The sequence below is a fragment of the Mustela nivalis genome, assembly GCF_964662115.1.
Source record: "Mustela nivalis genome assembly, contig: HAP1_SCAFFOLD_494, whole genome shotgun sequence".
Classification (NCBI taxonomy): Eukaryota; Metazoa; Chordata; class Mammalia; order Carnivora; family Mustelidae; genus Mustela; species Mustela nivalis.
The window spans coordinates 1-142,546 of record NW_028136162.1 but is presented as its reverse complement, the minus strand read 5'-3'; the positions used below and the strand labels follow the sequence as shown (position 1 = coordinate 142,546).

Here is a 142,546-nt window from a genome sequence, read left to right as displayed (position 1 = left end):
TCAGCACCTCAGATGCCCTGAAGAGACGTGTCCCAGACTCAGCAGCCCCGACCCCCTGATTTTCAGGATCTCTCACATTATCCGACAAACTAACAGAGGCTTTCCTTAGGTGGATGCCAGTATATTAGAACCAGAATTTTCCACACATACAGCCACCAAGACTAATACCCAGACCACATGGAGAATCCCCTCAGGAAAAAGAAAGTCGAAAATGCCAATGATCCTGTAGAAAATGGGCAGAGTTTTGAACCAGCTCTCCACACAAGGGGAAACATACGAGAACGGCCAAGAAAAACACAAAAACATTCCTAACCTCCACGGCACTCAGGAAAGGCAAATTAAAACATAATGAGACAGCACGTCACACCCACCAGATTGGCGAACATCTCACAACCCCACCAAGTCAGGCGCTGGGGATCACAGAGCAGGAAACCTCTCACCCGCTGCTGGTGAGAGAGAAGTTGTTACAACCGATTTCAGACACACTTCTGGTTTTTTCTAGTTACTATGGTGCCGTGGGCACGTGACGATCTAGCACTCCTACTCCCAGGAATATAAGCAAGGGCACGGCTTCTGTCAGCGACTCTACAAAACACCAGCATTTTTTAAGTAAATAAAACAGATCCAAGCACTGTCGCTCATTACAAGGATAGGAATAGGCCGTGATATCTCTTTGTTGTACATGCATATGAAAGAGTGTGTGTGTGTGTGTGTGTGTGTGTGTGTGTGTTTGGGTTATGATGCAAATCACGTTTCTTTTCTAGGGTGAAATCAAAAAATGAAAAGCCACTGGCGAGAAGAACCTTGCATTCACGCACGGGAGAAATGGGTAAAGACGTTCGTAGCGACAATGTCCTTAGTGGCCCCAAGTGTTCATCAGAGGGAGAATGGATGCGTGTCTCCTGTCCCCATCATACATTGAAAAGCCAGGGGCGCCTGGGTGGCTCAGTGGGTTAAGCCTCTGCCTTCAGCTCAGGTCATGATCCCAGAGTCCTGGGATCGAGCCCCACATTGGGCTCTCTGCTCAGCAGGGAACCTGCTTCCCCCTCTCTTTCTGCCTGCCTCTCTGCCTACTTGTGATCTCTGTCTGTCAAATAAATAAATACAATCTTAAAAAAAAAGAAAAGAAAAGCCAAGCAGCTGTGACAAATGAACAAAATCAGATGATGACTAGGTCAACATGGAAAAGGATGGTTCACAAAAAAGAGGCACCTCGTAAATGCCCGCAGCGAGCAGACACACAGAAACCCTCACATGGTAGAGTCCGAACATCAAAGTTCTCTAACTGCACTTGCCTTTAGTCTGTTTGGGCCGCTGTAGCAAACCGCCATACACCGCAGGGCTTAAGCAACAAACATTTGTTTCGCACAGTTCTAGAGGCGGGAGGGGTCCAAACCAAGGCACCGGCAGACTCTGTCTGGTGAGAGCTCGCTTGCCGGCTCATTCCCGGCCGTCCTGTCCCTGCGTCCCCACAGGGCAGGAAGAACAAGAGAGCCCTCCCGTGTCTCTTTCTATAAAGGCACTAATCCCACTCACGAGGGCCCCACCCTCATGCCTGAGTCACCCAAAAGCCCCCAACTCCTAATACCGTTTTGGGGGTTAGGATTCAACCCTAAGTTTGGGGGGGGACACAAACTTTTGGTCTATAACAGCTGTATTATACATATCTGTAATGCACACACACATGATGGAACTATGGAGAAAAGCACATGAATAATAAAGACCAAATCAGGAAAGTGGGTCCCTCTATGGGGGGAGAGGAAGGGCTGGGATTTCTGAGGGGCCCCCCAGGAACATCAGAAGTTCTATTTCTTCAGTCTCTGTTTTAAACTCGGGAGAGGTCACGTGTGTTCATTGCGTCCGTGTTCTCTACATCTTAACCGCATTATATAAATGCTCTTTTAACTATTTAATATTTAGTAAAGCAATTACAAATAAAATACAGGAAATGGCAGGAACATGGATGAACATCAGGGGGACCATGGATGCTCTTCCTGCTCAAGGGACTGTCCCCTTCTCAAGGCACAGGTGTTTGTCAGGGAGCAGACCTCCCCCTAACCAGGCAGAGGAGGGACTAGCTGGGACGCTATGGGGTACAGCCGTGACACCTGCTGTGACACCCGTCATATCACCAGGCTGGGCCACCAAGGCTCATGGGAAATTGCCTGCCTGCCTCCACCCCCTGCCCCGCTGTAGTAAGGAACATACTAAATTCCAAATTTCCCTGTGAACAGAAGTTCTCAAATCAATCTCTGCTCTTCCTTTCTTCTCCATGAGACCAACTTCCTCAGGTTTGGCTTGGGTCTGTTTTTTCTATATATCTTGTATTTTAATATCAGAGTGAAAAGATAATCACAATTATATATAATTTTGTCTCTGCCAGTCCTCATAATCATGGCTTCATTCCTCTTATTATTATTATCTAGGTTTTTTAAGCTCTGCAATTCCTGGGGATATTAATCAGGATCTTTGGTTTCTGAATCATAAGATGGAAACGGAATGTGAACTGTGGAAGTGAAGAAAGAATGCACTGGCCACCATAGCTGAGAAGTCCATGTCTTCTTCTTGCTCGAGGTATAGCTGTATCCAGAGCTTCGAATGGTTCCTGTGGGTGCCCCCAATTACCCTCTCTCTCTCCCTCTCTCTTAACTGTGCCTTCCTCTGTGTTTACTTCATTCTCAAGACGGCTCTTCAGATAAAGCAGACAACAATGGTACCAGTGGCTTTACAACTTGGCCTTCCAAAGCTCCGGGACTCCCACAGAAAGGAAAGCCTTTTCTCCACATCTTCAGCGAAGTCCCAGTTATCTCTCTCACTGTCCCACCTTGAGTTATGGGCCCATCTCTGGGGCTATCACAGTGGCCAGGGAAATCGGAATATGGAGCCCCTTGGCCCAAGCATGAAGGCATGGTGGTTCCTGAGATGGGGATCTCAGGAGACATGGACTGGAAGAAACGATAGGGGACCATGATTCTGGGGAACAGAAAATGGACATCCTACCCCTGTTCGACATTCAGAAACCAGAAGGTTGAAAATCCAAACCCATGCATGGTGGTCAATTTTGTGCCAACATGGCTTGGCCACAGTGACCAGATATGTGCTTAGACATTATTCTGGATGCTTCCATGAGGGTGTTTTGGGATGAGGACCTCATTTATTTATTTTATTTAGGATTTTACTTATTTATTTATTTATTTATTTGAGGGGGGGGGAGAGAGAGAGAGAGAGAGAGAGAGTGTGTGTGTGTGTGTGTGTGAGCTGGGGGAGGGGCAGAGGGAGAGGAGAGGAACAAGCAGACTCTGCATTGAACTTGGGGCCCAAGAAGAAGCCAGGGTCAAGGAGGAGGCATTGGTCTGGAGACAGGTCCCGGAGTGAACATTGGTGCTGGCGCCCTGCCACCTCTGGTGGGTGAGGGCCCATCGGTTCTCCCTGGAAGGTTTAGTTCACCCTGAACGCACCCTTCTGCCCTGACAGCGAACTTCCCGTGCGCTCCTGCTGCGCACACCCCAAAGACGCCCTGGTCCCCACCCTCCAAGCCAGGTGCCCTGCTCCCACATGTCCTTCGGGTCACGTCCTTTCGTCCTTGCTTCAGAGCTCAGTGTTAGATCCTGCCACCTGCAGCCCCAGAGCCCCGATGGTGCGGCCACCGCCTTTGTTCCCTGGGACAAGCTTTCAGAGTTTGCGGTCTCAGGAGGGTCCCTCCTGGCATGTGGTGGGAGGACAGGGCCTCTGCAAGGACCTATGGGACCTCGAGGCCCCAGGGAGCACCGAGAGCTGCAGGAGGGAGCCCCTGCTGGGAGCCACCACGGAGACCTACAGGGACCTGGGGACAGCCCAGCAAGGGCATCAAGCAGGCCTCCGCATGTCCCTGCAGACCGTGGCTTGTGTCACCCCTCCCTGAAACCAAGTTCCTGCTCCCCCACTCATGCCCTGTTTTGAGGGCTGGCCATGCTGTCCCCACAGGTCTCCACCAGGAACAGCCAGGCCGGCGGGAAGGGAGGGGTGGTGGGTGTGCACAGAAACACGGGGGTGAATAAGGTCAGGCGCCTGACGTCCTCTGGGGCTAACAACTGCCCCAGGAACGATGTCCCTCTTAAATTCAGTTAAACGTTTCCCAGATGCATTTGCACGGGAACGGCTGTCTTCAGGGGCGCCTGGATTCTCATCATTAGCAGGTATCCCCGCCTCCACGGCCTGATGTGAGTCAGACACACTCTGCTGCCCTCCCCGTCCGAGCCTCCTTCACGGGGACCAGATGTCCCCTAGGGCCCAGCGATGCCACCTCTGTTGGGGCCCAATGCAGAGTATGATGGGGTTGGGGTGATTTTAATCAGAATGGCGAACTGCCAGAGGTCGGGGCACCAGGCTGTGCTGGGACCGCTGCTGAGCGAGTCCCTCGGGAATGAAACCATTACTAGATGTCACAGGGAAGTCCTTCTCATCTTCCTTTTGAATGAGCCGTGAAATAGGCTCTGGGACCAGCCTCCGGGATGAAGTGGTTGCCGGGCCTGGTACCCAGATCGTCAGGGGAGATGTCAGAAGACAGGGCGCCGGCAGGACACGGAGCGTGGGGACACCCTCTCACAATGTATAGTAGATGAGCCTGTGTCCCCAGGGTCCCCGAACCAGAGAGGCTGGAAGGGACGGGTCTGGAGCATCTACAGGGTGCCCAAGAACTCCACATTAACAGGGCGGCCCCACTGGGGGGGACCAAGGACCAGAGCCTGGTTCCCAGGCCTCCCACTGGGGAGCGGGTGTGGATTGTGGTACAGAACAGTCCTGTCTACACTCTGGGCTACTGACGGTTCTTCTCCAGGTGAGGGGGGGGGGTCCTTGTCAGATGGGCTGCCAAGCATCTGGGGACTCAGTTCTTCTTGGCTTGAAGCTGGGTTTCAGTCCCCCTGACATGGAAAGTAGAACCAGGCCTAGCCAATCCAGGCAACAAATTCTCAGCAAATTAAAGGAACAAAGCACATCAAATCAGATTGGCACAAACACTCTTCAACACATACTACTCTGTGCCTGAGAGGACATGGTGACAGGGACACAGAACGCCCACAGGGCAGGTTTCAGGGGGAGTGCCACTTCCCAGCACAGGGTCAGAGAGACTAAGCCAGAGAGCTTTGCTATGGGATGACAGACGTGCCCCTTCCTGACCCCCTCCTCTGTGGTTTCCGAGAACCTCCACAAACAGACACAGAACGCCTACTGGTGGGGATGTCAGTCCCGGTGTTTCCAAAAGCAATTTGGTGGCCCCTGTCAAGAGCTTCGGAAAAAAAGTACTAATTCCCAATGCAGCCATTGTACACAGAAGACTTTATCTGGAGCAGTTATTCATAAATATGAACTGAAGTTACGTAGGGAGATATCCATTGTAACATAATTTTCAACAGCAAAAATTGAAAACAAATGTCCACCAACCATAGGAAGGGAGAAGATTGCATAAATTGTTCAGAGCACATTGAAGGATAATTTTATAATAGGTTTACATGAAGTTTTTCATGGTGTGGAAAGTGTTCACAATATCATGTGAAGTGAGAAAAAAACAGTAGATACAATGTGTGCACTGTGCTCTCATCAGACCTACAACCATATTCAGGAAAAATCCTCAAGAGATAAACCAACACGCCCCCAGTGTAGTGTATGAGTAGTATACTCAGAATTGGCTTCCATTTTCGGCAGTATTTTTCCAAATTTTCGAGAAGGAACACATCTTTTTAAATCAGAAGAAAAAAAGTTACTTAGAGTTGCCGACACTTACCAGGTAAACAGCTCAATATTCTCGGATAATTTCTGCAAAATATAGACCCTTTCGTAAAATATACAGGCCTTTTAATAATTAGTAGTTAATGTTCGATTAAAATTCCGATATCGGGGCGCCTGGGTGGCTCAGTGGGTTGGAGCCTCTGCCTTCAGCTCAGGCCATGGTCTCAGGGTCCTGGGATTAAGCCCCGCATTGGGCTCTCTGCTCAGCAGGCAGCCTGCTTGCTCCTCTCTCTCTCTCCCCCTCTCTCTGCCTGCCTCTCTGCCTACTTGTGATCTGTCTGTCAAATGGATAAATAAAATCTTAAAAAAAAATCCGATATCAAAGCTTATAAGATAATTCGAGGAAAGAAGTGTTCAGAGCATTCATTAATATTCCTTGCTTGCATTGGACAGAGAAACGCAGGAGTCAGGTTAGTTTGGAGAGTATAAAAAGTGGTGATTTGGTTTTAAATAGATATCTTTAACATTTTTGTGCCCAGCGAGTAAACTTTTCTGCTCTGGTGATCTTTTTTTCTTTTAAGTTTATTTAAGTAAGCTCTACACCCAGTGTGGGGCTTGAACTCATGACCCCAAGATCAACAGTCACATGCTCTTCCAACAGAGCCAGCCAGACCCCCCTCTGCTCTGTCAATCTTAAAACACATAACTATCAAAAATGAACTATTGGGATTTCATCAAGATAAAAAGCTTTTGCACAGCAAAGGAAACAGTCGACAAAAACCAAAAGACAACTGACAGAATGGGAAAAGATATTTGCAAATGTCTTATCAGATAAAGGGCTAGTATCCCAAATCTATAAAGAACTTAACAAACTCAACACCCAACGAACAAAGAATCCAATCAAGAAATGGGCAGAAGACATAACAGACATTTCTCCCAAGAAAACATACAAATGGCCAACAGACACATGAAAAAGTGCTCCTTATCACTCAGCATCAGGGAAATACAAATCAAAGCCACAATGAGATACCACCTCACACCAGTCAGAACGGCTAAAATTAACAAGTCAGGAAATGACAGATGCTGGTGAGGATGCGGAGAAAGGGGAACCCTCCTGCACTGTTGGTGGGAATGCAAGCTGGTGCAACCACTCTGGAAAACAGCATGGAGGGTCCTCAAAAAATTGACAAAAGAGCTACCCTATGACCCAGCAATCACACTACTGGGTATTTACCCTAAAGATAAAAACGTAGTGATCCGAAGGGGCACGTGCACCTGAATGTTTATAGCAGCAATGTCCACAATAACCAAACTATGGAAAGAACCTAGATGTTCATCAGCAGATGAATGGATACAGAAGACGTGGTATATAGATACAATGGAATATTATGCAGCCATCAGGGGGAAAAAAAACCTGAAATCTTGGTATTTACAATGACAGGGATGGGACTAGAGGGTATTATGCTAAGCGAATTAAGTCAGTCAGAGAAAGACAATTATCAAATGATTTCACTCATATGTGGAATTTAAGAAACACAGAGGATCATAGGGAAGGGAGGAAAAAATAAAACAAGATGAAATCAGAGAGGGAGACAAACCGTAAAACACTCTTAATCATAGGAAACGATCTGAGGGAGGCTGGGGGAGACTGGGGAGATAGGGTAATGGGGTAACTGGGTGATGGACATTAAGGAGAGCATGTGATGAAATGAGCATTGGGTGTTATATAAGACTGATGAATCATTGACCTCTGAAACTAGTAATACCCTAATGTTAATAAATTGAATTTAAAATTTAAAAATACAGAACTGTCATGAATTTAAAAAATAAATCTATCATTCTGGATAATCTTTTAAAAAATCAGTGTTGAGTACCTTCTATATGATTTTATCACAGTTATAAAACCTGTACCCTTTGTCTCTATACATACAAGTATCTTCTTAACATACAAACTATGACTCTATTGAGATTCCCAGAATATGCAATGTCCCCAAATGTTATTCCCATCCCTAAAATCCTTTAAAACCTTCCCATTGCCGTAGGACATCCTGACTTGCCCCCGCCTACCGTGCCCAGGCCTGCCAAGTTCTGCCCACTGGCCTTATCACAGTTCCTCAAATAGAACAGACTCAGTCCAGTTCAGAACTTTGCACTCACTGTACTTTGCAGAGCTCCCTACTTAGGAGTCCCAGTTAATGCAATAAAACAAGAAAGTGAAATAAGTGTACAGATTTTTAAAAGGAAATAAAATTGTAGGGCACCTGAGTGACTCCATCGGTTAAGGGTCTGCCTTCAGTTCAGGTCATGGTCCCGGGGTCCTGGGATCGAGCCCCACGTGGCGCTCCTTATTCAGCAAAGGGTCTACTTCTCCTTCTCCCTCTGTCCCCTCCCCTGCTTGTGGTTTCTCCCTCTTGCTTGCTTTCTCGCTCTCGCTCTCTCTCAAGTAAATGAATAAAATCTTAAGATAAAAAAGGAAGAAAGAAAAAAACTGTCTTTATTGACAAATGACATGATTGTCTATGCAGATAATCTGAAAGAATCCACAACAACAATAAAAAAAAAAAAACATCTTGGAACTAATAAACAATCATAGCAAGGTTTTAGGATATGAGACTGATATTAAAAAGTCAGTCGTGGGGGACACCTGGGTGGCTCAGTGAGTTAAGCCACTGCCTTCAGCTCAGGTCATGATCTCAGCAGTCCTGGGATAGAGCCCCACATCAGGCTCTCTGCTCAGTAAGGAGCCTGCTTCCCTTCTTCTCTGCCTGCTGCTCTGCCTACCTGTGATCTCTCTCTCTCTCTCTCTGTCAAATAAATAAAGAAAAATCTTTTAAAAAGTATTTTTTTAAAAAGTCAGTCATGGGCCACCTGGGTGGCTCAGTCAGTTAAGCATCCAATTCCTGATTTGTGCTCAGGTCATGATCTCAAGGCTGTGAGATGGACCCCCTCATCGGACCCCACGCTCAGCAGTGAACTGCCCCTCCCCCACTCGCAACTCTGGCGCTCTCACATTAATAAATAAACAAATCTTTTTTTACAAAGTCAATTGTGTTTCTACAGATCCACCATAAACAAGCAGGATTTAAAATTAAACGTTCAATTTCATTTACCTCTGCACCCCAAAAAATGAAATAATTAGGTATAAATCTTACAAAAGATCTCTAAGTCTATATGAGGAAAAACTACCATCCTGATGGACGAAATCAAAGAAATAATGGCTGGAGAGAGAGTCCATGTTCATGGAGGGGAAGACTCAATATTGTCAAGATGTCAGTTCTTTTCTAACCTGACCTACGGAGTCCAGGCAAACCCAATCAAAATCCCAGCAAGTTCACTTGTAAATATCAACAAACTGATTCCAAAGTTCTTACGGGGAGGTATCTAGACCCGGCCTAGCCAGTACGGCACTGAAGGAGAAGAACACACGGAAGGGCTGCCCTTACCCAACATTAAGCTGGGTTTTAAGTTGATTATAAAGCTACTATAATCAACATAGTGTGGGACTGGCAGAAGAAACAAAGAGACCAATGGAAGAGAGCGCCTCATTCTTCCTCACCCCACTCACCTCCAGCCTGCGGGATGGTCCTTTGTTCCAGGAACCCATGGTATCGTCCTCACCTCCAGGTTTTGGCACATGCTGTTCCCTTTGCCTGGACAGCTCTTCCCCTCCCCCCACCTGCAGTCGTGGTCTAATGCTACTTTCCCTTGGTGTTTTTCCTTCCATACACTTTCCCTCCATTCCCCACCCCTAAGCCCTAGGCCTTGTCCCCTGACCCCAGGAAAAGTGCTAGACTTTCCCAGACCCCAATATTCCCCTCAAGGCCTTTTGCATACTCTCGGGTTATTGTATGATCATTCATTTCTATTCTTTGAACAGATGTCTCCCCTTCTAGAATAGAATCTCCATGAAGGCCAGGAATGAACACATGCCTGTTCCCCAGGATGTTGTCTGTTAACAAATACTGGTTGACTGACAAATGGATTTGCAAACAATTTTGGGCTCCATGTCCCTGTGCTGGAATCCATCTGTGCAGGTAGGTTAAGCCACGTGACCTGAGCTCATTTTCCTTTGTCAAAGTGCCTGCAGGTTTAGTTCATGGACGGTCCCTGTGGAGGCCCGAGATGCCTCTAGCCGCCTCTCACTGCTGAGAAGAACAACAAATTCACCTGAAAATACCATCACAAGCCCTCGGCAGCCTGCAGTTAGTGAGTCATGAACGCTGCAGAGAATTATATGGGTTCAAGGGATCCTGCACACCAAACCTCCATTACCTTTCTCCATAGCACTTCAAACCCTCTAAGGCACTAAATAATGTACATAGATATTTGGCTTCTGCTTGCCTGTCTTGATGGAAAATATACGCTTCATGTGAGCAGGCGTTGTGTCTTCTCCATGGCTGTATCCTGAGGACAGGCCAAGAACAGTGCCTGCCATTCCCGTGCTTAGTAAATATTTATTCAATGAATGAATGATAAATTAATGAAGGTTTTGTACCACACAAAGTGCGAGCATTTGCTTACCACTACACATCAGTCATCACTGGCATGAAAAAGGCAAAGACCCTTTCTTCTGTACCATGCCTCCACATTCCTGTTGCTATCCCAAACTGGGAGGCACTGGAGGGAGCAGAGGAGTTGGGAGGGTGAAGAAGGAACAGCTGGTGCCCTCCCCACAAAGGGACCCCAAACATTAATGAGACCTGAGTCGGGGGAAAGGAGTAGACTTGAGATATGCAGAGCAACTGAGTCCTGGTGACTTTTTTTTTTAAGCACCTGGATACAGCCATACCTGAAGTCAGAATGTTTCTTGCATTTGTTTTCTATTGCTATGTCAGATTACTACACACTCTATACCACACAACACCTGTTTTTTAGGTCACAATTCTGCAGGTCAGAAGTTCAGCTCAGCATGAGTAAGCTCTCAGCTCAGGACACCACAAGACTGAAAGCAAGGTGCTACGTTCTTCCCTGGAGGCTCTAAGGAAAAAATATGCCTCTAACCCAGTTCATGTGGTTGGCATAATTCAGTTCCATGTGTCCCTCAGCCTCAGCTGTCCCATTCTTGCTGGAAGTCCACCTGGGCCATCCACAGCTCCTAGAGGACTCCCACCATCTCTGTCACCTGGGTCCCTCCTTCCTCAAGCCAAAAACAGCACTTTGAATCCCTCACATACTCTGAATCTCCACCATCCTCTGTCTCTGATCTCTAGACCTGGATCGAAAGGGCTAGGGTCATTCAGCCGTAGGCACCTGCATGATCTCTCTTTTGATTAACTCAACTAAATAATGATCAGAGCTAGGTTTGCACCATCCTTTTTGTCACATAACATCACATAACCACAGGATTAATATCTCATCATATTTACAGACTGTACCCCGTAAGAAGAAGAGATTACACGAGGGTCGTTGGGGATCCCCTCAGAATCCTGCTCATCGCACCTCTGGAATCTTCCGTGATATGAGATCTTCCATTGCTTTCTTTGTTTGCTTGCTTGTTTGCTGAAATTTGAATTGTTCTACACATAAAAGTATTGCATGGACTACTATGCAGCCATAAAAATGAAAGACGCATGCCCCCATGTGGATAAATCTTGAAAACATTAGGTTAAGTGAAAGAAGCCAGGCACAAGTGATGCCACTTATAAGAAATGCCCAGAATAGGCACATCCATAGAAACAGAAAATAGATTCTGTGATCACCTAAGACGGTTGTGGAAAGTGGTTGTTCATGACTGTGGGGTCTTTTTGAAGGGATGAAAATGTTCTGGCATTACTAGTGATGATCACACGAGCTTGTGGATAGTAAAAACCATTGAATTGTACCCTTTAAAGGGGCGAGCATCATGGTATGCAATTTATATTTCAACACAATAAAACCAAAAAAAAAAAAAAAAAGTCCTGATTAAAAAGAAGACCAACTAAATCAAAGCTTGGCACGGCCAGGGAAGGCCGGCTTGTCACGCTCTGTCTGTGGACATGGAGCCTTTCGTACGGATCACCTTCCTTGACGCTTTCCCACACATTATAGCTCACCAGGGAGGAGAGATGGAGGGAGATAATCTAATTATTTTTGAGACTTCACATATTATTGACGGTTAGCCAGACACGCTGCTTATGAAAACTCTTGCTCAAAACCGCCTATAATTTGATAGGCTTGCGAAATAGAAATTCTTCTGGAGTTCATCCCACAGAAGTAAAATTAATGGTTTATGATGAGTGTTACAAATCAGTCCTTATCTCAAAGGGAAACCGACTTGGGCTGTAAGAACCAGAGATCATCTTTCTCCCTGGAGCATTTTCCAAAGAGGCCATTTATTAAAAAGTAATTTGTAGATCCCTCTGATAGGTGGGCGGGTTAATCCATTCTGACACTTGGCGAGGGAGGTGTGTGTTGATGACCTGCACAGTGTCGCTGAGACAGACACCGTCCCCAGGGCTCCGAGGTGGACAAGCTTTGTGGCCCGTACTTACCTGTGGTCCTTCTCCCATGCCAGCCCCATACACATGCCCAAGTGGCCTCCAGCAGCCACGTTTGACCTGATTGCGGCCCGTAAGAATGTGCCAAATATCACTGAACTAAGGAGACGTACACAGAGTGAGTAGGGGACCACCATTTCCAGCCATGTCATCAGAGAGGCAGGAAGACGAGAGAGAGAGAGAGAGAGAGAATGAATGGCCGAGGAGGACAGGAGGCCTCAGGGAAAGGGGCAGAACAGCTGCCTGGTATGGGGACAGCCTATCCTTGCAAGTCTGGACCCCACCTCCTGCTCGCCACTTCCTGCTCATGTCCTGCATCCGCCTGTCCTTGCTGGGGTCCAGCTGTCTCCCCGGGTGTCTACATGACCAGAACATTCCTTACACAGACCCTGTTTTTCTCACCTGAGACAACATCTCTAAGTTCCAGAACAGCTAAGAGCTGGCCCCAGAGGGTTACTGTGTCCTCGGGCAGCAGGAGGGCGGGTGCTGAAGGATGTCCTACCCTAGACCGCCACGCCGGCCATGGCGCAGTCAAGGTCTTGGCCGCGAGTAACGGACACCCACCTGGGTGATGGGAGCACCATGGACTTTCTCTGCAGCATCTCGGACCCCACACACTGGAGGAACTGGGGAACCAGGTGGGAACCACAGGAGCCGTTGGGCCCAGAGACAGCATCTCACACCCGGAACCAGCTGACCCAGACGCTGCCCCGGGACGTGTGACCTCCCTGCGCTCGACCTTCTTTCCTTCACTTGCTCAAAACCCAGTCCCAGGAAAGGGCATGTGACAGGCCAGCCTTAGACCAGCGCCCACTGCCAGGAAAGCGGGCTGGGAGGGGGAAGGTCTCGCCCCTCAGCTTTCACGTGGAAGGGGAAGGGGAGAACCCTGCAACACCCCCACACAGGACCAGAGGTTCCCAAAAGGAGGGCAGGTAGCCCCAGGGAAGGGGCGTGGCTTGTGGGAAGCCAGAAATGCCCCTGTCCCATGCATGTCCCTTGGGATGGACCACCGCGAGCCTTGAATGCCAGACTAATGACTCTCAGCTTCTCCCCACAGGCAGGCGGGCTCAGGAGACACAGGACGGCTCTTTCCGGAAAAGGCACCGCTTCTTTTCCAGCATTTCCAGCAGAAAGACTGCGGGTCTGTGCTCATGGGATTATTTATTTTTACAATGAGTATTTACAACTTTAATAATAAAGATGATTTTTCACGTAGGGGAAACAAGGCCACAGTTTCTGGCAGTTGCACACCAGAAGCTGAGGCTCATGGGTACGAACAGCTCCGGTCAGGTCATCTGCACACTCTCTGTCCCCTGAGTACTGTCCCCAGTTGGGGTGGACAGGAGGTATGATGCCTCCATCAGCCTCCAAGGAAGGATTTGCTGCCCAGGGTACAGAGTGTGCTCAGCAAACAACACGCTGCTTCTTTAACACAACTCCCAGAGCGCACCGAAGGACAGGCAACCACATACTTACGTCGTGACAGTTTCATGCTGTGTGTCCTCGTTCCTGCTGTAAAACTCCGGCCTGGGGTTGCTGGCAGAAACGGGATGTGCCCGGGATGTGCCCCTATCAAAGGTAGCAGCTGGGAAAGCCTCTCCCCAAGGGGAGGGAATTGGCTGGGAGTGGGACAAGGAGAGGAGCAAGGGGGAGCCAGACCTCCCCATCCCCCTGTCCTCTCCACCTCCACCCTGGAGGCAAGAATGCAGGAGGTGGGAGGTGGAAGGCGGCAGCTCGGGGAACACCTGCAGGTTCCGCCTCCACATTCGTGTCAAGAACCACAATGTCGTCCTTTCCCAGCCAAGCTGGTTTTGAGACAGACGTGGTGTGTGCATTTGTTCATTCCTTACATAGCTGTTGAAGGCTTAACTATGTGCTAGACACTCTTGCAAGTGCTTGGAATATAACAGGAGGAAAAATCTAATTTCTTCCCTGGGGAGCTGATTTTTTGGAGGAGTGAAGTGGGGACATAAACAAATAGGGGGTAAGGGACACCTGTCAGACGAAGAGTGCACACCCCGTCTGATTTTTGTCAGCCCCACCAGTCTTCCAGTCCAGAAACTGATTCGCTGTGCAGGACCACAGAAGCCACTGTGCTCTGCCCGCCACCTACGCCCCCCATCGGTGAGCGAGGGATCTCCCGCCCCAAACAGGACCTTCCGGTAAGTTGAGGGTTTGCTGTTGCATCAGAGGCTGTGATTCCTGCACAATTTGCCACTTCAAGGCGTCATTCTCCCCAGGACACGCCTCAGGAGGTCCTCAGACCGAGACTCTCTCCTGGGAGCCCCAGCAGAAGCAGCTTCTCCTCCATCTCTCAGGCTGCTGGATCCTGCCCTGGGCACCTCCCAGCAGTGTCGGAGGGAGGGAGCAGTGCACCAAGGAGGGAGGGCGGCCGGCCCAGCTCTCCCACGGTGGCAGAGCTGGGACCCCAACACCTGCCTTCGGCTCAAGGAATCTCCGAGATGCTTTGACACATCCTCTAGATGTTGGCACAAACATTCAGGCTCATTGACAAGCAACAGGACGCACAACCTGCGGCCGAATCCACAAGCTGCTCCTGGACGACAGTGATGCTGCTAATGAAAATCTTTTCCACGCACGTTACCTGGGACGTCAGCCCCGCTTTCCCTTCCTCAGCCTGTGCTGGTTCTCCCGAGTACTTGCTCGTGAATTCACACTGGCGTCTCGGCTCCTGTTTCTTTCTTCCCCCTGCTGGGAGGAGAGTGGACCAGGGGACATATAATAACCTGTGTCCACTCCCTGCTCCCATGATACTAATTTGACTACACTGTGGACGAGGGGACATACAATAACCTGTGTCCACTCCCTGCTCCCATGATACTAATGTGACTACACTGTGGACGAGGGGACATATAATAACCTGTTTCCATTCTCTGCTCCCATGATACTAATTTGCCTACACTGGGTCTTTCAGGCTTCGCCGTTACAAAGACGCAATTTCATCCATGAATGAGTCAATGTTGAGTGGGAGGAGGAGGAGGGAGCGAGGCTACGTTTTCCTGACTCCACTCAAATGCCTTCTTGTTTCATATTGATACAGATCAGGGGCCGTGAATTACGCTGACGAGCTCATAAAGTATCTGCTTCTCTCCAACGGTGTCAAGGTCTTGTTTTCCTGATGAGTCGGTGATGCTGATTGCGGAGGATGTCCCTGAACTTGAAATGGTGTTGTTTCCCCACCAGGGACCTTGAACTTGAGCCTTTCCTACCGCACACAGAGGTACAGAGGACACGCATGGTGCGCATGTTAACGAGGGACACCAAGTACAGCAGTTAGACTGAGTTGTAGGAGAGGGAAGGACACGTCGCTAATTGGAGCACATTACAGGCTTCCGAGAAGCTGACACGGTGTCAACAGCGACACCCCACACACACACATGACAGGCAGAGATGACCATATTTGGAGCCAGAGGTCATTAACCCGGGCAACTGACAGGCTCTATGACTCAGAGAGGCAGGGACATGCACTCTGCCGTGCCACAGTATGTAAACATGGACTCGTCTTCTTTCTCACCAGCCATCGTCGTCCGACGATGACATCAGGGATCCTTTAAGGGGAGAATGGATGGCCTGACCGAGAACTTGTAGCATTTCCCCCTCACAATGGGACAGGGAACCACCAACAAGCCAGCTCTGCTGAGCAGAAAAAGAGCATTTTTCAGAGGAAACACTGCGAAGTTCACAACAATGGGAGCCGAGGGAAACACAAACACATCTCGCCTTCCTGACAAATAAGATTTAATTAGAAGATTCCTCACGCTGCAGAACAATGGCTAGCCCGTGCCAGGCAGGGAGAAGCGACAGGCCGAGCCCGTGTCTCATTGAAATACAGCCGTGTGTTGGCCCCTTAATTATTCATAAATGTCCCTATGACGGACTTTACTGCTCCCCCGACTTTTAGTTAATTCTCTATATTTTACCCCAAATGCCGCTTGTGTTATTTAATGAAGTCATGCATTCACTATGCAATGAGCATAGACAAGCCAGAGAGGCCCGGTGTACCCCCTGGAGGAACACTATTAATTTTCATGTCTCACAGGGGTATAAATTGCGAGCACGGAGGGTGTTTGCAGAGATGAACCTGTGTCTCCCGGGGCCCCGCACACACAGCTGCTCAGGTGTGATCTGAACTCCCGGCTACAGTGCTTGCTGGTCGATGCCCCCAAGGCTGGTCCTTCCATTCGGAGCCCGTCCCCACTGTGACCCTGGACCTGTCCCGAGGCTTCTGCACAAAGCCCTGCATCCGACTTGGCCCCAGAACAAGACACCATTGCTGACTGACTCCAGACCCTGCTGCCCACGCCAGAGTTCCCTGCTCAGTATCCCTGGCCCTCCGCACTGATTTTCTCTGAGATGCGACAAAGGCCATAAAGCAGAGCTCCACCATCCCACCCAGGCCCATCGCTGTGAAACAGGCTGTGCCGGGGCATGCAGAGGAAAACAAGACCCCAAACCAGGAAAGCATCCCAGTATAACTGGGAACATACAAACAAGCCAATCTGATCCCAGTCATACCCCTGCTTCAAGCCTTCAAAAAGGCCCTCAGCCCTTGAGACAGAGCCCAAACTCCCCCACGTCCCTGCCCCTCACCAGACCCACTGCCCAATACTCACAGTGTCCACAGGGTCTTGGCCACGCTGGTCTCTACTCTGGCCTTGGACACAACTAGCACCTCAGGGCCTTTGCACATGCTATTCTCTCCTCTTGGAGTATCTACCCCATCCCCGATCCCTCACCTACTTACCTGCAGCCCGCCTGTCAGGTCTCAGCTGAAAACGTCACCATCTTGGGGGAGAACTCTCCTGTGTCTCTCATCAACCCATACCCCGGCGCAGAGCCCAGGTCTGGTCCCCAAAGTCCCTCTCATGATGCCACCTGCTGCTCCTTCCCAGCAAGGACCATGCATGTTGACATGAGGTCTTTATTACATGAGGATGATCCAAACAGGTAAAACAGCTATTTTAGGCAAGTCCAGTTAATTTGGGGACAGAAGTTTCACAGAAAATATTTGTGATGTATTTAACCAACATTTACCTGGGATTAACTTCAAGCCAGTACAGTTCTCAGCACTCTATGTACAGTAAAGCCTTCAGTCCTCCACACCAGATACTGTTATTATCATCCCATTTCACAGATGAGGACACTGAGGCACAGGAAGCTAGTAACTGGCAGGGGAGTTCCTGTTCTCGACCACCTCTTCTGAACAAAGGCTTTATCTAGAAAAACAAAACTAAATTTGATGGAAAAATAAGTTTGTATCTCCTATTTAACAACTTCTAGGGGATAGTAACACATGGGTCCTAATTCTCAGACTAATCAAAAAGAATCAAGCATTCATGTTTTGCATAATCTTTCTGGTAGAATTGTAGCACATTCACGACCTTCCCTCCAGGTTTGGCTTCCACAGGCTGATGGCAGGACAGTCCTTCCCAAACAGTCTCGGGGTCCTGGAGCCTCCCCGGGTCCTCTCCGAGCCCCTTAGGGTGGGTTCTCTCCCGGAGAGCCTGCCCGGCCTCTGCCCGCGGGTTTCTCTCCTCCACTGTTAACTGGCCTGGAATCTTCCAGACCCTCTTCCTCAGGGACTCTGAGGGGGAGGATCACTTGCTGTTTTGTGTTGAGTGTACAAGCCCACCACAGCCCCATGGTGCCCCCCATCTGACATCTGCCGGGAGACCCCCCCGAGGGGCCCCGCCTGGTCCCTTGCAGCCACCGCGTGCAGAGGACAGCAGCTCTGAGAGCCGACTGAGAGCGGAATGTTCAGGAAGTTCACTCCCAGGCTGGGCATCGGCCTGGCAGGAGGATTTACCCCACAGAAACCAGCAATGGCTACAAATCAGGGCCGTTTGCTCCTACAGCACCAGGTGACCGACTTGCCCCCTTGGTCACAGCCCCAGCACAGGCAGGATTTCTGGGTGGAAACCCTGTGACCAGATTTGGGCTCCGCCCCCAGGGTCCAGACCCCACTTCCCTGGATGGGGCTCATGAACCCCGAACCGACTGTGCCGAGACCACTTCTCTCCTTGGCACCTTCCAGAAGGAGTGACAGAAAGCGGTCGGGGAAGGGCCGCCAGCTTTCGACCTTGGAGGGAGCATCATTTCAGATGCTTCATCAAGACATCTTCATTTAACTTGTTCATCAAAGATATTTTTCTGTCCTGCGATGTTGATTTGGTTCCTTTTTTAGTCTCTTTGTCCACGTGGGAAGCAAAGAGGCAACAGCCTGAATGTGGAAGGTGGTGGGCGGAGCTGCACTAATTGGCTAATTGGCTTCTGTCTCTACCCAGCCTGGTCAGAAAGTGTCTTAGCAAAGTGTCCTTCCCTTCCCGGGCTGCAGGGCATGGGAGGGGGCAGCCTGGGCAGGGGGAATAAACCCACCCATTCACCCTAAATCAAATATCCTAATTTTCCCACCCCCTCCCCCGCGTCATGGGGCAGAGGGCAGAAGCCTGCCTGCCTCGGGAGCTCTTCAAATGCAGGAGGAAGCCCCTGGTGTCTGCCCGCAGAGCTGACACTCCCACGGATCGCAGGCCAGGGGTCCCGAGGCTGCACCTTGACCCGCCCCACTGCCCCCTCACGGCTCACCCCCAGGCCACGTCCCCTGGGGCCTCCCTCCCTGCTGTGAAGACAGGGCTGGGCCACCTGCTGGGGAAGGGGCACTGGGGCTTCCTGGGAACAGTTACCAGGCAGAGGGGGGTCCTACCTGCTCTCCCAGACTCTCCTTCTGAGCCAAGGTGCCACTGAGGGGAGAGTCCAGGTGGCTTTTCCAGGTTCAGCCAGAAGGACACAGCCTCTCCTGCTACAAAGCCCTCTCTAAAGAACGGGTGAGCCACGGTCAGTGCAGTGTCTCTCCAGAATGGATGAGGGCCCCAAATATGGGGAAGGACCGGGGTGCAGAGTTTGCCCGAGGCGGGGATAGCCACTTCCTGAACACGGTACAAGGGAGCAGTGGGCAGGACAGCGAAGCAGAGACCGTCCGCCCCGAGGCAGAGCCTGAGCGCTGTAAGTCAAGGGGCAAGATGAGGAGGTATGGGGACATTCGGAACTTTCTCTTTTCTGGTAACTCTGCCTGGTGGTTAAGTAGCCCGTGGGTCATTTCCAGCCTATGGATATTCTGAGACCGGTCCCCCAGTGGGCCCGTCTAGATTCTGGGCAGGCGGTGGCCGTGGGGCCCTTCTACCCTCCCTCCCTCCCACCGGCCACTTCAGAGTGGCCTCTACAGTCGGGCTACGGGCCATCTCTGGGTGCAGGGAGCTCTGGCCTCTCTCGGTCTAATGGATTTAATGCTATTTCTCCCCTGGACATTATTATCCAAGATGACCAGCTTGTCTGTTACATCCACGAGACGGGTTTTTGACTCCTCTAAGCCGCAATTTTCTTGTCTCTTAAAGGTTATTGTTAGAAATAGACGAAGAATGTACAAAAAAGTCTCTAACACAGCGTCTGGCTCAGACGTCCCGAGCCTTCGCTCTTTCCTCCATTCATCCTCCTGTGTTTCCTTAGTATCTTTCTCCTGAATGACAGAGAGACAATGGCTCTTCAAATCTGTCTAGAGTTAACCTTTCGTTGCTAAAAGCAAACGGTGTGTAGATTCCTCCTGTCACATGGAGACAGCAGGGACGGGAGCTCTTTTACAGGGCAGGCAAAGGGCGGGAGGCTGGTCTCTGTCCGCAATTCCTGTTCTGTCTGATTTATTTGGTTTTATTTTGTTTCCCCGAACTGACTATTTTGAAAAATGTCAAAGCTCCCGGAACGTTTTAAAGCATAGTACGGTGAGCAGCCCCGGACCACAACCCCTTTATCTCCATCCACAGCTGCTAACACCGTGCCACGCCTGCTTCTGTCTCTATGTGCATTATTTATGAAACGGGTCTGGATTCCCCCCCCCCTTTTTTTTTTTACCAAATCACTTGAGACAATGATGCAAACATCGTATTCTCTGCCTAAACGCTTCAGAGTATCCGTCATTAAACAATGATCTCCTGCACCGTGTCCAAACCCTTTCATAACATTTAATGTGGACACAGAAATACAGTTTAATGTACAGTCCAAATTTAGAGCCTTTTTTTCCTTAATTCTAAATGATCATGTATTGTCTTTGGTTGACTCGGCTCCTGCAACCATGCACCTTCCTTTTTGTCTTTCATGGTTTTGCGTTTGTTTTGTTTTGTTTTAAGATTTTTGTCTTGAACCAGAAAGCCAAGAAATGCTCCAAGGATGGTGGGACAAATCCAGGAAACAGGAACTGGAATAAAGGGGCTCCCACTGCGAAATCTAGTAGTATTTGCACATAAAATAATTATGGTGATGGATGTGAACACATCCACGTCGGGAACAGTCATGCTCATCCCAACTGTGGAATGTCCTACAGGCCAGCAGGCTGTCCCTCTGTCCTCACCTGAGTGCTGGGTCAGAGACACCCCTTGTCTTGAGCTCTACCTCATGTCCAGCCGGCCCTTTACTGGTATCGAAGATGCAGAGAAGGAACCTTGGCCTTCAAGCATGAAGGCAGAGCTCAGGAGTCTGTGTCTTTGGGGTCTTGGGCGTTTGGACCACCCCCAAATGATTTCCAAATGATTACAACTTCTCCACCGAAGGGAGAAAAGAGAAATATGTGTATTTGTTGTTTTCTTCTCCTGAACAACTCAGGTGGTCTTCTCTCAAAAAAACAATCTCTTCTTAAACAGGTGCATTCAGGAGCCATCTGTGAGCTCCTGGCCATCCCACCAGCAGGGACGGTCATGGTCACAGGGATGGTCACTGCCGTGGCTGCCATTAGGCTCCATGGCTGTGACCACACCCAAGGGCATCTCTTTGGGAGCATCGGCCCAGCACCGAGGGACAAGGAGGATCAGCAGTTCTGTCGGAGCCCTGCTAACCCTGAGACCCAGCCAGGTGGCCATAGCACAGCTGCTTCCAATCCAGCAGGACAGCAGTGGCCGTCTGCGGGTGGGGGAGTCAGAGCATTTGGTGCAGCCCCTGCCCTCCCCGAGGACTGCAGGGTCCGGCCAGCAGCCCCAGAGGGGCGTCTCTAAGGCTTTGTTCATTCCTTCCGCTCACATCTCCGGAGGGCCAGGCACATGCCAGGCACAGCAGAGGCCCCTGGGGATGCAGTGGAGACCTGGCTCCGGGAGCTCCCAGTCTGCAGAGAGAGACGCATGACAAGCAGTGACAGCCTAGGACAGGGAGCGCAGCCCACCGCCAGGGCCACTTGTCCCCACTTTCCTTGCACTTGCCCCTCGCTGGCTTCTTTCTGCCCCTGAAATTCTCCCTTGGAGGGATTCTTCCTTGGAGGCCGCTGGGGGCAGGAGCCCACGTGGCTGGGGGCTGACATCCTGGAAAGCAGCCCTCCTCAAGGGCCAGACGGGAACGGGGAAGTCTCCCCCTGAGGCCTGTCCCACACCATCTCCCATAGGAACCCAAAGGGACTGAGCCCTGCGTCCCACCGCGGCCACCTGCTCACCACCCTCCAGGGCTGATGGGCTAGCCCTTCTCCTTCCCGTCTCCCTTCCCCCCACTCCTGCAAAGCTCTGCGTCTCCTCCAGATGCTCTGCTCTTCTCACACCCAGTCTCGGGGTCGGCTTCTGGAAGATTCCAGCGTAAGGCCCTATGTCAGGCACAAAGTCATCACAAGGTGGTGAGTGGCCTGAGAAAGGTGGTGGCGGGCAGGGGTGGGGTGGGGGGTCGTGGAGGGAGAGGACAGTCAGAAGGAGCCCATGGAGAAGGGGACATCGGAGCAGGTGCCCCAGAGGTGAGGGAGCAGCGGTGGACATCTGGGCGGAGAACGGAGAAGAACAAAGCAAAGGTGAAGATCTGAGGCAGGGAGAGCTGGTCCTTTCCCGGGAAGAGCTAGTGTGACAGGAGTGAGGGGAGCCCCAAGAATAGACTAGGGGGCAGAAGAGCCTAGAGGAAACAGGCCCCTACCACCATGTAAAGCGTTCTGCACAGAGCAAGGTTGGGGAATGGCAGTCTCTGGGCATTTGTTTAAGCTGTTCCTTTCAGCTAGGATGCCCGTCCTGCGTCTCTGCACGTCCAACTCCAACTTACCCTTCAGGGACCATTCAGCCTGCTCTCGCCACCCCAAAAAGCCCTCATCACCACTTCCTCATGAGCTTTCCCAACTGGACAAGAATCTCCCTTCTTGGGACAACCAGATCATTTCACCGAAATTTCTCATAGATTATAGCCGCTGACAGAAAAAAGTCCTCATCAACATAATCTTTTGGAACTGAGTCCCCAGAGTTACCATGAAGTTGTAAAGAGTAACGAGATCATCACAGCCCAAAAGCGTCCGCTTATTAACGGACCACCGATAAAATTAATCTCCAAAATCAAGTTCCCGCCAGCACCTGGCCCCCTCTATCAGCCACCCCATCGCCTCACAGGCACGTGTCCCTGCAGGGGACACAAGGCATCCGCCCACGTAATGCAAGTAAATGAAAACCAATTGCAAAGTGAGAAAGCACATTTTGCAACAGCTTCAGCCTTTAATTAATTTCCTTAAAGCTCACAAAGCCAGTCGACCCCCGAAGACAGGCAGTTAGGCCAGTGAACGGGAGACCGAGACCGGCTTTTAAAGAGAAACTATTTGTGTATGAAAGAATGAAGAATCCCTTGGGGAAATCGATGAGCCCCGAGGTATTTTGCAGTCACAAAAATTCCTTTGTTCGAACTGTGAACAATTTTGTGTCAGGTGCAGGAGGGTTACAGGAAAACAACACCCCCAAATCAATATTTTCTTTATTCTCGGTTCTAAGTATCAGGGTATGGTTGTAATGAGGGCATGACTTTTGTTAAATATAAGATAACACACTTCCCTTGGAACTTTTCACTTGACTTTTGAGGTTAGAGCCACAAACACTTTTCCACCAGACCTTGTTTGGAGCATTGGTGTCCCTGTCTTCGGTATATCTGCTTGAAGGACCTCTTTCCCCTGATTGACAAGGACCTCTGGTGTTTTCTTTTTTGTTTGGTTGGGGTTTTTTCCTTACTTTAAAAATTACTTTTATTAATGTTTTCCCAGATTTTTACTTAAATTCTAGTTAGCTAATATAGAGTGTAATATTGGTTTCAGGAGTAGAATTCAGTGATTCATCAGGGACATAGGACTGCCATCACATCACGTGCCCACCTTAATGCCCATTCCCAGTTACCCCGCCTCCCCATGCCCCCTCCAACTCCCCTCAGTTTTTTCTCTATCATTAAGTCTCCACTGGTTTCCCTCTCCCTTTCTCCTTTCTCTTTTCCCTCCCCACAAGTTCATCTGTTTTGTTTCCTGAATTCCAAAAATGACTGAAACCCCATGATATTTGTCTTTCTCCGACTGACTTATTTCACTTAGCATAATACCCTCTAGCTCCTTCCACGTCACTGCAAATGGCAAGACTTCATTCTTTTTGGAATAATACTGCTTCCGTGCTTGTCTTGCATCTCCTATTTGACCCAAAGAAAAACAGGGAATAAAGAATGGACATTCTTCTTCAGCCTAGAACATAACAGATGCCAACTAACATTAAGCGAACAGATGACCAAACCAAGAAGGGACTTCCCAATTTGACCCGTGTGCTCAAGCTCGTTAAAGAGAAAAGAAAAGTTCGCACCCAAGATTTACCATCTTGTACACAAAGCTGAATTCAGGTCACTGCAAGGCCTGGCTTTCCTGGCAGAGCCCCCAAGAAACCACTGAGTAATGTAAGATAAAAGGCTGGTTCGATATACTTGGTCGAGAATGAGCTGTTCAACACAACATGCCAATGCAAATGGTTTCCCCTTTGCAGGAAAATTAGAGTTAAAATAGAACCCATCCCATGCCTTATGTAAAATTAAATTTTAGTGCCTTATTAAGACTTAATTATAAAAAATAAAATAAAAAGCTTACAAGAAAATCTAGGGTAATTCAAAGATAATACAGTTGTAGTTGGAGAGAGCTCGCAAATCAAGGATGGGAATTCTAAGAAATCAGAGAAAAAATAGACATATTTGAAAATTACAATTTTGCATGTCATAAGATTACATAAATAAAATCTACATGTAAACCACAAATCTGTAGAATTATTTTAAAGCAAATCATAAACAAAGGGCTAATTCTATAGTATATAGGGCGCTCTTACAAAGTAACCAGGAAAAGGAGCAAAAGTTCTAAAGAGACCACTCCCAAAAGAACAAATCCCAATATTAGAATAAGGAAAGGAACAAAAGAAAGGAAGAAAAACAGCCAAGAGAGGGGGAAGAAGTAAAGAAAAGATGTTTGAATTCACCAGGAGTCAGGAAATTTCATACTCAACTCTTGAGTTGTGACTATCCTTGTAAGACTGACAAAAATTTAAAAGGACCATAAATCCTACTTGGGCAAGTGACCCCTGCTATACTCTAGTAGAAATGGGGACCAGTACAGTCTTCTCTGAACATAATCTGGCAACATTTAATAAAATTTAAGAAGTGCAAACACCCTGGGTTTACATCCGGCTCTTGAGCTGCTGGAAATCCATCCTATTTGCACCAGTGTGGACATCCAGCAGCATTCTTCGAACGGCACAGAACCAGAAGCAACACAAATTCCCGTTTCTGGAGAAGCAGCTAAGAACTTCGCAAAGTTATCCAATACGTGGCGTATTGCACCGTCCCATAAAGAAAGAACTTAAACGTGGCGTATTGCACCGTCCCATAAAGAACGAACTTAAATGTAGAGGTATCCAAGGTGACTCGCAAGTGTTTCTACAAGGTATTGAGTGAGAACATCAAGATGCAGATAAAAGTCTATTATGTAAGACCATATTCATAAAACAATGACTTTCCTTCCCCACAAAAAAAAAAAAAAAGTGCCCTATACTTGTATGCGTGCTTGTGTGTGTGACGCACTTTGTAGGATTATGGGATTATACGAGTAGAAAGACAAACATGGAAGGACACACACTGGTTGTGTTTTGTCTTGTTATTGGGTGCAGGCTATCTATGCTGATGGAGATGGCAAATGTGAAGGGGAGAGAGGAAGAGACGAAAATATCCACAGTAGACAAGCATGTACCCTATGACCCATTCCAGTAAATGGGACCAAGACCCAATTATCTGGACTCAGAGAGAGGAAGGTGAACCCAAACCTTTATTTCCCCGAGCCCTTAAGAAGGTTGTGAATGAGAAGGGAATCTGAGCCAGGTCTCCAAGGTCTCCAAGGATAAAGAAGACTTCGACAAACAAAGATGGCAGCAGGAGGGAAAGATGGAAAGAATTCTCAGCAAAGAAATCCTTTTAAAGAAAGAGTGTATGTAGTAGGCAAAATTCCAAGATGGCACCAGAGATTTCTGCCCCCTACCCCCACCCCAGGGTGTACGCATATCTTAGTGTATACTTAGTGTATACCGTCCTCCCCCTTGAGTGTTGGTAGGACTTGTGATTACTGTGGGATTTCACTCCCATGATTACATTATGTTATACAGAAAAGATAAAGGAATTTTCCAAATATCATCAAAGTCCCTAATCATTTGAGTCTGAGTTAATCAAAAGGGAGATTATCCTACCTGTGCCTGACCTAATCCAGGGAGACATTTAAAAGAGAGCCCTGGACCTCCCTGAAGGAAGAAATTCAAAGCCAGAGATGCTCTCCTGTTGATGTTGAAGAAGTAAGCTTCCATGAATTTTGCAACTACAAGGAAATTGACTCTGCCAATAACTACTTGAGCTTAGAAGACCATGTGCCTCAGATGACCAATACTTTGCAACCTTTTGAGACTCCAAGCAGAGGGTCTCAAAGTTGGGATCTCTGTTTTCTTTTTACATGCTTTTTAAATATATGTGTTTCTTTTCACGATTGCCTGCTCTTCTGACAAGTAACACTGATTTTCCATGAACAGTAATGATATAAAGTTGCTTTTAAAAGTCAGCTTTAGGGATGCCTGAATGGCTCAGTTGGTTAAGCAGCTGCCTTTGGCTCGGGTCATGATCCCAGTTTCCTGGGATCGAGTCCCACATCGGACTCTTTGCTTGGCAGGGAGTCTGCTTCTCCCTCTGCCTCTGCCTGTGTTTGCTCTCTCTCCCTCTCTCTCTCTCTGACAAATGAATAAAAAATCTTAAAAAAAAAAAAAAAAGAGTCAGCTTTAAGGGCGCCTGGGTGGTGCAGTCAGTTAAACACCTAACTCTTGGTTTCAGCTCATGTTGTGATCTCAGGGTCATGAGATCAAGCCCGGCATCAGCTCGATGCTAAGCACAGAGTCTACTTAAGATGATCTCTCCCTCTCTTTCTGTCCCTCCACCTCCATTCTCATGAGCTTTCTCTGTCTCTCTCTCTCTCTCAAATAAATAAATAAATCTTAAAATAAAGTAAAAATCCATTTTATTGAGATAGAATTTGCATATGTGAAAGTCACCAATTTTAAGTGAACAATTTGATGAGTTTCGACAAGCGAATACAGTCATGTAACCATCACATCAGTCATGATAAAGAACTTCATATAACCCCACAAAGCTCCCCCCGTCCCTTTCCAGTCCATTTCCCAACCCCCCCTCCCACTATCAGCCCCTGGCAACCATTACTTTTTGTCTCCTGAGTTTTGAATTTTATGGAACTGCATGTAAATGGAATCATTCAGTACCTGGTTTTGTGTCTGGTTTCTTCACTTAAGCATGTGTTGACCAGCATTTGCCTTGTTTCAGTTTGGAGCTATTATGAATAAAGCTGCTATAAACATCTGAGTGCTGGTCATTAATAGAACAGAGGTTTTCATCTCTTTGGGATAAATACTGAGGAGTGAGATCATTAGGTCCAATGGTAAGTGTATGTTTAGCTTTATAAGAAACTGTAAAACTACTTTAACAAAGCAGCTGTATTATTTGAATGACTACCAGCAACAGAGGAGTGCTTCACTATTCCAAATACTTGCCAACACTTGGTCTTGTCAACCTTTCTAATTTTAGTAGTACTGTTGGGTTTATTGCAGTGTCACTTGGTGAGGCTGTGTCACATCAACAAAGACGTCTTTTCATGTGCTTAGTTGCCATTCATATACCTTTTTGGTGAAATGTCTGTTGCTCTTTTGTGCCAAGTTATTGATCATCTCAATATTGGATTGGACCCCAGAATTTTCACCATCTGATGTGACTTCCATGATCACATCCCACTGCATGGAAAAGGGACTTCAGCATTATAGTTAAGATTACTAACCAGGGATGCCTGGGTGGCTCAGTGGGTTAAAGCCTTTGCCTTCAGCTCAGGTCATGGTCCCAGGGTCCTGGGATGAAGCTCTGCATCGGGCTCTCTGCTCAGCAGAGAGCCTGCTTCCTTCTCTCTCTCTGCCTGCCTCTCTGCCTACTTATGATCTCCGTCTGTCAAATAAATAAATAAAATCTTAAAAAAAAAAGAAAATATTACTAACGAGTTGACATTATAATAGGGAGATGGTCCCAGATTATCCAGGTAACCCGCCCCCATGATTATGAGCCCTGACAAGTAGAAGACTAAGACATAGAGATTCAAAGAGGATTTGACCACCATTGTCTTTGAAGATGCCAAAGTCTCCATGGAATGCACAAAAAGGAAAGGAGCTCTACCAACAACCAGCAAACTTGAAAGAGAACCCTAAGTGACCTACGAGAACCACAGGCCCCGCAGATACCTAGATTTTCGCTGGTACGACTCTTCATAGAGAACCTCACAACATCATGCCAGACTTCTGACTTACAGAACTGTGAGATAATAAATGGATATTGTTTTAAGCTACTTAATTAGTGGCAATTTGTTATGCTGCAGTAGAAAGTAATTTACCATCTCTGTATTAAAAGCAAAAAAAAAAAAGTGTTAATTTAAGAGATCCATATGGTTCGGGAAAAACGTGAATGCACTTTTTTGTGTGAGTGGAACTGAAGTACGTTTGCATGTATTTACTGTGCAAACAAATGCGCTGGTGTGAAAAAACACAGCCCACCCGCCACCCCCACACATACCCTCCCACCTGGCCCTGGAGGTACGTGAATTTTCGTCCCCAGTTTCCAGAGCTTCTGGACACTATCTGAATTGTCCTCTTCACAACTCCCCAAATGGGACCGGGAACCTGGCAGCTCTTCATTCGGGGGGATGGTCTCCGCTCACATTTTCCAGACGACGTCATCCCTGCGGGAGCCAAGTCTCTATTTAGAGATGTTTTCTCCCTTTCTTTGTTGTCGTTGTTTATTTTCCTCCTTGGACCCAGGAAGCAGCCCGAGCCACGTTTGCTTCCCCAACATGTTAACGCGAACAGCCCGCCCAGCAAACCAGAGAGATGCACGTGCTACCTTAATTACCCCGTTGCTACTGCAACACCCGAGTGACAGACAAAACCCTTCATTTGGGAGGGAAATTAGTCGTACACAAACAAGAACACATTTCAACTTGAATTAAAATCTCCGACACTCCCTTGGCAGGGAACTCTCTGGCAGGTTCTCTTCCTTTCTTTGCTGTGTTACCTCCTTTCCTCCACGGGGGATTTTCTTGGCAAAGGGCCAGGCTTTGAGGCCCAGAGGCCTCTCCTGTAATCCCCCTTCTGGTTCATTCTCTGGCCTTTCTTGAGACCTCGGCGGCTCCAGCCCACCTTGAGTCCACGCCCTCCCTCCCAGCCCCGGCCCTTCCTGTGCGGTTTCTGTCCTCCAGCCCCGAGCAGGAAAAGATGGCAAGTCAGGGAGGCGCTGCCCAACTCACCCCCTCCATCCGACACCCCCATCCAGGCCAGCGTTCCCCGAAGGTGAAGGAGCGATTGGACGAGTGATTGGACATGATGAATAACACTCAGCAAAGACACAAGGTGGAGAAAGTGCTCGCTTTAGCTGAAACTCTCAGATTTATTGCCAAGTGCCACAAATAATGAAATCATCAGTCTTCCACCGACTTAAAAAGGGAATCCGCGGTGGCAAGTTTAAACTGGGCAGTGGGGAAAAGCCCAGTGATGAGGGCTCTGGGATCTCCCCCAAACCCCACGCCATGTCTCACACCCTGGGGAGTGTGTCCAGTGAATACACAAGCCTCAGGGTCTGCCCTGGAGTGGGGGCGGGGGTCACCAACACCATGACTCCCCCGGCGCAGGGAACTGGTGGTCCCTGATCCCTAAACTCAATAACTCACTTATGGGAGGGAAGCATCCTGAGTCCCTGGAACGCAGGAACCTTGAGTATCTGTGATAAAGCCAAGTCACGCAGGAGCGCTCCGTCTGCCTTGGCTCTGAGAATGGGCCTTCATGACTGACCACACAGGACTAGGTAAAAATCACAGCCCACAAAATACGCCCAGACTCAAACCCCTCTCTCCACCTCCATGAATGCTCTCTGGTTCGGGCCAGCATTAGCTTCCCAGACTCCCTTCCTGCGCCTTTGACCCTACAGTCTATCCTACCCACTGCTTCAGGAGGGATCCTGCCAGGACCTTGGTCAGATCACGAGCCCCCTAACCCTTTATCCAAACTCCCAGGGCTCCCAACTCCCTCAGAGGAAAAGCCCTCCCCATGCAGCCCCCACCCCAACCCGCCCCCACCTCCTCATTCCCCAGCTCCCCACCCCCCCCCACTCACCTGTTCCAGCTACTCTGGACCCGGTTTATTTGCTTTTCTTCAAACAAAGAACTCTTGTTCCACAGAACAAACACTCAGTCTGCCTGAGCCTCCTGTGAGAAAAATACTGGGTAATGATACAGGGTTTACATCCCTCCAGAGACAATTTGGATCCTTCTCTGATGAATGTTGCTTATTTCCACAGCAAAGAGTATCTGATGTGTCAGACCAAAATAAAACTAGCCAGACACTTTTGAATAAAAAGTTCAACAGATTTTTTTAAAAAGTAATAATAAGAGAGAGAGTATAATGTAAATGATAATGGTCATGAAGGTAGCTCCAGGATGCCTGAAGGGAGGGAGACTCTGTTGGAGTAGGAAAATCCTAAGTTTGGCTGTCCATGGGCTTGGAGCACACCCATCCTTTGCTAATCTGTGACCTTGGTCTCCGGATCCTCAGGTGTGGTGACATCGTGAGGTTGCAATGGCTCCGAATGGCTCTGTGGTTCTGTGTCCTTCAAGTTCAAAGACAGGTTGTGTTGTGGATTCCAGAGGCAGTGCCTAGACCAGACCGCCCCACAGTTCCTGCTGCTAAGACCTCCTGCGTGGCCCCGGAAGTGTCCTTTCCATGCTCGGTCCCGGCCCTCCCTGAGCCCAGGGATGCCCCGCAGGGCTGCCTCCTACGTGTCTGCGTTGAGTTACGCTGCTGTCACTGCAGCCAAGGGGCCCTAATGGTGCTAGACCCTCAAGTCTTCCTGGACCTTTGTCCAAGATCCTCTCCCTCAATTTCCTGCCTTCCCCGCCCAGCCCAGCTTACCTGTCAGCTCCCCTCAAGCCATCCCCCTGGGCTCCCTTCTCTCTGCTTCGTGACACCTGCTCCCCTGGACAGGCTCACCTGAGCCACTCTGCTCAACCTGGCCTGCTTCCCCATGGAACCTACCACTACCATAATGGTGGTCTGGATGCTGTCTTTGCACCCGGCACCAGCTGGTGGGACCCAGGACCCCTCCTCCTATTGTTTATCTGGGGTTACATACCCACCGTGGTTCACTCAGCCCGGTGCTCTCCACCTTCCTGTATTAACATCCTGTTTCTCCCGATGACACAGACAGTCTTCAGGTTTGCAGCAGATAGCTTGGCCACTTTCCAGTATACCAGTCGCCCTGGGACAGCTTTAATGATACCCGTTGGATATTAACACACGCATGTTATGTGTCAAGGGGTGAGTATCAGAGCTCGCCCATTGCTGAGCCTTATTTTCCACCATTTGTACGTTCTAAAGAATACCTGGCCACGTACAGTATCCACCAATTGGCTCTTAATCATAGTTAATAAATTCTAACATTCTGAGCACACCTCCTGAACACACAGGATCTGAGCACACAAGGTCTATGTAACATGACCTTGGATTTGTGCTTGACTCCTCTCCCTTTCACACCATTTTCAATTAATCAACAAAGCCAATTGGCTCTCCTTTCAAAATACATCCTCAACCTGACCACTTCTCCCACTTCCACGGTCCCGCCCTGGACCCCAAGCCATCCTGTCTCCCCTGGATTCTGTGGACCCTCCTCCCTGGTCCTCTGTCTCCATCTCGCCCCCTACAGGCCACTTGACACATGACAGCCACAGGCATCTGTTCAAACCTTCCCTGGACCATGTCCTTCCTCCGCTCAGAATCTCCAGTGGCTCCAGCCACACCTGAGACAAACCCAAGCTCCTCCCCATGGCCCCCAAGGCCCTTCATCCGATTCAGAATCTTCCTAACTTTCAACTTTATCCCTGGCTTTGCTTCTCACACTCACTCTGGCCAAGAGCGCCTGCTCCCGTGTGACTGTCCCCTGTCCACACTCACACCCACTCAGGTGACCTCTTGAGACACTCCCTAGATGTCCCTGTTACCTGTGTCTTCACTTGGCTGTGACTTCACAGAGTGGTTTTTTCTGATTGCCCTCCCGGGGTGTCCCCTCTCTCATTCACTTTCCTTTCATCCCACAGGCGGATCACGTTTTTGCTTCACCACACCTGTTCTCCACTCTTCTCCACTTGCTCTGTGCCCCAGGAGGCTGATTCCCAGAGACTGTCTCACCCAGACTCCCTGCCTTCAGCTCCTGGATTCTGCTGCGTGAGCCCTGGCCGGAGACTGCGGACAGGGTCAGAGATAGTCAGGATGTGGATATCTCGCCTCCTCTGTGCCGGACCGTGGCCATCCTCACCACCCACCGCTCCTGCCGGCCCCTCCCCTGGCTGAAGTTCATCCCTGCTCCAGGTACACGGTACACGGCCGCCTCTCCTCTTGCCCCGAAAGCCACAGACACCCAGGGCTCATCCCTGTGGACGGCACAGCCCTCCCCTGGTTCCCACCCCCCAGCCCCACTGTGAATGGTCATTTGATGTCCCCTTCCTAAAACTCATCTTCTTAACAAGACATTCGTGCCCTTCCCTGGAGAGGAGAAAATAAACCGTCAAATATACTCTGATGTAGCATCGACTTACATGTGTCAATTTCAGAGATGTTAAAGATGTGGACAAAATGTACATCTCATGAAACATATTGTGTATTTGTTTATATCTTGTCCGCCTCTCTGCTCAAATGCAAACCCCCCTGAGGCAGAGACCTGGTCTGCTCTGTTTCCTGTTGAAACCCCAGAGACCACAGTGCTGCTTGGTTCCTGGCAGGGGCTTCACAAATTCTTCCCGAATAAAAGGGAGACATCCAGCCTGTGGTTACTGGCCTCCCCTGGTCCCCGCTCCTGGCACTCTGCTGTCCCTTCCCATATTTGGGGTGTTTGACCGGCAACACACAGCAGAAGAGATGGCATGTCGCTTCCAACATTAGGTTATTAAAGGCAGCATCTTCTCTCTCCATCTCTGTCTCCCTGTCTGTCTCCGTCTCTCCACCTGTCTCTCTCTGAAGTCATGTGGCAGAGAAGCCCACATGGTGATGGTGTAAGCCCATGTCCGTGAGTCCTCTCCAGCTCCTCCTCCAGAACCTGCAGCTCCAGGGAACAACATCACTGTAACCTCCCAGAGATACTGAGCCACAAACACCAGCTGGCTGTTCCCAGAAATCTGACCCTCGAGGGAGGGAATAAATGGGTATTGTTTGAAGCCACTACATTTGGGATGTGGAGAAAGGGGCTATTTGTTCCGCAGCAGTAGGTGACCAATACACGGCCCTAACTTAGTTCTCATTCCTGTATCTCCAAGCACAACCCTTGCACTAAGCATGCTGAGCCTGTGGCTGAGCATGTTGCCCAGCTGCAACAATCTAGAAATGTCCAGCCCTCTCCCCCACTGAGCCTTTCAAGACAGATTCCATCATTCCATCTTCTTTCTCAGACTTGCCCCAGGCCTGACCGAGGTAAGGGGCTTTTCAGAGATGGATCCCAAGGTCACTTGGAGCTCCTCCCTTCCCCTGTCCCAGTGCTGCTGGTGGTTTATTTTCCTGTGGACTTGGATACACAGGGGCCAAAGACTCAGGGAAACAAAACAGACATTCACATGAGACAGTCTCTAGAGGTTTGAGGAGCAAAATGACCCACCATATGGAATTCTTTATACAGAATTTTGTCATCACTTTGATGTGAACAAACGCCTTTCTTTATTTGAATTTTCCAGACTGCTAAGGGGATGTGTGTACTTCTCTCCAGCATCACACGTAATCTGGGGTCATTGGAAGAAATGAAAGGTCCCTTTCTTCCTCATTTGTTTCTGCAAAGAAAGTGATTGAGTATCATTATTTCAAAGGCATAGGTCAAGCCCACCATTCCTTGCCGCCTGCCGGTCCCATGCCACCACATGTAAACCATCGGGCAATGACTTTAGTAAAAACATAGTAGTGATCATCATAATTTCAGTTTGTTTTTTCTAAACAAGGATGACTAGGTGGAATGTTTAGGCAGAGCAGAAAACATGGGCATCCAATGAGCAAAGACGTGCAGAGAGAACGGAAGATAAGGCAAGAGATTCGGGAAGTTGGAAGCCAGAACAGGGCCAAGGACAGGGTCAGGGAGGAGATGAAGCCTGGGAGACGGGGGCCGAGGCCAAGGAAACGTAGAGATGCCAACAGATCGGAGATTGCCGGTGCGGGGAGACACACGCAGCATTTTTCCAGGATGTGAATAATGAGAGATCATTAAGCCAAGTTACCAGGGGTTCCAAGAGACAGTGGGAGTAATTCAACGAGAGAGGCCCCGACATTGCAAAACTCCAAATGAATTCTTTGCTCAGCTGTTCACAGGGGAGGAAGAGAAAGCAGAAACCATAATGTATTTCCTTATTGAGGCAAAATACAGAGAAAGGGCGGGGGGGTGGGGAGCAGGGAGAAGCTGAGACAAGACAACATGGACCTTATTTGTTCTTGGTGTCGGGTGAGAGTTTCTCTGACAGGTTAACTGTAGAACCAGCTCAGACCTGCTCCTGGAGCCCTCAGGACACCTCCCCATGAGTCCTAGCTGGTTCGGGGCTTCCAAGAAGCAGCTCCCAGGCCTCGGATGCTGTGCGGGGACATGCGTGTCCTTCATTCCCACTGTTGGCAGACGGGTGGGCTGAGCTCCTGCCTCCACTGGCCAACTTCCTGGGTGGATTTCTTCTGGCAGTTAAAACAAGCACATCCATCTCTTCCAGATTTCTGGCCCCACATTCTGTGATCTGGAGAATCGGTTGTCCAGCAAGATAGAATCGGGATGAAGTTAAAACCTGAAAACCCAGGAAGTCTGGGACGTGAAATGGCACTTGGGACACTCAAGTAGAACGGCGGGGCGGACGGAAGCTCCCCGGGCGGAGGAGGAAGTTGTGCCCCTCAGAGAGTGTATGCAGATGACCTCTGTTAACTGGCAGTGCCACTTCCTCCCCCCGGGGGCGGGGGTGCACAGGTGCACGGTCCTCGCTTTGCACTGATTCATCATGCTTGCATTTGTGACCTGGACGCTCTTCTGATGGAGGTTATACTCCAGTGTATTTTCACTCCTGGTGGGATTTTGACCGAGGAAGACAAAGACATTTTTAAAGGTGGGCCACCACCTGCCAAGGGTGTTTGGGCCCATCACCCAGGAACCACTCTTGGTCCTTTCTCTAGGGGATTTGCTCTGGCCTGTGCTGCTCCAAGTTCCCATTCTGGGTTCCCCTCCTGCCTTCCCCGTGTCCCCATGAGGGTAGCTGGACAAGCAGGGTCTTCCTAGGACCTGACGGGGCTGGCCCCTGCTGTGCCCCATTTCACCGGGAACCCTCCCTGTCCTTGCTCCTTCCCCTGCTGGGGAATCCAGACAGGCTGGCCCCATCCACTCCAGCCGGGGTACCCGTTCATCACAGACCACACCAGACCTCCAGTGTCTTTGGTTATGATGCAACTTTAAGCAGATGTATCTACCCTCTCGAAGTTTACAGCTCTGGCCTGTGACACCCAGAAGCCGGGCAGAGCTAGCGTCCCAACCCTCTAGAACGATTTGGAAGAGTTGAGGAAATGCTCAGGGTCTGGGAGGAGGAGGAGAGAGGGGGCCATGCAAGCCCTCTGCTTCAGCCTCTGGCTGCCCTGCCTCTAGCTGCTCTCCAGCCTGAGCTCAGGGCCATTCTCCTGGGTCCAGCTCCCCGAATGCCACTCTCCTGCCTAAGAACCTTCCAGCTCCTAAAACAGAAAACTACCTTTCCCAGCCTGCATTCTTACTTCCCCAGCTCCTCTGAAATTTCTAGATGCTGACCACATGCATATTCCATTTGAGCCCTTATCCTTATTCGTTCCCTTTCCCCACTTTATCTTGGTTGATTTTGTTTCTTCCCCCCCCCCCATTTTATTAAGAAAAAAAAAATTTTTTTTTTTTTTAAGAAAACTGCCTATACCATTGCTCCTTCCTCTGGAATTACACAGGCTTTCAAGACACACATTTTCTTCCATATCCAGCTTAGCCACACCCCCGGTTTAGATGTGAACTCTTCTCCCTTTCACTGTTTTCTAGACTTATCGCTTTAGTCTTGATTTCTGCTTTGATCAGGAGTTATTTGGGAGAGGACGACTTCCAGCAGAACGCACCCGTTTAAGTGGTCAAGTCAGTGAGCTTTGACCAATGGGTCCACCGGGGTAAGCCTGGCCACAATCAAGACCCAGAATCTTTCCAGCGTGGATATCTTTTTATTATTTGTTTGAATGTCATTTGATTATGATCAGCATGTAGCCTGCACAAGCCGTAATGTTTTAAATTTTGTCAAGGTTTCCTTTGTACCTAAAGAAACAACAGCAAAGAAACAAAGGGTGATTTTTGTTTGTTTTTAATTTTATTTTATTTAAATTCAATTAATGAACATGCAACTATTATTCGTTTCCGCGGTGCAGCTCAGTGATTCGTCAGTGGATAGAACACCAGTGCACCTTACATCACACGCCCTCCTTAACCGCCCATCACCCACTTACCCCACCCTCCACCCCCCTCCCTTCTAGCAACCCTCCAGCAAACCCCAGTTTGTTCCCTAGAGTTAAGCATCTCTTATGGTTTGTCTCCCTCTCAGATTTTGTCTTATTTCATTTTTCCTTCCCTTCCCCTATGATCCTCTGTTTTTTTTTTTCTTAAATTCCATGTATGAGTGAGATCATATAATCGTCTTTCTCTGATGGACTTATTTCACTTTGCATAATCCCCTCTAGTTCCATCCACGTCACTGCAAATGGCAAGATTTCATTTGTTTTTTGTTTTGTTTTGTTTTTTAATTTGTTAAAGATTTTATTTATTTATTTGACAGACAGCACAAGTAGGCAGAGAGGCAGGTAGAGAAAGAGGAGGAAACAGGCTCCTGGTTGAGCACAGAGCCCAATGCGGGGCTCCATCCCAGGACCCTGGGATCATGACCTGAGCCGAAGGCAGAGGCTTTAACCCAACTGAGCCACCCAGGCGCCCCAAGATTTCATTTGTTTTTGATGGCTGAGTCCCCAGATGTCCATCGACCGATGAATGGACAAGGAGTGATTTGTGACAAATACTTAAACATCAGATATCCTTTCTGTGGTGCCCGTTCCCCAGCTCTCTTCAACTCTGCTCCTAACATGATCTAGTTCTCTTTCTGTGAAGCCGCAACTGTGCTGCAGGGCTGGCCGGCCTTTCTGGGCCCACCCTAGCCCCTGTCCCTAGACTGTCGGCTCCCGGAAGGTCAGGGCCACATCGTTATCCATATGACTCCCCACGGTGAAGATGCTCCCTCAGTGCTCACTGCCCACATCTGAAGCCAGGACCCCCGTCCTGCGCCACGTGGGTGGGCAGGTGGTTTAGAGACCCAGTCCTCTGCCTCGGGCCTCATCTCTACGGGGGCTCCATTCATTGTTCTTTTGAGAGCCTGAATGATGAAGGGAAATCATTTCTAACACAGGCCTATTGACTTCTCTGCCAGGACCGTGTGGCTTGAAATGAGTAAATCATTGAGACGATCCCATGTTTCAAGCTTCAGGGAAGGCGCTGAGAGACAGGGAGTCAATGGATTCGATCAGGCAGCAGCAGGTCAGCGGAGAAGGTCCCTGGCCCAGGCAGCAGGGTGGACCTCAGGGCCGGCAGGGCTACAGAAATCCAATCTAGGGCCTGTCACCGAGGACAGGCGGGGCCGTGGTCGCTGACAGTCCTTGAGACCCTTTCCCTGCTGTCCCAGGGGTCGCTGCGGAGAGCCTGACAGGTGCGTTCAACAAATGGAGATTCAAAGTCTCCATTCATGCATCAAGCTCCGCCTCAGAGAGATGCACTGGGCACCTGCTGGGCAGGGTGTCTGGGAGCCCCGAGGGAAGGGCAGGGGACAAACCAGGGGTGGCCCACGGGTCTGATGCTGTCTCATCCTTTTCCTCCCCCAGGGCCGCCTGGACTCCAACAGCACTTATCTGGGCCCCCTACTGCTGGCTTTGCTGCTCTCCCAAGGCTTCCTATTGCCACCCGAGGAAGCCCTGACCATGGCCCCAGGCCCCTCTTCTGTGCTCTCTCGCCGCTGCCTTCTCTCTGCTCATTTGGCCTCCTCTCTTCTCAGGCCGGGGCCATGCTGCAACCCCCGCCAACCAGAAGGCTCTTCTCCCACCTCACCCCCGGCCTCTCTGTCCCGCCAAGTCCTCCCAAACGGCAAACTTGAGGGGGTTTGACAGAGCAGGTGGCTGTGGCATCCAGTGACACTGATTCTTAGACCGATTCTTCTCCACTTCCCATGACCACAAAGACAGCATCTTGATTCACTGCTAATACGCTTTTAGCCCCTCCCTGAGCCTTGCTTGTCATCCTTTGGAACTAAGAGAGAAGAGGCCCCCCTCTCGGAGCAGAAGGCAGCCCCCCTCTGTTCAGACTTGCTGTTTTTATTCCTATGGTTACCATCCTCTTCCAGCAAGACGCGCCGCATTTCCGTCAACTTTGCTGACATAGTTCTCTTCCAAATGAAAGTTTTTTAGTGAAAACAAGAGTGTGTTTAAAGAGAAAATATTCAATAAAGGATCACCCTGGTGATGTGCGAATGGGGGAAAACAGAGACAAAAGCAGGCAGCGAGTGGTAAAATATCAGATAAACAGTGTTGGGGGCAGGGGGTGAAATGGGTGAAGGGAGTTGAAAGGTACAAACTCCCAGTTATGGGAAAAATAAGTCGGAGGGGTGAAATGTACAGCATGGTGACCATAGTTAACGATACAGTATCGTATTTTGGAAAGTTGCTAACAGAGTAGATCTTAAAAATTCTCATCACAAGAAGAAAACATTTTTGGTAACTATGTGTGCTGACGGACATTAAGGAAACTTCTTGTGCTGATTGTTTCACAATGTGCACATGTATCAAATCATTATGTTGGAACAGAAAGCTAATGCAATATTGTATTTCAATTGCATCTTAAGAAAGCAGAAAACAGTGAGCAGCATGGAGGGGCTTTGGTCCCGGGGATGAGACAGCACCCCACAAACCCCAACCCTGCCCCCATCAAGCCCCTTCTCCCACCTCAGCCTCAGCTTCCTCATCCCTAAAATGGGGAAACAGGCTCCCCTCCTGCAGGAAAGTGAGCTCCTGTGGGAAAGGTGCAGGCCGGATGCTAGTTGCGCGCAGACAGGAGTGGCCCCAATCATTGCTAGGAGGGCAGTGGGGAGGGAACACACCTTTCACCAGCTGGGAGGTGAACGGCTCAGAGGAGAAGAACTTTCCGAGTGCAGAAAGTGATCAAGAAAAGCCACTTCGTGGGGACAGCGTGGTCCCGAGGCTGGAGGAAGACCACAGAGCAGTAGCTGGGAAGCTATAGTCCGGTGATAGCAGCCGTTGAGGAGGAGCTGGTGGAAGAGACTTTGGGCGTCGCTAAGAAGCACCCCCTGATGCTGAAGCTGGCAGACAAGGCCGGGAGGGGGGTGTCCAGAAAATCACCCACATCGCCAGCTTCTGTGCTGCTGCAGAGTCCCCAGTGAAACGTGCCCATCGCAGCGGCCCCTGCCACGGAACCTGGGGGAGGAGGGACCAGGAGGAGGAGGAGCCGAGTGCGCATGTGGGGCTCCCCAAGAGCCTGACAGGTGCAGAGAGGAGTCAGGCTGCAGAGGCGGGAAGTGGGGGCGGAGGGGCCACACAGACGTCACCCCCGAATCGCGGAGACCTTGCGCATAAACGCAGTACTTGAGCAGCCTCCAGCCCCCGGCCCCGCTTGCTTCCCGCTGCTGTGGGCCTCGCAAGCCAGCACCGTGTGCTCCCAACAACCTTTCTGGGAGAACAACAGGCACGGGTCTGTGGTGCTGGCCGGCCTCAAGACAGACGGACAGACGGACAGGGAGCGTTTCCTGAATTCCGTGAGTGTCCGCAGCCAGGGCGCTCTGACCGCGCAGGGGCGTACCCCTACCAGTCCCCGGTGTTCCTTGAGCTTCGCCGAGGGGGAGCCTGTCCCTCGCAGGGACATCACCGGTGGGACCACCTGCGCCCACCGCAAAACCCAGAGATGACTATTTGGAGCCCTGGATGCAGTAAATGTTTCTCTGGTTAAAGAATTCCTCCCTTTGGTTCTCACTTCTTCCTAAATCAGTGCCTGAGGCAGCTCTTTCTGGAAACTTCCACTAGCCTGAGCCAATAAATTCCTTTTTGCCCTGGCCTGGGGGGGGGGGGGGGGGTTGTCCTTTGGCAGCTGAGAACATTCCTGATTTATAGATTTGTGACTTATAGAACACAGCGGAGGCAGGCACAACTAGGGAAACTGAGGTTCCTTCTGCCACATGACCCTGCCCTCCTGTTCTGTCCCAGCCATTGGAAAGGGGATGTGTTCGCCTCCCACAGGCCACCTTCTGGTCACAAGAGAAACGTAGCCTTTACTCCAGGCACCCAGCTTCCCCGTTACTATAAGACTTGGAGAGGGATCATCTCTGCCTCAGCTCAGCAACCCTGTCCTTTTCCCCAGCAGAGCAGCCGTGGGCAGGGGACAGGGGACCTACGAGCCTGACACTGATGAGACAGCATGTTCATCACCCCAGCCTGGCCAGGTCATCCCCCTATGAGCACACTTACCTCCGGGCAAACAGCCCGGCCAGGAGGAGGAAGGCATGAGCGGTGATGGGGACAAAACCCTCCCAGGCCCCTGCTGCCTTCCTGGGACTCCTGGGGAACCCCAGGGCCTTCCCGGGTACAGCTGGCTCCTTCCCACCCCAAACAGCCGAGACAGACGCCGAGGTGAGGGGACCCCCAAGGCAGTCACCCTGCATTGGGTCGGAAACTTCACCCTTTGAGAAAAAGGCTAATTATAGGGCCCGTGTGTGTGTGTGTGTGTGTGTGTGTGTGCGCGCGTGCAGTCTGTCACCTGCTAAAAATGGGCCTCCTTGTGTTCTCGCCTCCGCAGGTGCAGCTGTGTTTGGGGAAATAATGCCATTTTTAACGCTGGTGCCAGTAGGAGATGACTGATGTCTAGCCTCTTGGGAACTAGGTCTGTATACACAGGAACCTGTTTGCAGGACGCGGCCCACGGGCAGCAGACCAGTCAGAGGTTCTGCAAGTCCATGCGCTCCACAGGGAGGGAGCTCCTGGAGGAGGAGAGTCTTCCTGGATCAGCCTTGCACTTGGAGGAGGCTGGCAGAGCTGGAGGGATCCGTGCTTGGCTGCCCAGAGCGTGAAGCCTCCTCGGTTCCCAAGACTGAGAGACATTTGTCACCCAGGCAGGGTCTCAAGGTAGGGTTTCAAGGGAGTGCTCAGGCAGGCCCCAAATCTCCCAGGAGAGGCCAGAAAAAGGAAGGGAGGAATGTGAAGACCTTGGAGAAGGCAGGTGTGGAGGGGGAGGGGAGGGACTGAGAGACCTGATTCATTCATCCACTCTTTCATTCATTCAGTACATATTTATTGAGTCCTACTGCAGGTCAGGCCCTCTGCTAGGTGCCAAGTTCAAAGGGACACCCAATGGCTACCTTCATTTATTTATTAATTGAATATTTCAACAAACACTTACTGAGCCAGCCACTGAAACAAACAAAATCTTTTTTTGTTTTTAGCAAAAATTCTAATGGGGCGAGGAGAGGATTCAATATGCTTTTTCTTAAAAGCAGACAAGGAAAGAAGTCATAATCCATGGGAGCCACGAGGACATTGAGACCCTTGGTTCAGGCTTCCTGTGTCCAGTAATTGCAAGTCTTTCCTTGTCCCATTCCCCTCTGTGGGTCCCCTGATGTGCCCCCTCACTCCAGGGGGCAACACCACAACAGTCCAAATGAGGCAGACCTCCGGGGAGGCCCCAACCTCACTCTGTCTCCCAGAGAAGCAGAGCCACCCAGCGGAGCCAAGTTCACGTGCAAAACCCAAGCTGCAAGGGATTCTGGGAAATGTCATTCTTCACGCCCATCCTCAAGCTATTCATCACCCATCACACCCTTCTACACACCGTGAAGTTCCCAGCAGCTATACTGGCTCCAGCACGTCCCTGCCCAGCATGATCCCATGATCCTCTACAAGGGAAAACGCCCTCCTTCCCAGGAAGACGGGAGCCTTACCAGCCATTAAGAAAGGGAGTGGGTTGGGGCACCTGAGTGGCTTAGTTGGTTGAATGTCTGACTCTTGATCTTGGCTCAGGTCTTGATTTCAGGGTCATGAGTTCAAGTTCTGCACCGGGCTCCATGCTGGACATGGACCCTACTTTAAAAAAGAAGAAAAGAAAGGAAGTGGGGTTTGTAAGAACAGGTGTGGCCTTTGCAAGAACACATCCTCCTGATCCCCAGGGGACCCCACTGTTGGCTGCAGCCAAGGAGGCACCCATGGCTCCAGGGCCCCCCCATGCCCCTCAGACGAGCCCCTCCCAGCATCTAAAGACATGCCCCCAATTAAGGACATCACCCCTGCCCCCAGCCCACCCTGCCCCTGTGTGCAAGGACCCTACAGACTGTCACATGTTAATAAGACCAAGTCCAGGAGAATTGACCTAAGCTTCTGAGGATCTGACCTAGGATATAGGAAATCACGAATGGGGGACAAGAGGCACCCAAAGTTATAAATTCCTCAGATCATCAAGGAGGACCCAGCTCTCCTGCAAGCTCAGTCTGGGGGTGCCGCTGCTGGGCTCCATGTGGGCAGCAGGGTTTGCCATGCTGTGTAGACATACCGTGTAGACACCGCACCAGCAGCCCTCAGTGTCCAAACAGCAGGATTCTGTTCAGCAAAGAACAGCAAACTGCAGCCTTCGTACGGTGTGAGGACTCACTCCCCCGATCCCTGGAAATCGTGTTTCCATCTTTATGACTCATGGATTGAATCACCGCCAAGCTCTTCGGGTCACTGGCATGCATTTCTGGAGAGCGGGTCAGGGACAACCCTGGATGGCTGTTCCAGCCCAGCTGCGGGCAGATCTGGCTCCACGGAGCAGAACGTCTGGCTCACGTTCAGCTACAGTCTGGCCCCCTGGGAAAGGCCATCTTTACTATAATCTCGGGTTTATGGTCTCATGTGAGAGAGGAGAAATCTCTCCATCCAGGAATTATGGCTCAAAGCCTCTCATTTTCCCGCTGCAGGTGGATTCCCTTGTGTAACATGAACTTGACCAGAGTCCATCTCGGGGTGTGAGGCTACAGATTCTGCTCTTTCTCACCTGCACATGGACACCCAGAGCCCCTCTCCCCCGACACCTGCAGATTCTCCGGCCCTTCTTCTCCAGCTCTTGGGAAATGGGGCTTTGTCGGTCTTAGCAGGGATGGTGGCTCAGAGTCTGGAGCGGAGACTGGGAGGTCACCGGGGAAGGATGGAGTCTGGAAAAGAGGAAACACCTGGAGCAAATACTTTCATTTTGCATTTTTGGAAGCCGGATGTCGGAATGCTAAGAAATCTCACCTAAGAAGGTCACAGAGGGAAACCGTTCGTACGTGGTTACCTATGCAGGTAGACAGGACATCCTGTTAGCTGCCGGAGACACAGCCCTGGCGACAGATTCCCCAGGCTCAAATCCCAGCCCACAGCTGTGTAACATCGGCAATCTATTTACCCTGTCCCTGCCTCAGTTTCCTCATCCGTAAAAAGGATAATGACAGTCCCTGGTGCATAGGACTGCTGGACAGGTGAAAGCAGAAGTATCAGAAAAGCACTCAGCGGCGTCTTCCCACAGGGTGTGTGAGTTTGAAATGTCACCATCATCATCACCATCACAGGAATGCATGTGACGACACTCTGGTGACCTTCACATCTGGCCTTGTCCACTCCATGTGTTTTTATGCTGGAATCAGTTTCGTCAGGTCAGATCTTCTCTGCAGAGACCAGGCTGAGGAGGATGCTCTGAGGTTATCCGCCTCGTCCCGCCAGCAGCCTGAGATGTTACCAAGACCACAGCCGGTGCTAGCCCACATCCTTCAGATGGGCGGCCCTCTACAGATTGCAGAGCACATGCTGCCTCCCCAGCACCGGCTGAGCTGGACACTGGCCTGGCCTTGTCCTGGCCTCCCTGCCCCCTCCTGCCCACGAGCAACGTTTCTAGGACCTGTCACAGCACCTCTCTGCGGAAAACCGTCTAGTGCCCCTCTCATGGGGAAGGATGGGTCACACCCTGCTACTCTCATGTTCCTTCTCTGCCCAAGCAGCCCATCATGTCGGCTACCCTGCCCAACGCTGCTGTGTCCCATGTCCCTCAAGCTTGTCCTCCTCCAGGTGCCTCCACCAGGAGTGACCTTCCCTAAATACGCCTGCCCTCGGCTGCCTCCTCTGCATCAAATGCTCCCTCCTCAAAAAGCCTCCCAGCTCCCCAGCCCAAAGGCCACCCCCCTCACGTGCATCATAATCAGCAGTTCCACAACAAAGGGAGAAAGCTTTCTGCAGACCACTAGGACTTCTTGCCATGGCTCTTTACTAACTATTTGGCTTTGGGGGAATTCTTGGGACCCTTTTTTTCACATCTATAAAATAAAATCCAAACTTAAGAGATCTAGCCTGCGTTGCCTCCTGTCTGTCCTTCCAACCACAGCTATTTCCACTCCCCAACTGACGACTCACGTTGTTTCTAAAACGCTAGACCTTTTTCTGTTTCTCAAATGTGTCAATCTTACTCCTACCACAGGGCCTTTGCACTTGCTGCTCCCTAAGCCTGGAACTGTCTTCAGATAATTTTTTTGTTTATTTTTTTATTCAGATCATTTTTTTAAATTACAGAAAAATAAACATAACTTAAATTTATCATCTGAAACACCTCTAAGTGTACAATTCAGTGGCATTAGCATTTTCACACTATCATGCTACCTTCATTACCAGTCATCAGCAGGATACTTCCTGTCTCGTAAAACCAAACCTCTGTCTCCATTGAACAACAACTGCTCATTCCCCTTCCCCCCAGCCCCTGGCAACCACCATTCTACTTTCTGTCTCTATGAATTTGACTCCTCTGGGTACACCCACATAGATGGAATTATCCAGTATTTGTTCTTTTGTGATGGGATTATTTTACTTACATAATAAGATTCATCCATGTTATGGCATATATCAGGTTTTCCTTCCTTTTTAAAACTGAGTAATATTCTGTTGCACGGATATACCACATTTTTGTTTATGTATCCACTCCTCTTCCGCTAGTTTTTGTTTGGTGTGTTCCTTCATTCAGGTCTCAAATATCATCTCCTTATAAACAGCCATCCCTAATGGAAGCCAGACCCCGCCCCATCCCTCACTATAACATCAACATGCTTTATTTTACACTACTCAGTATGTTCTGAAATGACATCCTTTATTGGTTTCATTACCCATTTCCCCGCCTCCTAGATATGGTCTCCATGTGTACAGGGACCTTGTCCTTGCATACCAGGGCCTGAGATGAAGTCTAGTGCACAGAAATTCCATGATGTTCATTGACTAAATCCGTTAAAGATGGGACTAAGGAGCTGAACCGCTCAGGCCCTTTCCAGACATGCTTCTTTCTCTCTAGAACTCTCTTCTCTGCTTGTCTAGGAAAGACCTTCATCCAAACAGCTTGGCTCCATGCTGTCTTCTGTAAGCGTTCAAAGTAGCTGGAGTTGGTCATCTTAGAGGGGATGCGTTCTAGGGGCCCAGGATCGGGATGCGAAGGAACATGCCTGCATCACTGGGGACGTGCTTCCTAACAGCCCCCACAGTATTTCAAACCTCCTTTACAGCCACCAGGGAATTAAGCCTCCATCGCCCCAAAAGAGAAAGATAAACACTAGCTAAAAAGAGAGGGAGCAAAGAGAAAGGAAATTTGAGAACGAGCGAGGGCTGTGTTTTCCAGCACTGAGAGCAGGCATTTCTCCCTGGTCTCAAGATCAAAGAAGAGGAATCCTCAGAGAAGAGAAACACTTGAGAAGACTATGCTTTTTCTGAAAGATTAGCCCACAGCAGAATGTCAAGGAATTCACAGTAACGGAGGCTTCGGGATTTTTTTTTTTTCTTTTCAATTAAGAAGCAGAAGTAGAAAAAGCAGCGGGCCCTGAGCGCAGAGCTTTAGAGCGTCTGTACATGTCTGGCCACCTGACAGCAGCCGGCACAGTGGACACATCTCAGGGAGTGAGGCCACCGCTTCTCCCCATGGCCCTTCTACTCTCGGTTTAAGGACAGTCAGCTTTGTCCCTTGAGGTCTATTGGAAGCAATGTTGCCATTACAGGCTAAATCTCACAGCGTTCCCACAGAAATCTCTCTTCTCAGCCCAAAGCCCTGATGCCAGGACAGTCTCTTGACTCAATCTGTCTGTGACCCCGACTGGCAACCCGCCGAGGACAATGGGCTGACACACGGCCCTGCTCGCGTGCGGGGACGGGGTCCTGAGTGCGCCCGCGCATTACCGCGTTCACCCCTCCCCTGAATGCTGTCACTCAGCCCCATCAGGAGTCACATGTCCTAGAAGAGCAGACTCAGGTGGGGTGGGGTCCACACTCCCGGGCCGGTGACCACAGGACTGCAGAGCCCAGAGACCAGGCCGCACCACAGACCGCTGGCCGCACGCGGACTGTGCCCTCGCTGGAGGAAGAGGAGCCTCGGTTACAGCCTCAGGCACCAATATTGCTCTTTCCAGAGACGAGTCCCACCCTTCTGAGGCAGGGAATCCAGGGCAATGGGACTGACCAAGGCTTTTCTAAGGGACTTGGGATTTTAGCTGAAGTCCTGAAGCTGGAGGTGTTGGACTCGAGTCATTCCAAAGAGAGTTCTGGAAATACCCACAAACCAGCAAGCACCACCCCCTCTTGAGAGGAGCGGGACGTCTGGAAGGAGAATCTGGGGGGGAATTCATAATAGGAAACATTCGGCTTAGTTGTGAGAGTGGGTGTTGCTATATCCTGGAGCTCATCTCCTTCCTGAATGATTCACCTGTTCTTCAAGCTGAGTGGGTCCGAGTGCCTGCAAGATGCACCTATGTTGTCAGCCAGGGGAGGGAAGAACAGAGGGAGGGGCCAGGCAGTCCTAGTCAGGTCAAGCTGTTGGAGCAAGTTCTTTTCTCACAGTTCTGGAGGCTGGGAAGTCCAAGATCAAAGTGCTAGCCCATTCAGCTCCTGGCGAAAACACGCTTCCTGGCTTGCAAGCAACTGCCCCCTCACTGCAGAGTAGAGAGAGCAGAAGCACGCTCTCCTCGCCTAGGGGTCTCTTCTTAGAAGGGCGCTAATCCCATCATAAGGGTTCCACCCTCATAAGTTAGTTGCTTCCCAAAGCCTCATCCACAAACACCGTCAGGCTGAGATTAGGACTTCGACATCTGAGTTGGGGAGACATAAACCTGCAGTCCCTAAAACACGCACAGCTAAAGCCATCAAAAGAAGGCACTCGGTTTCCTGATCACTTCTGCTTCAAGACAACAACTCGGAGTCCTCCAGATTCAGTCCTAATAGCCTTAAAGCCTTCAGGGTAGAGAGACGGATGAAATCCCAAGCTAGCAGGATTCTGTTGTGTTCTGAGTTATAACTGGCTTATTCCGTGTGTAGCCAGAGTACAGTGTCCAGGACCCAGGCAGCTCAGGGGGGCAGGAAGAAAGCAAGCCTGGAATGATGTCAGGTAGGTCAGGACTCATGTCCACCCTATCCCTTGACACCCTGTCTGTGGGATCCTTAGCACATTATTCTCCCTCTTGGGACCTCTGTTTATCCCATCTCTGAAGTGGGAAGCATGGGACGCCGGGATGGCTCAGTTGGTTGAACGTCAGACTCTTGATCTCAGCTCAGGTCTTAATCTCAAGGTTGTGAGTTCAAGCTCCATGTTGGGCTCCACGTTGGGTGTGGCGCCTACTTAAAAAATAAGATAAAATAAAATAGGAATCATCATACTTGTCTGAACCTCCGAGAGCTGCTCTAAAACCCAGGAGGACCCACCAGCAGTGAGTCCATTAATGAAAGTACACTGGGTAAATTGAGGAATAAAAAATTGCAGTCACGGGGCGCCTGGGTGGCTCAGTGGGTTAAAGCCTCTGCCTTCGGCTCAGGTCATGATCCCGGGGTCCTGGGATTGAGCCCCACTTTGGGCTCTCTGCTCAGCAGGGAGCCTGTTTCCCTTCCTCTCTCTCTTTCTCTGCCTACCTCTCTGCCTACTTGTGATCTCTATCTGTCAAATAAATAAATAAAATCTTTTTTAAAAATTGCAGTCACATCCTTACACAGGTCAACAAAAAACACATAAGTGCCCATTAATTGGTGAAGATTTTTATGACAGAGCCAAGACTTCTTTTTAATGTGAGTCTGCTATTGAAGTCTCTTATTGTCTCCTTCCTTTCCTATAATTATACAATGTTCAGTTTAAATTTATTTCACATGGAATGAGGAGTTACAAAGCTATCTGAATGCAGAATCCTTCCAGACCAGCACTGCCCAATAGAAATGTAATGTGAACCATGCATGTCATTTTGAAGTTTTTAGTACTTATGTGAAAAAGAAACAGATAATATTTAAATGATATATCTCATTTCACTAAACATATCTGAGATATCATTTCAACATACAATAAATATGAAAATTAAGATAGTCACGGCACCTGGGTGGCTCAGTGGGTTAAAGCCTCCGCTTTCAGCTCAGGTCATGATCTTAGGGTCCTGAGATCGAGACCCGCATCGGGCTCTCTGCTCAGCAGGGAGCCTGCTTCCCCCTCTCTCTCTGCCTGCCTCTCTGCCTCCTTGTGATTTGTCTGTCAAATAAATAAATAAAATCTTTAAAAAAAATTAAGATAGTCTACATTTTTTTTCATATAACCCTTCAAGATCTGGTGTACATTATACACTCACAATGCATCTCTACGTTTATCAGAAACATTTGATCTTCTTTAGAGTTCAAGAAATTTACGGTTAAAAGTAGATTCATATAAACAACTTGCCCCAAATATGTTTCTAAGTTTTCCAGTAACTGAATCACGTATTTGCCTTTAATAATTTAAGTTAATTAACACTAAGAGAAATCAAACACTCAGCCATTCAGTCACATCAGCCACTTTGCAAGCACCCGAGAGCCACACAGAGCGAGCAGCTAATACTGCATGAGTCAGTACATTTTTGGATATTTTCCTAGTCTCTTTAAGTTCTTTGCTCTTATCAGACCTTTCTCTCTTTTTAGAATTTCTTTATTTATTTGAGAGAGAGAGAAAGCAGGGAGAGGGGCAGAGGGGGAAGGATAGAGAGAATCCAAAGCCAGCTCCCCACTCAGTTGGAGCCCGACGTGCGGGAGTCCCAGGACCCTGAGATCACCGCCTGAGCCGAAAATCAAAAGTCAGACACGTAACTGACTGAGCCACCCAGACGCCCCTCAACTCTTCTTAATAATTCATCAAAGCAGCAGCTTGCTCTCTTTTTTGTGTTCTTAGTTATCCATTGGCTACATTTCTTAAACTTCTGTAATTACAATATCAAGTACATGTATCAAGATGTATCAAGTTTAGCTGCAGTAAAGAGTTTGGGGAACAAAACCACTGACTTTCAGGGATGCCTGGGGGAGCTTAGTCAGCATCTGCCTTCAGCTCAGGTCATGATCCTAGGGTCCTGGGATTGAGTCCCACATGGGGTTCCTTGCTCAGCGGGGAGCCTGCTTCTCCCTCTGCCTGCCACTCCCCTGCTTGTGCTCTCTTTCATTCTCTCTTGCAAATAAATAAATAAAATCTAAAAAAAAAAAAAAAAAAACCACTAACATTCAGTAAATAGACATTTAAGAGGAACCAACTCCAAGCTGTAGGTTTCTCTGTCCATGTGTTTACAGAGCGATGGAGAGCTAATCAGGTGAGTCAAATAAGGGGCTTTGGACAGGAAAGATCTTACTCTGCATTGAAAGCCCTAAGTGCGACGAACGGATTGTAAAAAGCGCTCATTAGTATTAAATTCTGGTGGTGGTGTTGTTTTCTTTGCTAGTCTTAAAGCCCACCAACCCACCATTGCCCTGCCCAGATGGCTAACCAAATCCTTTCCCACATCCCTCTTTCCAGACAGAAGCTTGACTTCACCCTGCTGGCCAGCCATGTGCCACGCAGCCCCTAGTCTCGGGGGACGCTGTCCTGAGCCTCAGCTCCCTGGTCATCCTGACTAGTCAGTCGTTACTACTGGACAGCCACCCGTGGGCATCATTAGTGGTCGGGAGTGGGCTCTGGGCTAAGATGCTCAATTGTACAGGAGAGATGGTACATCCCCCACTTGAAGGTTTCTCTCCCAGCACCACCTGGATCGGGAGATATGGGGCACAGTTGCTGCTGGCAGCTATGTTGTGACCAAGAGGAAACCTGACAACAGCAGATGGCAAACAGAGAGGCTGGCATAGGGCCACTGAGTCAGCCCACCCTGGAGTCCACCTCACCCCTGGACTCTGTCATGGGAAATAACCTTAGAGCATAAGCCACATTCATTAGGAGTTTCAGTTACACGCCCGCAAACACAAGCTAACAGACACACCATCCCCTCCAGAAAGCCTTCTCTTTTCCCCCAGCGCCCAGCAACCCCACCCTTCTCTGAACCTTGGGACCTTTCTCACTGTGCTAACCCACACTGGACCTTGTGTGCGAATTTATGTCCCTGTTCACGTCCCCCGTCAGCCACGCGTCGGAGAACAAGATCTGACCCATCTCTCTCCTCCTTAGCCCAGGGCCCTGCCCTTAGTAGGTGCTTTGTAGATTTCATGGCACCACTAAATAGATATATTTTCATTTTAGCTGTTCTAGAAAGCCAACTAGACGGGTGAAAGCACTGTTTTGTCTTTTGTTTTTAAGAGACTCATCACTGAGATGTAAACTGCTCTGTTAGACAACACCGCAGCACTTTGAGGCCAGTGAAGACAGGTTTTAAGATGTTTTATTTTATTGGGACAAACTACACGTCCATAAAAGCCCCATCCGTCTCTTTCCAAGTTGATGGTATTTGAAGACTCAGTAATTTCCTTCCCGCAATTGATATCCCTCTTTAACATTCAAAATCCCTTTAACAGATGTGGCACTCTCTGACAAACCCATCTGGGCCAGAGTCAGCCGTGCTAAATCTCCTCCGTGTGCCCGGGGGCACTCTGTGTGCCGATGGAATGTTCATCCATTCATTCTTTAACTGCGGGACTACCCTTCCTTAGGGGCAGTGAACCCCAGCTAGCAGAATAAAATACAGGCTGGGTTGTTAAAAGAGAAAGTCAAAACTGCCCTGGAAACTTCAGAGATGGGATTTCAGGGAGGAAGAGCTGGTTCTTGATTGAATCAATTGGTGTTGGCTTTACCCATAACCATGGCCACCTCCACCATGAATGGTCCAAGCACCCACCATCTCCCATTGGATGATTGCTGCTGCTTCCTCACTGGTCTCTGGCACTGACTCTTGCCACCGCACAGTTCATCCTCCCTAGGGAACCAGAGGAATCCTTTCAAATATCAAGTCAAAATCTATAAAGTCCTCTGGGAAAGTCTCAAATCACAGGCCATCTCCCTCAGAATGTGACCCAGATTTCTTTGTCATGGCCTGAAAAGCCTTACCTAATAACTCTGGCTACTCTCCCGCTCACCCACTCCACTCTGATCTTCCTAGAACATGCTGGGTATGCTCCCACCACAGGGCCTTTGCATATGCTGTTTCATCTCTCTGGAACATTCTTCCTCCAAATATGCACATGCAAGACACCTTTAATTCCCTCAGGTCTGGGCTCAAAGGGCACACCTCAGAGGACTTTCAATCCCCTCAAACTAAAGTAGCACCCCAGAAGTCTCTATCCCAATACTTTGCCTGATTTGTATAGCATCTATTACTACCGAGAATACACACAGTAATATGTATATGGATGTTGTGTGTGAGCATACATGCATTTACATGTCACTGTGCACACATACAAGTATGTATATCTATGTGATTGTACTCGGGAGGTGTGCCTTGATGTTCACTGCCCCCTCCCCCTCTGCTGGAAGGCCAGCTTCCTGAGGACCGGGCCTCAGGCTACAGCTGTAGCCTCAGTGCCTACAACGGTGCCTGGCACAGAGAAGTTGCTCTGTAGAGAGCTGCTGAATGAATGCATTGAATGAGTAAATGATTCTGTTCTGAGCCTGCTGCCTCAAAGGAGAACAGAAGCTGGCCCAGAGTGCCCAAACCTAGGGGCTGGACACCTTGTCCAGTGTTCCCAGGACGACCCTCTACAAGCCCAAGTTCCACTAGGCTTGGTGTCTCTCAGCACAAAGGCCACAGGGGTCACCGCAGAGCCAGAGCCAGGCTTGGTCTCGAGTGCACTTTCCTAGAACAAGGCTGAGACTCTCGGCTGGGCCATCTCCAGTGGCCCAGTTCCTGGCTGGTCGGCACAGGCAGCCCCGGTGTCCATCAAGACAGAACCAGACGGTCAGAGACACACAGAGCTTGATGAGTCTGGGAGCTCATCCCAGGCCGCCCACACTCCAGGTGGGGAAATGCAGGGGACAAGGGGACTTGCACCACCACAGGCACTCGGGGCACTGGAGCAGAGCTGGCCAAGACCAGCTTCCTCCCAGGCCAGGGTGACTCCATGATGGAAGTTTCTGGGAGCCTTGGCCCTGATCCCTTTCTCTCACCACACCTTGTGAGTCAGTAGGGCAGGATTACTAGAGCCCGACTTGGCAAATGAGGAAACTGAGGCACATCCAAGGTAAGTGACTCACCCTTTTTCAAAGGGCTCATTACTATGGGCCCATAGCCAAGGTGGTTACAGTGTGGGCCTGAGCCTGCAGGCTGGGCTGGGTCCTGGCTCGGCCACTTTCAAGCTGAGAAATTGCTAACCCTTGTGTGCCCCTGTTTTTCCATCTGTAAAATGGGTAATGTGCATAATTGACCCTCCGCCTTTTATCAGTGTGATGAAACCCGGGCATCGTGGGGAGGAGCCTGACTCTGGAACCTGACGGCTGGTCACCCCACCAGCCCTTCCCTCTGCTCCCTCCAGGACGGTGGGCGAGTCCCTGAGAGCCCACCTGCAGTTGCAAGCAAGGACAGTGCCTCCCCACGAGGTTCTTGTGGGGATTGGAGAGTTTCATGCTTAAATGCTTTATTTAGTTGTTTTTGTGTTTGCAAACAATGAGAGAACAAGCTGCAGAGAGCAAGCCCAAGTATTTATTAAATAAAAGTACTAACATAAAATGCATATAAAGGGCTCAGACCACTCTCTGGTGCCTGGGAGTACTTGGTGAATTTTGGCTGCCGTAGTATTTACTGATAAAATAAAACTAGGACTGGTTGTCCTAACCCATCTGATGCCCTCCTGTTCGCATCAGCCCCCCTCGGGCCCTACTCTCAGGCTCAGGGGCCTGCGGGCATATCTTCCCTCCTCTTGAGAGCACTGCGCCCTGTGTTCCAATCTCCCTGCCAGCCTCCCCCATACTATCTGCCTGTCCATCTCTTTCTCTCTCATTCTCTCTCTATCTCATGCACACACACATACACGCACTGGCACGTGTACACACTTGGTCTCATCACATACACGCGTGCACACACACAGCCTCTGCTCTGGCAGGGAGGGTCGGCAGGCTCTGCCGCCGCCCCCCTCCAGACCCACCCTGCCCACGTGCTCAGCTTGGAGCCACCCAGGGAACCTCCTGGGCCTCTCTCCTCTGCTGGAAGGACAAAAGGGGCTGGACGGGGCCACACCGTGCAGCCTGAGAAGGGGAGGTCTGAGCTGCGTGGGCAGGCCTTGGTCCCGCCCTGGTTATCCTTTCCTTGGCTGCGCGTCCTAGTTGTCCAGTCACCCAAGGAGGCCACAGGGATACCCAGGGAGGAGCCATGGTCCCTCCTTCCCTCGTACAACCCCTGGGTTCAAAGGGAGATGATCAGAACTTTAGAAAGGAGGTAAGCCCTTATTAGCACCAACTGAGACTTTCCTCTTTGAGGGAAAGGAAAATTCAAATGGACAGGCTTTCAAACCGCATGTCTCTATGTGCTGTCCTGAGGGTCGAGTCACTTAATGAGCATCATTTGTCATCCACCACCCCCACCCCCACTGGGGAGCAGGCACTGGCCGTGTCCTCCACAGAGTCCTGGAAGCCTCCGATGGAACTGCCAATATCTGCCGCTTGGCCTGCACGAGGCAGGCAGAAAGTGCCAGAGAATTAACACCGCCTGTAGCAGCCCCCCAAGAGTGACTTGTCAGGGCTGGTGTCCCTGGCTCCTGAGGCAATTCATCCACATTTGACTGGCTGCGCCGCCCAGACTTTCTCCGTGGGGGTGAACTCCAGCTGTCCTCCCAACCAGCAGGCTTCGTAACACGCCCCGAACTGCTTTCCTGCCTTCCCGCTCTCGCCCCCTGCTCCCGGCCAGTGTTTCCTGGAATCACCTCCCCTAGTAAACCACTTGCTCTCAAACTCATGTCTCCGAGTCTACACCTGGGACATCCCAATCGAAGACACTGATCATCGGGGACATTTGTCCCACCCGCAGCCTCCGGTGTCACCCCGAAATCTGAGAGGCTCGGTCAGCTGGCTCATGTAATAGATGTGAAATCAACTCAGGAGAGCCTGCATGGCCACAGCCTCTGGGAGGGGCTGGATTCTTCTGTGAAATCTTTTCATATGGCATTGATTACTGCGAGGGAGCTCAAATGGAATCAATCAGATCCGTAGTTGGAAAAACTCACTCTGGCTCATGCCCTGAAGCGTGGGTCTGGGTGGAGACAGGACATGCCCAGGGCGCCCCATCGGGCCCCGCTGCTGTCCTCAGAGGCGGTACTGGAGGAGACTGGACGGGATGGAGGCCCTTGGCTGGTATTCAAGAAGGGTGATGACCGGGAATTTACAACAGATTCGGATAAGGGAGGAGGCTGAAGAAGAGGCTGACTTCTGACTTAGAATGGATGGAAGTGTCAGGCACCCCAAAGGCAAACACAGCAAGAAGAACAGGTTTGGGGAGGGAGGTCATGAGTTCAGGCTTAGGTGCCTTGAACTTTGATCTGCCTTCAAAAGATCCAGGTGGCAATGTCAAGAAGCCGGTGGGATGTATGGGACCAGAGCTCAGAGCGGAGGCAAGAGTTATAGAGACCATCTGGGGGCAGCTGTAAGTAAGGAAAGAGATGTGGGTTTTAAGAGGTGTGTGTGTGTGTGTGTGTGTGTGTCTTGTTTGGTTTTGTTATCCTTGTTTTTTATTATGGTAAAACACACATACAATTTACCATCTTAGCCATCCATCATCAGTAGACTCTTGGATGGCTTTCACCGTTAGACCGTTACAAATAATGCTTCTCTGAGCGTGGGTGTACATAGATCTCTTTGAGAACCCGTTTTCAATTCTTTTGTGCATAGACCCAGAAGCAGAATGGCTGGATCCTATGGTAATTCTATTTTTAATTTTTCGAGGAACTGCCATGCCATTATCTGTGGCGGCTACACACCATTTTACACACCCCACCCCACCCCCAACCAGGGCACAAGGGTTCCAATGTCTCCACATCTTCACCAACACTTGTTATTTCCTGGAGTTTTTGCTACTAGCCTTTCTATCAGACGTGAGGTAGTTAAGCAGTTCTAAATCACCCATGCGGAAAGGGTACAGAGGAAGAAAAAGACCTTTATGACATTATAATAAGGTCGGGATACATTAATGTCAGTATTTGGCTCATTGTCACTCCCATGAGCCTGGGTCTGTGGGGACACTCTGGGCTACAGGTAGCAACGCTGTGAAGGCATTTACTGTTTTCTTAATACAAGGTCCCCGCGTGTTCGGGCGGTCATGGCTCTTTTCTGTCGTCCTCAGCCCTTCAGTGACACCGCCGTGTCCTGGCCATATGATGTTTCTTTCCAACCAGCATCAGGCAGGTGTGCGCCCAAGTCCATGTCCAGAGCAGCTGGAAGGGGCCCCAGAGGCCGAACCTCCACCTTCTAAGAAGAAAATGATTTCCCCAAAGCCCCCAGCAGACACCCGCTCACATCTCACAGGAAGAACTGGCCATGTGCCCACACATAAGACCGGGGGGCAGGGGGGCAGAGAGCAGGGGGAAATTTAGGCAGATTGCCGGCCCCGCCCTCAGAATCGGGATCAGCTGGTATGGGGTGGGCCCGAGAGTCTGCATTTCTAACAAGTTCCCAGGTGAGGCCAATACTGCTGGTCCAATGTCCACCCTCTGAGAAACCCTGGCTCAAAAGGTCAAGCCACCCCTTCAATGGGGTACATTGTCCCCCAAGAAAATCCAGTTTCTGTTGGCAAAGGAAAGGAAGTAGCAGATATTGGTAAGAACAAAGGTATCGGCCACAGACCCTCTGTTGAGCCCGATCAAGGTATCTTTTTCTCCTACTACACTCTACGCCTCTGGAAGCAGGGTCATCACAGTCACCTTTGCGGCCCCAGGCTCTGAGGCTGAGCTACTGAGACTTGGTCCCAACTTTAAACAGATCTGTCAAATGAATGAATAACTGAGCATCTCACCCCAGATGTGCAAGGCTGCTGGGATCGCTGATTACCCTGATCAAGGCACCTTCCACAGCAGCTCCAAGGCCAGGCCAGCCCGCCCTAGTGGGCTCCCCAAAAGCAGTGCATGGGGCTTCCCTCTCCATGTCTTCCCCCAAGGGAGGCCTGGCTTCCTGCTCTGAAACGCCTGCAGGACCAGCACTCTACCTGTGGATAATTCAAGAGCTGTGCTGGTTTGGAGGGTCTCTGCTGCTGCCCGGACCCAGGTGGACACAGACAGACTGTGGCCATCCGTCCCTAGTACTGTCTGTTAATGGCCCTTGGGGTGTGGTCCCATTCAAGGCAAAGAAACAAGCTCTCAATCCACGTCTTATCTAAGCAGACAACAGGGAGAGCTCTTACAGGCCCACTCATGGTTCCTCATGAAGCTGAGAGAGGGCACCTGTCAACAGGCATTCATCTTTATCCACAGGGGAACCTTTTAGGTTGCTGGTGGGGACTAAGGTCAATGAAGAAGAGAGCCATCCTGCGGCTGACCCTCTCACTCTGCACTCACATTCACATTTGATCCAAAGGACAGTCCTGGAGTGAGGGATATGGGGTAAGATTTATGTGCCCATTTTACAGATGAGGCTCGGAGAGTGAACGAGGCCCAAAGCCAAGCAACAGGAAGCTGCACCAGAGCCGTAGCCCTCTGACCACGAGTGCATGATGAATTTTATAAGGCCCGGCTGTGAATGGATGGATGAACCATACGTGGTTTCCTGCTTTAATCAAAGGATTAAGTGAGCAAGAGATCAGAGCCCATCCTGTGACTGCACATGCCACGTAAAATGGCTCACCTGTGGTTGGGGCCCCAGGCCAGCATTGGGGCGTCCAGATGGCTGGCGATCTGGGACATTTTCCATCAAGCCCTGAGTTTGGTAGTTTGATGAAGGTTCTGGAGTCTGAGCTCCCCGCAACCTGCGACACGCCACTTCCCCTTGCTGATCGTCGGTTCCCTAACTATAAGGATGAAGGTAACAATGAGAGACATGGGGTGCCCGGCCCGCCCTCCAGCAGGCTGCTAGTGGAGCCACTGTTTTTCCTTTGTGTGTCTGTGGCCACCCAGCTCCCTCTCTACACGTTGTCAAGGAGCCCTGTCCTCCCAAGCCAATTCCAGAAACTGGAATCCCCGTGCTTCTTTGCAGCCGGGATGCAATCATGTGGCCCAGGTTCTGCCAGTCTGACACACCCACGTGCACCTGAGATTCAGAGTGGAGCTTTGTGTGGTGGTGGCTGTGCCCAAGGATCCGACCTTCTGGAAAACACTGTGGCAAACTTTTTGGTTCTTCCTGGGGCTCAGCCAGACCAGTTTCATCAGGAGAGACCCAGTGGCAGCCCTGCGTGGCCAGAACGGCCCCCGTGGTGTAGTTGAAGTCTTTCCTGGCTGCCCAGGTTCACAGCCTGCATTCTGACCCTCCCAGAGAGCGGAGGCTACTTAAGATCTTCTAACAAATCCCTTTCTTGCCTTAACCGGCCGAAGCGTGTCTTCAGTTGCAACCACGTTCCCATAGGACATAGGCAGTTGGCATTCGCTATGAAGGTAGGTGTTCTAGTCCTAAGTCCTCTCTCCAAGGTGAAGGGGACAGACCGGGATAAATCCAGCTCGCGGCAGAGGCTTCTGCTGCAGTCTTGGTCGGCAGCCCGGCTCTCATGGGCACAGCACCTGCCGGAGCCACAGACGACCAGATACAAGCACAAATGGATGAGTCACCAGGAACAACCACAGGACGATGATAAGCCTGGGTGCCAAGTAACAGAGAAGTTGCCAAGCCAGGCAGGGGACGGCACTGTGACCTATGAAGGGAGGCACTTCATAGGACAGAATGGTGGGGCGAGGCAAGGTCTCACCAGAAGGAAGGTAATTGGACACTTTGGGCTGCAAGAAGGGGCCAGCCCTGGACGCTGGGCAGGACAGAGCTGACCGATGGAGAGCCGCCATCCCTATCTCCACCCACCTCACCCTTCCCATCCTCCCCATAACCACTGCCCCTATGGGGCTTGATGGACGTTCTTTCAAATGACCTACACTCATTCAGTGTCAGCGGGGGACCTCAGCACCGTCCGGGCAAACTTATGCCACTATCCTGTCTTTCCTGAGGCCCCCACCCCCGAGCAGGGCTCTCAGCCCAGCTGCAGGCTAGAATCACCTCAGGAGCTTTAAAATGATCCATGCCCATGAGGGACCTTAAGGTTGGGGGGAGGGTATGAGAAAGTTCTAGAACGGAATTATGGTGATGGTTGCACAACTTGAAAATTTTAAAAATCAATCCGTGGTACCCTTAAAGTGGGTGGATTTTATGGTATGTAAATTACACCTCAATAACACTGGTTTTAAGAAAATACTCACATCTAGAATCATCACTTACCACATTAAATCAGAATCTCTGGTTTGGGCCCTGGGCTGAGACCCGAACCCTGGTGTTACAGTAACAGGCCTTTCATTCCACCACCACCATCATTCCCACACTCACCTGAGGGAGGAGGAATCACCCCCGTTCATCTTCTGGGGCTGCCATAACAACCAGCACCAAACCAGGCGGCTCCCAATGACAGAAATGGATTCTGTCCTGGAGTTCTGACACCCCAAGTCTGAAATCAAGGTGTCCAAAGGGTCACGCTCCCTCCTGAGGTTCCAGGGAGGATCCTTCTCTGCATCTCCCAGCTTCTGGCGGTTGCCCACGGTCCTCGGTGTCCCTGGGCTCCCAGCTGTAGCCCCTCCCCACCCCATGCCTGCCTTCCTCTTCATGGGGCCTCCTTCTCTGTGTCTGTGTTGCTGTGTGCTCTTCTTCCAGATACCAGTCATTGGACTGTGCCCACCCTTACCCAGTATGACCTCATCTTAACTATTTCCAGCTGCAAAGACCCTTTCTCCAAATAAGGTCACATTCTGAGGTTCTGGACGGACATGAGTCCAGAGGGACACTATTCAAGTACAGTGGGAAGGGGAGCCCAGCAAAACTCCTTAGGACCAGACGACCCAGGGACAAGTGTGGCCCCCTTCTGCTCCACTTCCTCTAGTAACTGTGTCTCCATCATGACCCCAGGCCACCTCTAAGAAACAGGGACTGAGCAGGTGTGACACAGTGGGGTCTACATCTCTGGATGTTCCCCAGGGGCTCCTGGGCCTGGGGAAATGGGAAGGAGGAAGGAGAGGAGAAAGAAAGACCAAGACGGTACACGCCCCACAAAGCCTAAACTCTTTCCTCTGCGCTTTTACATGAAAAGGCCACCAGCTCTGGCCCTCGACCCTGTTGCCTCCCACACCCTCCATAGCTACTAGGAGAGGATCAAAAAACACACAGAGGTTGCCGACAGAAATCTATATCCTCGGGGTTAGGGTATAAGATCCGCATGAAGTGACGGCAAATCACACAAGCACGGAGCTCCCAACTCAGGTCCATGACCCAGACTGGGCCAATCGCAGAGCCACGGGTCATGTCCCCAGGCTTAACGACTGATTCAGGCAGAAGTGTGGGAAATAAGCCAGGTCAGTGGGAGGGAGTCCTGGGATTCTGCTAAAAAGCCCAGCTTGAGAGATAAAGAGGAGGAGGGAAGGATTTATGGGCTCCCATAATTGAAAGTTCCAGGGTTATCATTCCAGCTTCAGGCACAGCTTGACCCAGGCTTTCGCACATGTACTTGTTTCCTGTTGCCGCAGGGCAAATTACCACAAACTTGGCAGCTTAAGCTAATCTGGATTTATTATTGTGCAGTTCCCATGGGTTGGCAATCTGGCCATGGGTTAACTGGGCCTTCTGCTCAGGGTCACAGCATACTGAGATCAGAGTCTGACTTCAGTAAACTTAGCTGTGATGTCATTTCACGCTTGGGGTCCTCTTCCACACCCTATGGCCATGGGAGAATTCAGTTCAACTTTCAGTTATAGGACAATGATCCCCGCGTTTTTGCTGTCATGCAAAAGCCACGCCCTGCCAAGTGTTCCTCTCCATAGGATGGCATTTTGCCCTTTCAAGGCCTTCTGGAGCATCTCTGATTCCAGGAAAGGCTCGGTCCCTTTTAAGCATTTACACCTGATCGGGTCAGGCCCACCCAAGATGTCCCCCCCTTTTTGATTCATTCCAGTTCAACTGAATGACGTCTTCCCCCTAACCTAACCATGGGTATGAAATCCATCAGGTCTGCTGTCCTGCCCACACACAAGGGGAGGGAATTCTACAGGGGCTGTAGAAGGAACCAAAGAGGCAGGAATGTTGGGTGCTGCCTTAAAATCACAGTGCAACTCATCAACCTCATGACTATGCTTCAGATTCAGTTCCAGGCCCGCATGTGACATCTGGTGATTTCTTAATGATCACCCAGTTCAAGCCCAGGAGTAAGAAAGCCCCGTCACTCAATAGAGTGAACGAAAATAGGCCATTGATTCCCAATGGCTCCAAATGGATCATGTGTCCATGTCTGAACCACTCATTAGTCACAGCATGGAATACACAGATTGGCCAGGTCTGAGTCTGCTGCCCAAGTCTGGAACATGGGGCCAAAGACCATCCACCAGAGGCTTGGGGATGGAAAATAGAATAGGAACCAGTTTCCCCAAAGGAAAGTAGAGTTCCTGTTCTAAAAACTGGACAAGTGGACCTTGGAAGAACCCCCTTCCTCCCCCACAAAGGTGAATATCTATGTATTCCATTCGCACTCTCCTGGATAAACAGCCTTACTTTTATCTCTGGTTAGATGCAATTTTTATTGTTCCAATTTCCAACACTTTCCTTGATTCCTAACTCATACGTTATCGCAACTTAAGCTTAAAAACTTGTATTTCTCTACACGCCCCTGAATAGGGACATCCACATTAAATATCCTTTTTTTTTTTTTTTAAGATTTTACTTATTTATTTGTCAGAGTGAGCACAGGCAGACAGATTGGCAGGCAGAGGCAAACGGAGAAGCAGGCTCCCGCCGAGCAAGGAGCCCGATGCGGGACTCGATCCCAGGACGCTGGGATCATGACCTGAGCCGAAGGCATCGGCCTAACCAACTAAGCCACCCAGGCGTCCCTGAATGTCCTTTTTAAAAAATTCACAGGCCAGTAACAAGGTAAAATTCCTAACAGTCTACCTACCGAGGGCAGGGGGAGGGGGCCTGCTGAGTCAAAGCCCATGGCACTGGGTTCACTCTCCTCTACCGGGGACAGGAGGCTCCTTTGTCTCCATCTTCCCAGGTTCCCAGGCCTTGGCTCCTAGGTGAGCCTCCAAGGGCTGGTCTCAGGCATGTGAGTCAAAACATTCAGCAAAGGGCCCTGACCTATCAGCTCACATGTCTGCTGTAAACAAACAGAGCCTTCTCCCGGCCTGACTGGCCTCTCACAGGGCAGCGTGGGGCCAACAGTGTGGCCACATCAGCACTTCCAAGAAGTTTTCCCCAGGGCATTATGCTTGGAGACCATTTCTGTGGGAACCTGTGAGTGGCCAACGATGCTTAAAATCACAGGGCTCTGGCTAGCGGACTCAACAGTAATCATAAGTGCGCAAGGAAGGCGGGTCGCCGTATGCCAGGCCCTATTCTAAGCACTTCGTATATAATCCATCACAAACTCACAACCACCCCAGGAAGTAGAGACGATGGTCATTCTTCCCATTTGGCAGAGTCCCTGAAGGGACGGAGGCCCATGGTGACCCACAACAGGTGAGCAGTAGCTCTGGGATGGAGCCTCCATGGCTTTGCCGCTGGGCGCTGGAGTCCCGATCTCTCCATCTCACCACTTCAGTTTGAAAACATCACACATAAGTATGTTCATTCATTCTTCTCCATCTCTAAATACCTATGGAGTCCCGACTGTGTGCCGAACACTGCAATGGGCACGGAGCCTACAACAACAAGCAAACCAGACGTAGCCCCAGTCTCCTGCAGCTGGTGTGGGGCGCAGGTGGGGCGGCGGCGGTGGGGGACGGCGCGGTGAGCTGTTAAATGGACTGTGGTCACAGACCCAGAATAAAAACAGAATTGTCTCTACCGTGGCAGACTCCAGGAAGGCAATAAAACAAAGAGGGGGGATAGAGCGTGAAGGAGACCAGGAAACGTCTTTAGGTAAAACAGACAGCAGAGGACTCTCAGGGACGTGACATCTGAACTGAGATCTGAATGACGACAAGGAGCAAAAGCAGAGAGAGGGCACTGCAAGAGCAAAGGCCCTGAGGCAGGAAAAAGCTTAAGGAATAAAGAGAAAGACTTCTTTGTGGTTCTGTTAATGAAAGCAAGCTGGGGAATGATTATGGAATCACTGGTCATTTCCTTAGGGGTGATGATAAAGGGGCAGTCACCTGGGAGGCCAGCTTATCCTCAAGAGATGCACACTGAGGTCGCAAGGCTGATGGGCCGTTAGGGCCGCGACTCTTTTTTTCAAACAGCGCAGCCACGTCTAAGGCACACATGGCAAGATATTAACAACTGTTGATTCCAGGTGGAAGGAACAGCCTACCCACTGTACTATTCCTTCCACTCCTTGGTTTGAGATTTTTAGAGTAAAAACAGAAGACAGAGCTCTACCTTGTCCACAGATTTGCAGCTGTGCTGCCCGGGGCCACGTTACTCATTTTAATACTCAATTACCTGTGCACTAATGCTTGTGTGCCCCGTTTCAGCACACCACAAATTACACAAAATTCACGTATTCAATCCTTTTTTGCCTACTTATCCTGACAGGAACGAGTGGTGTATTGTTAAGCGACTAGACAAATTGTCACTGTTATCTCTTTACTGGAGGCAGCGCAACTGTCTTTCATGGGTAAGAATTCAGAATAAACATCATGGCTCTTTGAGATCACTCGTAAGCAGCCCCCAGGAGACTGCAATTACGCCCATTTATAATTCTCCTACCTCCCAATCTAACCCTTGATTCATGAATGTGCACTTTTAGGCGTCGGGCGTTGGAATAAATTAGACTATACAATTACGTGTAATTAAGGGGGGGACGTGGGTACCATGCTGCAAAAGATTAGCCGTGTTTTGCTGAAGTAAAGTACGTCTGTGTCAGCGAGCCAGCCAGGGAGGCAGCATGAAATACAATTAATGTTCTTCTGATTTAATGCGGGTTTATGATGCTGTTTTTCATTATCACAATATCGCAAGAAATGTAAACAGTTTCTCTCTAATGCAACTGCATTTCTACTGATGGGACAGCTTGGGTCTTAAGCGCAAACTCAGCAGAATTAGCCACAAATGTGTAACATTATGGATGGATACTAGGGTTTATATTTTAAAACCTGTGCAAAACTGTCCCCACTCTGGATCAGAGAAGTTGGATCCCAAACCCCTGGGGGTGACCCAGCGACCTCTCCTGCTTTGTGCCAAGCCGGTGCGGCTTATTAAAGCCACCTGTGCCCCAGTGCGGTGACGTGCTCGCATTCCCAGGCCTCCCGTCTGCGGCCACGCTTCTACTTTTAACGTTTCTCCTTCACACGCCAATTTGTTTGAGACATGTTAAAAGCTTGACTTTTACAACCTCATAAAATCCCATCTACTCCAACCCAAATACAGTCAGAAGTGCTCGGACAATCAGGTTGAAGTTTCAGCCTCTTGACTGTGAAAACACACAGCAGGAGTGATTCTCGCTCGCTCGCTCTCTTTTTTTAATTATTGTATAGGAGTTCTGGAAATAAAACAGCATTCTGGCTTTGCAAGGGGGATAGAAGGAGCCAGGCGCTTCGCACAGAGGGCCGCCAAGGAACTCACAGAAGGATGAAATGAGGCGTGGGGGTGTCCACAGAAAGGTCCCTTCGAGGTTAAACCAGCAAGGGGGTGGGGAGTCAGGACCGGCATGAGGAACCTGAAAAGCCCGATCATCCAGCCAAGACGCTCAGGGACAGAGGTGCCATCAGGGTGACGAGGGACAGGAGGGGAGAGAGACAGGTGGGGGCGGTTGGAGACGGGCAGGGGCTGGAGTGTCGAGGCTAGGGGACACCAGGAATCACACTGGGGTCCCACCCAGGCCCCTGGCTCCATGGCTGAGCGACTCCCCAGACTGAGGGGACATCGGAGCCCCTGAGTCCCTTCAAGTCTCCCAGGCAGACCCTGAGCTCCCGGATGGGGCCAGGAGCCCCTTCCACCAGGAGGGAAGCTGGAAAAGTCAGGCTGAGGCCTCAGACCCAGAGGACCAGGGAGTCTGCTGTGAACTATGGGACGGAGACGGGGCCAGGGCGCTTTGCAGCCCCTTTGACTCCCTGAGCCTCTGAGCTGGTGAGTGAAGTCCTCGCCTGAAACCAGATCCACAGTGCCTGCTCACAGTGAGCACACACACGTTTGCCTGCACACGCATGTGCACACAATGCAAACACACACATGTACACACAGAGGCGTGCATGCATACACACAGGTGCAGACACAAAGAGGCACTTACACACAAGCTCTGTCTCCTTCCTCAGGAAGGATAAAAAGGAAAACACAGATGTTCAGTCTTCTAACCACAACCATGGAAAAAATAACTATCTAAAAATGATAATCGGATGACATCACCTCAGCCCTGCCTACAGCCCCACGTAGGGAACTTCCACTACTGGGGGTCCCTTATGAGGAGGGCAGGATGGAGAAATTTGTGGGCACAGCCCATTTAAAAGGAGAGCTATGTTCATGAACTTGTGACCTAAAGGAAGGCAGTGTATTTTTTTAATTTTTCTGTGGTAGACCTCTCCCCACCTCTGAAATATTCTCCAACATAAAAACAACAACAACAACAACAACAAAAAAAAAACCAGGCAAAAGACAGATCTCACCTTCCTCTCCACCCCAAGCCCAGGAGTCACCCTGTGGGGCTCTGAGGACCCAGGAAGAAAAACACTGTCCCAGGAGATATATGTCCCAAAGCCAGACACAGTCTCAAATAGGTTAAAATCCCAATTGCCAACCCCTTTGTAAGCATAAGTTTTCTTGAAAAATGGTCACAAAGATTACACAAGATAACCTGGACCACAGAACCTACTAGAAATGTACTTTCTGTCTTCTATGGTAATCTCAGCCCCACACGGCCAGTTCGAATGGTTAGACATTTTAAGTGTAAAATACACATCGGATTCCAAAGACTCCCTAAGAAAAAAAGAATGTGAAATATCTCATTAATAATGTTTACATTGATTGCGTGTTGGAGTGATATTTTGAATAGACTAGGTTAAATATATTATTAAATTTAATTTCCCCTGTGTGTTTTTTTTGTGGGGGGTTGTTTTATTTTGTTTTGACTTTTTCATGCAGCTACTAAAAAATTTTAAATTACAACCAGGGCGTGCTTGATAATCTACAGGGACAGCGTTGGCCTAGAAGCTTTGCAGTCTCCCACAGAGATGAAGCAGAAAGGAAGGGAGTCTCCATTATTTTTTGGTCCGTGGTGGTAAAGAAGCAAGCCTGACGTTTTGTTGTAAGGCAAAAGAAGGGCAGAAGATCAGCAACCTCGGTGGTGCCAAAAGCGAGGCCAGAATCTGATTTAGGAAAAGAAGTTCCAGGTTTTCCTGATTGATTTAGACTACAGATTGATCTGGCCCGGCTAACAGGAGAGAACAAAGTGGGGGACTCGAGCGCCTCCAACTGGGTTAGGACATCCCATTTGAATTTCAAATAAACAAAGAATTTTTTAGTACACCTCGCAGACCCCCTGTATTTTTATTTGCTAAATACGACACCCCTAGCTGGCATGAAGGAGAGAAAGGAGATAATGGGCTAAAAAGTAAATGGCCTGGGACTTAGCAGAACTCTGGACCCAAACTCCTCAGGTTCAAATCCTGGGTCCATCATTGAACAAGTGTCTGACCTACGTACGGGGCAGTTTCTTAACCTCTCTGTGACTTGGTCTCCCTATCTGTATTACGGGCATAATAATACTTTCCTTGTGCGACACTAAGTCACTGTCGCCTACAAGAGCACTTCTCTACAGCACGGTCTGTCCGCCCTTAGCAACCCAGCGCCGTTTCTCCTGCTGCTGGTTGGTTGTCTGCCCGCTCTTTGCCCACCCCTGTCAGCCTCGTCCCCCTCCGGCCTCCGCTGTGGCACTGGGGACAGTGGAAACCGCGGTGGACAGCACCACCTTGAGTCGAATTCCTCCCGTTTCCGAGGAGGAAGCCGGCTTCTTTCTTTCCTATTCCCGGACCATTTCTAAGAAACGGCAGCTCTTTTCACTTGAGCTCAAGTTAGTATCTCGGGAAGGTTCCCCGGGCGCGTGGGCAGTCCACCCCGCGATCTAGCTGGGGGCTCCGGCTCCAGCCGGCCGCTCCAAAGGCAGATAGATGTGCGTCGTTAGAGGCGAGCGCCGGGCTTTCAGCAAAGGCGGTCGGGTGTTTGCAGACCGGGGCGAGCTCTTGTGAAAGCAGATAAAAGAAAACATTTATTAACGTGTCATTACGAGGGGAGCGCCCGGCCGCGGCTGTCACACGCCCCGCGGAACACTGGCTCCTTCCAGCTCCGAGGAAGGAGAGAAAGCGGAAAAGAGGCAAGGATTCTCTTCGTTTCCAGCCAAGTGGACCTGATCAATGGTCCTCCTCACTTTATTGCAGTATTTGATTTATTAGCTATGCCCCCCCGTTTGTGTGTTACACACACACACACACACACACACACACACACTCACTGCTCTGGCTCGCGTCCCTCCCTCATTTCCAGCTCCTGGGCGAATCCCACAGCTGTTTCAACTCTCCGCCGAGGGCGAGCGGGAGCGAGTGTGTGTCGGGTGAGTGTGCGTCTGTGTCCCGGCGAGGGTGCGCGCTCGGCGCCGGGAGCGCGGCCAGCCGGGTCCCGAGGCATCGGGAGGCCGAGAGCTGCCCGGACCCCCGCTCTCCGCTGCTGCCCCGTCCGGGGCCGCACTTCGGAACCAAGGCCGTGCGCGGGGGGTCAGCAGGACCGGGCCGGCCGGGCCACGCGTCCATCGAGCCAGAGGTAAAGCGCTGGCGCGCGGGGGGCGCGGGGAGGGCGCCGCATGGGGTCCCCCGGCCCCGGGCCCCCGGCCGCCCGCGTCTCCCGGTCCGGCGCCCCCGCCCCGGCGCACGCTCGCCTTCCCCGCGCACGGAGGCCGGCCGGCGGGCGGGCTGGCGGGCGGAGAGCCGGGCCGCGCCGTGCCAAGGGGCTGGCTCGGGCAGCGCGGCCGGCCGGGCTGGGGCGATGTAAGAACCGCCCGGGCGGGGCGCGGAGCCGGACTTTGGCGAGGGCGGTGCGGCGGGGCGGGGGCCGGGGGGGGGGCGGCGGCGGCGGCGGCGGCGGGGCCAGGGGGGCGGAGAGGCGGGAGGAGGCGGAGGGAGGGGAGGCGGAGCGGCGGCGGCACTCGCCGGGGATGCGGCGGCGGCGGCGGCGGTAGCAGCGGCGCGGAGTCCCCTGCGCCCCGCGGCCCGGCCGGGCTGCGGCAAAGGCGGCGGCGCCCCGCGCGGGGTGAGGCCGCCGGGGCCGTGCGCGCGGGTGAGTGGGGCGCGCGGGGCCCAGGTGGGCGGGGCGGGGGCGCCGAGCGGCCGCAGCGCCGCCCAGGTGAGCGGGGGCCGGTCCCGACCGCCCCGCTCCGGCCCCAGCGCGGCGCGCGGAGGTGGGACGCGGCGGGCGGGCGGGAGGCTCCGGCGCCGGCGGGCGGCGGGGGGATGACCCGTTTGACCCCGCCGGCGGGCCGGGCGAGCCGGGGAAGACTTCCCATCGCGCCCCTGACCCGCGGAAGGCACGCGGAGCCCTAGAGGACCCCGGGGGAAGCGCGCCCGCGCCCGCCGGCCGCGGGGGGATGGCCTCCTTGACCCCTTTGAGTTTAGACCCAGCGGACCGGCTAGAAGCCAGGCCACGTGGGGCTTGTCCAGGCAGGACACGGGAAAGCGGTGGACCGGATCTTCAGGGTGACTGGGAACTCGCAGATACCGAAAGGGCAAATAGGATTGAAAAGACAAACTTCCTCCAGGCCAGGTCAGAACCAGTTCTCATCGCCTGTGGAGAGATGCTCCCCTCCGCGGGCTCCCGAGGGGCTCAGAAGTGTGCCAGTGAGGCGATTTCTAGGAGTGCACTTTTCTTTCTTTTCTGTGTGTGTGTGGTTTTTTTTTTTTTTTTTTAATTTAATTCTTTCTAGTAGTTCATTCATTCGTTCTACAGAGTATCTGTGGAGCATGTCCTCGTACCCGGTACCGCGTTAGTTCCAGGGAACCGCGACGATCAGTATCTTCCTGAGCCAGAGGCTCGCTCTTTCGCTTTCAGAGCAGCCTCATGAAGAGATACGGTCTTAGATACGGAGAGTGTAAAGAGACACCCGCAAATCCTAGTTTTGCACAGTGACCTCTGTCCGCAGTTTCCTACCTGCCTTAAGACTGAAGACCACGTTCCTTGCACGCAGTAGGGCAATCTTCCTCCTTCCTGAAAGTTCAGCTTCCTTCCCTGCCCCCTCTCCTCTCTTTCCGGCAGCTTATTTTAATCACTTTTTGAGTTAAAAGTCAATATTTAATTAACCAAGTAATTACATTCAGCTTACCTTTGAATCTGGGTATTTGCACATCTGTGCCTGCCAGGATGCTTACCCCGGCCTCTCCACCTGCCCCTGCCTCTGTCCCACAGCGACACCCTCCCTTCCTTTCTGGGCAGAGAAGGGGAGGCTGCTCTAGAGCCTGTTCTCTGGGGACAGGGAAGAGGGTAGGATGGGCTTTCCCTGGAGGACAGCAGTGTCTCTCCCCAGAGCAGTAAGAGCCGTTCTCATCTCGTAGTTAATAGTGAAGGGGATTTCTTCTCTGCGCTTCCCAATACAGAGCCACTGGAGGGTTTTAATTAAATTAAAGCCATTCATACATGGGACCGACTGGAGACCACTCACCCTGTAAGAGAGGGTCTCCCAGCTTTCCTTGTCCTACATCATGGAGGGGAGAACACACACCAAAAGAGTTGGTCTGGGATGTGATTTAGCACTGTAATAAGCAGCTTGAAGGGCGATGCGACAGGCTTGGCTGGTGGCTGCTTGGACTTTTGCTCATGAAGGATCTGCTTCCCTCGGGCCAAGTGTATATACATAAATGCCCAGTGTTGACATAACGGCCATGGCTGAGAGTCAGTGTGGGTTTGGTGTTTGGGCTTTGCGTACAGTTTTGGGGTTTTTTTTAATTTGAATTTATGGCTTTTTAAAAACCCTAATAACATGTTAAGTTTTCAAACTTAAGGGTTGAATAACGAGTTAATTGTAAAAAGCCTGGGCTTGGAGAAGGACTGTGTGGCTGTGTGGGAGAGTGAGTGTGTGTGTGTGTGTGTGTGTGTGTACACACGCGTGTGTGCCTGAGCTCACATGTGTTCATGAACACACATCCCCCGCCTGACAGCTGTGTTCAGTCGCCATCCGGAGGACCTAGTTGTAGTGTAGTTGCATACTGTGACGCGTGTGCCTGTTGATTTAGGAATGACATTTGCCTCTTCCTTTCCCTGGATAGGTTTAATTAATCTGTTTGGACATGCCTCAAGGGGACAGCTTCTGGTCTCCTAAGTTAGCCAGACTTGGAATATCACCCAGCGCAGCCAAGTCTGTTCTTTGATTGAGTCCTCCAGGGGAAAAAAAAAAAAAAAGAATATCAGAATTCCTGACCAGCTTGCCGTTCGAGGAAAGAGCTTTATCTAGACTTATGATGATGGTGTTTTATGAGCAAAACACTGATCTAACCCCGTGTACGTACTAACTTGTTTAATCCACCCCAAAACCCTGTGAGATAGATCTTGGGATTTTCATCATGTTAAAGATGAGGAAAGTGGAGGTGCAAAGGGGATCGTAACTTACTGAAAATTGGTCAGTGGTAGAGCCTGGATGCGAGAGGCCATGAGGGTCCGGGGTCCACTCTGACCCACTGCACTCTCCTCCCTCCATGACTTTGGTCTTTCTTCCAAGCACAGAGGAAGTACTTGCTCAATGGAAGAAAACACAGTAGACAATAAAGGTTAGAAAGACAGAAGCCCATCAATAATCCCCCAAATCTCCACTATTGGGGGGAGTCTCAGATTTGTTTTTGGTTTGCAGAAGGGGGGTTGCCCTAAGGAAAATGTGCAGTTGCCTCGCCACGTTTCCTACTCCCTCCCCCGACCCTCCACAAGTATGCACACACTTTCCCTTCTCAGAATGCAAAGGCACAGATCAAATGTGGCTGATAGAGAAAAGCATGACATCGGAGGTGAAGGTCCAGGCCCACGGAAAGCATAAATGGTGGAAGGGTTTAAATTCGCCTACAGGTGAGGCCCTCTTGTGGTTGGTGATGGAGTCACTTGGGCCTCTCGCTGGAGAGGTGGCCCTGAGGTTCCCAGCTTTGTATCAGGCTTGGGCCCTGCATGGCTGGGGGACATGGAAGGTAGGGCTCCTCAGGCTTCCTTGTGATGACCAGGGTTTGGGGAGTCTGCAATGCCCCTGATCGGATCCAAGGCGCTACCTAGTTGGAAGATCATTAGGATCATTATAATTAATTGGCATCCCGATAAATGGTGTGATTGCCTAATTGGGATGGTTGCTAGGGAACTAGGCCTCACTTGGAGCTGAAAGGGGAAGTGGCAACTGGCCGCAGTGGGTGTTAGGGTTACACACCCAGCAGTGAAGGGGGGTGGGGGAGGGCAGAAGAGCAGTCTCCGCTCGCATCTGGTGCTGTTTACTGAGCAGCTGCTGTGTGCAAGTCGCAAATGGAATATGAGGGGTATTTTCATAAAAGGGCTGTAAAGTAATCAGGATCGTTTCTCTTGGAAGCAACAGAAAGAGAGGGAGAAAAATCTCAAAGCAGCAGAAGGAGAAAAGAAGGGACATGTTTGGCTTTTATAACCAAAAGTGCTCCGGTAACTCTAGCTTCAGGCCCGGCTGCGCTCAGGGCTCAGATGCTGTCCGGAAGATCCGTCCCCCTGCATCTCTGCTCTTACTTCCATTGGTTTCCCTCCAGCTCCAGGGGGTGGGCAGGCTCTGGCTCCGTGGTTAGGGGAGCCAGACTGCCTGGCTGTCTGCGCAGCTGTGTGATCTGGGCAGCATTAGCTAACCTCTCTGAGCCGCGGTGTTGTCATCCAGTAAATGACGATGATCGTAGCACTTATCGCCTGGTTTGTGGTAAAGGGTGAAATGAGCTCGTCAATGTCAAGTGCTTAGCACGGCGCCTGAGCTCGGCAGGCCCTCAGTGAACACTGGCTGTTATCATAATTGAGGTGTCCGGGTTGGCCGCTGAAGAGTGGTCCTCTTGCCATCTCTGGTTCAAGCCCAACAGGAAAGAACATGGCTCTTTTCTGGAAATGCCCACCGTCGCCCCAGGCATCCGTCTAATGGGACTGCTCTAAGTCATGCACTCACTTCAAACCAACGCTGGCCAAGGAAATGAATCGGCCAGGCCCTCAGGCCCCACCCTGGAGCTGGGGACAGTGCCACTGAGCCCCCGAAGCCCTGGAGAACATAAATTCAGAGGATCCCAGTGAAAGAAGCCTCATTGCTGGGGAGGCAAATAGCCAACACATGTGATGTGGTGGAGGGGGACACTAATATGGTCCGAGGGGCCTGACCTTTTAGTCAAGGTGGACACCATGGAAACAGCTGTTGGGTGAGCAGCGTCCTCTCCCTCTCCACTGGGGTCAGCAGGCCTCGGAGGCCATTTCTCTGTCTTAATGTCTGAAAGATACAGCCCGGCCTTGTTTCTGTTTTCTGGCAGCCGGGGCCACATGTTCTAGTTACATGAGAATCACCTGGAGATATTTGTTTTAAAAAAATGCCAAGTCCAGACCCAGCTGAATCAAATTCCCACGGAGGGCCCTGGGTGCTGGGGAGTGAACCAGAGTACCACGTGTGTGTCCTACCTCGGCAGGGAGGCTGGGCAGAGGGAGCCCTTGGAGTATGCCTGTTTTGTCTTCCTGCCTGATGTAGGGGAAATGCTCTACATGAGATTAGGGTATGAAGGTTTTAGGAAACTGCTATACAGAGCAAGAGAGCATTCTGGCTGCTTGTCGGGGCCCACGTGTTTATTGAGCAGCTACTGTGTGCCAGACACTGGTTACGCATTGGGATGAGCAAGAGAGAACCCTGTGCTTAGACAGCCTGTGGGGGTAGAGGGGACGATCCAGAATCAGTCATGGCAGTGTTGGGTTTGAGATGACCTGGGGTTCTGAGCGCTCAGGAGCTGCTGGATAGACAAGTCTGGAGCTGGTTGGGGCTGGCTGCCTAAATCTGGGAGTCACCAGAGCACCGATGTTATTCGAGGCCATAGGACTGGACACGATCGTCTAGGGAAAATGTACTTTGTTCTCTGATATGTTCCCCTCCTCCCATCGTGCCTGTCCTGCATCTATTTGATGAATATTTTTAGCACACCCTACACGCTCCCCTCTTTATGACGCTTCTGAGAAATTCCCAAAGGCCTTGGCTGAGCCTCTGCTTGTCCAACTCCTCCTTGCTCAGTGATGAGCAAACAGAACTAAATATTCATCACGCTACAACAGATGCCCTTGGGAATTTAACATCAGGTAGCGTGATGCCTCCTTGGTAGAAGACCACCTGTGGACGTGGTCTTCAGAGCTTCTCCTCCAGCCCAGACCCACACTAAATAGAATTCTCTCTCACCAGAGACCACCACCATCTTGAATTCCACACAGTCTCTTAATAGGATACCAAAACATTAATTGTCCAGTGGTCCTGGCTTCTGACATGTAGCCTTGTCTTATAAAGGCCCATCCCACTGCTTTGCACACCTGGGCCCTACTTGAAATGTAGGCAAATTCGACACCAAACTCAGAGTTGTGAGTAGGTTTTGTATGAGTTGATGGACAGGGTCATCCCCTGGGACCATGAGCAAGATGTGTTTGGCCAGGTGGAAGCCAGATGTGTTAGGTGAAGAATGTTGCCAATGGACTTTCTTCTTGGCTCCTAGGCAGGCCCCAGTGGGTGACTTGACCCACCTCAGCGGCCAGAAGAGAGGAACTTTTTGAAAGGAGAATGAAAAACAAGTTCAGGATATGTTCATGCTCTGTGGACAATCAGATCATCCAAAAGCTGCATTTCTTGCCTGTTCTAGAGACAGACACTTTCCATCCTTTTCTGGATGTCTCAGAGAAGAGGGAATCCTACTTCAGTTCCTAGTGACTTTGTGTCCTAATCCTTTGAATGTGAATCAAGATGTATTCACTGCAGGTAATGGAATTCCTGTCTGGGAGTGGTTTATGCAGTAGAAAGATTAGTTCTCACTTAACAAGAGTCTGAGGCAGAGGAGCCCTGGAGCCAGTTTGTTTGTAAATTAATGTCTTCAAAGACTCAGGATCTTCCCGTTCTCTGATCATCTGTCCTCCTCATGTCTTTGGTCTTGCTGCTTCATTGTCTCAAGATGGCTGCTGCAGCTCCAGACATCACATCTTCATACAAAGTGGAAATAAAGAGCAGAACTCCATGCTGTTTTTCTTTTAATCAGAGAGCAAAATCCTTACCCCAGCAGACTTTGTGTCCTGTCTCATTGGTCCAGGGTTGGCTTTTGTACTCATGCCTAAGCCAATGACTGGCAAAGGGAAATGGGCTTTTCATTTGAATTAGCTCAGTGGGTCCCAAGATTAGCAGATCAGACACCCTCTTCTTAGAGCAAATATTTTTGCCAAGTTTTACCTGAAATAAATTCACAGATAAAAATAACTCATCTGTACATTTCTTAATTGATCAAATACCCTGACTATAATGTAAAGGAAAACCAAGAGGAAAGTGAGGTATAGGTAAACATAGGTATGGCAGTATCTTAGACACTGGAAGACATAACGAAGCAGTCAGACGCCCGCACTAGTGTGGGGTCACTAAATCTGTTACAACCCAGTGGGGTATGAACACGTGGTTTGGACAGCTCAAATACCGCAAGTGCTATGGCCATAAACAATGTGATTTTCCCAGATAGTGAACAATTACCCCAAATTTCTAAACAAAACAAACTACAGTCTTCCCTCAGTTTACTTAGTGGTTACATTTCCAGAAAATTCAGGGCAGAGGAGAACCAGGCAAAACATCTTTTGTGTTTGTATGTGAAATGGGGTTCATTTCTGAGATCAGGTAACCAGCTGTAAGAGCTACTTCCCCCACTGTTTCCAGTGTGGGACACTGGAAAGTCATGCTGGAAATGGGGCTGCTCTTCACTGTGTGGAATGTGCAATTTATTCAGCATCCCTGCCCACTCCCCTCGCGCCCCGACCCAGGTGCCAGAAACATTTCCCAGTCACTGTGACAACCAAAAAGTCCTCACAGGTTCCTGCAGACACCCTTAAGGGCTGATTTCACCCTTCTGAGGACCATGCTGGTTTATTGCCAAGACCAGCCTCTACCTCCTTAACAAAGTTGGGGTCCTGTAAACTGAGGAAGGACCTGGGGGGGGCACCCACAGCTTCTGCCTCAGAGCTGTCCCAAAGCTCCTCTTCCTGTTCATCACCATCCTTCGGTGCCTCTGGGTAGCAGTGGCTTCCACTAGGGCAGGAGATGAAGAGGGTATAGAAGACTAGTCATAAAACACATCTCTGAGAATCCGTGTGTCCCAGGATTAAGAGGATGCATTCTAGAACCAGACCTCCTGATTCACACACCGGCTGTGTCCCTCTGAACCTCAGATCCCTCCTCTGTAAAGTGGGGATAATCCTACTTAGCCTTCTTGCAGCCCCCACCTCTGGCACGCACAGTGAGACATTAGTACCACGAATGGACACATGGAAATTGCTTCTAAAAGTCATTGCTTATGCTTGTAGATCCTTTTTAGCTTTTTTTTTATTCATTGAGACATAATTGACCCATAGGCACATATTGGTTTTAGGTGTGCAGCATAAAGATTTGATCCGCGGATATTTTGTAAAATGGTTATCACAGGGAGTTTAGTTAATAGCCATCATCACCCAGTTAAATGTTTTTCTATGTCTTGTGCTGAGAATTTTTAAGATCTGTTCTCTTAACCACTTGCAAATACATAGCATCATGAACTGTGGTCACCACGCTATATATTGTCCCTGCTCGTAACTGGCATTTTGCACCTGTGGGCCACCTTGACCCATTTTGCTCACCCCTCGCCCCCCACCTCTGGCAGCCACCAGTCTTCTCTGTCGGAGTTCCGTGTTTTGTTTCGTTTTAAGATGCCACATCTAATTGAGCTCCTACAGTCTTTGTCTTTCTCTGTTCGACTTATTTCACGAAGCATAATGCCCTCCAGGTCCACCCACGTGGTCCCAAAGGGCGGGGTCTCCTTTCTCGCAGCTGAGCCACATTCCGTGGTGTGTGTCTACACACCACCTCGTCTCTGTGCACTCATCCATCCCTCAGCGGACACCAACGCTGCTTCCATGTCTGGGCCGTCGTGAGTAAGTCTGCAGCGGACACGGGGGTGCAGGTATCTTTTCCAGATAATGAGTTCATTTCCTTCTTACAAATACCAGACGTGAAATTGCTAGATGCTAGGGTAGTTCTGCTGCTAATTTGGGGGGGGGGAACCACCCACTGCTTTCCACACTGCTTTCTTTTTAGCTTCTCGAAGGGGTTCTATACCATTCCTCTCAACCGCCCTACCTGTAAGGAAGGCTGTGGATCGCCCCCTCCCATCACCCCATGTCCCCCCTCCCCACCCTGACCCCACCCAGCCCACTTTTAGACCTCAGGCCAGCTCAGGAAGGGAGAAGACCTTGGGGACCAACCTGTAGGGCTCCGAGCCCTATCTTGGGAGCCCAAGGTGGGCTTCTCACCACAGACTCAGGAGGTGCTCGTAAGCAGAACAGGGCAGCTTGTACAAATCCCAGTACCCAGGCCACACCCAGACCAATTAAATCAGTGCCCTGGAGGTGGGGCTGGGGCTGGGGCATCAGGATACTTGGGAGCTGGGGGGGGGGGGGGGGGCCTCCAGTATACAGCTGAAATTTAATGCTGCTAACGCAGGAAGAGAAAGTGCTGGATGGGGTGGGTGTCTCCTGCTAGGCAGTTCTGCAAATAGGTCGTGGCAGCTCCTGTAATGAAACCCTCCTTCCAGTGGCCAATTGTACTTACAGTAAAGTCCAGACTCCCTGCTGGAGGCTACCCTGCCCTGCACTGCCTGGCCTCCGCCCCCGCCTCACCCCACTCCTCCAAGCTTATTATACTGTCACACTGGCCACATCAAAGCTTGTTCCAGCCTCAGGGCCTTTGCACTTGCTCTCCGCTCTGCCTAGACCTCACAAGTCTGGCTCCTTCTGATCTGTCAGGTCTCAGCTCAAACATCACATCCTTAGATAATACTTAGAATGACACACCTGTTTTATAACACCTCCTACTCTCTGGAATTCTCTCAAGGTGCTTATTTGTTTATTTGTCCTTTGTCCTCTCTCCTCACTAAAAAATAAGCCCCTGTGGCTACAGGAAACAGGTCTGTCTCATTCCCTTCTGTATCCCCAACCCCCAGAACGATGTATGGCTGAGTCTGAATCTAGGGTTTGGGGATCCTTGCTCAAAGGCGAATGCTCAAGGTAAAAGTGTCAAAACCAGTTTGTCGTTTGCAAAAAGCAAAGGTGGGAGTGGGAAGGGTTGCTTTTGCACTCACAGGTCCCTGAACCAGAGCTGGGGTTCATGCTGTCATCACGCACAGAGGGGTGGCCATCGCCCCCAGGCCACAGCAAGGACATGAGGCCCTGCCGAAGGGCTGGCAGAAGGCTCCACTTGGGATGTGAGTGTTAATGCGTGAGATCAGTGGCGTGACATTTCTGCAGGTGCCCTGAGAAAGTCTCCTCTCCCCACTTCTCCCCCTTAATGGCCCCTCCTGAAAAGAGCTATCACAGCTCAGGAGACCTGCCTCTCACCTCCTCTCCTGAACTCACGCTCCTGAAAGCTCACATTTCTACACACCAGGCAGCATTCTAAGTGCCCACTCAGGTGAACGCGTGACAAGTCCGTGATGCTGGTTGGCTTGTCTGCTCAGGCTGCTGTAGCAGAAGACCAGACACTAGAAGGCTGTTAAGCAACAGAAATTTCTCGTCAAGGTCAAGGTGCCAGCAGATTCAGAGTCTGGCGAGAGACCACCTCCTCAGTCACAGAGGACACTGCCTGGTGTCCTCATATGGCAGAGGGGCAAGGGAGATCTATAGGGTCTATTTTAGAAGAACACTAATCCCATTCTTGAGAACTCTACCCTCCCCAAAACCCCACCACCTAATCCTGTCCCACTGGGGATTAGGTTTCAACATACGATTTTGGGGAGACACACACATACCATCTATAGCCAGAGACCTCCTAATCCCCATTTTACAGACCAGGAAAGTGGGGCACAAAGAAGTCTCTCCTTGTTCTGTCCTATTAGAGTAGGACGTCACAGGCTGGCAAAGCGGGGCCTGTATTCAGCTCACAGAAATGTTTAACCTGCACACTGTTTTGAACATTTTCTTAAAGTCGTCAGATCTTTAAAAATTGTGAGATTTTACCTTTTAGAAATTTAGAGTTTCCAGGTTGTGGGGGGAAAAAGGGAGACGCGGGCCATATCTGGGCCTGAATTCCCATCCCCAGCGATCTCCACTCTGCCACAGTACCCCCCCCCCATTCCCTATTGTCTGAGGCTGAAGTCAGGTTCACTTGCCAATGGCCATTGCACTTGCCCTGCTGTCCTCACCGTGGAGCAGTTATTTCTTTGTACTTAGCCTCCACCGGAAGTGTAGAATGAGAGCTGGAGAGAAGGGAGCGCGTGGGCTTTTCTTACCCTGGGCCCCCTTCACTCATTCATGTCACCTGTCTGACCCCCCCCCCCATGGTCCTTGGAATTCATCCGCCTGCCCCCCCCCCCAGCTATTTCTGGAGACCACGCATCCCAAGTTTGTTTATAACAACAGAAGTCTAATGTCTGTCGGGTGCTGGGTTGCCAAGCATTGACACATCACAACACTTTCGATTAAGGCCTATTATCATTCCCATTTTGTAATCGAGGGAACTGAGGCACCACGTGCGGTGCCCCCACTGGAAACGGGCTCCTTACCATTGTTCGTCTTGGTACCCTCAGTGCTCAGCTCGGTGGCTGTTTGAAACAATGCTTGAGAGAATGAATGAATGAATGAGTTCTCCTCCCCGCCTTCACCCGATTCAAGCCATTGGCCGCTGGAGACCAAACATCTTGATTCATCGTCGGTCATTTGTGACAGTTCAGTTGGAGGAATGGGCTCGAAGCAGGGTCATTCAAGGCTGTTTGGTTGTGTTTCTGCTTTGTAACCACAGATCAGCCCCAGCTTGAAGCAACAGTGAATTTGTAAAAAAAATTCTGTGGGTTGCTGGGTGCTTTCCTGCTTTTCCTGCTTCCTGTGATATCAGTTGGAAGATCCAAAATGCCTCCGCTCGAATGGCCTGCAGCTCACTGGGGCCATCCGCTGAGTCCTCCGTGCTCTGCCCCACGGCCTTTTCCCACAGCTGGGAGCGTTTCCTCACAGTATTGTGGTCTCGGAGTAGCCCGACTCCTAGGAACACAAAAAGGACAGCCGCCAGGACTTCTAAGGATTTAGCCTAGGAAGCCCTAGGGCCCCCAGAGCAAGAGTTGCAGGAGGAGGGGTTCCAATGGGGACAAATGCACCCCAGATTTTTCCTTCTCTTGACATTCCCTTTTAAGAGTCAGAAGCCTCATGAGAGGGTGTGATGGACTGACTTGGGTCACATGATCACCCCTGGGTCACACGGCAGGAGAGGGTGACACATCTTGGCAAAGGAGAGAAAATCCTCAGAAGGAAATTGGGTTTCCAGGATCAGGAAAAGGGGACCAGATGCTGGACGAGGTTAGGAACCACTACTCGGCCCCTGAATAAGTAACTCCCCCGGGGTCAGCAGTTAACATTTTTGAATGAATGACTAGAAGATGGATGGATGGATGGATGGATGGATGGATGAATGGATGCATTTTCTAAAAATCTAGTATAAATAGAAAGCCCAAAGGGCACCTTGGGTGGCTCAGTCAATTAAGCGTCCAACACTTGATTTTGCTCGGGTCATGATCGCAGGGTGATGAGATTGAGCCCCACATCAGGCTCCATGCTGGGTACAGAGCCTGCTTAAGATTCTCTCTCCCCTCTCCCTCAACCCCTCCTCTCTCCCCCCAAAAAAGAGTAGAATGCCCAAATCTATGTAGCATCTCTTCCAGGTCAGGGGCCCTGTAACCCAGGCATTGCTGGGGGCCTGAGATCCCTCTTTATGGGGCCAAATCAGCTCCCACAATTGCTGTCATGTCTCAGCATCCTAACCCCAAAGATGGGGCTCATTTGATCTGGCTCCTGGAAGGGAGAGCGTGTGCCGTAATGAGGATCCACCAGCACAGGAAGTGTGCTCCCACCTCCCTAGACCCCACGCCACCTGGACACTGGCAGCCAGCCCTCACGCCCTCTCCAGCCACAGTACACTAAGCACACCTGCTGATAGCCAGTGAGGCCCCACCCTGCCCTGCGGCCCACAGTGAGACCCGCAGCAGGAGAAGCTGATCCGAGCCCAAGGAGCACCTCTAACCTGTGGCTTTGCTCCCTTGGCAGTCTATTTCCAGCTGCTGATTAGACTGCACAGCATGCCAGGGTTGGAGATGGACCTGTCATGCAAAATTCTCTCCACTTGCGTCTCTAAATTTAGTGGGTTACTTGGTAAAAGTTGCTTCAGACTCCTTCCCCCACCAAGGAGTACAAAGCTTCTCAAATAATTGTAAGTGCCAGGCTGTTACCAAGGTGAGCTAATGAGAAGCTCATCTGCTAATAGCAGGGGCGTGATGGGTGAGGATGGCGCTCACGGCGGTGGATTGGGTAGAAGGGGAAGAAATAATTGGATTATTAATATGGGGCTGCCAAAATAGGCCTTTATCCCTTTATGTTCTTCTCGAAGGGAACAGTGGTCTCTGGAACCATAAATACGGGTCCTGTGGGGGTAAACTCTGGGGTTAAAAAATAGAGGGGATTGGAATCCTCAGTCCCAGCCGAGGCAGTCTACACTGAGAGCCAGCCCACAATTCGGGGTGAATAATGACTCTGTTCAGGTCCAGCTTATTGCTTTTGGCCAAAGGCCTTTTGCAGAAATAACTTTGTAACTAGCTGCCAGGGAAGCTTTTGTCCACAGCTGAGACAAAAGAACAAAGAACAGAGGTGGGAATTTGTGTCTGATTCCCATTTCCCCTAAACACCTAGCAAGAACAACAGGTGTGGCCTACCTGGAAGGTGTGGGCTGGGGGAAGGTAATGTCCAACCTCCTCTGTGGCAGGCTGCCACTCCTGCTCCCTGCTCCTGCCATACTGGTCTTTATTCTGTTCTTTAAACCAACCAAACTCATTCCTACCTCAGGGCCTTTGCACTTGCTTTTTCCTTTGGTTAGGAAGCATTTCCCCTACAAGTGACTTCTCACTACCTTCTAGTCTCAGCTCAAACATCACCCCTTCCTCGGGGCCTCCCCCGATTTACTCTTCATCCCGTTTCCTTAACAGTTTTCTTCAAAGCTCTTAAAACGACCTGAAATTTATCTTCCTTTATCATCTGTCTCCCGCACTGGGATGTTAGTTCCTTGAGGGCAGAGGCCTGACCTGCTCCATGTTCATGGCTGCTTCCAGCATCCTACATAGCACCTCGCACATAGTAGGTGCTCAGGAAAGCTCACATAGCTTTGAAGGGTTGCAAATAGGCCTCCAGGCAAGCTCCAGAGGAACTTTGTTTGGTGTGCTTAGTGTCTCAAATGTATTGAATGTTTTCATTTTAGAAACGATGTCTCCATTGTGGTCCAGTCCTCGCCCCCCAACCCGGGCCCCTAAATCCAGACCAGGTCACTCATTTCTCTTGCCAGACCCCTGCAGGCATTTGAGTTTGAGGCCCCACTTTAGACAAAGGCCACTGCATGCAGGTTTCTCTCTTCAGAGGTAACCAAACGACATCCAAGCTTCTGAGCCTAGGCCGAGGACCAGCCCGCTAGACTCCAGCCAACCCAGTCCCGTTGACTGGATGAAGGCATGGTTTCCATAGGCAGGGCGCAGTGGTCCTCCTCTTAGGGGCCATAAATGACATGAATTTCACTGTATGAACCTTCTGAGCCTTCTGAGTCATCAAGGAAGGAGTCCCTATAACTCCTCCTTGGTGGTCTTCAAGGAGTCCCACTCCCCTTGTAAGAAAAGATCAGTGCCCTTGGCAAGCAAGAATCCAAGAGCAATGTCATTACATTTGTTTCTTTATGCTGCTGTCCATGGATGGCAGGGGTTCTTCCATGGGGGCGATTTCATCCCCCAGGGGACATGAGGCAGTGTCTAGAGACACTTTTGCTCCCCACAGTTGGGGCAGGTGCTTCTCACATGGCACAAGGAGAGAGGCCAGGGAGGCTATCGACATCCTACAGCGCACCCCCCCATCCAAGGATGACCCAGCACCCACCCCCGACAAGCCAGCCAGCTGCCCAATGACACGGCACAGCGGCCTCCTCTCCTGGATGGCTTCCATGGGCCCGGTGGCGGGGGGCCCGGAAGATCAATGAGCCCGCCTCAGGAGTGTCGTTCCCACGTTAGCAGGGGGGAAGTGAGAACAGTTAGGGGCCAGTTCCCCAAAACCAGGTCACACACTTCACTTGGGGTTTCTGGGTTTTTTGGTGGTTTCCTTTCTACTTAAAAATGAGGAGGCAGAAGTGTTTTTTTTAAGGGGGAATTAATGGTTTCCATGCCACCAAAACAGGAGAAGCTTCATTCTCTGAAGTGTGTGGTGGGGTGGGGGGGGGAGGGGGCGTGCCTGCTTTCCACATCCAGGGAAAGCTTTTCTCTTTGCCTCTTCTGCTCCCTTCAGAACCTTCGGGACCTGACACCACTGACTGATCCCCTTTGGGTCATAGGAGATGGAGGTGTGGGGTCTGGGGAGCCTTTGGGTCACCCAGGGCTTCCTGAGGCTCAGGGATCTTTAAGCTGGGCATGGCCACAGACTCCAAAGCTTGCCAGATGCAGACACGGCATCTGACTTGGTTTAAGTTTCACTTCCTAGAAAGGGTGCTGCTTGCTGGGGAGAGGCCCCCGTGGCTCTATCTGCTGTGGTGCCCTGGCCTCTGGGACTTGGCAGGTGCCCCTGTGTTTTCACAAGCCACATGATAGCCAGCGTGCTAGTCTACACCGTGACCTTGACACTCCTCCATGGAAAGGTGGGGTCCTGTCCCCTCCTTTTGAATCTGGCCAGTCTTGTGAAACCAATAGAGAAACCAATAGAAGGTGGGGCGGAGGGGTGACGCTCGGGGAGCAGCAGAGAGAAGACCGAGTTCAGTAGGAAAAACTGAGGCGGCACCGCCCATCGCTGGGACATGCACCTTCCGAGCCGGAAGCTGCCACTTAAGAAATCAGAGCCCACCCCTGAAGCCACCATACAGGGAGGAAGGAGAGAGCCCCTAGGTCCTAGCCAAGTGCCCGTAACAGCCACCCGATGAATCAAGTCCCTAGTCCTTCGGTCATTTCAGCTGTGGCCTCAGCCATTCCAAAACAGAGACCAGCCAGCCATGCATTAAAAAAAAAAAAAAAAAAAAAAAAAAGACTTTATTCTGCTGAAGTCAAAGATCACTTGTTATACAGAAATCATCATTGGAGCGCTTGGCCTGTGCCCGTCTGTCCCCCATTCATTCATTCATTGGTTCATGCAACCATATCCAGAATCTCCCATCTCGCGCCCTCGCTGCCCCTGCCCTGGTCCAGGCACCGTCTAGGCAGCTTTCTCTCCGGCCCTCCCGCACCCACCCTCGTGCCCCTCATTCCGTTCTCCGCACGCCGCCAGAAGGATCCTGTTAAGACCTACATCCAATCTCAACACTCCCAGGCTGGAACCTTCCAGATCCTCCGCTCACTCCAAATAGTACCCTTCCAATCACTCAACCCCACGCGAGCCATACAAGCCCCCGCTACGTGCCACAGACTCCGAGGTACACTCCTCCCCCAGCATACCTGCACGTGTCTTTCCCCTAGACCTGGAACACCGTTCCCCTAAGTATCTGCAAGGCACATTCCTTCCTCTCCTTCAGGACTCTGCCCGACTGACAACCCCCACATTTAAAGATGCAATCCCCCCCCTCCCCCGGCCAGCGCTTGTGACCTCCCTCTCCTGCCTCACCCCCTGAGGACTCATCACCTCATGCTTGTGATTTATTTTGGTGTCTGATTCATGAGAGACTATTTATTTCTGGACCCTCAGCACATAGACGAGGGCCTGCGCAGAGTAGGTGCCCAGGAAATATTTGTTGACTAATTACAAGAATTAGCAGCCAGGCTGTGCCGGGGGCTGGAACTCTTTAGAGAAGAGACAGCCCAGGGCGCCTGGGTGGCTCAGTTGGTTGAGGGTCCAACTCGTGGTTTTGGCTCAGATCATGGTCTCGTGGTCTCAGGGTCCTAAGGTCGAGCCCTGCACCAGGCTCCCCACTCAGCTCAGTGTCTGCTTGAGGATTCTCTCTCTCTCCCCTCCCTCTGCTTGCTCGATCGCTCTCAAATAAATAAATCTTTTTTTTTTTTTTAATCTAAAAGTGTGGGGGGCGGGGGAAGAAAAGGAAAGAAAAGAAAAAGAAGAGACGAGACGAGACAGCCTTACCCCTGTGGAACTTCCAGTGAGAAAACAACCCCCACAAAATAAAGACCAGAATAGGAGAGTGCCTGAAGGATCACATGTGTGATGAGTGTTCTGAAGAGAACTAACTTTCGATGAGGCCAAGCGTAACAGGGAAGCTTGCTTCCAAGAGGGCGGTCAGGGAAGGCCTTCTCTCCACCTGTCAGGCTCCACCCATCCCAAGCTTCAGGGCTGTGCCCAGGGAACAGTCTGTTTGGCTTGGCAGATGAAGAAACTGAGACCAAATTGGGACAAGAATTCATGACTCCCACACCCACGTTCCTTCTGCTTTTCTACACCACCTTTTTCTTATCGGTTGACAAATAAGGATGAGGAAAGTTTGCCTACAGTAAAGCAGAGAGTTGGGCCTGGGCCCAGGCTGAGGGCTAGCAAGCCGTGTTGTCAGGCCCCTCTACACAGAGGCCAGAGGCGACTGGGAAGCCACCTGAGTCAACACTCTGTCTCCAGCTCGCTTTACCATTTGGGCTCATTCGGTTGCAATACCATTTGGGCTCATTCGGTGGCAAGTGACAGAGAAAGCAACTTGGAGCGACCTAAGAAATAATTCATGGTCCTAAGGAGTCAACATGTGAGAAAGTTGACCTATGAAGAAAGGAAGACAACAACTCAAGCTATTTGTCAAAGGAGAAAAAGGAATCTCTTGGTGCCTGAAACAATCCAGGGTAAATCTTCTTCCTTCAGGTTTAGCTGGATCCAAGTCCCAAATGTTTCCAAACCCAAGTATGTTCCATTTCTCAGTTCTGTTTTCTTCTGTGTGTTGGCTTCAGTCCACCTCTACATGAGGCAAGATGGCATCAGTCTTCCCTCACCTTCATGGTGGAAGGACATGGAACCAGCTAGCCAGTTGGAAAGGGTAGGCATCTCCTCCTAGTCAGGCCAAGGTGCCCGGATTACTCTGATTGGCCAATCACTGAGGAAGAGGGATTGGAAGGCCCTGATTGGCTCAGGTCTGGATTGCTTGGTCTAGCCAGGGAGCTCTGCCGTGGTGGCCTAATTTGAACCTTATGGACCAAGGATCAGGGAGAAGGTCCCCAAATGAAAACTGGATGCTGTTATAGAAATTACATTGGCCCAAACCCAGCAAATAACGCTAAGCAATATGTATTGGGCACTTAGTGTATACAGTCCCCTTCTAAAGGCTTCACAGGCATTAAGCCATTTCCTCCTCACAACTCTTTAAAAAGTGCTCTTATTGGCCCCACTTTACAGTTGAAGACACTGAGGCCACAAGAGGGTAAGTTACTTGCCCAACAACTAGTCCATAGTGGAACCAAGATTTGAACGCCGGCTGTCTGGCTGCAGACCCCATCTCCACCCCTTCTCCGCCTGTTCCCTGCTGCATTTTAGCACATATCTCTCTGCTTGGCTTCCTCCAATCTCTCTATCAGCTCCATGAGATTAGAAATTTGTGTCTTTTTTTTTTCCACTAATCGTGAAACAGTACCTGACCGCAGATGCACAGATATTCGGGCATGTGAATTACATGGCCTCCCAAACACCCACTCACTTTACATACAAAACCTTGTGATGTTCATCCCTCTGGTACCTTAAATATATCGCTTCTAAACTTTCTTTGAGCTTTAACTATACTCCATGGTCCTGTCCTAAAGGCTCACTGTGGTTTGCTGGTACTTTGATTCCTGACACTTTTCACTTTTAGCTGGAGGTGTTCAGCTCTGGCTTTTGACCTTTTGACTCCTAAGAATGTCAGCTCCCTGAGGGCAGGGACTTTTTTTTCCCACTGCCTTATCTGCAGTGCCAAGAACTGTGCCTGACATGCAGTAGGTCTTTGAGGATTTCTTGTTGAATCAATAGTTGTGCAACTAATGGGGTTCCTAAACAAACCTTTCTCTTTATGCCCTAATTTCCTTTCCAGATCCTGAGCTCTTGTCTTGCAACCTGATCTTTGCCTCCTCCCTGAAAGACTCTTCTCTTGTCCCACGTCCTGCTTTGAGAGCTGGCTTGGTTCCCTGCCTCCAGCTGGAATTCCAGGCCCATGCACAGAAAGCCCCCAGATGCCCTGGCCCTAGGTAGGGAAGACAGGGAAGGTCTGTGCCCATAGGTTGCAGGAGTTCCTGTCCTTTCCTTGACAGCCCTGGAGAGGAAGAGAGAAGGCTGGAAAAAGTCTGTGACCAGGAAGAAGGGGAGACACCAGGGGAGTATAAGACTTAACAGATGTGCTTGTGTCATCCCCTGTCTAGACAACTGGGCTTGTAAGGTTCAGGACCACACATTTCTATCCCTCCCACTCTGCCTGCTATTTGCTCAGGCCATTTCCCGTGCCAGAAGCACCCTGTCCTCTACCCTCTCCTTCAGAAAAATCATGTGGATTCTGCAGAACTTTGTTCCTGTTAGGCTTCTTAAATTTTATAAGGCCTCCTCCAGGCAGCCCTCTCTGACTGCCCCCCAGGCCAGCAGTTCCCCCCTTCTTCTTCCTGTTTGTTCAGTACACTTAACCACAGCTTCTTGTATCATTCATCAGTTTCCCAGTGAGCATAGGAGTCAGGATGGGCCTCTGAGGTCAGGACGTCTGGGTGCAAATCTCTGCTGTGAGGTCTGCTTGCTTTACCCACCCAGGGCCCTGCGGGAAACAGAGGGTGTCCTCCAACAAAGGTGTGAGCAGAGTGTAAGAAAATGAGTCATACAGATCCCTGGGGCTGGGGACAGTGGGGAACATTTGCTGGAACCAGAAGCGGGCCACCCACAGGAGATGTGGCCCCGAGCAGAGCAAGAGAGGGATGTGCCCAGTTCCCAGCACCCGGGCAGGGGGGACGCCTGGCAAGTACCCAGGCCCCTCCTCACACCGTCCCTTCCCCTGGTGGTGTCCCCCTTGGCCAGACCCCACCAGGAGCAAGAGAGCACGGAGCCCATTGATGTGGTCCAACCACGTGAACCTCCCAGGGCCCAGGGAAGCACAGAGAGAGGATGGGGAGGAAGCAGGCCAAGGGACAATATTCTGCGGTTCCTCCAAACTGCATGACCTTGGGCAAGTTCTCGAAACTCTCCATGCCTCAGCTTCCTCGCCTGCAAGTAGATCATCCAGTTTCATAAGTGTGTTGTAAGGGTGATGCGACCTAACAGGAGGAGGGCTGAGAAAGGGGCGGGGCCTGTGATAAGTACCCCATAAATATCAATTATTCTTCATCACTGTTCTGTAAGGGGGTTTACTGTGTTGATCCTGGTGCTTCCTGTTGCGAAAGACAGCTCCAGCTCAGATTAACTGAAGCGGCAAAGGCTACTTGTCTGAGCCTGTGACCAGGCACAAGGCTCAGCCCGGTGTCACCAGCACCCCTCTGAGCTTCCCCCTTGCTGGCGGGAATGGCGCTCCGGCTCCCTGCACCCAGCCACCAACCCCCTGCCCCAGTTTCTTCCCGCTGTCTGCTATTGGCCAAGCCCAGGTCACATGCCTGCCTCTGGGCCAATCTCTGGAGTTAGTGAGTCGGAACATGTTGATTGGCTCTACCTGGGTCACGTGTTCTGCTCTCCAGTCAGGCTGCCCCTACCTAGTGCAGTAAGGGGGCGGTAGGGACCCCAACCACAGCTGGGGGTTGTTGTCACGGGGAAGAAATTTCTCTCCTAAGACAGTAAATAGCTTAGGTACCTGCTACGTGCCAAGCACTGTTTCGGACATTGGGGATGCAGATATGAAACAAAGCTGACAAAAATCCATGCCCTCAGGGAGCGGACACTCTAGTGGGGGGTGGGCTGGAAGGGGGGACCCATAAAGAAAGAAGTAAAAGATGTAGTTTGTCAGAGGTGGTTGGTGCTAGTGGGAAGAGAAGAGATTTCTGCTAACCTACAAAGACAAAATGTAAGCAAAGAACTAAAGGAGGGGAGGAAAAGGCCTTGAAGATATCTGGATGAGGACTCCAAAGCAGGTAAGTGCAAAGGCCCTGGGGTGGGGACATGCCTGGCATGTGCAAAGTACAGCACAGAGGCCAAGTGGCCAGAGCCGGGTGGGCAAGAGGAAAAATGGAAGGTGATGAGGTCAGAGAGGGGATGGGCAGACCATGTAGGATCTCATTGGCCCTTTGGAATGTCTGGGGTTTGGTTCACCATGAAGTAGAAGCCCTTGAAGGCTTTTCAGTGCAGGAAGACAGCCTCTTTGGTTTTAACAGGATCCTCTGGCTACTTGATAGAAGGAGGAGGAGGTAGAAGCAGGGAAACCAGTTAGAAGGCTGTTAGGTTCTGGGCGGGAATATCTTACCACCTAACACTGTGCCTCGCACATAGTAGGTCCTAAGTAAAAATTTGTAAAGTAAATGAAGGAGGACTAAGTGGTCGGGCTGTCTGGACCACCTGGCCCCAGCACATGGGGCATCTCGCCACAGCCTACAGTCCCCTTTCTTCCCTTCTTCCTGCGTGTTCTTCCATCTGGTAAGTGCCTTGCTCTGCCTCTAGCCACATCCTCCTCCCCCACCCCCTCAGCTGCTCCGTCATTCCCAGATTCTGCTTGGCTAATCTTGTTGGCAATTTGAGGATCCTCAGAGGAAGACTACCATCTGGGTTGTTCTGGGAAGGCCTGGGTGAGGTCCTGGGAGCTTCCCCAAAGCTGTGGTCTGTGGAGTGGGGAGGTCATTGGTCCCCCAGAGACATGTTCCTCTCGGCAGGTTAATTTATCTTCTAGATAAATCTAGAAGCAGGAGTGATGTTTCTGAACACTTGGGATACTAGACATTTCTAGAGCTGTCTTCCTAGACTGGCAAGCCTTTGCCAAGACTTGTAGAAGATACAGGACAAAGAGAAGGACCCAGATGGACCTTGGAGCGAGCTGGTGGGAATGAGACGAGGTGTCCAGGGGATAGTGGGGACATCAGGCCACTGGTGCTGTACGGAGTCACTGCATACTCTCTGTTTAACCACTTTGAATTTTTTTCCAAAAAGGAGAAAAAATGGAGGCAGAATCCCATGTGTCATTTTTAATTGATTTCTTTAGCATCCAGAGAGAGGCTGGCACAAGGCCAGGGGAAGTCAGAGCTGGGGGAATTCATCAAAAATCGACCTACCAATGACTTGATCTGATGAAATAATTAGCCCCTGTTATTCGCCAGTCTCCAGTCACAGAGCTTTGACTTCCATCCAGATGGGGAGCGTCCTGGCTGGTGGGGTGTAGTTGCCAGGGAGCAGGGACTGAAAGGGACTGTGGTTGTTGCGGGGAAGGAAGGGGACCTGAGAAAACCAGCGTGGGTGCTAGGAACAGAATCCAGCTGACCACATCTCCCAGCTCTACCCACCATCCGGCCCAGAGCTTTCAGTACAGACTGCACCTCCCAGCTCCATAGCCCCTTCTACATCACAGGTACAGACCAAAGACCCTCAGGGGACACCTGGCCACCTGCTGCTCCATTTGGCAAATGAGGAGGGAAACTGAGGCTGGGAGCCTCAGGAACTTGCCCAGCAGGCTGCTTCCAGAGGCTTCTGTTTGAGCCAGAACTGGCTTTGAACCTGCCACGTAATCGCGTGATCATGGAAAAAGCACTTTTAACACTCTGTGCCTCTGCTTTCTCATCCGCAAGATGGGTATAATATGGATGAGTGGAAATGCGGATTAAACGTAAAATGTCGAGAGCAGGGGCTGGAGTATGGTACGCTCTCCACAAGCATTCGCCGTTACTGTTCCTGGCAGAAGAGAGTCGTGGGGCTCCCCTTGGATAGTCTCTCAATGTTAGTGTTTGGTGTCTCTCTGAAGGCATGTGAATGTGCGTTTCCCACACGAAGGCGGGCTGGTGGGCACATCAGTTCAAATGCAAAGCACAGAGCATCCTAGTGTGTTTCCAGGAACAGGTGGACACAGCCTGATAAACAGCATGATTTGAGGACCACCCCCACCCCAGGGTTTGGGTTAATTCAGGGACCGATTTGATGGTGGAACTTGTCTACTTTTCAACCCTCTTCCAGTCTCTCCCTCCCTCCAGCAGAAAGTCTGGGATGGTGCTAAGGCATTTTGACTCCTTTCCACACTTAAAAAGAGAGCGTGTACAGGTGGGAAAGGAGGCGGGCATAGAGCTCAGCTTAGAGCCTTAGGAAGAAACGAGAAGCTCTGAGACTGAGTAGCAGTGTCCGCTTTCCTTCATTTTGTGTGAGTTCGTTTGGTGGCAAGGGGAATGCCAGTTTTCCCCTTTACCCTTGGATAGAAAGTTTGCTTTTTAAAAACACGGATTTGTGTTTTTGTTTTTAAATGAAGCCATGTCACAGCAGAAGGGCTGTGGAGATAGAGCGGCAACGGGGGGCTGTGGCGTCTGAATGGGGGAGGCTGGGAACGGTGCGTTTAGGGGAGGGGACCCACAGGGGAGCAGAGGTCAGACCTTCTCTGCCGTTTCCTCCCCGGGGTGAGCTCCGGACCACGACTGAGCCGCCATGTTCTCCCCTGTAAAATGGGAACAGTGCTCGTGCCTGTGTGGGAGGTGGTTGGGAGTGGGGGAGACTCTGCAGGCAGAGTGCCCCTCACAGCCCACCCACGACTACAGCGACCATGATCCACAAATGGTTTACTCTGTGAATGACGTGTTCTGGGTCATTCCATGTGCCGGCCTGTGGTCTCAGCACTCTGTATGAACCTGGTTCATCCTCCACACCTGTTTTATAAATAAGGAAACTGAGGCACAGAGGTGTTGAGTTATTTGCCTTGGGTCAGCCAACAAGTGACTCCAAAGTACGTGTCTTAACCATCCACAGTGTGGCACAGCAGGAGCTCAGGACACACTTGGTGCGGTGGCTCTGGCTGCCGAGAGGCCACAGGATGGAAACCGGTGCTTGCCCTTGGAGCCTGTGAAAGTCATGGTTCCCAGGTCAGCTCCGCTGAGAATGTGGTCCCCATCTCCATCTCCCCTCTCTGCACAGCTGTCCTATTGGCGGTCCTTGGGGAGGGAGACAGAGCAAGAAGCCTGCTCCATCTCCTAGCCTGCCCCGGGGAGTGTCAGTTGAAGGCATGACTTCCAGAGGCATTTTGGGTTAAGGGAGCAAAGAAGGAATCTTACAACCCCTGGAGGGAACTGGCACGGGAGGGGAGTCATCACTTCCCATAGGCTTGAAGGGGCAAGAGGAGGCTGAGAGTGCCCCCAGGACTAAAGGAAAGCTAGAACCATGGCCAGCCTAGAGAGACAAAGGCCCTGGGGTGCCTGGGATGCAAGGGAGGGAGCAGAGCTGGAGAAACTGATTTCCTGCTGATTTCCTGCTGATCTCCTGCCTCCGCCTGCCCAGCAGAACTCCCATTGGCAGAACTAGCAGGAAGCCGGGGACTGCAGGTGCCACCTGTAGAGGCGAGACTGGCTTCTTAGGGCATAGAGCAGGGACAAAGAGCAGCCCGCCCCATGGACCCTTCCTGCGGGGGGATGACAGGGGACGGGGGTTGGTGATGCCTCGGAGCCTCCATACGGAGGTCATGACATGGCTCTGCCGAGCTCCATGCCCCTCAGTCTGCAGAACTCAGAGGACCTTAACCAAATCTCCATTCCTTTAGCTTTCAGAATATTTATTGGGCTCCTACTACTACTACATGACAGGCATAGTACTAAGAGCTGGGGACCCAGCTGTGATTAACATAGGCCCACTTCCTACCCTTGTGGGGCTGAGCCTTTAGTGGGGAGAACTGGGCAACTAAGATAATGGCAGGCTGTAGTAGGGATTGTGGGGAGAATAAACACAGTTATAAAATACAGAGAGCGCCTCACGTGGAGGGCACCACCTTAGATAGGGGAGCAGGCCTTTCTGAGGAGGTGACGTTTGTGCCAAGACTTGACAGAGGAGAGTGAGCCCTGTATAGAAAATAAATCTGAGGGGTGCTTGGATGGCTCAGTGGGTTAAGCCTCTGCCTTCGGCTCAGGTCATGATCTCAGGGTCCTGGGATCGAGCCCTGCATCAGGCTCTCTGTTCAGCAGGGAGCCTGCTTCCCCTCCCCCCCCCTCTCTGCCTACTTGTGATCTTTCTCTCTGTCAAATAAATAAATAAAATCTTCCCCAAAAAATTAATTTAATTTAAAAAAAGAAAATAAATCTGGGAAAAGAATCTTCTAGGTTTAAGAAAGAACACGTGCAAAGGCCCTGGGGCAGAAACACACTTGATTTGTTAACAGAAAGAAGCCTGTAGGGCTGGGGAGCAGCTGGGAGGCAGAAGAGGTAGGAAGGGGCTAGATCTCTTGAATCACCTGTAGGCCATGGTGGGGAGTGTGCATTGTATTCCTTGGGCTGGGGAAGCCAAGGCGGGGGTCTGAGCAGGTGAGGGACAGGACTGGGGCTAAAGTGAGGTGAGCACCCCACGCTGGTGCCATCTGGGGTGAGTCCCTTCTATCTTGTGCCCTGAATACCTTGCTGGTCTCAGGCTGGGCCAGTCCCACGGAGTGATCCTATGGGATTTACCTTTTAGGAAGATATTCCCGGTGCCCTGGAGAGGATGGAGAATGAGGGCACAGTCGGGGGAAACGGGGGACTTCTTAGGGGTTTGTTGCAGTGCACATCTCCTCCTATGGACCAGAGCCCTTGATGAGTTCTCTGAGCTGGGACTTTGGTGGGGGGAGGTGGGCAGAGTCCTTCAAGGTCAAGCCGCCCCACCTCCAACAAACCTGGTTTCCTCCTGGCACGTCTGCTTGCTCACTGTCTCTCATTTTAAATAAATGAGACCTAAAGTCTATATCTGGAAAGACTTGAAGGCTCATTTCCTCAAGAAATAGAAAAATGACCACAGAGAGCAAAGAGCAGAACAAGATCAGACCTGCCCAAGCCAAGATGCGCCATCCTGTTGTCCCTCCCACCTTTGCTGGTGACCGCCTCAGACCTGGGGGGCCCAGGGGTGACCGAGGTCGCAACAGACTGTGACAGCTCTTCTCCTGTAGCTTTTTAGCCCTCAATTTTCTCCTGTGTCCTTTTGTTGATTCTACAAACTTAAAACTCACGTGAATAACTTGCCCAGCTATGGGGTCTGTCTGCAGGGCGCCTTCACACACATCCCGCTGGCTTGCGCTCCCTTAACACCTTGCCTCCCCATTTTATTCCCGGGAAAGCTGAGGTTCCCTACTGGCTTGCTGGGGAAGATACCCGGCTGGTGAGCGACACAGCTGGGACTGGGATGCATACAGGGTCGCTCAGCCCTGCACATCCACACCGGGCCTCAGCCTCACGCTGCACTGCCCTAGAGCGGGGACTGTCCTGCTCACCTCTGCCTCTCCGCCCCACCACACCCCATCCCTCTCACCTCTGGGGAGGGTGAGGGGAGAAGGGAGGCCCAGAAATATCTCTTCCCCTAGTCTGGGCTCCTTCTTTTTCCTTGCTCTGGGGCTGGTCTGTCTGCTGAACGGGTTGGTGGATTCAGAGACAGGCTGGTTATCTGACTTGGGCCCAGGGCTGCACCCAGCACATTCAGAAGACCGCTGGTCCGGGAGAGAAATCTGTCTGCAGAAGCAGTCACAGAAAGCTTTCCTGCCACTGTGTCGCGGGAGCACATTGCAAGTTCCTTCCTTCCCACTTTCTCACTGCTCTAGCTCCCCCTGATCAAAGGAACCCTCGGTGTCCATGCCAGAAATCATTATGCAAGCCCAAGCCGTCAGGCGGCCTTTACGTAAAGACTGACCTGATTCTTTTCCTCCTACTTTAGATCCGTGAGTAAAGTGGGAAGAAGCGACAAGAGACACAGCCACAACACGCGACTTCAGACTCCTGGGTCCCGCAGGACGCCCAGATCGGTGGCCCGTAAAATGGCCCCGCCCAGCCTCCTGCTTTGCTTGCTGTCCGCCACCGTGTGCTCTCTGCTGGGGGGAAGTTCGGCGTTCCTGTCCCACCACCGCCTGAAAGGCAGGTTTCAGAGGGACCGCAGAAACATCCGGCCCAACATCATCCTCGTGCTGACGGACGACCAGGACGTGGAGCTGGGTAAGCAGCTGGCCCTCAGGGCGCATCTCCCTGGCCAGGGCCACCGTGCTGGGGCAGAGGCTCCTGACGCAGGGCGGCTGGAGGAGACCCCGGAGAGCTCGCTTGGGTTTCAACCAAGTCACACGGGTTGTCCCACACACGTGCCTTTGCAGCTGCGTCCACAAGGCCAGGGGTCTCCAACTCGTTCCTAAAGCAGAACCCTTTCTCAATTGCTCCAAAAGTCAAAAGAGATGTTTGGACCAATTTGTTATTTTCATGCAGTGTCTATCGAGTACATGCTATGTGCCAGTGTCGTAGGGCCTGGAACTTCAGTAATGAGTGAGAAAGGCATAGACCTTACTGTCACAAAGTGAGGGACACAGGTCACAGGGATGATCATTTCAAGAAGGGAGAAAGGGGCTGTGCCAGATGGGGCCAGGGGAGGGGGAGCCACTTCGGATTGGTAATCAGGGAGGGCCTCTCAGAGGGGGTGATGTTTGAGCTGACACTGAAAATAAGAAGGAGCCAGCCAGGGTATGTGTGTGTGTGTATGTGTGTGTGTGTGCGTGTACTTGTACCTGTGTGTACACACATGCACGTGTGAGCCCTTCCTCTCCAATCACCACTTCAGGTGACCTCCTCCTTGGTGGCATCCAGGGACAGGGAGGGCGGACACAATTTCTAGTAATGTGACCCTGTTCACAAAGATGGTGCCTCAGGACGATAAGCGTGGCCGCCTCCTATCCAGAGCTTCCTCCACTCGTGGTGCTTTGGCTCTGGGGAAAGCGGGTGAGGACAGGGACTCTCGCCAGGGTTTAGCTCGCTGGTTCGGATGACAGGCGTGTCAGGGACTTCTCCAGCTCGCAGTCTCAGTGCCTTCTTTACCCATGCAGGCCACCCCGGCTGCCACCTCCTTAACCCAGCAAGAGGCCATCCTGGCTCACCCCTGGCTCCGCCCCTGCATTCCCACGCAAGACCACAAGGCCCTGCCCCAGCCGTGGGTGCTACACCTGCCAGAGGCTTTTCTCCCCACTTGTCCCCTTGCATGAGGACAAGCTGCCACACATGAGGCCACCAAGAGCAAGCCCTCCAGAGTCCATCTCAGCTGCACCTTCTGGTGCTCAGCTGTACCTTCTGGGGGCTGAGCTCCACTGGTAGTTCCAGCTCACCGTTGGGGTAGGGGGTCTCCCTCAGGAAACCTTCTTTCTCCCTAGCTTGTATCCGTTCCCCTGCCCCCACCTTGAAGTCACTGAGTTTACCAGTTCTCTTTCTCAACAGGACCCCATACACAGAACTGCCCTATAGGAATATAACGGGCGCCATAAGTGCAAATGACGTAAGCAATTTTAAATTTTCCGGTGGCTACATTTTTTAATGCTTAAAAAAACAGGTGAAATTAATAATGTATTTTTGTTTAACCCCATGTGTTCAGATGATTATCATCTCAACATGTAATCAATATAAAAAGTCCTTCAGGGGCGCCTGGGTGGCTCAGTGGGTTAAGCCGCTGCCTTCGGCTCAGGTCATGATCTCAGGGTCCTGGGATCGAGTCCCGCATCGGGCTCTCTGCTCGGCAGGGAGCCTGCTTCCTCCTCTCTCTCTCTATGCCTGCCTCTCTGCCTACTTGTGATCTCTCTCTGTCAAATAAATAAATAAAATCTTTAAAAAAAAAAAAAAAAGTCCTTCAGGAGATAGTTTACATTTTTTATATTGTTTTTGAAATCTGGCCTGTAGTTTACACTTAGAACACAGTTCATTTAGGACTAGCCACCTTGCAGGTGCTTGGTAGTCACTTATGGCTACTGTATTGGACAGCACACAGCCTTGTGTGGTTTTCCTCCTGCACATTTTCCCTTCTAATCATTAGTGTCACTGTGTACTGTGAAGGTCTGAGAAAAGCCTTTTAAGCAAGGGGAAGTAGCATGTGCAAAGGCCCTGAGGCAGAAGCAAGGAAAGGGATTGGGCTGGAGCCTGGGAAAGGGGGCTGGAATAGGAGACTGGAAAGAGAGGATGGAGCCCTATCTTGGAGGCTTTCATGGGTAGAGAGTGCCAATAGTTGACTAGGTGAGGGGTGGGCTTTTAGCCTCTATCCACTGTCAAAGGACAATTGAATATTATAGATGGCAACAAATGTAAATGTTTCCTGGCTAAGCCTTTGCTACCAAACCTGAGATTGTGGTGAAGATCCAACTTCAAGTCTACACTCTTTTTGCATCCATTATTAAAAGCATGCATCACTCTTTTTAATTACAAAAAAAAAAAAAGTGACTTATATACATCCCAGTTGCTCTTTATAATGATTTGTATTAATGATCACAAGTATAGATTTTTCTTCGGGAGCTTATCAAGTGCAAGAAGTCTTTGTAGGCAGGAAGCAATCAGAGCCCAGAACCTTTATTGACAGTTGAACACACAGAATACCTATCTGTCCAGCAGCATCTAGCTTGAACCGTGTTTGATGAACATGGGGAGTCTACAGTCATGGCCATAGGGACGCAAATTTTGTTTCTGGTAGACTTTTGCAGTGAGTACTTGCATGAGGCACCCGGATCTCTGAGCACAGGGGTCCTGCTTCACAGGGTCCCTCAACGGTGGTCATGCCTGAGAGTTCAAGGCTGCCCAGACACCCCCTCGTGCATTCAGCAGGTCTGTATTAAGCATCCAACCCTGTGCAGCACACTGTGCTGGGAGTTAGAGGATGAGGAAGGAGCATTCTGAGTCAAGAGAATGGCAAGGCAAAGACACTATGTTAGTTAGCAATGAACTTGGTGGGTCAGGACAGAAGGAAGGCTGTGGACTGGAGAGAGATGAGACAGGAGTGAACTGGGGCCAGGTCGTGAGGGGCCTTGTGGTCCTGATGAGGGTTTTGAGTTTTAGTAAAATGGACATAGGTTAGGGGGCCTTTAGCAGGGGCTATGAGGTGACTTGGGTTCCAGCAGAATCCCTCTGGCTGTTATGTTCAATTTGGGATCGCCAAGAGCAAGAGCAGAGACAGAGAGCCCCATTCAGAGGCTGCGGAAGTTGGGCAGGGGTTGACGGAGGCTTGGACCTGGGGCAGGAGCAGTCATAGGTGAGGCACCGACCAGTGGTTGGATGAGGGGGTTAAGGAAAAGAGGAAGATCTAGGGCAACTGCTAGACTTTTGGCCCGAACCAAGGTGAATGGTGGAACAGCCACCCCCAGGAACAACACATTTTTGCTGCAGCAACGTGATCCAGCTAAGCCTGGTGCCAGAATGTGATCACACGTTTACATCTGTGACTCTCGAATAAAACCAAAGAATGTGCAAATATAGAAAAAGGATCTATGGACGTGATAAGGACACAGGAGGGAAGAGAGCAGGGAGAACCACGGCTAACTTAAAATACAGAAATCCAGTCTCTTTGTTTTAAAAGAGGGAGAGATTAAGTCACAGGAAAATGAAGTTTCTTGTCCAAGGTCACACCCACATGGCCAGACCGTGGCCAAGCAAGACTGAAAACCAGATCCCGTGGTCTTAAACACTGTTCTACTTAACCAGTCTCCGGGTGTAGCTGTTGAGTCGTTTCTAGAGTGTTCGTGTGTGTGTGAGTTGGTGTTCACGGTCACAAATACCATTGCCGGGAATGTCTTTATACATGCTTCTCAGCGTACACGAGCAAGTGCCGCGAAGGGAGAAATTCCAGGCAGTGAATTCGGCGCGTGGAAAGCCCTCGCGTTCAGGGGCGTCTGTCAGCTCCCACAGCGCAGCACCCCCTTGCATAGACACGCCAGTGCCTGCGAACCTTCCCTTCCACGCTCAAGCCGCCCCCTCCCCAGCAGAACTGGCTTTTGAAGGAGGTTGTGTAGCTTTCAGGAGGTGAGGGATGGCAAGGTGGTAGTTGGGGGTGGGGGGGTGGGCTTTTTATAAACCACTAGACAGACCCAGATCAATAATGCATGTTCCAAAAAAGGCCAGCCCATTATCTCACAGTCTGCTACAACCGGCACACAGAGGGTGGTCCTAAAAAATTTATCATCTGCTATTTTCTGCTCATTCGTGCGGCAGTTCTGATGGTTCTCAGGGCTGAAGGCTTCTCGACTGAGCTAATTCCAGGCTTCCTTCCAGTCCCGGGTGGAGAACAGCCGTCCATCCTAATTAGGGTCTGGTTGAGAGAACGCGGATGGGACACACAGAGGGGCTCGTCCTGCGTCTTCATTGCGAGATTGGGGCAGGGGGAGGAGGGCCACAGACTCGTGTGCTCTTTGCTCACGTGCATCTGGCATCCTGCCCTGAGTTGCCACTCCCAAGTGTCACGTGCCCAGGGGAACTGGTTCCAGGGCACAAGGGTCAGTAAGCAGCCTCCATTATCAATACATTGTCAGGATGATTGGGAAAATCCCTGCTTTTCAGTGATCCTTGGAGACCGGCAGGGGCTTGGCTCACCACCTTTACCAGAAGGATAAGAGAAGGAGAAGCACACAGAGGCTGGCGTCTTATTTGCATCTGATGACCTTGAGTCAGAGAGGCTGTGTCACTGGGGAGCCCTGCTGGGGTGTACTGGTTGGATTCGATCCGGCCAAACCTTTGGTGAGCCTCAGCGGCTCAGACAGGCTCGGAGACACTAAGAGGAGTTAGACACAGTCCTCGTGGAGTGTTGGCAGCATCCCAGGGCCATCTGTTCCATTATTTGAGATTTTATTGTACTGGACTTACTTTTTGAAGCTTACATCGTATTTGAGAAGGAAGTCTTAAATGATAACTGTAAATGAAAAACCAGTCTCCACTGCCTTTCGTAAAAGGTCACGGCAAAACCAAGTACAATGAGAGCGGCGGTGTTTTTGCATTCGGGCAAGAGGTTGCCTCCCACAAGGCTGGCGTGTCTTTGTTATACAGGCTGAGGGCAGCAGCACCTCCCCGGGACTTTCTCCTTGACCCGTTCAGCAGGATGGAAGCTGGGGAAAGGTCGGGAGCCATGGGCTTTTCGTATTGGAGCCCCACTAATACGGGGGCTCTTGTGTCTGAAGGTTAAGGACACAGATTCCCCAAACCCCAGAAGATCAGGGCTTATCTCCTAAGGGTCCACATGGGGTAGAAACAAGCTGCCTTTTTGAGGCACCCTCAGATTGCCAGGTTTCAGGTGTGCCCCCCAAGAGAGTCATGCCGCTGTGGGCGATAAAAGGCCACCAAGCAGCAGTGTTGGCAGGGGGACCACAGAAATGCCATAGAAACAAAGCATTGTTTCCATTCATTGGATATAAGAACCCATGTTTCACAAACTTTCTGTCAGTCTGAATTCTCTCAGTGACAAGTGACAGAAACCCAACTCAAACCAGACCAACATACACCAAAAAATGAGTTTATTCAACTCAGGTGAATAAAAAGTCCAAGTGTTTAAAAAAAAAAAAATAAAAAAAGTCCATGTGTATTCTGAGCTTCAGGTGTGGCTGGATCCAGGAGTTCTGTCTGGCTCTCATCTGTCTCTCCACCTCCCTATTCTCAGTTCTCCTCCAAAGCAGCTTCACCCTCAACCCAGCTTCCCACCTGGCATCACCAGACCCGTGTTGATGGTACAGTGAGCCATCCTTGTGGAAAGAGTGTCTCTCTCCCATGCATACCAATAAATGGCCCCAAATGAAGTGTCTTAGATCTGGTCCTCCCCGGGACAGCTGGTCAATCATGAACCATTCAGGAGAAGGGAATACAAGGATCAGCTGGCCTGGTCATATGCACAGCCCTGGAGTCAGGAATGGGGCCGACCTCACAGGAGCTGTGAGGACTCAGAAAGGGAGTAGGTGTGTTCCCTAAAGGGAAATTCAAGAGCTGGTGCCAGAAGAAGGCAGGTGCCAGGTGTGCAGTCAAGTCCAGGAGATGCTCAGGGCATGCTCACAGGGCTCTCTCCAAAGCAGGGTGCTCATGGGACAAATAATTCATTCAACGAGTAGGTGCCAGAGGGGGTCCAGCAGCAAAAGAAATAGGCAAAATCTCTATTCTTACAGAGCTTACATACTAATGCAAGAGTTAAAAAATATTTATAAAGTATGTAGTACCTACAGTAGTAAAGAGGGACAAGGAGGATAAAGCAAGGAAGGGAAGTCAGCAAGGAGAGGGAAAGGGAGAGTGATGATATTATGGAGATATCTGGGCAAAGAAAGTAAAGGAGCCAGTCAAGGGAGTTCCCCTAGGAAGAGCAACCAGGCAGAGAGAACAGTGGGTGCAAAGGCCCTGAGGCAGAAAGCAGTCCTACCAGGCTCACAGAGCAGCAGAGAAGTTAGGACAGCAGAGCAGTGTGAGCAAGGACGAGGTCTGAGAGGTAATGGATTGGTGGTGGAAGGGTAGATCATACAGGGTCTTTGAACCAGAGAGAGGATTTTGGCTTTCTGGGTGATACAGAACCAGTAGAGGACACTGAGCTGAGGAAGAACATTATCTGACTTGTGTGTTAATATGGTCCCTCTGGCGATGCTATGGAGAATAAACTGGAGGGACGTAATAAGAGCAGGGAGCCCAGGAAGGGGTCTCCTGCTGAAGTCCAAGCACAAGATGATGGTGGCTCAGACCAGAGTTAGGGGGAAGCAGAGACTGCCCCTGGTCATCAGGTAGAGCTGATAAGATACGCTGATGGACCTGATGTGGAGTAGTGGGGGAGAGGAGTCAGGAGTAACTCCCAGGTTTGGGCATGAATGACTACAAGGAGGGATTCTCTATTCACAGAGATGGGGAGAGCTCTGCTCAGGAGCTCCGTGCGGTTTCTGGACCTGGTAAGATGCGGGGGCTGGAAAAATCAGGAGGAGCTGTCCAAGGCAGTCAGCTCGGAGAGTCACAAGTTCAGGGAAGAGGTCCAGGCCTGGATGGGCTGGGACTGAGGGGGACGGCCAGGGAAGGGGCAAGAAGTGTATGCAGATTGTGTGCCCGTCTGCGCTTTACTGGGTCTAAGACCTTCACCACATTCCCAGAGGGGTCTCTGACCTTGAAAGTTCCAGGCCCCCAGCCCAGGGGGCTGCCTCGTGGGAGAGGCTGGCTTTTTAGAAAAAGCCTGGGGAGGGCTCCTGGCCAGACGCTTGTTTTCTCCTTTCCATCTGTGAACACAGGGAAACCACACCCCGTGCCGCAGACTGATCTCCAGAAATCAGTTCTAAGTTTCAGGCTCGGGTACTCTGTAGGGGCCAAATGGCTGGAAGCCCAGGACAGCTTGCCCAGATTCCGGACACCAGATCAGTGCAACTTCCAACTCGGCCTCTCTAAGATACCAACTCCTGACATTCCTGCCATTTCTCACTAGAGTCACGAAAACATGTGGGGGCAGGTTATCTCAGGAGGAAGAAAGGCTCATCTAGACCCACCCTGGCGTTCAACTTCCAAGCACATTCCTGCAAGACTTTTTTTTTTTCTTTTCATTCAGCAACACTTGGGAGATCACTTAAATTCTGGAAGGATTCGGTTTGGCTGCATATAAAAGAAAATATTAAATCACACTGGCTTAAACAAGGTAGAATTTTGCTTCTCACTCACATAAAAATATCTGGAAATTGGCATTCCAGGGCTGGCATGGAGTCTTCAAGGTTATCAAGCACACGAGCTCCTCTGCCTTTCTGTTCTCCCACACTTGTTGTGTGGCTTCTCTCATTAAGGTCATCTCATGGTTCAGAATGGCTGCTGGAGCTCCAGCTATCAGAGCCACATTCCAGGCATCACAGAAGGAGGAAGCAAAAGGGTAAAAAGAATGGACTTCAAGTTAAGTCCGCTCCCTTTAAGGACCTCATTCCAGACATCACGTACAACACAGACAGAGCTTACTTAATTAGCCACACGATCTCAGCAAGAAATGTGGGGCACACTCAAATTTGGATTATTCAAGGACAGTTTAACTATATTTTGCCAAAGTGTGAGCAAGCAAGGGTGGGGAAATCTATTTAGTAACATTAGAGCCATTCCTACCCCAAGACCAAGGGGATGAGGGGAGCAAATGGTTACTGGGAGACCACGGGCCACGCAGTAGGAGCTGTCCCCCTCTGTTGATACCACAGGGAGAGAAAAGGAGGATTGCATACCCCAACGTCCTTTTTCTCTTCTACTGATCTCCTCCCAGGGACTTCCAGTGGCCAATTCCAGTCGAAAGCCAGAGAGTAAAGAGAGTTGTGGATACAGCCCATCTAGGTCAGCTCCCTGGGCTGGATCATTGGACAGAGAACAGATCTAGAAGGACACAGGGAGGACCACTTGCACATTTAGCTGCAAGGCAGTCTGGGAAATGGATTTCCTAGCTAGGTGCATTAAAGATTAAAACCAGGGCCTGTTAGGAAGGGGAACGTACACTGGCAGACATCCTGGGTCTCTCCTCACACCAGAGATCAGGAGCAAGGGTCCCAGTGAGGGGCAGCACCTCCGGAGGGGAATGGCGGGGGTGTTGTACGAAGGGCACTGGTGACACCTGCACCATGAGAAGGAGAGAGTCACATGGGAATTTGGGGGAGGACCATCCCAGGCACCAGGATAAGTGCAGGAGCCACGTGGCAGGAATGGGCTTGCCAGGAACTTTGAGGGGGACAGCAGGACCCGGGGAGTGAGGAGGACAATGATGGGGGGAAGGTCTGGATTTTATTCCAAAACCCGTGGAAAGTCACTGAGCTGCTCTAAGCAGGTCAATATTCATGATCCGTGTTTTCAGCGGCTCAGTCTGGCTGCAGGCACGAAATCAGAGTCAGGGAGACCGGGGGGGACTCGAGGTGGGAGCCCAGGGGTGCTCTGCAGAGGTAGTGAGGGGACAGAGCCGGTTCTGTTTGGAAGGTCAGCAGGCAGGGCTTGTGGCTGGATTGCAAGGGGGAGGGAAGGAGAATCGAGAATCACTCGGAGTTTCAGCTGAGCGGATGGCAGATGGCAGTGGTGTTTACAGGGAAAGGGACATGGGGAGGAGGAGGAACAGGTTTTCAGGCTCCGGTCAGACATCCCCCTGCTTTGTACTCCTCGCCACCAGGCCAGTGGCTAGGTGACTGGCCCTATGTAGCCCATGAGGACAGGTTGGCAAAACTCCCCTAGAGGCCTTGCCTCATCGAAGACACAGCCTCTGGCAAGGAGCAGGATGTGGGTGGAGCTCCTCAGAGAGGCAGTGACCGGTGACTGCCGAGCGCCATTGATGATTCCCACGGCCTGCCCTTTCCCAGGGCCTCTGGGCCACTTCCCTTCCATTCAGAAGTGCTGTAGCACAATTTGCTCCCAGAAGCTTCATGGCCAGAGCTAGCAGGAGGCCGAGGAGGAAAAATTAACTTGAGGATCTCTCTGACAGTCCAGTGTTCATTAATGAAATGCCAACACGCCTTTCCGACACCTGCTTCCTTGATACCGGGTTGACGCACCGATTTCGAGCCTCGGCTTCTTGGAGCTGAAACCAGCAACAGCATTTGCTTGTATTTGGTGACATCCCCGCCTCAGGAGCGGCTCCCCCTTTGCCCCACCGTGAGGATGAGTGGTCCGAGCAGAGGGTCCCCGGCATCCATTGTGTTTCTTCTGGGTCGAGCTGGAGGCATGGTAGTCACCAACGGACAGCAGTGAGCCCATTCTGGTGCGAGGAGGGGCATCAGATTCCGGGAGACAATGGAGTCCCTCTGTCCAGGTGTGGCCTCTGTTTCTGATGCTCACCCCCAGCCCCTCCCCCACCCTGCTGGGCACAGAGCTGTTCCGGGCAGGGGGACGGAGGGGGCCCGGCCTCCCGCGGTTGTTAAACAGTCCGCGGGGGGCAGGCCACTCACAAGCTGATCCGGTACATTGCGGGCATTCCAGGGACACTCGAGGACCCTATGAGGACGGCCACAGGAATTCCAGCCTGGCCGGCAGTCACCAGTGGCAGGAGGACAGCACGGGACACAGGTGCTTTGCCACCTGTGGCCTGAGTGAATGGCCCTTCCCCCTCCCCCGACCTGCCAGTCTAGGTCAAGGTTCTGTTCTAGCCTAGAGGCAGACCCACAGCTCTCCTCCTCCTCTTAAAGCCTGTTCTCTTGTGGGGCTCTGGGTCACAGTAAGTGTTACTTTGGAGGTTTACTTAGCTGGTCCCTTCAGCTGAAGTAGAAGCAGTACAGGTTGTAAACTCAGGGCCTCCAAGGGCCCGGCAGGTCCAGTAAATGTGGAAATGGGGAGCAGGAAGAAGCAGAGTGGACCTTCTAAACTGGGCCCTTGCTACTCCGGTCCACTCACCTTTGGAGCCACCAAGGCCAGATCTCTGTCTTTTTCAAGCAAAGCCAGACAGCTGGATTGATATGAAATCTCCCTATTTAAAAAAAAAAAAAAAAAAAAGTTCTCAATTAATTTTTCAAACACCTTTTAAGCCCAACTAAGTCGAACACACAGGCCAGATTCTGTCCAGAGGCACTCTGTGAACTGTGTTTCCCAGGACTTGGGAGCTATGATAACTAAAATTTGTAACAGCTAGCATGTATTAAATGCTTTTGGTATGCCTCGTACTGCAGTAAAGGTATTTTCCTTGGTTAAATTTTGGAACATCCCATGGGGAAGAGGCAGACAAGGACACTGAAGTATATGAGAGTTGAGTCATTTGCACAAGGTATCGGGTTCATAGGATGTGGCAAAGTCTGGATTCGAACTCGGGCCAGGTACCTCTAGAGCCCTTCCCAGCATACTGCATAAGGTGACAGAGAGTAGTCTAGAATTGTCCTTGAATTTCACAGTCAAAAGAAATCTTCTACCTAAAGCTATTCATGTGCTGTATTTTTACAGACGGGAAATGAAGGCCCAGAGAAAGTCAGTGGTTTCATCAGTCAGCTCACCCTTTGTTTTGTGGGCTCTTTGATAGCCAGAGTGTACAGACAAGGCAGGGCCCCGTGTTCCATCCAGAACAGAAGCACACATGTGTGCGTTACACCCACAAACACATTCAGCGGTGGAACCTGTTTAACATACAGAGCTAAACAGGTGACAAAAGAATCATTCAGAGAAGGATGGTGCCTGGAGAGGACACAGGTCATGTCCCCTTCACCCTTCGCCGGTCCCCATGCCATGTGGCCCTTCAGCTCCTCATTTTCAACCCAGAGAAGAGGAGAGAGAACACAGCCTGGGACTGTGAGCCACTCTAGCAAACTAAAGAACCTAAGGAGGAGGTCATTGGAACCACTGATCTGTGGCCTTGGGGGTGGAGGGAGGCATATAACACCCCACATTGGAATTGGGTCTGTGAACCTGAAAAGAGTTGGGATGAGTAGAAATTTTTTAAATTTTTCACAGGGGAAGAGACCCATGAAAACAAAAATGCCAAGAGCCCACAAAGCTCATTTAAAAAGCTATAGCATTCTTGGGGCGCCTGGGTGGCTCAGTTGGTTGAACGACTGCCTTCGGCTCAGGTCATGATCCCGGACTTCCAGGATCGAGTCCCGCATCGGGCTCCCAGCTCCCTGGGGAGTCTGCTTCTCCCTCTCACCTTCTCCTCTCTCATGCTCTCTCTCATTCATTCTCCCTCAAATAAATAAATAAAATCTTTAAAAAAAAAAAAAAAGCTATAGCATTCTTGATACACTGAAAAAAGTGTAACCAAGCATTTCTGTGGACAGGTCATGCCTCTGGCCTTCTGACTGTGGCCTCTTGTTTAGTATTTAGAGTTACTGTGGTCTCTACAGATATGAGGGGTCCTTGCCAAAAGACCTCTTCTAGAACATTCCAGGCTAGATTATTTTTTCTCCAAATGAAAGGCACAGGTGGGAATGCAACGCATATCCTGGAGTATTCATAGAGTAGCCTGTTTCCAGTCAGTTCTCTTCTCCCTCCCACACCTCCAGGGTATTTCAAATTACATGACTGACACAGTCTCACGTTAAAATACTCAAGTAATTCAAAGCAAAGCTTCCCCATCCACCATTCACAATGCTCATCTCAGAGGCAACCATTATCTACAGTTTATAAATCGGCTAAGAACATTTTCTCAAGGAGCAGGAAGGAGGATGGATTCAGCACAGCACAGGGAAAACCTCCCGAGGAGGCAGTATTAGCAAAGACCTGGATGACCCCCGGTGCTGGGCGGGGGACGGCGGGGGGGCAGGGTGGCATTTAGGCTGCAAGAGCAGCAAGTGCAAAGGCCCTGAGGCAGGAGCATGTTTGGTGCCTTGGTGCATTCTAGTAGCAGTGAGGTCAGCACGACCAGAGGAGCAGGAGAGTGGGGGACAGAGGTACAAGTTGTAGCTGGGGAGAATCAGTATCCAAGTCACATGGGGTCTCCTGGGCCAAAGAGGAAGCTCTGGCTTTTATTCAGTGCAAGATGGTCCATTGGTGGAAAAGACTGAGCAGAGGAACACGTGCTATGGCTTCACCTTTCAAAGAAGCCCTCTGGCCACCAGTAGTTCAGGTGAGAGACAGGAAATGCTGATTTAAGTCAAGACTCTGGGTTTACTGAAGGGCTGTCTTTCTTCCCTGTATCCCGTTTCCCTGCCAGGCTTTCCCAAGGAGGGATGATGTCACAGACTCTAATTATTTACCTATACCTTTAAGAAAACAAATGTCAGAAGGTATCATTTCCTTAGTTATCCATCATGATCAGTGACTCCCATGCCGCCCACTTGGGGGGGCCTCCGGAGTCTGTCACAGAGGGGTGTGGGGGGCATCTGCTCCCGGCTGGCAGGGGCCCCCAGGCCAGAAAGTGGCTGGGAAACGCCTAAGCCCTGTGGGTGGCAAAAATTGGGTCATGGTTCGAATCTTGAAATTCCCCAGCACCTGCTTGTTCCCTCGAGGTAGTGGTTGCACTGACCCAGACCTTTAGAAGAACGTGTTCGTTCAGTGTTTCCTGAAATGACTTTCTACGACAGGTAAGGCACAGGTATCTCATGCGATAACTCAGCAAACCTCGATTTAACTGCTTACAAACTTACTTTGACGTTCATCCAAAAAAAAAAAAAAAAATCAGTGTATCAGGCACCAAAGTTCACATAGTTACTTGGGCTGAGACTAAGGTGTACTGTTTAAAGTCACTTTAACAAAAGATATCAGATAATGAAAATAGCACAGTCCAAGTGCTGAGGAGGCTCCAAAAAGTGATCAGAAAGGGGTGGGCAGGGGAGTGTCACGGGGAGGGGGGGTTATGCCACATAGTCGGTGGGGGTGGGACCTTGAGACCTGTCCGGGGGACCTGAGCCCTGGCCCGGCAAGGCAAGGCTGGAGGGTTCGATCATGGAAGGAAGCCGGCCTGGTTTTGTTTGCATGCCCCCAGGTTTATGTTGGACAATGCAGGTTTGGGTTGGCCGCTGGCATCACTTAAAATAATAAAAACTGGCCTTTCTGTCTGTGTGGCCACATCCTCCGGGTTCTCCCCTCCCATCAGAGCCATCTGTCCGTCCACATCAGGGCTGGGCAGGGCGAGCAGATCAGATCCTGTGGTTCGGTATTCCAGATGTGGATTTGTAGAGCCTTGTCGCTGTGGCCGTTTTAATACAGCAGGTTACTGTCCCACGGGGACGCTTCGCTTCTCGTGCTGTTTCTGCACGGGAGCCACCGTCCTTTTGGGGCTTTGGTAAGTCGTACTCGAGCAGCAGCAGACTGACACAGCTCTCCTGCAGCCGGCTGCTTGGGGCAGGGGTGAGTGCACCAAGCAGACAGGTGGTGCAGGGGGTGGCGAGAGCGGCCCATCAGCTCACCTCCTAGGGAGATGAGGAGGAGAGAGACGGAAGTGCTTTGAGACCCTGGTTCTGAGCCTGTTAAAAATACGCAAGGGAGGGAGCACCTGGGTGGCTCAGTGGGTTAAAGCCTCTGCCTTTGGCTCAGGTCATGATCTTGGGGTCCTGGGATCAAACCCTGCATCAGGCTCTCTGCTCAGCAGGGAGCCTGCTTCCCTTCCTCTCTCTCTGCCTGCCTCTCTGCCTACTTGTGATCTCTCTCTCTGTGTGTCAAATAAATAAATAAAATCTTTTTTTAAAAAAAGAAAAAAGAAAAAGAAACCGTTCCGCTGGCCGTTTGCGTTTTGCCAGCGTGACGTTCGGGGCTGCAGACTGCAGGTGAATTACTCACCAGGTGGCGGCCTCCTGCTTTCCAGAAGGGTCTGGCAGGCTGCGTGGGGAGCCAGCTTTGTCCTTCCTGCAGTCCCCGGAGATGCAGAGAGGTTGAGTTCTCATTACCAGCCGCTCCATCCTTTCTCCTCCTAGTGTGTCAGGAGCGTGCAAAACGTTGGTTCTGCCTGGGATGCCCTAGATGCATTCCTATGAGTATTTACCGAGCACCTGCCCTGTGCCAGGCACCGCCCTGGGCCTCAGGGCTGGGAGGCACCGTGGGTTGTCCCAGCCCTCCCCGCGCTGACACCAGGCTGCTGCGGGCAATCGACAAGCGGGATAAATATGTAAATATGGAGACGTCAGAAACTTACAGAAGGAGTCTGAACTGTCAGGGGCTGGGAGCAGAGATGAGAAGGGCGTGAGGGCACAGGCCATCGGGATGCTGCAGGAAGGGCATTCCAAGCAAAAGGAACAGAGAGGCAAAGGCTTGGAGGTGGAAGCAGGCCTGGCAAGTCCAAGGGCAGAGACAAGGGCCCTGTGGCTGCAGCGAGTGGGCAGGGAAGGGGTCTGGATTCAGCAGGGCCTGTGGGTGACCCCAGGGACTCTGTTCTCTGCTGAGTGGGAGCCACAGAGGCTGCTTAGGAGAGAAGGCACTCTGCCTGCTCCTTGCAGAAGAAATGGTCAGGGTCCGTCCGGTCAGGAAGCAAAGCAGTTGACCTAGCTCGGAGGAGAGAGGATAACCAGGTGCCCCGGGAAGAGGCAACCAGACTGCAGGATGGATATACTTTGGAGGAGGAGCAACAGGCCTTGCTGCTCATTTGGATGTGGGACCGGAGAGATAGAAGCAAGGCGTAGCAAGATTATTATCTAAGTCACTGGAGGGAAGCCGAGGAGGCAGGAGGGGGCCGGTGACCGCAGGAGCTCAGTTGAGGGTGTGTGGCTCTGAAGGTGTCTGCAACATGGTCCCATAACCTCACCGCGGGGGCCGCACTAGGTTCTACGAAGCCCGTGTGTGCCACACGCCAGCCAGGCCCTCCCCTTTCCAGAATTTTCTCACCTATGTGCTGCTTGTACTAGGATTGACCTCTTTTAATCAGCCGTGATTGTTCTGTTTTAAAGAACGAGAGTCCACTACCCTAACTGAGAGAAGGCAGGATCACTTGCCCTAAGTAGAGGACACTAAACCACGTGACTCGGCATAAGCCAATGATGTTGCCGGCTGAGAGCTCTGAGCAGGTGTCTGGCTCCCTCCCGGTGGAAACAGGAGTCGTGTGGGTATGAAGGACACGATGGCACCAGCTGACATTTTCTCCTGGAGCTCATCGGTAGTAAAGGGAGTCGCTTTCCCACCACTGGCATCCCCAATATTTGGCGAGGTGGTTCTGTGCTGCTCCCACAGCTGACGTGCCAGCTAAAGCCACCTCTGGGACGACGAGGGGACCCAACATCCAGCCCAGGACCCTTCTGAGCCTCCCTGAAACCAAGGATTGACCAAGTGCATAGGGAGCCCTGTGCATTCCCTGGGTGAATTATCACTACCTCAAGTGTGGTGTGAACCATACATTTCTGGAACATTTCTGAGACCGTACATTTCTGCAACATGATACCTAGCACCTGCTGTTCCTGTCAGTCAGGCTTGGGTTTGAGTCTGCATATCCTACTTCCCAAGCTCTGTAGCTCTGACCGGTCATTTAATTCCCTGTCCTCAAAAGGGCTGTTGGGGGATTAAGTAAAATGATGCTTGACACATGCCCAGCATGGTGCATACCACAAGCATGCAGCCAGCCAGACTCACTGCTCTCAATAATTATGATGATTATTATTGGCGTAGAACACTGCCCTCTGCCCCAGGAAAAGTTTGGACCTGTCTCATCAGCTAAATTATATTAGGAGGTTGCCAAGCTCCAAGGCCTTCAGGGACCTGGCTGGTAATATGAATGGGTGGAATGGGTGTAGACTGCAGGGCATGGTGGGGAGTGTGGCAAACTGGAGAACACGGGATCTCTCGGATGCTATTTCAAGTCAGATTTTTTTCAGATCCACCGCACAAAAGGCACATCTCTATGAATACAAACCAGCTGGGGCTCTCAAGGTCCATAGAAGCCCAATGAAGAAGGTCCTATGTTTCTGAATTTAGCAGATATTTACTGAGCACCTGCTGTGTGCCAGGCACTGTGCTAGGTTTGGGAACATAATGGTAAATAGAGCCAGCCCAGATCCCTGCTGCGATGTGGCTGGACCAGGAGGGGCAACAGGCAGTGTGCAAACAGGGGAGCTAGAAGTGGGGTCCGAGGGCAAGACGTGCTGTGGGGAAAAGTACAAGGGGAGGGGCCACGGTGAGTGCCAGAAGCAAGGGCAGCGGCATCCATTCCGGGCTCGGGAAGTCCCCTCAGATATTTGATGTTTGCTCCATCACCTGAGGGAGGCTGGGGGGAGCCCTGCAGGCAGAGGGCACAGCTCAGGCAAAGGCCATGAGGTCGGAATGTAGCCAGTGTGCAAGCTGGGGGCCAAGGGGCATGACCTTACTATCTCAATTGGCAGTAAAAATTCCATGTAGGGAGAACGGATGGGCAAGCAGAAGGCCTGTCTGGATTCCTGCCCCTTCCCCAGGCAGGGCACCAGGCCTGGGAGGGGGGCATCCCACGGTTCTGCCTGACCCTGAGGCGGTGGCCTGCTCCCTCTGCAGGCTCCAACGTGTGAGCACCAGATGGTCAGGCAGGCCTCGGAAAGCCCCCCTCATCCATCCCCTCCAGAGGGAAGTGTCACACCTGGTAGAAACCCTGTAATTGCCTCCAGTTACAGCTGTGTCCCCTGGGGCTTCTTGGGAGGGCATGTGACCTTGAGAACAGACGCTCACACAGTCCCGAGGCCTGATGACTCCTGTTCAGTTCGTAATCCAAGAGCCAGTTCTCTGCTTGCAGCCTTGCTTTCTTCCACCCACCGCTGGGAGCCTTGGCCCAGAGGCTCAGGGAGCACACCTGGTTCTGGGAGGGTGTCCCTTTTAAAACCACGTCAAGTGCTGGGCTGGAAAGGGCAGGCTTTGCTGTGTGTCCTTCCATCTCCCAGTGAGTTTTTATAGAGCACCGATTATATATTCCCCTAGGGGGGAATTGGCGGGGGAGTGGAGAGCGCCCTGAGTCACCCAGAACCCTCAGTCCAGGGAAAGTAGACCACAAACAAATGACCCAATAAAGGAAACCATTTCAGAAGGTGATAAATGTCCAGAAGAAATATATGGCTGGTGACATAGGGAGTAAACAGTGGGGGCTCCTTCAGATGGGGAGGCCAGCCGGGCTTCACTGAGGAGGTGACCTCGGGCTGAGTTCTGAATAACAGAACAAGCCAGCAAGGCCAAGTCTCAAGAAGAGCCCCACACAGAAGCAACAGCAAGTGCAAAGGTCCTGGGGCAAGGATGAGATTGGAGCATTTGAGAAACCCTCAGGAGGCCAGTGTAGCCAGGTGAGCAAAGGGGAGGGGAGAGATGAGCTCAAAGGAACACAGGAGGTGGGTTGGCAGCAGGGGCAAGTCTAGAAGAGTCTTGGGCCATGGAAAGGAATTCAGTTTTTCTTCCGAGTGCATGGGAAGCTATCCAGTGATTTTAAACAGTGAGGAGATATGATCTATGTTTGCCTCAGGGAAACTCTTAACTCTATTTCCATCCCTATTTGGCAGAAAGATGGGATTAAAAGAGCCATATAAATCTCCTTTTCATTCTTCCCGGTAGGAACAGAGGGCTGAGGTGGGTCTGATTAGTTGTCCTTGAGTCTCTGAGGGGCTGTTGGTGACTGGGATCGGCAGCTATCCCGCAGAAACTTCAGATGCCTGTAGACCCCTCCGTGTCTGTGTGTCTTCTCTGTTCTCTCTTACAAAACACCTGTCACTGGATTTAGGGCCCACCCAGGTAGTCCAGAACAAGATCACCCCTAGATCCTTAACTATATCTGCAAAGACCCTTTTTCCAAGTAAGATCACGTTCCCAGGTTCTGAGGGTTATGATGTGGACATGTCGGGGAGGGGAAGTGTTTGTACCCCTCAAGCCACAACAGACCCTGAGAACTTTAAGGAAAAGGAAAGCGCCTGAAGGTGGCCACAAAAAGGAAGAAGAAAATGACTTCCATTGACTATTTCCCTAAACCTACTAAATATTCAGATACCAGCCATAGTATTACTCATCTACTCTGCAAACATTTATTGAGTGCCTGCTGTGTACCACACACCATGGGGGCATTGAGGATTGAGCACTGAGCAAGGCACATAGCCTTTGCCCTCATGGGGCCCTCAGCAGGGCAGTGACCATGAAGACACCTGTGCACAGTACGGCTTCTAGAACATGGTAGTTTCCTTTCCTTCCTAAGTGCCTTTCGCTGCTGCGGCTTCATTGAGAAGCAAGAAAAGGCATGAATGAAGCCACACTACCTGGTGGTGTATAATTAAGTCCCAATAACACAGGCTGTGTGCATAATAAGGGCTCAAGGGAATCAAAAGCCAGAGTGAGCACTAGAAGAGATGTGCCTTGGCTGGTGGGTCGAATCTGGGGAGAGAGGGGAAAGTGGATTCCAAAGTAGGACCATGTGGACAAAGGAGCAGAGCACTTGGCCGAGGAGTGTGCGGGGAGGTGGTGAGCCCAGCAGGCTGGCATGACCGGATTTCAGTAAAAGTGAACAGTTCTTGGGAAAGTTCCAAACAAAACAAAGTATAATCTTCCCTGGGTTTACATAGTGGTTGCTTTCCAAAAAATAAAAAAAGGAATGCACTGCACATTAATAGCCTGCAAAAAAAAAAAAAAAAAAAAAAAGTTCTGTTTCTACGTAAAACAAAGTTCCATTTTAGGCTTGGATCCTTGACAAACAGCTGTTCACCCGCTCCCCGTGGCCACCCAGTGGGGCTTCAGACCCAGGAAATTTCTCGCCCAGATGTCCCTTGCTGGTCCCAGCCCACACGTGACCGTGGCGCTTGCCCCCATCCGTCCCCAGAAATTTCCAAAATGTACCCCCTTCCCCAGGGATGGGAGAGCCGCCCTGTTGAGAACCACTCATGCCTTGTGGCCCCGCGGGGGCACTAGTTAGGAGCTGGCCGGCCGCACCTCACCTTGGCTCCTGTTTGCAGGGTCCATGCAGGTGATGAACAAGACGCGGCGCATCATGGGGCAGGGCGGGGCGCACTTCGTCAACGCCTTCGTGACCACGCCCATGTGCTGCCCCTCGCGCTCCTCCATCCTCACCGGCAAGTACGTCCACAACCACAACACCTACACCAACAACGAGAACTGCTCCTCGCCCTCCTGGCAGACGCAGCACGAGAGCCGCACCTTCGCCGTGTACCTCAACAGCACGGGCTACCGGACAGGTAAGGGGAGGCTGGAGGCCGTGGGCGGGCCGGCGGGCAGGGAGCATTGGAAGTGGTGCCGAGGGCCTTGACCTCGCGCCAGTTTGGGGTCCTGATCCTGCCGGGATTTTAGATGATTTGGGGTAGCCCACGGACAACTTCATTTTAACTTAAAAGTTGTGCATTTTGCATTTAAAAAGTACAAAACGATTTGCCTATAGTAGGGAAAAACTGATTTTTCCAAAGGAATTTGAATTTTTTTTTATGAGTCCATTTAAAATATGAAATATAATACAGAGAGAGGCTAGAAGTACTCATGCATGATTTGCGTTCACCGTGGGTTATGTTGGGGACTGATTTGTTGACTTCGGACTGTCAGTATGGAAGAAGGTTCCAGAAGAACATTGGGGTGGGGATGAAAATTGGTGTGGAAAATGGAGAGGAGCATATGTGGGACTGTATGGCCACCCCGCAGACTGGCCCAGGTTGACAGGGATGGTTTGTCTACATTTGCTGTCTACACTACCCAGCAGGCTCCCATCTCTCCGGTGGTCAGTACTGCCGGATGCTATCCTGGCGTTTGGGGGGGTGTGGATACAGAGCAAGTGGGGTTTCCTGTCTATCTTGAGGGAGGTGCCTTGATCGGTTCCCAAGGCTCACCTGCCAGGCCTGGGGCAAAGACATAATGAAAACCCTTCTCTCCAGCCCCACTGCAAAATCTTCCAAACTCAATTCGATTGAATTATTAAGAAGTGAATTCTCCACACCTTGGGTAAGGAACCAACGCAATCGTGAAATCAGACATCGTGCCCGAGATATTGCTACCCCAGGAAAGTTGTATCCAAGGGACAAGAGGCTTGTGTGATGGGAGTGACAGGAGGGAAGGATGGATGCCTCCCTCAACTCAGTTCAGAAATGAAGCAGCCTTCCAAGCTGGGGGTTGCTGGGGCGGGGGGTGGGGGGGCTTTCCCTCCGATACGCATGTGGCTGGTGGTGCACATTGGGGGTGGGGAGCAAGAGGAAGGTGTGTCTCCTTGCAGATCGATTCTCCTGCAACAGTCACCCAGACAGTGGCTGCTCCGGAGAGAACTAGGAAGGCCTCTATCCTATACACATAAGCCTCTTGGTTCCTGGGTCTCTGCAGAAAGCCACAGGTGTCAGAGTTAACCACGGGCACCCTCCCCCCCAGGTGGTTGTAGGAACCTGCAGGTAAATAAAAGAACCAAGATAGTGGTCCCACAGCAGACCAGAGGGCTCCTGCTGGAAGGGGCATCTGCCTCTCAGGTCCAGGTAATTATGGCCATATGTGCTCGCAGGTAACCAACCTTCAAATATTTGTAACCTGAATTTTTAGCTGAAATCTGCTGATATTAAAAAAATAATAATAAAAGTTGCCAAACTCAATTTCTTTTTTTAAAAGAAAAAGAACATTGCCTTCTGTCTGAAGGCAGAGCGTAGCTCATACTCCAACTTTAGAACATCTGATTACAAGATCTATGTAGAAAACTTTAGGTCTGATGTTGGAGGACAGGATTTCAGGGGGTTTTTGCTGCTGAGTGTGATGTCAGCTGTGGGTTTGTCTCATAGGGCCTCTGTTACGTTGAGGTACATTCCCTCTGTAACCACTTTGTTGAGAGGTTTTATCATAAACAGATGTTGGATTTTGCCAATATTTTTTCTGTGTCTATTGAGAGGATCGTATGGTTTTGAACCTTCACTGTGCTCACGTGGTGCATCACATAGACTAACTCGCAGATGTAAACCCATTCTTACATCCATGAGTCAGTCCCACCTGACCCTGGGGTGTAATCCTCTTCCTGTATTGTTGACTTCAGTTTGCTCATATGTTGTCAAGGGTTTTTTCATCTCTATTCATCAGGGATATTGGCCTATAATCTCCTTTTCTTGTGGTTTCCTTGTCTGGTGATGGTATCAGGGTAACGCTGGCCTCATAGAATGAGTCTAACAGTGTTTTCTCCTCTTTTTTGTAGGAACTTGAGAAGGGTGGATATTCTTTTTTTTTTTTTTTTTACTATTTTATTTATTTTTTTAAATATTTATTTATTTGACAGACAGAGACCACAAGTAGGCAAAGAGGTGAGCAGAGAGAGAGGAGGAAGCAGGCTCCCTGCCGAGCAGAGAGCCCAATGCAGGGCTCGATCCCAGGACTCTGGGATCACGACCTGAGCCGAAGGCAGAGGCTTAACTCACTGAGCCACCCAGGCACCCCTCGTTTATTTATTTAAGAGAGAGAGCACGGTCGGGGGGAGTGGCAGGCAGAGGGAGAGGGAGAAGCAGACTCCCTAATGATCAAGGAGCCCGATGCAGGACTCGATTCCAAGACCCTGAGATCAAACCCAAGCCAAAGGCAGATGCTTAACCAACTGAGCCACCCAGGCACCCTTAATTCTTCTGTAAATGTTTGTACCAGTGAAGCCCTCTGGTCCTGGACTTTTGTTTTTTGAGAGGTTTTAGATTACTGGTTCAGTCTCCTTACTAGTAAATGGTCTATTTGTTTCCTAGTTGCTCCTGATTCAGTCTTGGTAGTTGTATGTTTCTAGGAATTTATCCATTTCTTCCATGCTGTCCAATTTGTGGATACATAATTCCTCATAGTAGCCTCATGATCCTTTGTTTGTAACAAAGGATTTGTTTTAATTTCTTTGTAACACCTCTCATTTCTGGGTTTTTGGTTTTGGTTTTTGGTTTTTTTTTTTTCTTTTTGAGTCCTCCCTATTTTTCTAGGTAAGTTAGCTAAAGATTTGTCAATTTGGCAGTTCTTTTCAAAGAACCAGCTCTTAGCTTCTTTGATCTTTCCTTCTTTTTTTTTGTAAGATTTTATTTATATTATTTATTTGAGAGAGAGACAGTGAGAGAGAGCATGAGCGAGGAGAAGGTCAGAGGGAGAAGCAGACTCCCCATGGAGCTGGGAGCCTGATGTGGGACTCGGTCCCGGGACTCCAGGATCATGACTTGAGCTGAAGGCAGTCGTCCAACCAACTGAGCCACCCAGGCACCCCTCTTTGATCTTTTCTATTCTTTTAGTCTCTATTTCATTTATTTTCATTATAATCTTTGTTATTTTCTCCCTTCTACTAACTTCTGGCTTTGTTCTTCTTTTCCTTGAGGTGTAAAGTTAGGTAGTGTATTTGAGATTTTTCTTGTCTCTTGTCGCTATGAACTTCCCTCTTAGAACTGCTTTTGCTGCATCCTGTATGCTTTGGGATATATCCTTTCCATTTTCATTTGTCTCAGGGTATTTTTTTTTTTTTAATATCTCTAGATTTCTTGTTTGGCCCAGTGCTTATTCAATAGCATGTTGTCGACTCTCCCTCATATTTGTGAATTTTCCAGTTTTCTTCTTGTGATTGATTTCTAGTTTCATACATTGTGGTTGGAAAATATGCTTGATATGATTTCTGTTTTCTTAAATGTATTAAGACTTGTTTTGTGGTCCCACATATGATCTGTCCTAGAGAATATTCCACATGCACTTGGGAAGAATGTGCGTTCTGTTGCTTGGGAATGGAATGTTCTGTAAATGTTAAGTCCATCTGGTTTACCATGTCATTTAAGGCCAATGTTTTCTTACAATTATCTGCCTAGATGATCTATCCGTTGATGAAAGTGGGGTATTAAAGTCCCCTGCTATCATTGTATTATTGTCTGTCTCTCCCTTTAGGTCTGTTAGTATATGCTTTATATATTTAGGTGTTCCAATTGATGAGAGATTCAGCCGCTTTCCATTTCTCCTTGTACTTCATTGATGAGAAATGAGTCACGGCAGAGGAACCTAAGAATGGAGTCTCCATTCTGGGTGACCATTTTTCCAGCTAGAAATTCCTTTCTGTAGGAGAAGACAGCAGATATTGAGGGAAGATTATCAAACTCTAGTAATGGTTCACAGCCACTTGTGTGTGTGACCCCCTCTTGAGTACAAGAGATCATCCTGAAATATATAAGACTGGAACCAGAAAAACATTCCTTAAGTGGACCAACGGTGGACCAGCATTTCATGTAAATAGTGCTTTTAGTGCATTTAGTTGGGCCTTTTATCTTGGGGAGAAAAAAAAAGGAAACTACAAAATTTTGAAAATAACCTTATTTGATGTCGTATCTCATGGCAACAAATGTTATGTTGTGATGGTGACTAATGGGTTCATTCTTTAACCTAATGGGTTGGTGAAGGGACAGTTAGAGGTGGGGTGTGACTTGTCCAACAAATTGAAGCGACGACACAATGTGATGTCTTTTACTGAACGTGCAGTTCACACAGCAAAACCGTAACAGGTCATTTTTGCAGAAGCATTAGGGATTTGCTCCATCTCCCCAAGGGCCTCTCTGACTCCTCTGACTCCTGAATCTCCCCCCACCCCCCACCATGTAGTACTTACTACCTCCTCATCCTTTCCAGCGGCCTCTTTAGTTACCTCACAGAGCAGAATAGTGTTTGTCAATGGATTTGCATGTGCCTCGAGCTCTCCTTCAGCAGCGCTTTAATTAATTTCCCCAAGCCTGGCATCTTTTACAAGATCTGCGTTTTCGTTTGGCAAACATCTTACTTTCTGCTACTCCGTGCTTGCAGTAGATACGGACAAAGGACGAAGTGTGAGATGTGACATTGAAGAAATTCTGTTCTTGGGTATCTCTGTATGTTGGCTTCCTCTGTCTCTGGGGGCTGGGATCTCAATTCTAAACACCCTGAAAGGGATGAATTGTATCCTCAGGTTTTACAAAAGGTACCTTAAACGGTGCTCAGTCAACTCTTAGCACTTGCCAGCTGCCTGAGTGTGCTCACTCGCATTGCACACCCGCGGCGCAAAGTTCTGTAGTGTTCTGGCAGTGAGACTCCTTCCAGCTCTTCGCAAAGCCGTTGAGAGCAAGGACTCTGCCTGGGTTCAAATCCTGATGCTGCCACTTTCTAACTGAGTGGATTTGGACAAGTTATTTAAATTCTTCGTCTTGATTACCTCGAGGAGGGATAAGAATGTTGCTTAGCTGATACGGTTTTGTGGGGATGAAATGTTAGAACAGTGACACACCGTAAGCACTTAGGCAATGTTCACCCTGGTGTTGGTGACAATTTTCACAAGGGGCAGCACGTCGGACCACCCACCCCAGAGCAGTGTTCCCAGGAATGTCATGAGAGATCAGCTTGGATGGTGGAAATAAATTGTGCACACGGGTTAAAATTGGCAGCACGTGCCCAACCTCTCTGGTCATCAGCAGAGCACAAATGAAGGCAACAGTGGCCACAGCAAATATTCAGAGGCGCCGTCACACCAAAGTTTGGAGGGGATGTGGGGAAGCAGGGAGTCCCACACATCAGCAGCGGGAACGCATGTGGGCACCTCTATTGCCCGTGAGCACTTTGGCGATTTCCAGCAAAGCGGAAATCAAGGACTATGGGAATGAGAAGGAAGGAAAACACACCCAGATTTCTGGTACACTGCTTTGGTGGGGAGGGGGGACACCTTTTCTGGCGCTTGCTGGTGAATTAGACAGAAGTGCCCATTGTCTTCTCGTTGGGGTCACACTTTTCTTGTTCCCCGCGACCCTCTGAATCTGGCAGTTCTGAGGTGGTTTCCGTGCCCAGCTTCTGCCATCTGGTACAGATTTCTGTAGGGATGTGGGCACTGGTGGTGAGCTTTCGGCCCCTCCCTCATCGTGTTCTAGAATGTGCCAGAGGAGCCCCAGGGGTGGGGGGGGTGGGGGCCTCTTATCACAAGCTCAGACTACCTCAGGGCCCCTGGTTGGAGCTGTTTAGGAATTTGGCCTTGAGCCCCCCCCCCGATCACTTTCACTTTTCTGCTCCCACAAAGCTGCCAGGGGAGGTCAGCCGAGGATGGCCACCACTTGGCCGTCAACCTTGGGCGGCCGCCCTTGCTTGGGAGACAGGCTCCGGGCCATGACGCCGGCCCTGGCAGGGCCCATGAGGCATCGGTGGAGCTTGCTGCCTCTCGCACAAGAGGCCAGGAAGGCGGCCTCAGGCATCCCTGACCAGACTCACCGCCGGCGTGTGTGTGTGTGTGTGTGTGTGTGTGTGTGTGAAGGACTGCACAGACATGAGGACTGGTGCTCAGGTGACTTCCTCTGTGTTTCTGTGAAAGAATCCTCACCCCTCCCTCTTTTCACCACTCTGTTTGATCTGCCTTTAGCCTCTTGCCCTGAACACCACACTGGACCTGAACCCCAGCCTCCAGCCGCCTACTTAACATCTCCCCTTGGACGTGCGCCTGGCATTTCAAACCTGACGCGTGCAGAACAGCCTCCTGATGGCATTCCCCCCCTCCCCGAACATGTCCCACCATCTCCCCTGGCAGCTCCCAGATTCCAGAACCTTCGTGTCATCCCTGCTTTTCTTCCCTCCTGTCACTCCACATGTAGTCATCAGCAAACCCCGCCAGCTCTCTCTCCAGGATATTCCAGAGCCCACCGTGCACCTTCCTGGAGCTGCCACCACATCTCTCCGGGACAGCACAGCCCTCCCCTCCCTGTGCGCTACTCCCCTTCCCACTCGCTGCGCCCTGTTCACGCCTCAGCAGCTGGAGGGGTCCTGTCTCTCCTCTGCCTGCAGCCCCCCCACGGTCACCTCGGGGTCCTGATGATCTGCCCTTCGCCCCTCGCCCACGACCACCTTACCTCCTGTTGTCCCCCTCCGTTACGCTACTCCTTCCTGCTTCTCAGGCGGTTCACCTGGCACCCCTTCAAGGGACTTGGCACTTACTCTTTCCTTTTCTAGAAACGTTTTCCCTACGCATCTACATGGCCCGTTCACTGACTTCCCCCAGATCTTTGTTTAATGATCACCTCCTCAGAGAAGCCTTCCTCGACAAGCGCATCTGAAAGCAGGTTCCTGCCCCCTCTTCACCCCCGCACCCTGCTTTACTTTCCTTCAGAGCCCTCATCACCACGTAACAAATAGCTGCGTATTTATTGTCCAGCCCCCCAAGTTAAAGGATGTCCCCGTCCCCTGCTTCGGGACTCCCTAGGCTGCCTCCTGCTCTGTCCATCTCTCTGGCCTTCGCCAGCACTAACATGGGCTCTGCCACTGGTCGCCTCCCTTCTGACACATCTGCTCCATGGAATCGGGGACGGCCTGGGCTGTGCCCTCGGCATCCCCGTGCCTGCAAGAGGACGCCCCCCGTCTCAGGTGCTTAGGGAATCACGGCAGGATGAACAGAGGAGTCTGCGTGTCCCATCCAGAGCCAGCTCCCCCGCCACCCCCCCCCATTTTTCTATACCCCTCTCTCCTCCCCACCCCCACTCTCAGCCCCTCCTCCTTTCTTCTAGGCCCTTCTGCACACACACAGAAGAAAGGACTTGGATTCTTCCTGTGGGCGCCTCCTCGGGGGGCCCCGGGTGCAGCTGTCCTGCCTTCACAATGGCACCCTTTTCTGTGCTTGGCCTCTCTCCTGTTCATGCCCCCCGCTCCCTTCCTCTCCCTTCAGATGAGCACACACACGCATGCACACACAGCTCCGTTCTTCCCTCGGCCAGCTGCCCCCTCTCTCCGGCCTGGGGGTGTGACCTCAGAGCATTTTCACCCGCCCTGCAAAGTAGACCCACCCTGAGAATGCTAACAGGAGTCAGGCAGCCCTCCAGGGCCCAGGCTGGCCCAGGGGGACACGTGGGTCACGTCCACGTGGGTTCATCTTCAAGCTGAATTTCTTTCAATTCTGATTTCATGGGCACTCCCCTTCTCTAAGATCTTGACATTTCAAAACAAGTAAAACATTGGTGCAGGCGTCTAGAGAACTTGGTTCTGCTTCTGACTCTGTAATCATGAGCTGAGACCTGGCCCCCTCTGGCCTCAGTTTCCCCATCTGTGCCTCAGTTTCCAGTCTGTGTATAGTGGAGTTACAACATAGGTGAGTAAGTTACCCAGTGCCTTGGCTATGACTCCACCCTTGAGGGTCATGTGACCAGTGCCCACACATCAGGGCGAGGGGCTCCCTGGGGCTGGAAATGAAGGGGACCACTTGGAAAGACAGGAAGCATGTGGTCGCACTTCCCAACTTTTCAGAAGCTGGGTGTCGGGCTAACGGGTGGACATTCCTCTTTGCCCCCAGGTGACACTTGAGCCCAGACTTTCTGTCCCAGCCCAGTAGCTGGTAGCAGGTGTGTGGGTCTCCTGTAGCCGCTGGAACAAAGACCCCACACTGGGTAGCTTCAAACAGCACAACTATAATCCCCTGCAGTCCTTGTGTCCTCCAGCTTCTGGGGGCTGCTGGAAATCTCTGGTGTTCCTTGCCTTGCGGCTGCACTGCTCCCAGTCCCACCTCTCCAAGGGTCACTCTCTCTCTCTCTGCACGTGGCCTTCTCCTGTGGGTGTCCGTGTCCAAATTCCCCTCTTCTTCTAAGGACACCAGCCACCGCATGAGGCCCTGCCCTAATCCAGTATGACCTCTTCTTAACTTGACGACATCTAGAAAGACCCTATTTCCAAATAAAGTCACGTTCACATGACCTGGAATTAGAACTTGAACGTATATTTTGGGAGAGGAAATTCAACCCACCTCAGCGGGGTTCTTTCATGCGGACCACCCAATTTAATCCCCTCAGTGACACGTTAACCTCCATTAAAGCTGCAGAATCTTGTGTTAAACGAGAAGAACCTGAAGATACTCAGGGTCTCTCAGAAAAACCCGCTGCCTCTCCCTTCGCCATCCACTGTGGTCCTAAGAGTGGCTGCCCAGCCTGTGGGGAACTTGCTTTGGTTCCGTTCACAGGGTCTCTAACTTTTATTTTACTCAGGGAGCGTCTCACTTCAGTGGGCATTAAAATAATGGTGGAAGTCAAATGCAAGTGAGAAGCAGGAAGCTGTGTTGCGCGGATGCGTAAAGCCTGCCTGTGAACCGCCAAGGGTTTGAAGGGAGTTTTCAGGCTAAATGTGACCTTTCACAGTCTCTCCCTGGCATGAGCTGCAACTCCCTTGAACATTCTAGAAGGGTCTACACTGGAGCTGCTGGGCCCAACATGGTAGCTGCTGGCCACTGGGAACTATCTAACTTTAATTAAAAATTAGTCAAATTAAAAGTTTGGTGTTTTAGTCACCTTAAGCACGCTTCGAGTGCCCACTAGGCACACATGCGTGCCGGAGCATATGGTTCACATGTAGAATGTTTTCTATTGTCACAAAAAGTCCTCTCGGACAGCCTTGGCGGAGAGCATAATTGAAGCAAAATTTTGGAGAGGGCACACAGAGCTTTCAGAAGATGAAAAGAATGCCAACAATCATTTTAGAATTACAAGTTGTTCCTATGGAGCCTGTATCGTGCCAGGCACTTTCCATGGTTCCTCTTCCTCAATCCTTAATGTGAGGTGGGCGCCTCCCCTCTTTCCGCTCAGGCCCAAGCTCCGTGAACTGGTTCCTTTGCCTCTCCAGGCCTTCTTGAGGCTAGACCACGGGTCAGGGCTTCAGGAGTACAGGGCAGCTCCGGGGGGGGGGGGGGGGGCTCCAGCCTGGGGCCTGTAGGTCCCACCTGTCCACAGCCAGGTCCTCCTCTGAGCACCTGGCACGCACGCGTATGTGCGTGCACACACACACACACACACACACACCCCACACACCCCCACCTGTGGCCAGCCGGTCACTTCCAGCAGAATGGCATCTGTGCCATCATAGGGAGAGGGCTCTCAGCAAAGAAAGGGAAACCGGGTGCCCCTCTGTATCAGCCCGCCCAAGGCCACCTAGGGGTCCACTGTCTGCTGTGCCTGTGTGAGCCCCTTCCTCCCCAGAGAAACCAAACCCCAGCGCCCAGAGGGGCCAGGCGGGGAAGGGGGCAGCACCCTACAGCCCAGGCCGAGGTGCCCATTGGATGATAGATGGGCCCAGAGGTGCCAGATCTCCTCATCTGTCGGAAGTGTGACACCCAGACTTCCATGTCAGATTGTCCAGATTTCGAATGCGGCCTGTTTGCTCTGCTTTTAAAAAAGTAAATAAAAACACCAGGCCGACCCAAAGCAAACACACCTGTGGAATGGATTCAGCCCACAGACCACTGGGCAGCAAACTTTTTTCTAACCCGTGGTTCCCAAGGGAACATACTGCCCCCTAGGGGCCAAAATCTATGGAAGTGTTCCTGGTGGTTGTCCACGTTGGGGATGTGGAACCACGGACCTTCTGTGGCCTGTTGTGCGCAGCGGCTCCCCAGTTCTTTTGTTCCACACAGCTTCTGAGTCTTCCACCAGATCATTATATGAATGGATTCTTTGACATGTATTGTGATCTGAGCCTTGACCCTAAGTCCATTTTATGCATAACCACCACGGGCATTCTGCACGGTGTTAGGACCCTCTGAACTTTCCAGGACTGTAAGTGATCATTAAGTGGAAGGAATATCATACTTGAGTGCCAAGTTTTTCCAGGAGTTATCCCACATTCCTGAAAGTCTCCAAGCTGAGGGCAGGGCCACTAGAAGCTCTTGGCTTGCGAGCACCGCAGGCCCACCCAGCCGTGTCTAGGTGCCACCTGACTACTCCATCGTGTCTCCTTAATGGATGGGCTTGGAAGTTCATACGGAAATTTTTTTTTGTTATAAATTGCCTTCCTTTTCTTCTTCTTGTAGGCTGTAATTAGGGCATTGTATTAATTTCTTGGAGGAAAAAATGTGCCTAGGTAATTTTCATTACTCACAGTTTTCTTTTAGGAAAATAAAGGAGCTTTACAAAATATTTGTCACAGAAATGGACGTGGAAATGAGAGTTGCCCTTCAAAGGATCAGCTTAGTGTCGCCTTCCTCCAAGGTGATAATTAAATATCCAGTGACGACCGTCTCCCCAGGCCTTGTTCCAAGAGTCTGTTGTGGGTTTTCTCTTCACTCTCCCCAGCCCTCCCACCCATTCCATCCTTCTGGACAAAACCATGCTTAAAAGGAGACAGAAAGATTCTCAAATACCGCCCTTGCTGATGTTGACTCAGCAGGTGATAAAACTTGTCACTAGCGCTGGGAGAGCCTGCCATGCCCAGCGAGTCGAGTTTTCGGGCATGGATGGGCCCCAACTTCATTTACTGGAGATGCATGACCCTCCCAAGGAGTCGGGGACCAAGGGCAGCATGTAATTTGAGGCCCAAGCAGCCCGCCCTCCATACCTCCGACCGCTCAGCCTTCCTCGAGGGCAGTGAGCTTGCCACAAACAGGTCAGAGCAGTCCTAGGCTTTCACTCTGGTTATTTGCTCATCTTTGCTTCTCCCCGTGGTTAGCCATTCCTCTCCTCCACCGGGCACCAAGAGGAAGCTTTGAAAAATGCCATTCTAATCATGTCACTCCCGGCACGAGACCCTCTATCAGCTGCCTGATGCCCTATAAGCTCAGCTTCTTGCTAAAACTGCCAAGGCTTTGCTCAGCTCCCCTCTCTGTGACCTTCTCCTCCCTCTCTTCCTTTCTAACAATACTCAGACTGCCTGGCCTCTTTGCTGTTCCTCAAATATCCCAAGCTCACACTTGCCCCAGGACCTTTGCACTTGTGGTTGCATCTGCTTAGAGCGCTATTCACATAGCTTGTTTTTTGTTATCATTCACCATCTGTCTCTAACATCCCTGCTGCTTCCCTGACCTCCCTGCATGAATTGGCCTCCCCAACCAACGCTGTCACTCTCTACCACGATAACCCTGCTCTATGTCCTTTGTAGGATTTATCATCCCCTTGAAATTGTCTTAGGTGTTTTGAATTTATTTCTTACCTATTTTGTTCACTGTTGTATCCTCCTGTCCAAGAACAGTGCCAGGCAGGTATTAGGCGCCCGAAAAAAGATCTGAATGAACAGAGGACTCTTTGGCCTTAGGCTTGAAGTAAGCAGAAAATGAGAACAAGGTGAAATTTGGATTACTGTCTCCCTTTTCCAGCACTGAGAAATATAATTGCAATTAGTTCAGGCAAATTTAGCTGAGTCCCAGTAGTCAAACACTGTCACCACAACCCGTCATTCTGCTTCTTGGATTTTCTCTCATTTGGGTTAGCTTTATTCTCAGGAAGGTTCTGCCTTGTGATGTCAAGATGGCCCTCCCAGGTCCCCCCCCCACACCGGTGTAGTGACCCTGGTGGAAAGAGAGAGCCTCTTCCCTGTGCTCCAGCAAAAGTGTCAGGGGAGGCTTTCATTGGCTCAGTGAGGGTCATATGCCCCTGTCTTACCCAATCACAGAGGCCGGGGGAGGGGCAACACCCTGATTGGCCAACCCGAGCGGCCAGGGGAAGGAGGACACCCCGATTGGGCAACCCCAGATCACGTGCCTAGCCCAGGAGCTGGGAGCCAGAAACAGTCTCACTTGAATAGGTACTTCAGAAGGCAGTTACCAAAAACAGGAGCGTGGATGCTGGGCAGAAAAATAAAACAGATGTCTGCTATAGAAACCCAAATCCAGCTTCACTCCCCCCCCCCCCCGGGGGGCAAGTGGGAGGAGGGCCTTTTGCCCAGCTTTCTCTGCTTCCAGCACGAGATGCCTCCTTCGTGTGTCATTATGCCCCCCACCTTCCTCATCTGCTTTCCCACAGTTCTCCGTTCAGCAAGATCCCATCTCCGCATCCAGAACTTTCACGGCATCGATTTGTCTCTCTGTGCAGCCATTTGCGTTTGGTGTCTTTTCAAAAGCAGAAGAAAGAGACTCATGTGGTAACCTTGCAAGCAGCCCAAAGTTAAAAGGATCCAGTTACAGAATATTAGAAATGCCCCAGCCCTAAGAGCTTTGGGGCTCGGGGTTTATTTAATGCCTTTCTTCCCGGCCCTGCTTCCTCAGCCAGTTTGTCTGCCAAAAAAACAGAGACTTCAGTCCTGTGGCATTTTGCATCTAATATTTATAGTGTTCTGGAGTTTGCAAAAGCATTTCCTTCTCATTTATCACTTGTACCTCAAGAGACCTCAGCTCCACCCCCAGAAAATTAGCGGGATTGTTTTCCCCTGCCCAGATCAAGAGCCCCAAAAGCCAAAGGATGGATGGTGAAGGTCTCACAACCCAGGGCCCTCCTGTAGGCAGCAGGGGTGAGATTGTACCTTGGCCGGGACCAGCTCAGCTTCTGTTCTACACCCTTTGGGACCTCATGTGGGTCTTGAAAACTAGCAGCCAGCAGCCCAAGTTCACACTTCAACCCCACATGTGTTCTGCTTGACTTATAAGGTGTTTTTTAAAATCTGGAAACATCACCAAAAAGTTCAGTTTCCAAACTTTGTTTTAAAAAAAGGGGGAGGTGGGTGTCACCTGGGTGGCTCAATCAGTTAAGCCTCTGACTCTTGATTTCATCTCAGGTAATGATCTCAGGGTCATGAGATCGAGCACGGAGTTGGGCTCTTCTCCCTCCCTCACTCTCTGCCCCTCCCCCACACATTCGTGTGCTCGTGGACACTCTCTCTCAAAAAAAAAAAAAAAACTGATCTTGCCAAATATTAGAAACATTCCTAGACAGTAGGGGTCAGGAGACTGCAGCCTACAGACATTTGTTATCTGTTTTTATAAATAAAGGTTTATTTATAAAATAAATAACGCCGCTTTTTCATTCATGTATTTCCTGCAGCTGCTTATGTGCTATTGTGGTGGAGCTGAATAATTGCAACAGAGACCATGTGGCTCAAAGGGAAGTGACTTATAGTCTGACCCTTGACAGAAAAATTTGCTGTCTCCTACTAGATGGCAGCCACCAGCTGGATATGTGTCACAGCTCCCCCACCCCAGCCCCCAGTGTTTGCTAGAATATAGGTACAGTGAAGGGCACTTCTGTCCCCAAAGAACAGTGGTTTAGAGATGAAAGGTGCTTATTTTTCTCTCATTTGACAGTTTGGGCACTAACGGCCCAGGGCTGACCTGGCACGCCTGGTGTTGATGTCCAGGCTCCTTCTGTGGCATTACTGTGCCATCCCGGGCTACTGCCCTTGTCCAGAATGGCTCAGCATGTGCAGAGCCAGCCAGCGGAAAGTCGAAGATACGAGAGGAGGCGCATCCGCTTTCTGTAGGCCCGTTACCAGAACTCCCACCACAGCCACCCACATCTCCAAAAGTCGGTCATGGCCACTTCTGGCAGTGAGGGAGGCTGAGAAGGTCACCTCCGTTCTGCTAGCCTTGGACCTGGCTAGAAACCCTGCCTCTGGGGAGCAGCAGTGCCCGGGCACTGGGGCGACACAGCAGATTCTGTGAGACTTCCCAGGCATGGCTAGAATTGCCACGCCCCGCACACCTCTCCTTCTTTTAGCCTTGGACCGTTCCATTCCTTGAAAAGAGCGCCCGGATCTCCTTGGAGTTTGTGCGCCTAGTTGTAAGTTGTGTACGCGGGAGGAAGGAAACTGCTGTGCCCCGGAGCAGAGGGAAGGTCGCAGGCATGGAGTCACACCACATGGGCCCCTTCTTACGCAGACGAGTGACTGGGAAATAACCCAGCTGAGTACAGTTGAATACGCTCCCAGCTTTAGTGCTCAAAGTATTGGGCCGGGCAGAAGCTGAGCGGTACTTTGGAAGCTATCATGCCGGGCGGGGATTGCGGTCGGTAAGCTGGCTCATCCTGGGGAAAGACCCACCATCGTCCTCAGCAGCCGGAGCTGAGCTGATCCCACCAGACTCTTGGAACTGCTTCCTTTACCCGCCGCCCTGCTTGGTCCTCCTCTTCCCCCACCCGCAGTGCCTTTCCACCTGCTGGGCTGGCGTCCCATCTCCCTGACCCCTTCCTCGGGAGTCCAGGGCCTTCTTCTCTAGCAATACCCATTCCCTCCCTGGGGGATTTTACCCCTTGGAGAGCCACGTGTCCCCCTTGGCATCTGTGCGCATCCTTTTCAGAGTGGGTTCAAAATAAGTGCAAAGAAGGAAACACACAGGATTGCAAAAGAAGCCAGTGATACCAAAATGCTTTATAAACTGTGCTGTGTGTGCTTCTTCACACGTTAAAGGACATGATGTCATGGTTATGTAGGGGCTAACGGACGGGTCTGAGAACACGCGTGATTCCGTGGTGGTGCTGGCTTCAGTGATACCTCGAGATGTCTGGTTAACGGACACATGATGTGGAAACATCTGTGACTTCTGTTGGCGACAGAGGCAGAGGTGTTGTTGCCTTCTTTCCTGACGGAAGGAGATACTAGTTAGGGGGTCATGAAAATCATTAAAGATGGAGCTTTCCCATCTCCGTTCAGGACCCACAGACTGAGAACCCGTTCCCTTGGTGATCTCATCCAGTTCCACAGATCTAAATGCCATCGAAATGCTGATGACTCCCACATTCCCCTCCCCCCCCCCCGGCCGGCCCGCACCTCGCCCTTGACCCCGAACGCCTATCTCCAGGCTGCCCACTCTGCCTCCACCTTGACTACCCAGCTAACAGGAACCTCAAGGTTAACGTGTGTGACCTCGTGCTCTTTGTCATCGGAGCCACAGAACCTGCCCCTCCCACGGTGCCCCCTTGATGATGGGAGGGTGTCCTTGTCGCTCAGGACAGAAACCTCAGAATCGTCCTTGAGTCCTCTCAGTTCTTCCCTGCACCGCGTCTAATCCATCCGCAAACCATGGCGGTTCCAACTCCAAAAATAGCCTGAAACCAGCCCCGGCCCTTCTGCCCCCACCTGCTTAGAACCATTCCGGCCTCTCTCCTGAATTACTGGGACAGCCTCCAGGGGTCCTGTCTTCCCGCTTCAGGCTGTCCTCAGTCCTGGCACGTAATTCAACAAGGGTGCAGTTTTCATTGTTCGTTAATTTATTCTATTTTGTTCGGTGGTGTCCCTAGGACCAGGCCTGGCACATAAGCAGTAGTCTTCTAAGTATTTACTGAGTGAGTGAATGCACACATGCCTAAATGAATGAATACGTGACATCTTGATTAATAATGTTATAACACAAACAGCGACCAGCATATTGGGGGCACTTGCCCTGTGTTTCCTCATTGAACTCTCCCAACACCTTTGTCAGGCAGACGTACGTTATCCCCATTTTACAGTTGGGAAAACTGAGCCAGTAGGTGGAAACAGCTGGATTCAAACCTGCGCTGTCAGCCCCAGAGCCCGCGCTCGACCTCAAACCCGACTGCCTCCCAAGACGAAAACATCCCTTAAACCCCTCCTGCACATCTGGAAGGAGTGACCAAGGTGCTATCTGGCTTCTGCCTTGCTCCCGCCCTGGCTCTCTAGAAAGGCGAGGGGCTCAGGCTCTGGGATGGCCTTCCAGATAAACCTTGGAGGATGGAGTGTGCGGAATGACCTCGGTGTGGGATCTCTGTTCCGCCCGGAACTCCAGCAGGAGACACGCTGGAGGGTAGTGGACCCCATGGAGGAGCAGGGCCCGCGGGATCACAGGGTCCATCTGTCTTTGCCCGTGCCGCTAGCTATTGAGCAGCCCACTTGCTGTTTCCTTTCTCCCTCACGAGTGTCCCCACCCTCCCCACCACAGCGGATGGCGCTCCCATCTGCAGGGACGGGGGGTGCCATCCTGCCGGGAGGCAGAGCAGGGAAGCGAGCGGAGACGGTCCCCCAAGTTCAAGTCTCAGCTCTGCCACTTACCAGCCACTGTGGGACGCTGGGCACAGAGGGACTTCACTTCTCTATGCCTCAGTTCCTCCAACTGTAAAATGGGGGGAAAAGGCGTGTCTGTCTCTTTGGGCTGTTGGGAAACATCATTCCCCTAGCGGTTCTCAAAGCCGGCCCCGGGAGCCCTGGGCCCAGCACTCTTCTCATGCTAATACTGAGACAGAATTTACCCTTTGCCTTTATTTGCTTCAAGGGTGGAGTGTTTTCTGAGGGTGTATAATGCACCCCCAGTTATCTCAAAATTTTATGTTAAATACTCTTTTAAATACTCCTTGCCTTTCTGTGTGCGTATCTACAGAAGGCTGGATTTTTCTTGAAACATAACCAGAACAACGTATCTCACCAGGCTGAACACAGGAGTGGAGTCGTGAATCTAGCCGCCTTCTATTCAGCTGGACATTAGCGAGATTGCAAACATGGGGGACAGTACAGCTCTTCTCAACTGATTTTATTCTGCTTGAGGAAAATCTATCATTTTTTAAAAATACACCCTAGCAAGTAGGTTTATTGTTACTATTTTTAAATGAATTCATGTGTTTAAATTTCTCCATTTTCTTTTCTGACATGGTAGCTATCACTAGATAAAACCGACATAAACGAATCTATCTGGGGTCCTTAAGAATTGTTAAGAGTCTTGGAGCGCCTGGGTAGCTCAGTGGGTTAAGCTTCTGCCTTCAGCTCAGGTCGTGATCTCAGAGGCCTGGGATCGAGCCCCGCATCCCTGCTCAGCGGGGGACATACTCCCCCCACCCTGCCACTGCCTGCCTCTCTGACTACTTGTAATCTCTGTCTGTCAAATAAATAAATAAAATCTTTAAAAAAAAAAAAAAAAGAATTTTTAAGACTCTAAAGGGACTTTGGTAGCAGAATGTTTTGGCGACACTGGCCTTGGGCCCCTCTTCAGTTTTGCAGAGCCCCCCGCGGTGAAGTCACTCCCCATGGGGATTAAGTAGATCCTGATTCAGTCAAACAGATGCCATGAAATCAAACAGAAAGACAAAAATGTAACGATTCTCCCTGCTTCACTCAAAGCTGAGGTACCCCGTGTCATGGGCAAAAGGAATGTGCTCTTCTCTCAGTGGGACCTGATTCCCCCCAGAACCCCCAGGACCTGGGTGTTCAGTGGGTCAGCCCTTTGCTCATCCACACCCCAAGTGTCTGTTGAGGCCTTACTGCTTCCCAACCTCTGTTCTAAATATAGGGACACGGGCAGAAATAAGGAACACAGAAAGCTCTGACCTCGAGGAGCTGATGTCCGCGTGCGGCAGGCAGATGATAAAACCCAAAAGATGAATGCATTAGATGGTGAGAAATACGGTGGAGAAACAAAATGAGAAGAGGGAGCGCCGGGGTAGGGAGAGCTCATTGTAACAGGCTGGTTAGGGGTATAACCCCATAAGGTAGTATTTGAGCAAATGCCTGGAAAAGGTGAGGAAGTGAGCCATGCAGGGACCTGAGGAAGACCGTCCTTCAGAGGAAACAGCAAGAGCAAAGGCCCTGAGGCAGAGATGAGCTTCAGGTCTGGGAAGACGGGAGGAGGCTACTGGAACAGAACGGACCAAGACAAAGTGACAGAGTTGAGGTAAGGGAGGGGCTAGGCCATGCCAAGGACTCTGCATCTGACTCAGAGTATGATGCGGAACCATCGAAGGGTTTTGAGCAGAACTGTGGACTTCCTCAGATCTGTGATGGAGTAGATTGCTTCTGGCTGCTGTAGAGAAAGACCAGGGAGGAGGTTCCAAAAAGGCCCAGGTGAGAGGAGGTTGTGGCTGGGACCCAGCCAGCCACAGGGACACGTGGGAAGCACTCAGTCCTGAGTCCCTTCTGAAGACCATGACAAACAGTCGGTGGGTGTGAGTGGGGACAGAGGAGCTGAAGGCGCTCCCAGATGTGTGGCCTGAGCAACCAGGATTGACCAGAGTGATGGGAAAGAAGCAGGTTTAGGAGACCGAGCGAGAGTCCAGCTCGAGACGCCTGCTTGGCACCAAACGAACTGACCTGAGGGAAAACAGGAAGTCTGTGCCCGTGCAAACAATACCTAAAAATGACAAAATGCTGGAAAGAGGCCCACAGACAACGGGAATTTAGAAGGTGTCACGAAGAGCGAAGACCCTTTTTTGTTTTCCCGAACTCCTGGCATGTGAAATGGAGTGGTTTCTTCCAGGAAAGATGGACTTTCCAGAAGGTTCTGTTTCATTTTTCACTGACCTTTCCGAGTCGCTCTGGGAAGCGTTGTTTATTGTCATTGGCTCGGCTTGGCGCTCAGGCTGTCATTGCTCACAGACGTGTGTCGCGCCCAGCTGATCCCTCTGCCGGATCAGTATCCTTCCCCAGGCTCATCACCAGAGTCTCAGAGGAGCCTTGTGATTTGCCAAGACGGTGTCACAGCTGGTTTCTGGAGCCCGTTTTCATTTCTCTGGAGACCTGCGTTTTCACATACACCCCCACCCCGAAAAAGGAAGCGAGTTATATTTTGAGAACTCCCACAGCTCCTTTTTTTGGAGTGCTTACTCTGGGCCAGACATGATCTCATGTGTTGCTGTTCCCATTTTATAGATGGAATCACCGAGGCTTAGGGAGGGGCACTCACTCACCCGAGGAGACAGGGCTCCAAGCCTGGCCCTCTGAGTCCAGAAACCAAGCCTTCAGAGCCACACTGCACCCCCTCTGCGTTGCTGGGATTCCCAGCCCAGGCACTACTGCCGCTGTGAAGTTGAACCCTCCTCTGTCGTGGGAGCTGCCCTGTGCCCTGTAGGGTGGCTAGCACATCCCCGATCTCCATCCCCGAGAGGCCAGCAGCACTCCCTTCACTAGTTGGGACAACCAGAAATGCCTCCAGGCATGGCCCCCAATGTTCCCTGGAGATCACTCACCCCCATTGGCCTGATACATGCGGGGCATACACTGCACGGGCTCTGGGGTGACCTCGGCCACCTGCACTGACCCTCTTCCCAATACCCAGCATTCTCATCTGCAGAAGCTGTAATAGAAATCCCTCTTTTTAAAAAAAGCTTTTAATTTTTTGACAGAGAGACACACAGTAAGAAAGGGAACACAAGCAGGGGGAGTAGGAGAGGGAGAAGCAGGCTTCCCAGCAAGCAGGGAGCCCAGTGTGGGGCTCAACTCCAGGACCCCAGGATCATGACTTGAGCTGAAGGCAGCTGCTTAATGACTGAGCTGCTCAGGCGCTCCTAGAAATCCCTCTTAATAAAACATTTAGTTGCTGCCTCTCCAGTTCTCTTATCCTCCTAAGGGTGGGGGAGGCTTAAAACGCTGGTGAGGGGCAGCTTTGCCCTGTGCGACCTGTGTGTCTCACCCAAAACCATCAACCCGGCCACCCTGTCAGAGCTATGACTGTGCCTGCCTCAGACCAGGTCCTGGGCAGGCACCACAGCACCCAGAAGAGGTCCCTGCGTGAGGAGATGATGACAAACAAGAAAGCAAACGCTTCTGCAGATGATTTCAGAGGGTGCTGGGGTCACAGAGAAGAGAGACAGCCCGATACAGAGGGACAAGGACCCTGAAATAGGGCAATCACGGACAGCTCCGAGGAGGAGGCACCATCTGACCTGAGACGTCACAGTAAGAAGGAGCCAGTGCCAGTCTGTGTGAGAGGGGAGAGGGCCCATGTGTGAGGTAGAGAGAACAGGTGCAAATGCCCTGAGGTAGCAGTGACTGTGGTGTGTTTTAAGGAACAAGAGGCCTGGAACGGCTGGGGGGGGGGGGGGGAATGAGCTGAGGTAGCAGGACAGGTGGACAGGTCACCAAAGGGGGATGGCAAGAATGATCCTGAGTTCAGAGCCTCCTGGCCATTTGGGGATAACTAGGCTATGGGAAGGCTAAAGGGGGGTCAGCCAGAACGGGGGAAGGTCATTTCCACTGCGAGCAAGGAAATGAGGATGAAGAAGCAAGACACATTCCTGTGACTTTGGGGACTTGAAACACCCTGATGGTCTTGCCTCTTTCATTTGGATTCCCAAATCCAAATGGGTCTGAGGATTCAGGATGCAGCATTTTTTTTCACAATTTTCTTGAAGATTTATTTATTTTAGAGAGAGAGAGAATGAGCACGCGTGTGGGGAGGAGCAGAGGGAGAGAATCTTCAAGCAGATTCCCCGAGAGGGCAGAGCCCGACGCAAGGTCAGTCTCATGACCCATGAGCTCATGACCTGAGCTGAAACCAAGAGCTGGATGCTTGACTGACTGAGCCACTGAGGCGCCCCCAGTTTACAGCTTCTGAACAGCTGTCTCCTCAGGGGAGTCTTACAAAACCCCAACCATTTTTCTGCCTCTGAGTCTCCTAGCTTGGATTCAAAGTCCCAGAGTAGAGTCTGATTGGCCAAGCTCAGCCATACACCCACCCCTTAGGGCACCTTGATTGACAGTTGGGACCTTTGTATTTGGAAAGAATGGGGGTTGTGGCTTCCCAGGGGTTACCTGCAGGAAAGTGTGTGTGTGTGTGTGTGTGTGTGTGTGTGTGTGTGTGTTCATGCATGTGTGGCTATATTGGTTCCAAAATATGGAGGAAACTGACAAATCAAACTGAATAAATATTTAGTGAACTGTTTCTTTCTGAACATAAATACCAAAATGTAGCCTGATTCAACTAGTCAACCCCGGGATATGTTGGTTCTTAGTTATTTATCCATTATCGCTAATGCAGGATGTGGGTAGAGATGGGGGAGGGGGTTAATGCGTGTTGAGAGATGCCAGTGTCCTTAAAACAGCCCTGCTGGTAGTTCCATCCAGATGGCCCTTGATGGGAGGGAGAAGGCTGCCCGCTGGCCCTGGGTGCTGTGCACCCCACCAGGTGCCACTTGCTAGGCACTTAGAACGTGCCAGGTCCGGTTTCACGCTCCTTACCCATGCCAGTTCCTTCCCTCCACGTGACAGCAGGCAGTGGCTTACTCCCACGGCTGCCCACCAAGGCACAGGGGGGTGAAGTCACTCTCCATTCCGTGACCAGGAGGTGACGCACCAGGAGAGTCTAGCTGCAGAGACACACTCTTCACTGTTTTCCCACATCGCCTCCGGTGTCACCCAGAGAAGTAACTCATGGCTGCCCCGATGTTCAGGACAACACGGTCACCCATCCCAGTCAGATCTGCTCTCCAGCATGGAGACATGGCCCCAGGATTCCAGTTCGTTTCCAGTTGCGCAAACCCTCCATCTCCCGGGAACCCAAGATGATGCCTCCATCTGCCCTCCTCTGCCAGGTTTACCGCCGGCTAATCTGAGTCACCAGTTACTGCAAGACCCAGCTTTCAGAGACCACAAATGCGATTAGTATAAGGCAATTTCAGTTAGATTCAGGGCTCGGAGAGATAACAGAAGGGCCTGCTTCTCCCATCAGACTCCGAATGGCTCCCCAGCAGCGCTTAACTTAGACAAATGGAGAAAGCAGCCAGGAGGGGGACAGGCGCACGGAGCTTTCTGCAAAGGGCTGCCTGCCAGCAGGACCAGGAGGGAGGGTTCCAAAAGGACTTGGGTGTTAACTCCTCCCACCTCCTACCCCTCGAGTAGGAGGTGGGAGGAGGTGGATTGACATCCGTCTCTGTGGGTACTTTATTAAATAAGGTATGAGCAGAGCAAGAAGTGGCTAGGAAGGGGGACCCATTGGTCATAATGAACCAACACTTAGCGGGCATCATTGCTGGGCCAGGTCTAAGAACAGGCACATCCCAAAGATGTCGTGGGTTCCATTCCAGGCCACCACAGCAAAGCAAATATCACAATAAAGCAAGTCAAATGAATTTCTTTTTTTTTTTTTTTTTTGCTTTCCCAGTGCATATAAAAATTATGTTTACATAATACTGTGGTCCATTAAGTGTGAGATAGCATTATGTCTTTAAAAAAATGCACATACCTTAATTTTAAAATACTTAATTGCGGGACGCCTGGGTGGCTCAGTTGGTTAAGCAGCTGCCTTCAGCTCAGGTCATGATCCCAGCGTCCTGGGATCGAGTCCCACATTGGGCTCCTTGCTCGGTGGGAAGCCTGCTTCTCCCTCTGCCTCTGCCTGCCATTCTGTCTGCCTGTGCTCGCTCTCCCCCCCCCCTCTGATAAATAAATAAAATCTTTTAAAAAATTAAATTAAAATAAAATAAAATACTTAATTGCTAAAAAATGCTATTTTATTTTATGGCCAACCATCATCTGAGCCTCCAGTGCGTTGTAATCACAGATCATCATAACAAATATAATAATAATGAAAAAGTTTGAAATATGGCAAGAATGTGGCACAGAGACGCAATATGGCAAATACGGCAAACGGTGACACAGAGGGAGCAAATGCTGTTGGAAAAAGAGCGCCAGGAGGCTTGCTGGGCACTGGGTCCCATAAACCTTCAGTTCGTAAGCCACACGGGTCTGTGAAGCTCAGGAAAGTGACAGGGCGATAAGATAGGGTGTGCCCGTGTATGTCTATCTGTTCTTACAGCAGCCCACGAGGTAGACACTGTCATCATCCCCATGTTGTAAGCAGAGAAACGGAGGCATCAGGAGATTCAACTCACTGCCCAAGGACACACAGTGTTCAGCATGGCATCCTAGCTCCTGGAGCCCCTTTAATGTGGAGTGGTTTTGCCAGCGTCACCTGCTTTGGCACATGTTGATCCTTTCTGTCATCATCACGTTTCCTCATTTATATCCACATCTGAGCCGTTGTGCTGCAAATCGAGAGCTTCCCGCACTGTGCGTCTCTTCTCCAAATCCTTCTACCTGTCCCTCGCCTTTCCATGCCAGCTAGCTTTTCGTTTCTTGGTTGCACTTTAATATCTCTTGGCCAGTTCTCCCCTTCCCCAGTCCACTTTTGTAACATGTCTCGGAGAGTAATCATCAGGAGACAAGGAGACAGCCCCGCCACCTGCTTTGGTGTCTGTGCATTAACTGAGTCATGGATGCAGGGGGACAGGTTTCCCAGAGGCTGTGCCAGCAGCCACGTGCTGGGCCACTGGTCCTGATGTGCATCTGTTATTCACACAGTGGTTGCTTTACTGGAGAGCCAGTAGCACGGTCTGTGCTCAGTGCAAAATTACAGGCCACATACCAGGTGAGCTAAGCCGGAAGCATTCAGTTCAACCGTGGAAACCAACATTTGTGTGTATGAGGTCCCTGCAAAGCAAAGATGGCCTGTGATCGACTGCTCTATTCTTGTCCGTGCTGTGCCAGCATCGGGTCATTCCTTTGCACTGTAGACCCCCCTTGCTGCCGTGACCCATTTCAGAGTCCACTTCTGCATAACCAGCCCCACTTCCTGTGGGTTAAACCCAGCCCTGCTTCAAATCCCTGCGGGATCCCTCACCCCACACGAGGAATTTTGTTCATAACTCCGAGAGTTGGAAAAGTCTTCCTGCAACGGGCCAGATAGTAATATTTTGGATGTATAGCCACATGGTCTCTGTTGCAGTCTCTCCACCCTGCACTGTGTAATTTACATATTTCATAACAATATGTAAATGAATGGGTGTGGCTTCGTCCCAGTGAAAGTTGTCACAAACGCAGGTGGCAGCCCGGATTTGGTTTGCCAAACCCCACTCTCCACTAAGCATCTCATCTTCTTTTCCTTGGGCCTTTTCATGGCAAGTGAAAGAGCTCAACTCAGACCGAATTAAGCAAGTAACAACAACCGAAAGTGGCGTGATGGGATTTATTGGTTGACGTAACCCAGGCTTTCTCAACTTGGCACTGCTGACATTTGGAGACAGATAATTCTTTGTCCTGGGGGGGCTGTCCTGTGCACTATAGCATGTTTACCAGTATTCCTGGCGTCTATCCACTAGATGCCATTAGTACCTCCCCACTCAGCTGTGACAACCAAAAATGTCCCCGGTGCCCCCATGTCCCCAGATTAGGAATCACTAATAGAACAGAAAATGCTAGCATGAAGGTTGGCTTCAGTTAAGAGTAGACCCAGGAACTCAAACTAGTGTCTTTCTCTAATCATCTCTCTCTCCTTCCTCCCTCCCCACCCCCTTCACTGCTGCTCTCTTCCATGCTACTTCACGTTGATATAGACTGTCCCCTCTTGGTGACAAGATGGCTGCCAGCAGCTTCCAGTTTCTATCCCTTCAGCTTTGAGCCCATTGGAAGAACTTCTCTTTTCCAGTACCTCCCTAAAAATCCCAGGGCTCACTCTCATTGGCCCAACTTGGGTCACATGGCTGGCCCTGAACCAATGACAGAGCCAGGGGAATGTAGTGGTCTGATTGGTCCAGCTGAGATTATGCGTGCATCCCCAGGTCTGAACGTCAGCGCGCGTGTACTTAAGTCAGGAAGTGGTGGCACCCACTGGACCACATTCGGGACCGAGCAGGCGAAACACAAGTCTCCACTGCCAGGTGGAAATCTCCACCCTGTGCCTGGCGCACGGGCGGCAGTGAATACTCCATCCTTTTAGTTGATGCCAGCCTGCTCCCTAGGGGCAGCGCCAGCCAGCACATTATCAGTGGCCTTTCCTGGCCTGGCATTTAATTCCTCTTAATCTGCCTGCCAAGTTGTTCCTCCCCCGCACCAGCCCTCAGGTTGCTGCTCTCACTTTTGCAGCGTCCCAGACACGGAAGCTCAGTGACTCCGGGCTCCAGCCACGACATGGCTGTATTTTTAATCTTGATTTTAATTCCAGCTCATTCTCCTGGCTGTATCTCCCAGCCCTAGAGCCCCCGGGGCCCACGCTAATTTGCTGCCTCCCACCTCAACTGGTGCCGAAATAACCATTTTAAAAACTGCTTGGGGAAATCTAATCAAATGAGAGCAAAATCTAATTTGGCACTAAAAGCCGTTGACTGAAGCCCTGTGTTCTGGGGTCTTGTGGAGCCTGAATAATCAACTCTTTCGGGATTTTTTTTAAGGGTTGGGGGTTGGAGAGAGGAGAGAAATGTGAAAGGGGGGACTCCAGCAGAGGAAATCGCCACAGACACTTTGATGCCCGTGGCATTGGGTGGTAATGGGCAGGTGTGGTCTTCCCGAGGTGCCCCACTTGTCACCCCCCCAAAAAAAACGTTATCCCACCAGCTGCAGCCAAGACTGAAACTCTGTAGCATTCTGAGTTGCACATTCTTTGGGAAGACCGTGGTCCAGATCTTTGGGGACAAACTGTAGACTCACCAGCCAGATTTGGGAGACCCGGGACAGAACCCAGTTTTCCCAGTAGGACATTCAGAGCGCCTTTTCTCCTGGGCTTTCTTTCATTCATCTTTCTGAAATTACTTGTGGTCTTGGGTTCCTTTCAGAATGTGTCCCAATTCCAGGAAAATACAAACTCTGATGCATAATATTTCAGGGGACTTGTGGATTCTTTTACATTTCCCTGCCATGCCCCCTGTTGTTTCTTCTCATGATCTCATCCCTCTACCCTATAACATCATCTTCTCTCTCCCTCCCTGGCCTCCCTGTGATCCTCAAATGCCCCCAAGCTTGTTCCTGCCTCAGGACCTTTGCACTTGACATCACCTCTGTCTGGAGCAGTTTCCCTTGTACTCCTGTTCCCCTGACTCATTCTCATCACTCCTCAGCAGCCTTCCCTGACCACTCAACCCAGCAGTGCCTCCAGGGGCCCAGCTCTGGCCCCTTGCTTGCAACGCCATCCTTTTTTTCTTTCATCGCTGTTTTTACCAACAGCACCACCCTTTTTTGTCACAGCCCCCCACTTGAATCTCCACCCCAGGAGAGCAAGGACCCTGGTGGCCTCATTCACTGTTGCTATTGCCTGAGACTGCTCCTGGCATACCATTGGGGTTTAATAGTTGTTGATATATGAATGATACATGCCCAGGCAGTATTACCCCCAAATAGAGCAGTTTCCTCCTGCTGCCATCCTGATTTTTACCATGGATGGGCACACTGATTTATTATTTCCTTAATACCCCCACCACCACCACCAGTCGTTTTACTCATCAGGCCCTCCATCTGTTTTTGTAAATAAAGTTTTATTGGCACAGAGCCACGCCCACTTGTTTATGTATTGTCTGTGACTGTTTTCTACAACTATTGAATAGTTGCACTAGAAACCATCTGGCCCACAAAGCCTCCAACATTTACTATCTGGGCCTTCACAGGAAATGCTTGCTGACCCCTGCTGTTTGTCATTCTTCCCCAAGGAGGAGAACAGGAGAGAGGAGGGAGACCAGAAGTGTTACCAGAGTGGAGCTCCTTACATACAGAGAGACACCTCAAATGTGAGGAGTAAGGTCATTGAGGCTTAGTAGGTCTTATTTCCTGGACTGGACTTGATCTCTAGGGGCTTCTCTAGCCCTCCCTACATGGTTCTTCTGCGGAAGAGAGGGGCGTACAGGTGGCAGGGTTTCTCACCGGCAGACTGTTGATCTTCTACACGGGATGGTGATGCTCTGCGGTGGGCCATCCTGACCACTGTGGCGTGTTGAGCGGCATCCCTGGCCCTCCCACCCCCTGGACCCCTGCAGCGTGTCCCACCCCAACCTGTCAAAACCAGAAATGTCTGCAGACATTGCCATGCGTCCCCTAAGGGGCGAAACCGCTCCCGGCTGAGCCCCACTACTTTCAGAGGACGAGCGCAGCAGTTTGAATCCGCAGTGTTCCCGAGAGGGGAGCCAGGCCTTCCGCCGGCCCTGTGCTGGGATGCTGCTGCCCCTTTCTCCAGCTTCATCTCAGTCCTCACGCCCCGACACCCAGCCAGGCACCCGCCGCCTGGATAGTGGACGTTCCCCGAGACTCAGAGCCGGGTGGCCAGTTTCCCTGCCCCTCACCCTCAGAATGCCAGGGTCCTCTCTGGCCTGGCTTTGCTCTCCCACGCAAAGGGATGCCCCACCCTGGGCCTTAACTGAAGCTGCTCAGGACTCTCCCTTCCTATTTTCACCTCCTCTGGCACCTAGATCCTTCCAGGAGGTGTTTCCTCCGCTTCCAACTTCCCTCCTGGCCCTGCGTGCCAGGGGAGAATTGGATGCCTGTGCTGCCCTCTGCCCTGTGCTATGGAGATTCGGACGTGGCTGCTTGGGTCCTAAAGGGGCTTCCCACTCCCAGGCGGTGCCAGGTACCTGCCGGGCCTCCAGGAAAACCCCCATGGAGGGCTCCCACTCCATCCCCACCCTCTCCGCCCAGACCCCAAGGCAGCTCTCTATGCTTTCTCGAAGGTTCCAGGTAGAGGGAACCGTCTCATCCTCTGCTGGCATCAGAGCCCAGCCCCAGTCCACTCCTCCCTCTACGGATGTTCACCTCCCCTGTCTGTCTCTTCTCATCTTGGGCTCTGAACTGGCGCCCACTGAACACTCCCAGTTTGCCAGGCGCGGCGCTGAGCGCTCTGCTGGCACCGTCTCTTTCACTCCTTCAGCAGTCTGGAACTCTCCCATTCTCGAGCTCTCAGCACCATCTCCCGCACGTCTCCGAGCCCCAGCATCCTCATCCAAAGGAGAGCGCTGGCGCAGGGCCTCTGTCTCTGGAAAAACTCTCACAGATTTTTCCATTTCTTCAAAATAGCTTTATAGGTTATAATTATTAAAAATCATCCTTGCTCATTGAGAAGCAAAAAGAACAAGAAAGTACCATAAAGAAGATCTAGTGTGTTACCTCCTCAGGGCCTGCAGAGTTTGGGGGTACATCCCCTTCGAGGGGAACCCGGGTGATTTTCCTTACGTATGCCCTGTCGCTGGTGTGAAAGGCGAATGTGGAGACGCACGGATGTCCAACCCAGTGGGGTTTCGGCAGGAGACAGAATGAGCCTGTCCCCCAAGCAGCACCCCCATGCCCAGCGAGAACCCCTACTTTGTTCTTCAACACTATAGATCGGGTTTGGGCTCTCTAGGAACATCCTATGAATGAGATCGTACAGCATTCTTTTATCTCTGGTTTATTTCTCTTAACGCAATTAGCCTCTGCTACCGGGCGTGGCAGCGGTTGGTCCTGTCTCCTTCTGGAGCGGTATTCATTTCCCTCTGCACCTAGCCAGCGGGGTCTTCAACCAGGCTTTTGCTGATGGGCGTCTGCCTTGTTTCTGGTTACTGGCTCTCATGACCAGTGCTGCACACGACTTCGGGAATGAAGGAATGCCTTCCAGCTGAGTCAATGCCCAGGATTCGAATCACTGGGTCAGAAGGTAGGAGTGAGTTCAAGGTTAGCGGAGTCTGCCGGTCAGGGCCTCCCTGGAGATGGTCCAGTCTGCACATCCCCTGGCAGGTGTATCGGGGCCCAGTTGCTCCAACCCCCAGCAACAGTAGTTCATGGTCTATACTAGCCATTCTGCTCACCGTGCCGTAGACGGACTTCACGGAGCCCGTCAGCTTGAGTGGGAAAGAATCGCGTCCTTATTTTTACGAACCTACACCGTCGCTTAGCGTTGGCTTCCATTAGGAAGGTAGGACATGAACCATAGCACAGGAGTCTGCAATTTTGTCATCCGGAGCAATCAACGATATGATAATATTCCACAGCGGGGGTGGCAGAGATCACAAAATAAATTCTTTTCAGTTATCGCTACTTTGAAATTACTACTCTTTGCAAGCTAACATCTTTTTTGAAAGGGCGTTACTATACGGCAGATTCTCTTAACAGTTAGATAACTGTATTTCAGAATAACTTATTTTCTCTATCATCCTATATATTTTATCTTACACCTCTAAAAGCATTTGAGAAGGAGGCTCAGAGGGTAGCACTGTTTTCGTACCCTGGGGACACAGCGGTTGGGGACGGAGGAGACGTTCGCTCTCTGCTTTCTCACGTGGCCTCCTGATCCTTCTCCCCCTCCAGCTTTCTTCGGGAAGTATCTGAATGAGTACAACGGCTCCTACGTGCCACCGGGCTGGAAGGAGTGGGTCGGCCTTCTTAAAAACTCCCGTTTTTATAACTACACGCTCTGCCGGAACGGGGTGAAGGAGAAGCACGGCTTTGACTACTCCAAGGTAAGTCCTGCCTGTCCCTGGCTGGGGGACAGTCAGGAGCGTGACACGGGAGCTTAACTGCCTGGCTTCGGGGGCTGGTGACCTTTACTTCCGTGAGGGACCTCGAGCAGCCGCTGTTTCTCCCTATGTGCATCTCTCAAATAATAGTCTGTGTCGGAGAGAATTGGTCACAGGATGGCCAAGCAGGGTGTTCCTACGGGAAAGTGTGCGTACAGACAGTCCAGCCCGATAGGCACACGTCAGCAGCGCACAGGGAGGACAAGAAGCCGACTGTCACCGCCAGCTCCAGAAGTCCCCGCCCATAACTCCTCCCACGGGGACAGCCTCGGCTCCGACTGGCAGCAGCACACTGGGTCCGGCTCCTGTGGCTTCCCCCCACATTGAGACCCATCCCTGCTGTCCCTGGTGGTATAGAACCTTCGCTGTCATCGTGTGACATTCCGCTGTGTGGTTGTACCTCAGTGTCTTTGTTTGTTCTCCATGTCATAGTTTTTCAAGTCCTACTGATTTGTCTCATGTGAGACAGAGGATGTGGACAGCTCAGGGACTGCTCACGCCTGGGTGCACCATCCGGGTCAAGATATAAAGCATTTCTGGCCCCCAGAGGCTCCCTTACACCTTCCCAGTCAAAAGTCCCGCCCCCAAGGTAACCTCTGTTCCCTCTTCCATCACCATGGTCTGG

General features: G+C 50.9%; 1 protein-coding gene and 3 long non-coding RNA genes across 4 annotated transcripts; 1 reads left to right on the top strand and 3 right to left on the bottom strand.

Annotated features, from left to right (window-relative positions):
- Nucleotides 1-28,142: 28,142 nt before the first annotated feature.
- On the bottom strand, nt 28,143-30,224 carry LOC309857191. The gene is made up of 3 exons (XR_014307525.1): nt 30,144-30,224; nt 29,726-29,817; nt 28,143-28,299 (listed from the first exon to the last, which is right to left on the bottom strand). It is a non-coding gene; the product is annotated as an uncharacterized lncRNA (long non-coding RNA).
- Nucleotides 30,225-35,810: 5,586 nt separating this feature from the next.
- LOC309857192 lies at nt 35,811-39,104 on the bottom strand. The gene is made up of 2 exons (XR_014307526.1): nt 38,794-39,104; nt 35,811-35,921 (listed from the first exon to the last, which is right to left on the bottom strand). It is a non-coding gene; the product is annotated as an uncharacterized lncRNA (long non-coding RNA).
- A 27,503-nt stretch (nt 39,105-66,607) lies between these two features.
- On the top strand, nt 66,608-141,936 carry LOC309857193 (extracellular sulfatase Sulf-2-like). Its single transcript, XM_082750005.1, has 4 exons — nt 66,608-66,809; nt 92,988-93,262; nt 112,282-112,521; nt 141,713-141,936. The coding sequence occupies exons 2-4, from the start codon at nt 93,088-93,090 to the stop codon at nt 141,919-141,921; spliced, it is 624 nt and encodes a 207-aa protein (XP_082606131.1). The 5' UTR covers nt 66,608-66,809; nt 92,988-93,087; the 3' UTR covers nt 141,922-141,936.
- LOC309857194 lies at nt 102,477-107,395 on the bottom strand. Its single transcript, XR_014307527.1, has 2 exons — nt 107,195-107,395; nt 102,477-103,460 (listed from the first exon to the last, which is right to left on the bottom strand). It is a non-coding gene; the product is annotated as an uncharacterized lncRNA (long non-coding RNA).
- Nucleotides 141,937-142,546: the final 610 nt, after the last annotated feature.

Excerpts from the sequence above, each read along its gene's own strand:
- LOC309857193 (XM_082750005.1), top strand. The coding sequence starts at position 93,088 with ATGGCCCCGCCCAGCCTCCTGCTTTGCTTGCTGTCCGCCACCGTGTGC. Across the intron at positions 93,263-112,281 it reads CGACCAGGACGTGGAGCTGG|GGTCCATGCAGGTGATGAAC; the intron begins GTAAGCAGCTGG and ends TCCTGTTTGCAG. Across the intron at positions 112,522-141,712 it reads CAGCACGGGCTACCGGACAG|CTTTCTTCGGGAAGTATCTG; the intron begins GTAAGGGGAGGC and ends CTCCCCCTCCAG.